This window comes from Streptopelia decaocto (assembly GCF_964273445.1).
Source record: "Streptopelia decaocto genome assembly, chromosome: 21".
NCBI lineage: Eukaryota > Metazoa > Chordata > Aves > Columbiformes > Columbidae > Streptopelia > Streptopelia decaocto.
In genome coordinates, this window is record NC_138676.1 from 3,031,034 (window position 1) to 3,136,563 (window position 105,530).

General features: G+C 45.6%; 3 protein-coding genes and 2 long non-coding RNA genes across 21 annotated transcripts; 3 read left to right on the forward strand and 2 right to left on the reverse strand.

Moving 5' to 3' along the window:
- Positions 1-1,416: 1,416 nt before the first annotated feature.
- LOC309448815 lies at positions 1,417-13,396 on the reverse strand. 2 transcript variants are annotated; one of them, XR_014185857.1, is made up of 5 exons: positions 13,288-13,396; positions 12,503-12,597; positions 7,764-7,882; positions 2,948-3,057; positions 1,417-2,114 (listed from the first exon to the last, which is right to left on the reverse strand). It is a non-coding gene; the product is annotated as an uncharacterized lncRNA (long non-coding RNA). The 2 variants fall into 2 exon arrangements; XR_014185858.1 differs by having other exon boundaries at positions 12,503-12,591; positions 13,288-13,390.
- Positions 12,612-49,338, forward strand: PRDM10 (PR/SET domain 10). Of its 11 annotated transcripts, none has more exons than XM_082070579.1 (25): positions 14,811-14,901; positions 15,833-15,955; positions 17,241-17,394; positions 19,547-19,733; positions 21,540-21,704; positions 22,846-22,905; positions 24,632-24,763; positions 25,608-25,815; positions 26,199-26,440; positions 27,485-27,688; positions 28,495-28,567; positions 29,199-29,316; positions 30,280-30,409; positions 31,860-32,087; positions 36,802-37,149; positions 38,957-39,112; positions 39,596-39,775; positions 40,519-40,629; positions 41,686-41,886; positions 42,313-42,456; positions 42,626-42,796; positions 44,014-44,154; positions 44,781-44,949; positions 45,552-45,664; positions 46,253-49,338. In XM_082070579.1, the coding sequence occupies exons 4-25, from the start codon at positions 19,644-19,646 to the stop codon at positions 46,487-46,489; spliced, it is 3,621 nt and encodes a 1,206-aa protein (XP_081926705.1). In that variant the 5' UTR covers positions 14,811-14,901; positions 15,833-15,955; positions 17,241-17,394; positions 19,547-19,643; the 3' UTR covers positions 46,490-49,338. The 11 variants fall into 11 exon arrangements, with proteins under 11 accessions (XP_081926708.1, XP_081926706.1, XP_081926707.1 ...); XM_082070584.1 differs by lacking the exon at positions 14,811-14,901 and having other exon boundaries at positions 15,401-15,955; positions 46,253-46,533; positions 46,882-49,338; XM_082070580.1 differs by lacking the exons at positions 14,811-14,901; positions 15,833-15,955 and adding an exon at positions 12,616-12,665.
- A 172-nt stretch (positions 49,339-49,510) lies between these two features.
- On the forward strand, positions 49,511-64,520 carry NFRKB (nuclear factor related to kappaB binding protein). Of its 3 annotated transcripts, XM_082070274.1 has the most exons (27): positions 49,511-49,746; positions 50,042-50,134; positions 50,731-50,899; positions 51,314-51,515; positions 51,606-51,733; positions 52,147-52,321; positions 52,492-52,593; positions 52,716-52,789; positions 53,170-53,254; positions 53,681-53,861; positions 54,026-54,134; positions 54,582-54,708; positions 55,591-55,656; positions 55,915-55,994; positions 56,079-56,122; positions 56,235-56,295; positions 57,119-57,293; positions 57,480-57,586; positions 58,026-58,149; positions 58,567-58,646; positions 59,264-59,484; positions 59,584-59,860; positions 60,178-60,396; positions 60,538-61,323; positions 61,969-62,075; positions 62,825-62,960; positions 63,577-64,520. In XM_082070274.1, the coding sequence occupies exons 3-27, from the start codon at positions 50,759-50,761 to the stop codon at positions 63,700-63,702; spliced, it is 3,933 nt and encodes a 1,310-aa protein (XP_081926400.1). In that variant the 5' UTR covers positions 49,511-49,746; positions 50,042-50,134; positions 50,731-50,758; the 3' UTR covers positions 63,703-64,520. The 3 variants fall into 3 exon arrangements, with proteins under 3 accessions (XP_081926400.1, XP_081926399.1, XP_081926401.1); XM_082070273.1 differs by lacking the exon at positions 50,042-50,134; XM_082070275.1 differs by lacking the exon at positions 50,042-50,134 and having other exon boundaries at positions 56,238-56,295.
- An 899-nt stretch (positions 64,521-65,419) lies between these two features.
- On the forward strand, positions 65,420-88,218 carry ST14 (ST14 transmembrane serine protease matriptase). 4 transcript variants are annotated; one of them, XM_082070277.1, is made up of 22 exons: positions 65,420-67,319; positions 67,433-67,736; positions 69,922-70,443; positions 70,672-70,831; positions 80,075-80,234; positions 80,415-80,542; positions 80,635-80,705; positions 81,131-81,291; positions 81,620-81,655; positions 81,923-82,160; positions 82,306-82,445; positions 82,632-82,729; positions 82,972-83,081; positions 83,540-83,670; positions 83,966-84,070; positions 84,853-84,960; positions 85,076-85,186; positions 85,322-85,450; positions 85,780-85,966; positions 86,082-86,356; positions 86,638-86,774; positions 87,691-88,218. In XM_082070277.1, exons 5-22 carry the CDS (start codon positions 80,078-80,080, stop codon positions 87,850-87,852), a joined length of 2,484 nt encoding a protein of 827 aa, XP_081926403.1. In that variant the 5' UTR covers positions 65,420-67,319; positions 67,433-67,736; positions 69,922-70,443; positions 70,672-70,831; positions 80,075-80,077; the 3' UTR covers positions 87,853-88,218. The 4 variants fall into 4 exon arrangements, with proteins under 4 accessions (XP_081926403.1, XP_081926404.1, XP_081926402.1 ...); XM_082070279.1 differs by lacking the exons at positions 65,420-67,319; positions 67,433-67,736; positions 69,922-70,443; positions 70,672-70,831 and adding exons at positions 78,974-79,028; positions 79,132-79,306; XM_082070278.1 differs by lacking the exons at positions 65,420-67,319; positions 67,433-67,736; positions 69,922-70,443 and having other exon boundaries at positions 70,550-70,831.
- A 4,510-nt stretch (positions 88,219-92,728) lies between these two features.
- LOC309448557 lies at positions 92,729-94,730 on the reverse strand. Its single transcript, XR_014185818.1, has 3 exons — positions 94,472-94,730; positions 93,764-93,927; positions 92,729-92,860 (listed from the first exon to the last, which is right to left on the reverse strand). It is a non-coding gene; the product is annotated as an uncharacterized lncRNA (long non-coding RNA).
- Positions 94,731-105,530: the final 10,800 nt, after the last annotated feature.

Sequence of the window (105,530 nt, forward strand, 5' to 3'; positions counted from 1 at the left end):
CTTCATTGCTTCAGGGGGTTTGCTTGGGTCAGACCACAAAAATGTGGCCATTTCCTCATCAAAAAATATAAAACAGGGAAATTTCCCAACCTGAAAATAAAACTGTGTTTGCATTAATCCCCCATTTCTTAACACCCTTAACCCACAGTGCTATCAGCAGGCTCTGAGCGCTTCTTGCTTTCCAATAAAAACCAACACACTTGTGCTTTTTATTACTATTTTCTCTTCAAATGCAGCTCTAGCATAATAACGGTGAGTTGCTCCATCCCGTCACCCATGCCGAGGGCAGGCCGTGCTGGGTGCTACCTGGAAGAGACAACGTAATCCCTGCAAACACAGCAAAGCTCTCCCTAAACTGTAATTAAACAAGATTTATCGCTGTGATCCATCATCTTCGTCACCACTTTCTCCAGTGGGGTGTCAAATGGCCGTGCCTCCCGTTTCCTTGGAATGTTGTTACTTATAAAACCAAGTTAATATCAGCCCTTCAGAGCTACCAAGCACAGCTACAAAACATTCATAAATTAGTCCCTTTTTATTATTTTCTTTGGCTTCTACAATGAGAACGTACATCAATCAGTTCAGGGATGACAAGTTCCCATCTTGGTTTCGGTGGCCAGAATATTTTTAGACATAACACCTTTAAAAACATGATATAAATCAATATACTCTAGATTTCTGCTTTTTTTTAAGCAACATCAATCAGTGAACATATTAGAATGACATCAGAAAAATATTACCTATGTATTCACTTTCAATTTTGTATGAAAATACATAAAGTGCTTAACTTGGAGTGAAGAAAAATGTCACATAGTTATAAAACATTCCCATTCTCAACTTCCAAATTCTTTAGTGTCTCTTACAAGCCCTATTTTCTGAAATAGTTGAAGGGAATATTGCTGAAATGTTGCAGATGGGGGTAAATCTGTACGATAGATCAATAAGCTGCCCAGTTTTAATTAAAGCAGCTGACTTGTCCACTAGTCACTTATTACAGTCTCTTTTTTATGGTATTTGAAAACACTTAAATCTCTTTTACTGCAGTCTTCTGGCATATATAATTTTCTTTCCAACTTGGCCAAATTCAGTTGGAAAATGGAGTTAACAGACCCTTTTTTGAAAACTGATACATTTTAATGTAAATATTTTATTGTGCAATATGAATACCTGAGTAAATATTCTGAGTTAAGCTTTTCCCTTTTCTTAAAAAAGGGAAGTATTTTTCTTTCTTCCCTGGCCAAAACAAGCTCTTTATACATCTTTAAATAGAGGCTTTCATTTGACATTGAATTTATATAGTATCTAGAATACTATATAAATTAATACACTTTTAATACTTAATATTTACATTGTGCTTGGCGAGTATTAATTAATGTTCACAACCCCTCTGAGCTAATGCATTTGTAGGATGGTGAAAAAGCTGAAAAAACACGCAAAAAAGATTGTTACTTGGGGGTATATGAAGACCTGAATTTTGGGGCACAGCAGAAACTGAAGGAATTGGCTGCAGGTTACCAAAGACCCATTGAAATCAAGACACAAATGTCCAAGTGCAGAGGGTGCGCAACGTTTGATGGCACTCGGAGTCTGAATTTCCACAGCCATGTGGTGCCAGTGTCAGAGCAACCAAAATAAACCTCATCTTCTGCCTCCACATATCCAGATACACTCATTTTTGGTAGGATGGTGGCTGTTAACACAATAAAAAGGAACATCCCCCTAGCAGAGGCATGATGTACCAAACAGATACTCAATTCGCTTTGGAATATTTTTACTGAGACAGCTTTGATTACAAGCATCATCCTTATTTTTTCCAAAAAGTCCATCAGCAATGAGAGGAATGAAGGAAACCATGGAAGAAACTGGGCTTAAGGTATAAGGTGTGCGCAGAGGATGGAAATGTTCCATAGAATAAGGGTAAAAGAAAAGATGGAGAGACCTTCTGAGCAACGGGAGTTTAAAAGAGGAAGGTGATTCTTATGGGAATACTGTGGAGTTTTAGAAAAGCGAAAGGATGGAGAATAAATACGAGGGGATGCATTGCAAGTGGAGTCGTACCTTACAAACAGAATAAAAGGAGTAAATGCAGGCAGGAGGAAAACCAGCACAGGAACCTGTGAAAAGAAAGGGACACAGTCAATAGTGGTTGACAACTAACCGTTCTGATTCTGCTCAAAGACATATTTAAATGGGCTTGGCAGGGAAGGCAGGAAAGTCTTTCCTTTATAGTATCGATGAGTCCCTAACTCCTGATGGTAATTTTCTGAGATTTTATCAGCAGTTTGTGTTGTGTTCATCTCAACAGCGTGTAACAGGAAGCAGTTATACCATTAATTCCCCTTCTTTTAGGTTTAGAAATATTACTGCTTTGCTGAAGCACACTAGCACAGAAAAGGTGGTAATGCACTGGAAAATGAGAAATATAATACATCAATCGAGGATGCTGAAGGTGAGTACAACAAGAACATGGCTGCTTGAGGAAGCTGCTGCTCCACCAGTGCTCTGAAAATGAATTGTAGCATCGGGAAAACGCACTAAGTCTGTGATCTCCTCTCATTTTCTAGATGGAGGGCAAAACCAATGATCACAGCGAATTTAACTGGACAATTTGTTTGTCTGAAGAGGAATATTACCCAAGACAAATGCAGCATCTCAAAGACACAAGCAATCCTTTTCAGAATAGATTTGCACATCTGAAGGATCCACTATCCAGGAAAGGAAATTACCTCTAATACATAATTCAATAGAGTAACGATAGCCCACACTCAGATTTAGGATCCCAAATGCAAGAAAAGAAGGGAGTGTAACCACCTTTTTAGCTAACGATCAGTTTGCAGAATATACAGTCTGCGTATTTACACTGCTCCTTTCTTCTCTCCAGGTGGATCCAAGGCTTTGGGCACTGGCGGGATCCTGACACAGAAAAACACCTTGTGCTGACACTAACCTCAGCCTCTGAAGGTGGCAGGATCAGTTGTTCCCCTATCAAGCCAAGCAAATAATTCCAACTTCAGTGGGCTGAGCAGCACAGTTTGCAGTAGAGAAGCCATGCAAGAGCTAAAAGATAAAAAACAACCCACAATTAAAAAGAATCCACCAACAACCGAGCGTATTTTCCACAGATATTGGCTCATTATGATGCTGAGATTTCTCCTGTTGTCCTTGGGCAACATTTCTTTCCTCTCCCCTCATCTGCTTGCCAGTCTCATTTCAGCGGTGTGAAAGGTCGTTCATTTTATAGAGGTCTCCCATGAAGGATGAAAATTCAAATATGTTCTAATTAGCTGCGGTTCCACATAAGTCAGTATTATTGCAGCTTTTATATTACCTCTGAATTTGTCCCACAAATGTGCGTGTCAAATATTACAGTAGAATGATAAATGGTATCACACATAATGGAAGGATTAAGTGTTGATGCAGGGGAGTTGCTCCAAAGGAACAATTTTTACTTCTTTCCACTCATAATTTATTTTTGTCCCATGCTGTAAAAGAAACCTGAAATTGAAAATAAAAATGGCTTGTGCTACTGGCAAGCAAAAGAAGAGATCTGATTCACGATTGAATTCTTCATTCAGTATTCATTGGCGGATTAAAAGCCAAATCATCTTAAACAAACGGCACGGCAATGAGCAACGTCGAATCTAAAAACCTCAGGACTTGTCCTGCTGAATAAATGTAGAATCATTTCCAGCAGCTTTGAAGATAAGTGCAATTCAATAACAAAAAGAAGTACCCCCTCCCTCTGTAATCAGCTGTGATTCAGAGCCTGTTACATCAGGTATCGTGGAATAACCTGCGCTGACAAGCTCATTTGTGGCACTCACCGGAGCCACCTTTGATTTCGCGCCCCCTCCATCGCTCATTTGCACAGTTACTCAGTTTGCAAGCAAGGGTGTGTGAGGAAGCAACTTATGGATAATACGGAATTGTAAAATATGTCTAAGAGACATGTCATGCCTGATACTGCACAGCTTCATTACTGGGAACTGTTGTTTTCCATCAGCTGTGCAATACTTCCAAGTCCTTATTTTTCTGATGCACTTAAAAGCAAATTAACCCCACCAAAAATCCCCTCCTTACTCATTGTGATTTCAGCACAGCCAGCTGCAGGTTGCATCATTCTATTTAAACAATCATTAAGGCACAATTTCCTGTTGCAATCATCATTAGAAGGCTCATAGCTCCCAACCACCCCATCGTCCTTCTTATGTCAGCATAGGAATATTTAGTTTCCTGAAATGCGCAGCCTGGAGACAAGGGTATCACCAGACCACACTTTGGGAAGGAGCGGAGGGGTCTTGTGCTGATTAGCAGCCAGGTCTTCACCACAAAAAGGGAAAAAAAAGGCATAAGGATAAAAAAAATCAGTGGTATTTGGAATTCCCATGCACAGGAATTGGTATTTGCAGACATTGCTCTACAGCTTTCAATTTCAACACCCTAAATACAGCTTGCTCCCTAGCGCTATTTATTTGTAAACTCATTTAACCTTGGACACAGTTCTTTGGAGTTTCACAACTGATTTTTTACTATAATTTTCCCCCACTCATGGGGAGAGAGTTGCCTGTGCTCAAGCCATCCATGTTTGCTAAAGGTTGAAGGTCCTTTTCCCCCGCAATACTGAAAAGGCCAGTTTGCAGGAGAGCTTCTCAGCAATACCAGCGTATTCTGCATTTTATGAAGCAAATTACAAAGCTCCTTCCAAGTCCAGGTTTTCCAGCCTCACCTCAAGCCATTAGGTCGACTCCCTGAGGTCTCTCCCGAGATGCAGCTCATTGGCCAAGTTACATAAAAGGCGTCTTAAGTCAAGCACTCCACTGAGGTTTGAGTTTTCCCTTTAAAATGCAAATGGCCGGTAGTTAATTCCCTTTCAGGATTTAGGGGCTGAATTTAAAATGGGAAATGATGATACAAAAATATACTTCAGAAAGCATTGCAGTATGAGCAATGCAACATTTGCCACACGAATACAGATTCTTCTGGTCAGCCAGATATCTTCATTTATCTGCATTTTAACAGTTTCCCTCAAAACTGCTGTTGGCCACCGTTTCCCTCAATGCGTTACCAGCGTAGTCTCAGTGGACTACAATGAGGGCAAAATTTGACCATGTTTTCTATTTTTTTTTTAAATGTCGTATATCAGCACACTTGAATATATCAATATTCTATCAGGCATTACAAATATCTCCCTCTTCTCTGCTAAAAAGCCTATTGAGACCTTTTGCACATAGCTGAAAATACAGCTGGATACCAGACCCGTTCGCCAGCTCCTTTGGTGACTGGAAAGGCTAAAAAGCTACCCAAAGAAGTGTTTACTTAGAAAATACATTCAAATTGATATTTACTTACCAATTTCAAAAGGAATGTCTTCCTTTTTGAAAGGAACTTCAAAATGAATGTCTGTCTTTCTCATAATTACTGGTTTACTTCTAAGGAGTGGGGGGAAATAGCCATATCGAATTATGTCCTTAGATTAATTTATGCTTAGACACACAGAATTATCCCTACAACCTTACAGGGACCTGGGGGATGTGAAAAGCTTTAACCTGCATTTCAAATTCCGAGCACTCCGCTCCTTGTGTGATCAGAGCTCGACTATCTCAGCTGGGCTCCTTCTATTTGTTCTGTCTCCTGGAAAATATACCTTTACGTAACCCTTCCAAAGGATTCGTTTCTCTGCACACAGACACCGGCACAAACACATACACCAGTTTTAATACACCTTTATCCTGGTAAAGGATGGAACCATGTCATCGTGATACAAACCCCACAGCTCACGTGTCTAAACTGCAAAGCTTCCAGCCTACACTTGGAAGGAACAAAAGCTGTGATCCAGCTGAAAAACTAGAAATTATTTATATTTGGAGATAAGTTTTTCCTCTGTCTACACAAGAAGAGATAGAATGCACCAAATATCCAAACTTTCCCTTTTTGCCCTTCTTTTGTCTCTGTGTTTTTCTGCAAATCGCATACTGTCCAAGTTCACTCTTTTTTTGTTCCAGACTGACTTTAATCAAAGCCCAGATCTAAAAGTCCCCAAACAACCAACAAAGAATGTATTTCAGTACGTTAAATTTGAGAAGGCACAATAAAGGCTGTGGTATAATACTGTGATATCACTCACAAAGGACTGTTACTCCATTGTGAAGGAAAACAGCATCTGGCACAGGGCAGGAAGTAATTTCCCAAAAAAAAAAGCATTTGAGAAGTATAGCAATGAAAAATAACTTTATGGCTACATAAGTTGGTCTCTTTAATAAAGGTTTTTGTATTGTGAAAATATTTCTTTGAAGTAAGGGAAGGAAAAATGCCACACACGTTAAGTCTTTTTTCGGCCTTCAACTCAAACGTTTGCCAGCAGTTTGCAACAATTGCGTGATTCACTATTGAGTATTTAATCCTGAAAGATGCCTGCACTCTGTAGACGGCTCCTTTATTCACAGAATGTCAGGGACTGGAAGGGACCTGGAAAGCTCATCCAGGTCAATCCCCCCATGGAGCAGGAACACCCAGATGAGGTTACACAGGAAGGTGTCCAGGCGGGTTGGAATGTCTGCAGAGAAGGAGACTCCACAACCCCCCTGGGCAGCCTGGGCCAGGCTCTGCCACCCTCACTGAGAAGTTTCTTCCCAAATTTAAGTGGAACCTCTTGTGTTGCAGTTTGAACCCATTACCCCTTGTCCTATCATTGGTTGTCACCCAGAAGAGCCTGGCTCCATCCTCCTGACACTCCCCCTTTAGATATCTGTAACCAGGAATGAGGTCACCCCTCAGTGTCCTCTTGTCCAGCTCCAGAGCCCCAGCTCCCTCAGCCTTTCCTCACACGGGAGATGCTCCACTCCCTTCAGCATCTTGGTGGCTGCGCTGGACTCTCTCCAGCAGTTCCCTGTCCTGCTGGAACTGAGGGGCCACAGCTGGACACAAGATTCCAGGTGTGGTCTCCCCAGGGCAGAGCAGAGGGGCAGGAGAACCTCTCTGACCTACTGACCACCCCCTTCTAACCCACCCCAGGTCCCATTGGCTTCCTGGCCACAAGGGCCCAGTGCTGGCTCATGGTCACCCTGCTGTCCCCAGGACCCCCAGGTCCCTTTCCCCTCGCTGCTCTCTAATAATTCATCTTTATTTTGTATTTTTAATGCTGTCAACCAACACATCAGCTGTTAAAGAAAACCTGGTAAAAAACTATGAAAGGAGATAAACCCCCAGCAGGTGTTACAGAAATACTGAATTGTCTTTTGGTCTTAATTACACTTTTAATGTGCTTTTGCTGTGTTGCACTTGCTTTACACTGAATGAAACGCCATTTTGTAAAGTTTTTTTTCTGCCCTTGTTATTGCTGTGATCTTTTATTATTCAGGTATGTCCACTAAGTGGCCAATTTCAAAGCATTTTGAAAATCAGGGGGCAAATTTCGGGATAAAACTTTCAGCCCAGCCCTTACCTGAGCTCCCATAGTAGCTTTAAAAACAGTGTTCCCAAGCAAATGGGTTTTATAGCACTGGGAAACATCAATTCCACTCCAAGAGCAAAACTTTTGAAACAAATCTCCAGAAAAGTCCCTGCAAAATTCCAGCAGAGCAAACCTGACAGGAGACGCACAAGCACTCTCAGCTGGAACTGCAGCGAGTATTCATGCTCAGGCGAGCAAATCCTGAATTTTTCCACCGCACACAGGGTTACAAGAGTTCAAAGCACCAGTTGAACGATTCTGGAATAACAGGGAGATTTTAAGTCCTGTGTTTGAAAGAACACTCTCACCTTACCCTGGCAATCCACCTCTGTTTTGAGTCACGCTGGCCAGGTGCCCGGGCACACCTGGAATATGCAACATTCGGGTGCACCTGAATAACATCACAGGAGCCCTGGCAATGAGGAATATTTCCTGTAAGAAAAAGAAAAGAAAACCAATGCAGACGAGTGAAAATAATTGGGTTATGTTGCATTCACTGAAAGATTTTAGGGAAGCAGAGCGAGGTGTTGTTTCTTCTGCCTTCATCCCTCCTCCGGTGTCATTGGTCTGACACACAGTGGAAGATCCACCAGAATTCTCTGCTCTATACAGCAATTTTTCATGTTTTCTGCCCAGCAGCAGGAGTTTTTCATTTGTAGCCATCCGCACCAGGGCAGAGGCTGCAGCTCCAACCCCGCCAGCTGTCTCCAATGATACCGTTTTCTTTTTGTCCCCTGGAGAGATAAGGCAGCATTGAATTCACTGACAAATCCTAGCATTTGCTATACATTCATTTTATTTGATACCTATGACACTTGTTTTCAAAGGCATTCAGGTATCAGCCTCAAGCGTGGGTGGAATACACTTACTTTTCAGGCTCGGTTTAGTTTTAAAACATCTCCTCCTTAAAACACATCAGTCACTAAAGCAAAAATTCCTCTTCTACTGGAACAACGATCCTCTTGAACACAACTTCCAACTGCAGAGAACTGCTCTGCAAGAGCATTTTGAATGTAATCTGAGGTTACATTAAAATTAATACAGCCCCACACTGCTGCAGGTCAGGCACTCAAACAGGACACAAGGTGTTGCTAATAATGCAGCACCAGTAATGGTGTAAACATGCATTTTCTCCTACTCAAGGACAAAAATTTCCAGAACCCTGGGAAAAAGTTTCAGCAATATTTTTATCTTAATATCCTAACTTCATAATTGTTATGCTAGAAAATTAACACACAACTTGAAAATGTGGCAAGGAGTGACTCAAACACCAAAAGAAAAGTTATGCGCACAGCCTCTTCAATATCATAAATTAATTTTAACTAAACCTATAGAATTTTAATAAATATAATAAGAGCACAAACACAATATTTAGGGCCAACTCTAAAAAGAAAACCCCAAAATTTTACCTAAAACCAAAAAGGGGACAAAGCTTAAGCTGTAGCACCAAGAAGCCACAGAAAGCCTTGGGAGAGACCTGAGGACATTAATAAACCCTCCTGATCCTGAGCAGCTTCACCTGGAGCTCCCACCCATGTGGGCAGCAGCTCTATTTAAGCCGAGCTCAGGGACCTCATTCTTTATTTAAGAGAACCCAGTGAAGCCTTGGGGTCTGGCTTAAGGATGGTTGTACCTGGATGTAGTTTTTTAATCATACTTCCCAGCTTTATCTTGGGTATATTTCATTATTCTGGCTTTAGTAAGTGTTTATTGGATTTTTTTTTGTCTAGTTTTCCTTGTACTTACCAGCCTGTGTTGTGATTTGTAGGTTTAATTCTTGCTGGGAGCTTAAACCTGTCTTACTCTCTTAAATTTGCCTGATGATCTGGGTTTTTAAATCATCCGCAATGTCTTCCCTAGATAAACTTTCTTCAACTGTTGTTGGTGAGTGTTTTCACCGCCTTAGAAATCCAGATTTTGGGGTAAGAGCTCAAAACATTTTAGGAAAAGCTTTTTACCCTTAAAGCCAAACAATGGTCTCTAAGGCTCTTTTTGGAAATGCACTGCATAATCTAGAAGCTGCCTTTTAAAAGCCATGTTGCTCTAATCTACTGGAGTGAAACAGATGGGGAATGGGGAGTACCTTATACAGGAAAACATAAAAGAAATAGGGTTTGTTTAAGCAAAGAAAATAAACTTTAGGAGAGGTTGTGACTGCTGCCTATAAATATATCAGAAGAGTAAACATTAGGGAAATAAAAGTCCCCTATTTAAACTGCATAAAAATGTTGGCATGAGAACAGATAAGTAGAAAAAGACCCTAAAAAAAACCCAAACTTGTGTTCAGTGACATTTTTAGTCTCTTGTTCATGGCTGCAAGAACAAAAATCTCTGCATTGATGTTCCTATTGCTTATGTTTCTTATTAAATATTGGGGATAAATGGTATTTGGGTAGCAGGCAAAAGGGCAGCATGTGCATGCGATTAAATGTCTTCTCTAATGGTCCGTGCCATTTAGCTTGAAGTAACACCACTTGTAAAATTTTAAGATAATTAGGTAGATGCCATTAAAACACAGTAACATGCAAAGTTCTTTTAGTTACACCTTTCCTTGCAATACAAGGGTGTTAATTCAGCTTGTTTAAAAAAAACTTGAACTTTGTGGTGTGGAAATGGCCCTAAGAACCAATATAGGTTAGCTTTGTATGCATTCTATGTGATGATATTTAACTAAATATATTGTGGCTTGCTCATAATCAGTAAAGTCATATCATTACTTCCAGCTTGTTCTGTGTTCTCTGTGCAGGATGCAAAGTAATTACATTTTGGCTGTGTTATAATTTAGTGGGTTTGAACAGCGACATGGAGGGAGCTGAAGTTTTTCCATCTTCAGGCATCACCTGCTTCTATAAATCCAATGAGTCTACAGCACTGGAGTATTTTTCTCTGTTTTGTTCTATGTGCTTCTCAAAAGGGGAATAATGTCATGAAGAAAAAATCAAATAATGCCAAGAAAATTGGAAACCAAGAGGAACAGACAGGAAAAAAAGAAATAGAAAAGCTTTCTAGGAAAGAAGGGAAGAGACAAAACAGGCAAGAAAGGACATGGGCTGTGCTGATATAGCAAAATACAAACAAGGTGATGCAGAAATGGAGATAGAGGCCCAGGAGATGAGGGGGGGAAAGCAAGATTTAATGAAGTGTTGCAGCGCTGTTCAAGACAAGGGGAGAAATGATTTTGTGTAGCATATTTGAATTATGAAGATTAGAAATAAATTGACCTAATGTGAAGGGTTTTTTCTGTCTCCGACAGCAGGAGGCTGTTGGAAAAACAAAGCCTGTGCCGGAGCATCAGAAACAAGATGTGGAATGTGGGGAATACAATAGGCATTACATCAGAGCCCAGATACTGCGGGGGATGAATCAGAGCAGCACCGTTTTTCTGCAGCTGGTGGCTTGTTGCATCCACCACATGCTTGCACTGGATTGGTGTTTCCAAATATGAGACAGAAAAAAAACCCCACCAACCTGTGGAATAGCTTTTGGAACATGTCCCATGTATGAGGAAAGGACAGACCGGAGGTCCTGTGCTGGTTTGCGCCCAATTACCTGGGAACATGGCACAACAGCCTGTTTGTGTCAGAGCCAGGACACCTTCAAACTGGGAGGGAGACTCTATAAAGCAGTTTTGTTTGGTCTTGCGTATTTCCTTGTGCTATTTGTTAACCACAATGTTTCAGCATGAGATAATGAAATTGAAACTGTTTATATAGGCTAGAGGAATAAATTGGCTCCATAACTTTCCTCATTCAAATTTAGAGTGTCAAGCAATATGGTGGAATGAAACAACCTGCGTAACTAATTCTGCTCACTTCGGTTTCCAAATTCTTTCTTATCTAATAACTTCAGCTTATTAAGCACAAGTTACAAATGAAGATGCAAGTTTTCTAACTTGATTGCTCATGGAAGGGATGGGTCAGTGTGATGGAATGATTTAAATATACACCTGCACCTCTTAATTTAAAAGATTAGATCAGGCTTTTAAAAGACAGGTCTAGTGGAGAAGGGCACTTAATTGCATTGAGATCTGACTCTCTTGCTTTTCTCCCAGGGCAGAGTATGAGCAGAAAGCGTTTTTGTAAGAGCAGTGATTTCCCTTTCTCCATTGCTGGGTTCTGGGTCAGTTTTATTACATGTGTGCACAAGTGCAGCTTATGAAGCCATCTGGAATAAACTCTTAAGGTACAAAACACAGTCTTACTTAAGAAATTGAATAGCTTTCTGAGCATATGCTAGTTACAAATAAGGAATACGAAAAGCAGTATTTTTCCATGCCACTGTAACACAAACACCTCTTTAAGAAGAACATAAAGAACTGTACAGCAATAACCCCACTGGAATGATCAATTAGTTAAGTTTCTGAACAACAGTAATTATTATCCTTCTCTGAGCTGACATTTAGGACTTGGGCACATATGCCACACACACACACACAAAAGTGCCAGTCTGAGTCACTTAAAGCAGAAGGAGCCCTTTTGGGGGCATTTCCTCAGGGGCTGACCCTTGATAAATATTAATAGCTCCTTCGGTTGTTAAACTATATCAGTAAAATTACAGTGAAATGTGCTGGGCTCCCATTTTTTGATACAATTTTAAATAATTATACCGGGGGAGGGAGGACAGAGGGGGCTCCAGAGCATCTCGGCTGGAGGCCCAGGAGGGATCTAGGGCAGATGGACCTGGCACCTCCCCTGCCGTGTGGAAGGGGGTATACGACCGGCCCCCAAACCCCGATCAATCACTGCACGTCACTCGGAGACCGCCCCTCCCCTCCTCCCCGCCGGCAGGGGGCGCCCCGCCCTCCCCTCCGCCCTCCCAGCAGGGGGCGCCGCTCGCGTCCCCCTCGCGTTCCGTCCCCAGTAGGGGGGCGGAGCGCCGCGATAAGAGGCGCACTCTGATTGGTGGCAAGGCTCCCTGAGGAGCAGAGCGGGGATGAGAGCGGTGCTCTGATTGGTCGCGGGCACCCGAGGCGGGGAGTAAAGACCCGGGCAGGGGTCCCCCCCCTCCCCTCCCCGTGGATCAGGGCCCCCCCTTGCTCCCAGACCCCCTGACCTGGCTGCCTCCGAGTCTTTTCTCGAGGACTTTTGTGCCCCATCTTCGTAGGCGGAGCGCTTCAGCCAATCAGCGTGCGGCGCCGCGGCCTGTTGCTAGGCAGAATATGGTAATGAGGACTGGGCGGCCGCCCCCCCTCCCGCTCTGCAGCTACCATTGTGAGGTGAGGACAGGTGGGGGGGTTTGGGGCCGCAGCGGGGCCGGCGGCGGCGGCCGGGACGCGGCACCCGCATGGGACCCCCTCAGGTAACGCGATGGGACGGTCCGGGAGGGAAGCCCGATACAGGGACGTCGCGGGGAGCCGCCGGGGGTTTTTGGACTTGTTGTTTTAGTCGCACCCAAGATGGCGCCCAGAGCTGGCGGCTCCTTAGAGCTGGGGACGGGATAAACCGTTCGCTCCCGCAAGTGGGGGGTGGGGGAGCAGGGCGCAGTCCCCCCCCGCGGGAGAGGTACAGTCCGCTTCCCCCCGCTTCCCGCCCCAGCTGGGATCCCCTACCCGCCCCGGACAGAGGGAGAAGGGGCTGCCCCCACCCTTGTTTCCCCCCCTCCCTGGATGGTACAGTCCGGACCCCGGCACCTCAATGGCGGGGGGGTGCCGGAGCCATTTTGTTCCCCCCCCATTACTCTGGGCCGCTCGCTCCCCTCGCCCCGTGCTTAGACCAGCTCCCCCACCCTCGGCTGCTGGGCCGTCCCTTCTCCTCCGCCCGTCCTGCGCGGCCTCTCGCGCCAAACCCTGTGTCTCCCCCCACCTCGCCCCAGGGCCGGAGTGGTTGGGGCTGACTGACCGTTGGGCGCGCGATCGGGGGGCACAGATGGCGCCTCGCGCTGCGCCGAGGCCCTGGGGGGGGCTGCGGTGGTTTCTCACAGCGGGGAGCGGTAGCGGGGAGGGTGAGGAGGCACCTGCACCTCCTGATTGGCCGCCTGCCTCGCGCCCCTGCCTCTCATTGGCCTAGTTAGGGGAGGGGGGCGTCGCACCCCCTCTCCGGATTGGCTGCTGTTGATGGCGGCGGTGGGCGCGAAGCTATATAAGGGGGAGAGGGTGGGAAGGGGCCTGTGAGAAGCTATGGTTGCTTGTCCATTGGAGTCCTGATTTATGCACCAATGTCGGCTCCAGTGGGGAAAAGCTTCAAGCCTGGGTGGCTCTGGGGCACGTTGAGGTGGCAGGAAGGGCCTTGTGTGGATGGGTTCATCCGAGGGCAGAGCGGGACCAGGGCGGTGTGTTCAGGCCTTTTGCAGACCTGTCCTGTGTGAGGGGTTTCCATCCATGGAGGGCCTGAAGGACAAGGCGAGGCACATGTGTGAGCAGAAGTAGGTCTGCTAGTGTTGGTCTTAGTGCCAGTGGTGGTGGTTGCCTGTGCCAAAAATACCTGTTGTTGTGGTCTGAGATATGGTTATAGCATGTGGCTGTTCGATCTCGTGGGCTTGTTGCTACCCAGGTTTTGGTGTTGAATTGCTATGTCACCTCTCCCGTACCACTGTTGCATTAAAAATTGCTTAATGGGAGCTTGTTAAATCAGTGTAATGGAAGCAGGAGGCCCTGGTGCTTTCTCTTTCAGAACTATTAATCCTAAGCTATTAACCCCATTTATAGGGTTAGTTTCCATGTACGAGACATTTCAAGCTGTGCACGGTCACCTCTTACCTCTCAACTGCTCATTGCAGATTCTCAGAAGGGGTTTTGTAGGGATCTGTAGACCAGAGTTAAAAACCTGGTTTAGGCTGCTGAGCTTCATAATCCTGAAAATGAAACAAATGGTCAGTATTTGCAATGTGGTTTTTTTGCATCGGTGAACCAACCTGTTTAGTGTATTGTTCGTGTATTTGTGGTTCTTACAGGCTTTTAAAGAATGAATGAGCACAAAGCTGGTTGTCTGTAAGATGCAAGTCAATGTTTCTCTTTCAGAGTTTCAGTGGGAATAGAGACTGTTCTGAACTTTAGTGTTTCTCCTGTTATTTTATCAATGATTGAATTTTATTTTCTTTCTATTGGTTAATTTCCAAGATGAGATGCTAATGAATCATCAACTGATTTTATAAGAGGGTTCTTGGCATCTTTTGTGGAAGCAAAGTAATTGTCAGTCTCAAGCCTAGTAATGCTTTAATTTCTAGGGGAAAAAAAAAGTAAGAGGGTCTATTTCTTGAGTCAATCCTTAAATTCTAGATTGTGATGCTTTTTGGCACTTTCTTTGGCACTTTCTTTGGCATGTTTCTCCTGTGTGTTAGGTGTTTAAAGCAAAGGCAGCTTTATTACCTTGGTTCTAGGATGAGATATTGATGTAATTATTATCTGATGGAATAATTGTTTGTTTTTAGAGAGAAGTGGGTACATAGTGTTGCTTGCTCTCCTCTGGCACCCTCGCTACTGACCTGCATGGGAAATCCTGGGTGAGCTCTCTGAGGTAATTTGCTCTGCACTCAGCAGCTACTCGGAGTGCATTTCTGGCCACCTGCAGCTGCTGCCAGCTGTGTAAACTGAATTTTAATTGGCTTATAAGTGTAGCTAATTACAGAGGTTGTGTTAGTGTTGTGAATTTTGTTTTGACTTAAACATGAGGTCGGGTCAATTTGTCACTTTTATTTCATGCTGGTGAAACACACAGAAATGGAACTTGTGTTGAAGCCCTTAACTGGTGTTATATGTTAAATCCCCACCTGTTTTAATTTACAGATAGTTTGTTTTCTATGGCCTGTAGTACTGCAGGGAAGCAGCTATTCCACAAGAGAGAAGTTGGGATTCTTTTATGTGCAGAAACAACGTATTTTTGTCTTTTGAATTTTAAGAGCTTGGAGCAGAGGGGTGATTTAATGCAAAGGGCTGGGAGAGGGAAGGAAGAGGCTGCACCATCATCCTGCAGGAAGGGGAATAACTGTTTCTGCTAATTGGTAGTAACTTTTGGAAGGGTTACCTGAGTAGGAGAATGGATAAGAGGCAAAAAACTGGCAAGAGGAAGCTGGAGAGGAACCGAGAGATGTGTTGGTAGGGTTTTGTTTTCTTTTGGTAAAACCTGAGAGTGCTTGGGCTCTGTCCCTTTAGGAACAGGATGGTGACACACGTTGAGTACCGTAGGAGAGGACTAGCCTTGACGATCTAAGAAATCTCTTCCAGCTTATTGTTGCTTTGATAGATGTGCCATAAGGATGTAGATATATTGATTAATTATGCACAATTTGAGTAAAGAGCGAGTTTGTTTGGCTGAGCTCTTCTGTTATATGACTAAATAAATTGAAGCCATTTTTTCTTTTGTGGAAATAAATTATCCTTGCTGTCCCAGCCCTAGGTATGATCTCCATTTCTAATTTGCCACTAAAAGAGAAATATTGTGGTTATAGATTACCTGATTGTTAGCATTCAGCCAAAATGCACCGGAGCCAGAGTTCCTTGAAACAGTCTGTGCTGTTGATGGATGGGAGTGCAGAGGAGGAGCCGGCAGTGGTGACTCAGTCCTCAACGAGGTTAGAAACCTTCTTGCTGCAATGAAAGCGCCTTCTTGCCAAGGGATCTCAGGAAATGCACCGGCTCTGCCTTCTAGGCAAGCTGGGGTAATTAACTTAAGTGTGGGACAGAGCTTTTTGCAGACACATGTGATGTTCCGTTTGAGCGTAATCAATCATGTTCATACTAAAAGCTGGAGGAAGACCCATAGTCGTAAAAACCCCCTTTTGTAACAATTCTTGCTGTCCTTGCATATGGTTGGTGGTGGAAGAGAGTGGTCAGTGAGCTCAGTACTTAAAGGATTAAGCTAATAGCTCCGGTTATTATTGCTGCAGGGAACCCCGATCTGTATGCAAGCCTGTTTTACACTGGGGAGTAAATCACATTAGCTGGTTTATGCACCATTATTGTAAAATGGATTCTCATTTGAGATCCTGCAGTGGCTTTATGGCTCCCTGAGCAGGGAGCTGGACTCTTCCCCTTGCCCAGCTTTAATATTCCCCTGTTCTTGTTGCCTCAGAAGGGACAAAAAGGAATATTTGGCAGGCCCTGGCTTGGATCCTTTCTCAGCAAAAGGTCCTTAATTAGACTTGGAGACGTTGTTGCAGGTGAAGTCCCCAGAGATTTTGTCTGTGTATATTCTCGTGTAGTCCCATCATTGAAAGAAACTGTCGTTCCTTAGCAGCAGGTATGTCAAGAAAATGTGGTTACTGTTGATCTTATTTTTTTGGTGGTGCTTCGCTCTGAATTTCAGACATGAGATTTCTTTTGAAGCACTGTGTGAGTTCACTATATTCAACCAGTGTCAAAAATTCGTGCACGCCAAATCTGAAATAACAGGGCCTTGGGCCCTCTCTGGGATGTGTCCTGTCTGCTCTTGCACTGAGTTCACACTCAGCACCTCCACGTTTCCAGGGAAATGTGCTTCTCTCTGTATTTTGGCGCTGACAGAAATGATGAGAGTTCACGGAGATCCAGTCTTGGGCAGGAATGCATACCCGAGGGGCAGATCCCAGCCTGTCTTTTGGATTACAGAAGCTGAAAGCATCAACAAATCCTGCAGCTCCTAATATTGTCTGATTGTTATTGCTACATAATTGTCTGGGTTGAGCAGTCTGTCTGTGAAGAACAGCAATAAAAATGCCACTTATAGAAACTGCACCACCAAGCCACTGAATTTGGCTCAACTTTGTGCTTTTTCTCCCTGAGATTTGGAATCACTGTTAACCTTTAGAGGCATGGCAAAACTTGAAATGAATGACTTCTGCTTTCTTTTCCAACTTTCTGGTACTACTTTTTTTGCAGGTATGAATCCAAATGCCCAGTTTCATCTGTTAGAGACCTCTCTGAACCCTTGGGTCCCCTTTCCACTGAAGTTCTAAGTTATTTGTGCCAAAATGAGTCTGCAGGAGTGAGTCAGCATCTTCCTTCAGACCTTCAATATCTGCTGGTGGGGAAGGTCAGCCAAAAATTCCACTACTTGTTGCACCGTGTGCAATTAGCAGAACCATGCCTTTCTCTTAATCCAGTCACTGGTTAATTTAATTACATTCTTATTAGCAGGATAATTATATTTTTTTAAAACCCAAACCACCCCAACTTGAAACCTCTAGTATTCATTTTTATTTTTCTAAGCATTAGGTAGTTGATTGAACTACTGGCTATTAGTACAATTGCCTGAATTGGCTCCTGATTAATAGTGACAGTCAAGAAGGAGCTATTTGGGACAAACCAGCCAAAGAGTATCAACAGGATAGGCGCTTAATTTTACGTAAAGTTGTTTAGATTATGTTACTGGCATAAACGCTGTCACGTTTCACACAAGCAGTTTGGACCCCTTGGTGATCATATATCTGATAAAATGAGCAATGGAATTGAGTGAAACTGGTAGGATTAGGTATGAGAAAATCCCTCAGTTAATCCTTAATAACAAGTAGTTTTGTGGTAGCTGGATGGAAGGTGCTTTGTAGGGATGCATGATATTTATTTAAAGATCAGAGCTTGTGTGTGCTGTATTGTACAAATAAGTAACATTTATTTGTAAACAACTCTGGTTTTAACGCTTGGCGAGCAAGGCTGGTGTTTATCAGCCCCGGTTGTTTGCTGCAGTTAATTTTTTTGTATTAATGAGATGCCCTAGCTAAAGTGTTGTGCACAGGTATATGGATTTCTTTTTTCCTTTTCTCCTCACTGCTTTTTCTGGGTATTTTCTCTCAAGTATTGTTAACGTAGATAGGATATCTGTTCCTTTATTCCCATAATGTAATGTTGTATGGGTCTAATCTGAAGTCAGAACTGTTCCTCACTCTCTACTTGTGTGGGGAGAACCTCATGAGATGGCAATTTTTAGGCTCTAGTCACCCATGATGGCATGACTTACTGTCTAGCGATGCCCAGAATTATCTTTCCCACAGTTTTTCTGTGTATATGTGGAAGTAATATGATTTTTTTTTCTCCATCACGCAATTTGGTGACGTGAGCTTGCGACTTTTCTGTGCTATTGATTTAGACATTCTGGCCAGGACCAGTGCTACAGTCAGTGTTCGGGTCTGCAAAGCTTATTTGTTGCTGGCAAAATTAGCACAAGGCAAAAGTGCCTGCTGCTTTTTTTTCCTTCCTCCTTATCTTTTTTTAGTTTGTCAATGACAAGCCAACTGCTAGCATTTAGAGGAATGAATTATGACTAAAATAATTTGCATTTCAAATGCAAATGAATGAAACCGTCAGCAAGGAGCCTTCTGCTTTCTTCCCGGTGCACAGGCAGGGACTGATGTTGGATCAGCACTTGGTATCAAATAAAGTTAATTGAACTAGCTGAAAAATGAAATGGGCTCAGCCTTCTGCTAATTCCTGGGCTCGTGATTTAATGTGACATGAGAGCCCAAGGATTGGGAAGGTGCTGAACCACTCACCAGAGCTGTAAATTACCCATCTGAGATTCCCCATGGCAGATTGAGAGGCTCCAATAAAATTGCGAGAGATGAATAAAAGCTCACTTGGAAGCAATTTGTCAGGATCTTCAGGCTCGCGTCAATTGGAGTTTAAGTTTCATTATTCTTTTTCTAAAAGTTGTCTATTGTAACACTGCCTTGATACCAACTGGGGCTGCACTTCTGTACAAGGTGAAAGCTGCCTGTAGATGTAAAGCCAGTTGTTTCTTGAACAAAACCTCTTTCAGATGAAACAAGAAACTGGTGATGCATCTCTGAATGTAGTGTGTTCTTGTTGGAAGCTTAAGGTTAATTTTCTGCATCATTTATTTATTTCTGGGCTTGTAGGTGCCAGGAGAACAACGTGAAGCATATTTCACGGGCTGTCTGTGACCAATGAAAGCAGAGCAGGAGGAATTCAGTCTAATTTTTCAGTGCAGGAGGCATTCGGTGTAATCCTGCAGTGCAATTGTGGCAATGGTTGTCTTGTTTCCTCCTTAACAGGGTATGGAAAGTGTAATACAGCAGAACTTGAGTACAGTAAATGCGAATGTGCATGTTTGTAAAGCCAAACCTGCTTTACTCTGGCAGTGTGGTGTGTTCCTATAGCGCAATAGCTGATGATAATACCTCATGTGTCACACTTGCTTTAATATCTCCATCCTCTGTTTTTTTCAATAGCCATGTTACTGAAGATCACCTTGTCTTCTGGAAGCAGAAACACGGTGAACAGATGAATCTCTTCAGCCAGACATTCCTCCAGTAGATCTCTCTCATCATGGAGCCCCACAGCAGGGAGGAGATGGACACGAAAGAGGAAAGTCCTCAGGTGTGGGCTGACTCTGAGCAGGAACAGAATGCTGCTCAGGTGACTAGTGCCTTCCAGAGCGCTTGGGTTCTGCTCAGACTAAATTAGGCTTGGTGTGGTGCCTGAGCAAGCAGGCATTCTCAGTTGACTGGTTCTTATAGTCTGGAAACTCAGCTTTCATTTGAGAAAAAATACAAACATGTCTGTGATGATACTTTGGATGAAAGCTTCAGAAAATGAGCTATGCAAACCACAGCAGTGAGCACACAGACGTCTGAAGCGAGCTAAACAAAACCTGCTGGTGGTTAGAGGAGTTTCAGTGTCCAAATAGATGTAGAACCATGTGTGAAAGTGAAAGGGTGTTCAGATTAATGAATATTAACAAAATCTGTGGTCTGTGGCAGCCCATTTTGATGGCATCGGTGGACCTTGGAGAAAGTAATGTGAATAATTTTTTCCAGGTGGACATCTGAGTAGCGGGGAAGGGAGAAATGTTAATTGTTAGTAACTAATACAGCCAGATTCTGCTGTATGCAGCTTGTCTCTGTCTCTGAGACAATGCAGCCAAGAATTTCTACAAGACCGTAAATGGATTTATTCTTTTGAATATGTTATAAAGAGGGTGTTGCATGTCATTTGACCCAGAAGCTGAGAAATTCTGTCTCTTCTGGTAATTTCCAGCTTTGAAATTTGCTAAGACAGTTTTCCATGGCCTGTGTCCTGTTGTCTATACAATGACATAACCATAGTGTTGTTTGCACTTGGCAGTTATAAAGCTTAACTAGTATTTGCTGAGCGCTCTCCAAATGTGAAACACTGCTTGCATCCTTACTGGAGTGTTTGCGTAAGATTTAAGTGTGCGGAATCAGCACTTCGCATCTGTGGGGGAGTACCCAGGTGTCTTTTGAAGCATAAGCTGAAAGGTGAAACAAAGTAAATAAAATGGGTAACTGTGGCATTGTTTTATGTGAAAATATTTTATGTGAAAATGAATATGGATGCTAAGTTAGGTTTTATGCTAGCTGTCTTATTTTTCCCATGGGCTGCAAAAATAGTTTTCAGCATGTAAAGGACGTCAAATGATAAACATGTTCCTATTGCAGCTGGAATTAAGTATTCTAACTTGTTTAAGGTAGGCAGCTAATCATCATTTAAGATCATAATGTTCGGTCAGAATGAACTTCTTTGGATTTAAAATGCTGCCCTAGACGTAACTTGTTCCAGTGGTCCTTGGAATCATTGCTTAAAGCTTTCAGTTATATGTTTCTCTGTTTAAATAGTTGCATTTTCTACTGATACTGCATGTACATACTACAGAAAAGCACTCTATAACAACAGACACTATTGCTGCCTCATGATAGGTGCAATACTATTACTTGAAGCAGAATCAAAGTTAATAGATTCTGTTAGCCGTTCATCAAATAGAATAATTACCTCCAACTACAGAAGTAGCTGAATGAAGTAATTATCATAAATCCAGAAAGGAATATGAGAATAAAGGGAAACAGTATACTAATAAATCCCATAGATAGACCAGTTCAAATCCCAACTTTATTTCTCTTACGGCTTTTTGAAGTGTCATGCAAGAATTAAGTATGGCAAGGTGCCCTTTATACCCATTGGGTCTTGAATTAAATTGCAGGGGAAAACCAGAAACGGATGGTAGTTCTTGTGTTCAGATTTCTGAGTTGCTAGCATGATTCAGATGATATTTTAAATGTACATTTTCAAAACAATTGGCTAAATACTTGGAACACAATATACTCTCTGCTTTCCAAGGCACCTCTGCAACCGCTGTGTTTTGTCTCATTTCCCACAGCTCTATGACTGCAGAAGTTTCGATACACGATGTGTTTTCTCTTCCAGGTGCACTTTGTCCCCGAGGGGGGCACGGTGGCACAGATCGTGTACAGCGATGAGCAGGACCGGCCCTCGCAGCAGGTGGTTTACACGGCGGACGGCACCTCCTACACCTCCGTGGACACCTCGGAGCACACTCTCGTTTACATCCATCCCGTGGAAGCTACGCAGGCACGTGTAGTTCTGAGCCCACCCTCTTTTGGCACCTAGAAAATGAAGTTATCTAGTTGGAGATTAAAGCCAGCTACCAGCCAAGTGATACAGCTGGAAAATAGCAGGCGGTTGCTCCTAACATTTATTTTTTTCCACCTCTTGCTGAACAGGGACTTTGTGCTGTTCATTTGTCTGATATGCAAATGTGGTAATCGGAGGATACTGAGGCTATGAATTATAAAATGCTGTTTATTTCACTGAAGGTGAATGCGATTATAATTAAATCAAAAGTGTTCTCCAAAACGCAGATAATCTCTCCAGAAATTCTGCCTCTCTTGTATTCAGTGAAATAGATTCAGGGCGCTCTGTGTTGTCTGGAAGAGTCCTCGTTTTGCATAGTACAGTGCTCATAGTTGATAGTTACTATACTGGGCCTTTTTGCAGGGAATCTCAGTGTATCCAATCTAATTTTGTAGTCTCTCTTCACTGAAGTTGTTGATTTTTCCATACCTAGGTTCTTTTTCTTCATAGTTATATCAAATAGCTTTTCTTCTCTGACAGCATGTGTTTATATGGGGTTAATATAGTATGCATCCTTTTATCTGTGTAGACAGATAAAAAAGAGGAACGGGCACACTTTGAATGTTTTATAATGTCTTTGCTGACAGGACAGATCAGCAATGCTGCAAAGTGCACGTACTTGACACCCGCAGCAGCGCTGGCACAGCCGTGTCATCTCTCTTGTGCAGTTCTTAGCTACAGAAAAACCATCCCTACGTGGTGGAATGTTCTGAGAGGATATTTTGAGAGGTTATCTCTCAGGAAGTTACTGACCAAGTAACTCTAAACTCTGAATACCATCATTTTGTCAAAAAAAGGTAGCATTAAGACACTATCATGCAACTGACATGAAATTATCAAAGCGCTAATGGCATTTGTATCATGCCACCTTTTTATGGAGCACTACCTAATTTTAGTGTAATTTCTATGCATTTAAGTTCACAGGGATAAGTTGAATTAGTCTGCTGTGGCAATAGGCACATTAGAAGTTAGCAAAGGATCAAATGTGGGTGACTTCTTGGTGGCAGGGTAATTTTTGTGTGAATTGGGATTAAACAGCCCCCAGGCCGGTTTGATAAGCCTTTTTCACTTTGTCTAGACTCTGTTTACAGATCCGTCCCAAGTGGCGTACGTCCAACAGGATGCTACCACCCAGCAGGTAAGAAAGAGACATTAGTATTTCCTTGCATTAAGAAGCCAAAAAATCCTATTTGTCTTAAAGCTCATTCAACAAATATATATCTCACTAAAGGTAGAGATGACTTAGGTGTGTAGTGCAAATGGACTCTCAGAGCAGACAGTGGGCTGCTAGTATCCCATGTGGAGTATCAAGGGCATGAGTGCTTGTCTGTGTGTCCTCAGCCCGTCCTTCCTTCCCACACTGACAGCAGTTGCAGCAGAGATGTTAATTTTCTTGTTAATTGTCAGTCCCTTGTTACGGCAGCTCCTGCCTTTGCAGGCGCTCTTATGTCAGCATTTCATGAGGGACATCCCTGAACTGACAACAAATGATAAACTAATAATTGAAGCTCCTCTTCGCTTTCAAAAGAAACTTTATTCTAAAAAGAAATTGAAAGGTTTTTAAAAATAATGCTTATATTCCTTGCAGCGTCTGACACGGAAATGAAAGTAAGGATCTGTTTCAAGTGTGACTTGTAGTAGGAAATGCTGATATGAGGTATGAATAGACACAAGCTTGTGTGAACCTTGGATTGCTGGCAGACCTGGAGTTGTGCCAGGGAGGAACGATGCCTTTTTGGTTGCCACTTGGCATCAGAAATGTCAATACCAGACAGCTCGGTTCAGCTGTCATCTCAGTTGTTTCTTCCTCACTGTCACGTGGTTCCCTAAAGTCTTTTTGCTGTAGTTTTTAAGCAGTTTCATAAATTACTCTTAATGCTTCTTAAAAGAACTAGATTTGAAATTTGAAGACTTGCCTGTCCACTTATGTTATAGATTTTCTTGTCTGCTCCTTCACTGTTGGCACAATTTGCTGTTCTCAGTTTTATCTGATATTTATTACACACTCTGTAAAGGGGCAGGGGATTTAATTTTAGCCTAAAATCTGCTTAACAGTCAGAGGCACGAACCAGAAGCTGTGTGATGTCAGCTGTAGAGAAGGGTGGAAGATCGTGCAGGATAGTGATGCAAATTGCTGTATAGATAAGTAGGAAACAACAGACAAGAAAGGTGATTCCTAGGATCTTAATTCTGCTTTATTGCCGAATGGATGGGAGCAGTATGGTAATAAGCATTAAATGTCTTGCTACTACACAAAAAAAAAAGTGTAGGAAAAACAATAATCTATAATGTGACCAAATAATGTAAAGAAAAAAATAATTGCTGACATACTGTTATTTGAGTGCTTGATCTTCCAGTGAGGTTAGTATACTTTTTTGTTTCTGCAATGGATCTTGGTTGGCTTGAGAAAAAGAAAGATGGGCATAAAGCGGAGATGCTGCTTTTTCCTTCTTTACCTTCTCCCTTAAAAAGAAGAAAGAAAAAGGTAGATTTGGAGATAGAAGAGAAAAAGACCCCAAATTGCTGTTTTTGCCAAGAGCTAAGTTGCTCCTCACAACCCTGGCTGGCTGGATAGAATCAGAATTTAAAGCGAAAAGTGGGAGATAAGGAAGGCAGAAGCTGCAAAATCTAGACTGAGTTTTGAAACTTCTTTCTTTGTTCCTGGATCTGCAGGTTTTGTCCAAGTCCATCATCCCTACTAAAAAAAATATAGATAGATAGATAGATAGATAGATAAAAAACATGAAAATGCTGCAGTTTTGGACCTGGTGTAGGATTCCAGGGAGCTTTGCATGCAGGGCGCTGCCCATGTTAGGTGACTGATGGAAATGCCGCAGCGCTAAAACAAGTGCCTATAATTTTAGGTAACTGTGCTCTTGCCTGCTGCTGCTCAGAGCATGAACCCCACCATGAATCCCACCAACCTGTCCGTGCTCGGCAGCGTTGCCGAATCCCCCCAGCAAATGGCTCTGGAGCAGGGTCCACAAGCAGATAGAGTAAGTTGCCAGGCACCCTTTTTATTTTTTAATGTGCAAGTACACCGATTTCATTGCTCCATTGTCCCAGGTGGTGAAACGTGACTGAGTGATACGGGAGGAGATGCGAGAAAGCTGGAGCGTAGATTTGTTCTGTCTTTCATAGTCTCACCATGGAATGTGTGTTGTGGTGTTTTGGTTTTTAAGAGAGATCATGTATTTAATATGCAGAGAAACCTGTTCTGCAGATTGTTCTGTCTGAGCAACAGCCTTGAAATACTCAGCTTTGAAAAGCAAACTTAACGGGAGGTGCAACACTGGCTGTCACATTGGACCCACATCCACTGTGTCTCTGCACCTGTCTTTTCAAATGGCTTTACTGCGCATAGTATTTCTTGTTCTCTACCTGAAAAACGTGTGTGGGTGATTGAATATTCTGTGCAGTGCACTTCAGCTAATTTTTCCCCACTTTTTTTTTTCGTGTGCCAAAGTGCAGGATTCTCTCACTTGTACAGAAGAGGTTAAAATATGGCTCTAGATAATTTTGACGGAGCCTGAACTTTGTCTCAGGCATTCTGTGAGGGTCCAAAATTTCTCTAATTCCAGTTTTCTCTCCTGAGAAGTCAGTCCTTGACAGGGTAGAGCTCAGAAGTACCACAGAGCTGTCCTGAGTGAGGCTGGCAGCAGCAGCACTGTGAAACACCCTTCAGCAGTTGTTTATCATGCCACTTCACTGTCCCTTGTCCTTCTTTCCATTGCCAAAGGAAGCAGAAAAGGGTAGACGGGCAAGAACCTTCATTGCTTATCTCTGCCAGAGTGTTTTTCCCCGTGAATCCATTTTAATTGCTGTCAATTCTTTCCTCAGGCATCATTACAGGTGCACAACCAGGTGTTACCTCCTATGGAGGCAGTGGATGGTTCTGACCCTTTAGCACCTCTGCAGAATCAAATGGGAGGGATGGAAACAAAAGAGGAAGATGATGAGGATGAAGATGAGGATGAAGAAGGGGAAGACACTGACATGGATGAATGGGACCCAGATCCACCTCGACCCTTTGATCCCAATGATTTGTGTAAGCATATGAAGCAATATGTAGTCTATTTGCTGCTCTCCATTTATTTTTCTTTCCCCTTCACCACTCCTCTAGTAAATTGGAGTAAAAGAAATTCAGATTTTAGCAGTAATAATTAAACCCCTTTATACCCAGAAATGTAATGCTCGTATTGGGCTGCCCCACTAAAAAGACAAGCGTGTATCTTCGGTGGAGTCTCTGAGCTTCTTTGTTCTTGATTTTGCAGGCTACCCTCTCTAATATTTTTAAATGTAGACAGGTTATTGGAATAAATGTTCCCACAGCTGAGCCAAAGATGTTTCACGAGAGATAAGGCTCTGTCTTCTGAGCTGGCTCATGAGTGTCTGCCTGACAGTCGCGTCCTCTCTGACTTTGCGTTGTAGGGTGTGAAGAGTGTAATAACGCGCATCCCTCGGTGTGTCCCAAACATGGACCTTTGCATCCGATCCCCAACCGGCCGGTGCTGACCAGGGCAAGAGCCAGCCTCCCCTTGGTGCTCTACATAGACAGGTTTTTGGGAGGGGTGTTCTCCAAAAGGCGGATCCCGAAACGCACACAGTTTGGACCCGTGGAAGGACCCCTGGTTAGACAAACGGAACTCAAAGACTGCTATATCCATTTGAAGGTAAAGAGGGGTGTGTGAGGGAAGAAGAGGGATCATTTTATGCTTAAACTTGGATTTTCATGACTTTTGGCACCCTGCCTTGATCAGTGACTTCACTGGAAATGTTCTTTTGTTACTTCCATCTCTGTGACTTGGAAATATCCAGATTGCTTTGGCTTGAAATCTATTCTGTTATTCAGGGAGACCCAATAATCCTGAAGAATGTTTTGGCACTATGGTGTTATGATATATAGGACTGAGAACATGGAATGCTGTGAATCACTCTCACGTGGGCTGAAGCAGCATCTGGACATAAAAATAGCAGCCCTGTCTGAGGATGTTTTGCTACCATTATCTTGTGTCATGCTGTAACTTAAGTTAAAAATATTTTTCTTCCCCTTTCCCTCCTCTCCCCCACAAGATGTAGGGAAGAGGAGAGATTTTTCTCCCCTTCTTCATGCCAAGTCCTTAGCCTGAGGTATAATGTATTTGACTCACTTTTATCCATTTATTTCTGGGTTTCATTATAGGAATTGGTCCTTTATTTGCTGGACGTTAGGTCCACAGTCTTAGTAGTGCTGGTCTCTGGTCAGTGTCTGACAAGGACGTTGTGACTACAGGCAGATTCAGTCACCTAACACAAGTTCAGCTAAAAAAGCAGCAGAGTTACGAGTCAGGAAATGAAAGGAAAAGTGGGTCTGCCAGTTACAAACATCTGAAAACCTGTATCCTATAACCTGCTAAAGCTAAAACTCCTTGTGCCTTGTTTATAGGCTCATGTCAAGCACTGTGCCTGACCCTTTTCATCCATGCTGCTTACCATTGAAACCCATGAAAGGGTCCCTCGTGTCTCCCTAATTAAATCTCTACCTGTTTTAAGTGTTTTTCCAAGTGCTGCTTGTTTCTGTATCCCTGTTAGCAGAGAGGAAATTAGCTATGTCTTCATGCTTTCCTGATGTCAAAGTTGCAAGGTCACAGTGTGTTGTTTTTGATTTTTAGAAACTAAACTTCTTTTGAAACTGCTGCCAGGCAGTCACAGTCATATGTAATTGGATTTTCCTACAGGTTTCCCTTGATAAGGGTGACAGAAAAGACAGAGACTTGCAAGAGGACCTGTGGTTTGAACTTTCTAGCGAGGCTCTTTGTAACTGGATGATGTTTGTCCGTCCAGCTCAAAACCATTTGGAGCAGAACCTGGTAGCATATCAGTATGGCCACCATATTTATTACACGACCATTAAAAACGTGGAGCCCAAGCAGGAACTCAAGGTATGGCATTGCTCGTGCTTCATGACTCACTTTTCACAGAATCACAGAATGTCAGGGATTGGGAGAGACCTCAAAAGCTCATCCAGTGCAATCCCCCCATGGAGCAGGAACACCCAGATGAGGTTACACAGGAAGGTGTCCAGGCAGGTTGGAATGTCTGCAGAGAAGGAGACTCCACAACCTCCCTGGGCAGCCTGGTCCAGTGTTCTGTCACCCTTACTGAGAAGAAGTTTTTTCTCAAATTTAAGTGGAACCTTTTGTGTTCCAGTTTGAACCCATTGCCCCTTGTCCTGTCACTGGTTGTCACCGAGAAGAGCCTGGCTCCATCCTCCTGACACTCACCCTTTATGTAGCTGTAAACATCAATGAGGTCACCCCTCAGTCTCCTCCAAGCTCAAGAGACCCAGCTCCAGAAATGGGAAATCCCCCAAGTTAAAAGCTTTTCCATTCCTCTTAGTACAAGTAACAGTACTCTGCTGACATCAATCCTTCACAATCATACAGTTGGGTCTAAAGAGATTAATCTTATTTCCTTTAGAGCCACTCATAGCCATGTGTGAGATTAACATTCATATTAGGAGGCTCTACCTTAAAATTAAATGGATATGCTTTCTGAGCAAAGCTCTTTTATTCCTCAGTGGGGGCATATTGATCTCCCGGGCTTTATTATTGAGGATGAAAGGAGCAATAAGGGTTAGTGGTTGAGGCAAGTGAAGTAAATGTGTTGCTTAAATACCAATTTCAAATGAATTCCTTTTAGTTCTGGTTCCATCTGAGTGTTTTGTTGTCTTGTGTTCCTGCTGCAGGTGTGGTACGCTGCCTCCTACGCGGAGTTTGTGAACCAGAAGATCCATGACATATCTGAGGAGGAAAGGAAGGGTAACTTGGACTCTTCTGCTCCCAGTTTTTGCCGTGTGACGGTAGCTGGGTGTTGTAATTCTTAGTTTTAAGTATATGGCTTGTATAGTGCTCCCAAATTTCTGCTAGGTTAAGAAAAGTTAGATTGAATAATTGGGACTTATTTCTACTAACTCTTCTCATGGTAATATTATAATCAATTAACATTTTGCCTCAGTTTCTGGGACACATGAGTTTGCTGCCAGAAAGAGCTACATTTCTGTACTCAACGTCTAATTTTGAGTCTGTGTTAGAAACCGATGTCCTACTGCTTTAGCTTCAGAAATTTCTCTTGACCTCCCATCATTTATGCCAGAGACACAATCCTGTAGGTATTCTTTCATACAAGGGTCTATTTCAAAATCTCCCTGAATTTCAGGCAGTGTATATTGTCCATGTGAATTGTCCCGAGAGACCTTTTTGTCTTTCTGTGATGAGCTGTTGTCATGCCACAGTGCAGAGGGGATAAAAGCAAAGCCAAGTGGAGCAGTGCTGGGTATTCTGCTGGGGAGAAATACAGCCCACGGAGGACAGAAAGGCTTGGGGGAGAAAAATGAGGCATTTAATTGGCAGTGACTGAAATGCTTTTATTGACATTTCCAATTGAACATAGTTCTCCGAGAGCAGGAGAAGAACTGGCCATGTTACGAGTGCAATCGTCGTTTCATGAGCTCGGAGCAACTCCAGCAGCACCTCAACTCCCATGATGAGAAGCTGGACTTCTTCAGCAGGTACTGAAAGCTTTCATTTTTGTCTGTGTGTCACTGTGGTGGTTCCCCAAACTTGCAGAAAGGAGGGTCTTTGCCCTACAGAACTTATTGACCAACTTGGGTACCCACAAGAGAACAGCCCAGCACCACAAGGTATGAATATGGCACCAGGAAGCTGAGGGGAGTAAGAGACTTTGCGAAAAAAGTAGCTTGGGGAAAATAAATACCCTCTTGAAACTTAAGATTTTTGTTATTTGCTTTTGGTCTTTTGCCAATGACTTAAAAAAATAGCAATATTTTAGTACCACAGTATTGAAATACTGGTGCTTCTCAGAGATATGCAGCTGCAGAGCTTGGCGAACAAAACTTGCGGTGCTTTGGCTCCTCATTGCACTGTCAAGATAATTTATCCTGACCTATTAAAAGCTGAATCTCCAAACATCCCTCAGGGAGCAGGACACGTTGGTGCCTTCTTTTTCCTGGAACTTAGCAAGTGGCTGCATTTTGTTTCCCTTATTTTTTGACACAGAAAATTGTTCCCTTCACCTTACTGCCCAACATCAATGGCTAAGTGCCTTTTTGAGGAGGAATGCTATGGCTTCACCTTCTAAATTGGTTTCCTTGTGCACTTGTTCCATCTAGCTGAAAAATGCTTTCCAGCACACCGTACGCTGCGATGCTGGAAGTAGGAGAGTTGCCACAGCAGTGGACTTGCTAGAAGCCAGTAGTCCTCTCGACCCCACAATTACTGAAATAAATTTTAATATGTTCTGGACTTTGATTTCTCATAGAGCACAAAATAAATAGATACCAGCCAGTACCCTGTTTGCTCCCAGATTTTCTTCAGGTTTTATTATTTACTGCAGGCTACGGTTACTGAGTTGAATGGTTGAATAGTGATGCTGAGAAAGAATGTGCAAAATCAGTGGAGATTCCAAATCCATCTCTTTTTGTCTCTAACATGGAGCACTGTGTATTCTGCAGAGCCAGAGGCCGAGGTCGTGGGCGAGGAAAGAGGAGGTTTGGACCAGGGAGGCGCCCGGGGCGCCCTCCCAAATTCATGCGTATGGAAGTAACCAGTGAAAATGGGGAAAAGTGTGAAGAAGGGACACAGGTACATTTTTGGGGAATAAGGAAGAGGGGAAAAAAAGTCACCTGGGTTGTAAACCCTTGACTAAAAGAATTTGGGGCATCAGTGCAAACTGAGGGTGTGCTTGGGATTTGTACCTGAGTCACGATTGGTTTTCTAGCTATGATGCTCTGCCAGGGGTGCACAGTACTTTTCTTCTATAAAAACTGTAAAATCACGTGCATTTCTACAGCAACTTTCATCCCAAAGCACTTAGCAGTGAGAGAGGTTATTGCGGCAGTTTAGCAGCAGCACAAAAGTAATTCAGACAGTAAAACTGTAATGGGAGTTTAGGTTCATATTTGTCTTTTCTGTAACGTGAGGTCAGAGTCTGCTTTTAGAACTGTTGCTGGTAGAATTAAATCAGTTTGAGCTATGATTCTTTATGATGTTTTAATATTAACAAAAGGGCCTCCTGTAGGCATACTTATTGCAAAATGCTCTTTTGCTTGTGGCTGTTGGTTATATAGGGACCTAATGTGATGCATTTATATAAGTAAAATGCTAAATTCTCTCTGCTGACCATGCTTAGGTTACCACCAAGTCCTTTTAGGAAACGTGCCACAGGGGATCAGTAGCTCTGTTTTATGACTTAGCTGAAAGCTGGTATCTGGAGTGGTAATTTTCCTCTGGCATCTCACTGGGTCATGGTTTAGTCCTGACTCGGGGAGGAATCTATACGTCGCCTATGAATTCCTGCTGCTCGTGTTCTGAGCATGCAGAATTGCTCTGAACGTTGCATTAAGTGCAGACTGATTTTTGGTGTGTGCTTCCTGCTCCCAACACCCTCCCATTTCTTTTATGTTAATGCAAAAAGGTAGGAAAACAGCTTTGTGTGATTAAATATAAGCAATGTATGTAGCTGGGTAGGCAAGAGCATGTAGAGCTTAGAAACTGGATGGCAAAACACACAGCGCACAGTACAATGATCTTGTTTGTCACTCTTCAGCACTCCAGCTAGTTTGTTGGAGTAGGCACTGCATAACAATATGTGATAATGTTTCCAAGTGACAGCAACTTCAAGACAGAAATTCTCTGCTTTCCCTGCTCTGTGCTAGTCACTTTGGTTGTAAAGTTTCTCATGCATTAGCATAGGACATCTTTGGTTAAAGCAGTAGTAGGGTCATGAGTGCAGAAGAACTTGCTTGGCTATTACCAGCTGGGTCATTTAAATTGTGTGCGTCCCCTTAGACAATATGATGGGCAAGAGGGTCACCTACCTGCGGCACTATTTTGCTGCTGCTCTGAATGTTGCAGCTGCAGGTGGAGGTGATCTGCTGAGAGCATCAGTGCAACACAGGGAAGCGTTAGCATAGACACATTTTTGATAGTTTGTGACTAAATATTTAGGAGTCTCGTTATCTGCTGAGTGTTATCAAAGTGTTTTTCAGTGGGTGGGGGGAATAATCACTGGTTGTATGATTTGCGATTTCAGGACTTGCTGCATTTTTCCAGCAAGGGGCAGTTTGATGAGGCCGGACAAGCTGCGCTGAATGGGTTGGAGCAGCAGGAACAGACTCCGGTGCCACCAGAGACGCAGCCGGCACTGGAGCAGCAGTCGGAAAACCACCCGCTCCAAATCCAGCCGCAGCACGACGAGAGCGCGGTGCCTACGCAGAGCACCATGACGGCAGATGACATGAGGCGAGCAAAGCGTATCAGGGTAAGCTAAGAGGATGGCAGGTCACGTCTTCCCTCACCCTCTCTGTTTGCTGTAACCCAGAGAGTACCAGACCTGCCTGCCAGGACCAGCTGGTCTCTTTTCCTCCCGCTGTTTTATTTCCAAATCCTGAATAAAGCGTCTCATTCCTAGCAATTTTCTTTGCTCTGAGAGGAAGACAAATCACATGTAAAGAGATAGTCTCTCGTGAGATGCTAGTGAGAATTGCTCACCAATTGGAGCTGATTCAATTCCAGCGCAGTAATTCTTTGGTAGAAACACTGTCCGTCCAAGCTGGCAAGCAGGAGCGTTTCAAACAGCCGGCTGAATCGCAGCACTGTGGCACAGAGTGATGACTTGTTCACGGCACCATCTGTGTCTCTCGGAACTCTTGTCTTGCAAATAGTTGCCAAAGAGGAACCGCAACCTCAGTTTAGATCCACTTAGTTGGTGATGATGATGGTGATATTTAGTGATGAAGTCCTTTGTTGGGGTAGAGAAACCTGCCTCTCTTTGAGATTAAAACCTGTACTAAGAGCTTTGTGTACTGACAGCAAACACTTTGAGCCTGAGCTTTGTGTCAGCTGGGTGAGCTGTTTTGTTTTGTTTTTTTCTACAATGTGTGGGAGGGAAGTGATTCAAGCACATAATCCTTCAAGCTGTGTAACTCTGAGATTGGTTTATTTAGCCTAAAATCTTTTTCTTGTTCTTCCATGTGTAAAATTTTGATTACAGAAAAGAACAGCTGCAATTGGGGTAAGACTTCATTTTTAGGGGAGGAGGAAGGATTAGAGAAGAGTAACTGTTCTGTATAGGAAGATATTGAGCCAAATTTTTCTCTCAGTCTTTAGCATTATGTGTGTGAGACCAGTGGTAGTGTTACCCCATAAATGCAACAGCATATCTTGAAGGAAGAATTTGGTGAAGGCACATGAAGTTTTAACCATATAAAATGCTTACACTCTCTGAACAAGTTTCTGCCCGTACTTTGATTTTCATATGTTAAAAGCTTCTCTGCACTTTGGAACCCAAGACATGAGCTTAAGCTCATCTTAAACAGTAAATGTGCAAAGGAAGGGACAGAAATCCTGAAATTACTTCTTTGTCTTGTGACTTAGCTTTTGTTCCCTGGAAATTTGTCACAAATGGATGGCAGCTAAAGAGGAGTGCAGTGGTGGTTTAGTCCTTGCTAACATGTTTGTATCTCCAGATCTCTCTGACCTTCCAGTTTGTGCTCAGCAGAGTCCTGGAGATATTTGGAGATGAGGGCACTGGCAGAATGGCAGGTGGATGGTTGCACAGCACCTTTCTGAATTGCATCAGACTATGAGCAATGAGAACCTGAGATAAGAGTAAACTAGCAAGCATTATTTTTAAGCACTGAAAAAGTCACAGCAAGCTCCAGCACCCTGTGAGCACCTACTCAGTTCGTCAGCACCTTCTTACAATAACAGGCACTCAACATTATAAACAAGCAAACATTTGGTACCCAGGTAGAAAGTCTTGACTCCTGATTATGATCTGGAGACCTGTGTAGCTCTAGTTCTTCCTTATGTAGGATTTAATTTTCAAAAACAATAATTCTTTGTGAAGTTCTTTGAAAAGATATACACCTACCCTTCAAAATACTCCTGAAACAAATAGAGGAATGTTTGGTCCTCAGCCAGAATGAGTATTTGTTTTTAATTCAGTTTTGGGTAGTGTCCAGGGTGTCTATGGGCTGATCCCAGAATACATCTGCAAATACATCCCCAAATACATCTGCATTTCCAAATGCTTTTTCTTGTAGTTTTTGGTTTGGTTTTTTTTTTTTTTACATGCAGACCTGATCCTAAAATGTTCCTTGTGTAGGTCACTGCTTTACTCAGAGGAAGCCACTGGTAGGGGTAGGGATATGATTGGGAAAGCACAGTTGCTTCATGCTGGAAGAAAAGCAACCAATTGTTTAGCAAAGAGTATAAACAGTAAGATTAAGTTAAAAAAAGTCCCTGCTCCTTCTTCACTTTTCTAATCCTTGCCCTGTTGTCATCCTGCTCTAATTATTCCCTTCTGCTAAAAACATTTCATTCTCACTGTGGCTCTACAGTACGTGTTACATCATTATTAATCAAGCCTGAGAAAACACTAAAGGTCACAAAACACCTTCAAGATTGTCTGTGGTTTTTATCTTTGCCCTTTAACTCCCCTTGGGCAGTTATTAACTACAGGGTAAACCCTGAAGATCTGGTTACCGTTTCCTGAGGCAAAAAAGCAGTTTTGCCCAAGTAAAGAGTAAACTGCGGCTGAAGGAGCTGGCCCTGGTGGTGACCTGCAGAAGCGTGACTGTTGCAGAAGTCAAGGCTTCTGTTTTAAAGTCCATTGCATAACCCGAGTATTTTTCTCTCCCTCAATGCTGCCTGCTCAGCTGGAGCTGCAGGTAGGTTTGGTTTTTTTGTTTTGTTGGGTTTTTTGCTGTATCTAATCGAATGGTACGTAACGATATCAAATTCCATGTTGTTTTGTCCAACTTCTGTTTAGTGTCTCCTGATTGACCCTGCATTGTAAATTGTCACGTTTGTTCTTCTTTAAGCAACCATTGTCCAGAACTAAATTTGCATTCTTCTAGTTCTTTCCATACTAATTAATTGCAAGTTTAAGGTGAATATTATAGGAGTAAAGTGCTTGGATGAAATACTATAATATCCATCTTAAAGTTTTGGAGGATTTGTTTATACAATTGTTTGCACCAGATCAATGTTATCAGTTAACGAGACAACACTTTTTTTGTTCTTGTTTTTATTTGATAGTTTATCTAACCCAAGAGCAGTAAAAATGTTTTTCCCTTCTGCAGCCCTTGAGACAGCAGCAGGACTATGTTGATTTATGTGGAGTTGAACTCTGGCCTGATCTCTTAGTCAGGTGGTTGCGGGTTACAAATAGCAGAGTACAGAAGTAGTGGAGTTAAGAACCTGAAGCGCATCTCTTCAACTACTTGGTTTGTTAGCATATCCCTGTAGCTCAGGGGAAATTTATATACTTCTGAGTCCAAGCAACACATTAACTTTTACACCACACATGTCTATCATTCAAACTCATGGTGCGATCCCTGTATTTCCTATTGTCTCCACTTCTTCACTTGAGCAATGGACAACAGAGGTGATGGCAATTCCTGGGAGGGCTCATTTGGGGCTCTTGTGTGAAACTCTTAGGTTTTTGGTTTTTTTTTTTTAATAGCAAAACAGATGCTCTTATGTTCCTTTTTTTCTGGAATGGAAGTATAGGTTTCCCTCTGCAGTTCAGATGGTGAAAAGGATCGTTCAGGTTCACTGATTTAATCTCTAGCACAGCATTTCACAGTATTCCCAAGCCGTTCCCTCATTCCAGCAGAAAAGCTCCTGGCTTTACTTTCTCAGCGTCAGCTGTTGGCACATGTGTAAGGGACACAGCGAATGTCAGCCCAGACATTCCCACCAGACAAGGAGAGAGGAAACCGAGGAAATCTGTTGGCAGAACGTGTGTGAGCGTAGGTGCCAGCAATGTTCTAGCACTATTTCTTGAACTTGTGACACAGATTCTGTGTGTTACATCTGAAAAGAGAAAGCACTGATAAATGCTGATGTACAGATCTTATTTTTGCCTATTTCTACAGGCAATGTGTCCAGCAGCATCTGTTTCTCCAGCAGACGTGCTGGTGTCAGGACTAGGATGGCCCTGTAACGTTAAGCTGAAGGGGAAGATGGGAAGAAATAAGAGTTGTAAAATGTTACAGAAAAGGTAGACTGAAGGAAAGCATGCACCAAACCAAAGCAGAGGCAGAAAAGAGAAACAGAGCACAATAGGAGTGAAGAAAAACAGAGCAGCCCAGTATATTAAATTTTAAAATTAACGTTTGCACAATCCGCATTGTGCTCAAGTCACAATATTCTTAAAATTTCTTGCAATACCAAGAAAAGCAATTTCAAGTTTAACTGTGTCTAATCAACTACCCTTTAAGTAGGCAGCAGAATCTATCGGAGTTCCTCTTGATTTAGCACCAGTGTGTTTTACCTTTCATTTTTCTTCTTCATTTTCAGGCTCTCACACACGATAATGGCAAAGATAGGCACACTGCTCACGAGTTCCTACCTGTTGCTTGTACACCTGCCATTCTGCCCCTGCTGTCATGTGTTGAAACTCTGTTCTTTTTTATAATAAAAAAAGGTTGAATATATGTTTCATCACAGGTTTTCCAGGCAATGCTAAACCACTGCTGCGCATCCTGTGGTGATCTGTGGCAGAAGCTGATTTTGTAAAGGGCTGTGGAATTTCATAAGCCCTGTCACTGCCTGAAAGGGCATTAGCCTGCCCTTCTTTTGTATGGTGGCTGAACTTTTGACCCAATCTCCAAAAATCACCTCAAATTGCAGCTTTTCTTAGGCCCCAGTCTGTACTTCAGACTGGACTTAGTTTTATTTTACAGAAAAATGACAGAAGTTAGGTAAATCAGCAGAAAACGGGGACTGGAGGGGAAACTCCTGCATTGTTTTCTCCTAACTCAGTGTGTAACTGCAGGTATAACCCTTAACTACTGCCTGTTACAGCCTCCCCTTCTGGAAAATGGAGACAGCATCTATAACACAAAAGCCTTTTTTGAAATAGGGCTTCACTGATCATCTGGTCTATTTAATCTTGCAAATATTTAGATGCGTAATCTATACAGAATAAGAAAAACTAAAGGTATCTTCGATGTTTCTTTCAGAACGCAGCTCTTCAGCACCTGTTCATCCGGAAATCCTTCCGTCCGTTCAAATGCCTGCAGTGCGGGAAAGCTTTCCGTGAAAAGGACAAACTGGATCAGCATTTGCGCTTTCACGGCCGGGAAGGGAACTGCCCTTTGACTTGTGACATCTGCAACAAGGGCTTCATCAACAGCGGGGCTCTCGAGAGCCACATGAAGTTCCACATGGACCAGAAAACGTACTCCTGCATCTTCTGTCCCGAGTCCTTTGACCGCTTGGATCTGCTTAAAGATCACGTGGCCGTCCATGTCAACGATGGCTATTTCACCTGCCCTACCTGCAAAAAACGCTTTCCTGATTTTATCCAGGTGAGATGCCGTACTGATTTGAAGCACTGCCAGGTGTCTGGCAAGCACTGTGTTTATGGATTTTTTCAGTCCTGTTTTTGTGTAACACTGCACGTCAGTTCATTCTCACAAAATAAAGGGGTCCCTGTCAGTCAGAAATGAAACAGGAAGAGTGACCGGGCATTGCTAGATCTTGTCTTACGCCATTGAAGTGCTCTTTCCACTAAATAATCAGATGTGGTAGTTCAGTTTGGCATTAGAAGGCACCGTTCTGCAGAAGGGATGATCCGTTATTCCCAAAAAATGCCTAAAGCAAAGGTCCTAGCTACTTTTGGTCTGTACAGATCCATGGCACTAAAGGGAATTGTCTCTTCCTGGATGCAGCTTGTGCTTGAATGCACCTTGTCCTTTGTCGTTAGAAGTCTGAACCAAAAAAAAAAAATTATAGTTTTACATGATACAAATATCTTTGAATCCCTTGACTGTATTTGTCAGGGTGATTCGTTTGAAGACCTTGCACAAATGCCAGAACACATCAGGATATTCTGCTTCCCGAATTTCCCTCTGGGCTTCAGCTGGGTACTTTATTCCCCTTCTTTCATGCACACTGCTTAGGAGAGGTTGCACAGGAGTTGTGAGTAATGTAACTACAGTGTGCAGAGCCAGTGGAGAAGATCGTTAATAGCATTTAAGGAAGCTATTTCCATGTTCAGTAAGAACAAAACGGAGCTGTGCCACGTACATATTCATCATCCTTTATATGGATAAAGAGCTAGCTGTGTCTTGCTGAGCTGCCCGACTGAAATTGAAATGTAGAAATCTAGTGTATGTCAAGTAATAGGAACTGATAGACTACCCAATAGGCTAAAGAGGAAAGGATGAGGAAAAGTGATTTACTAATATAATTCCATCCTGGCTAAACCCCTTTATCTTCTGTAAATGTTGAATGAGGAAAAATGTTGATTATTCAGAAATGCTATACTGCAGCCTAATTCCCCATAAACATTCCTGTGAAGCTGATGAAGTCAGAAGGTCCCATGGCTTTTTTCTACCTGTTCAGCTCTATTTTGGAATTTAGACTTTTTTCAATTGAAGCTATGTGAATAATTAAGTCCAGTCACCATGGATTGCTGCCTACTTAAATACTTTCATATGGAACAGATAAAGAGACCAAGTTGTCCCATGTATGATCAGTATTAGGAAAGATATAATTAGAGATAAAGATATAATTAGAGATCCATTTCTTGAGTGGTGCTTGGATTTCAAATGTCAAACCTTGTTAGTTCCTTTATTGGGGAAAAAAGCCCCACTAGATGCTTGAAGAGGTCAAGGGTAGTAATCGCTATTCAGAAATGGCCTGCAAATGCTTTTCGGTCTTAGGTTTGGGGTTTTTTTGGCATTTGTAATTGCAAATTCTTTCTCTCTGATTCAAAGAGATTAATCCCTGCGTTTAGATTTTTTTATAAATGAAGTCAAGATAATGAACCTCAAATGAACGTGTTAACTCAAAGGTGAATCAGTAAAACTCATACCTCATGGACTTCTGGTGCATGTTAAGTGCCTGACTGTGCAATAGCTGATGCCGTCAAGAATCAGTCTTGAGGAAATCAAATCATCCAGCCAGATGTATAATAAAGACGTTATGGCTTTATAGAAACTACTCTCAAGACATTACCTGTCCTGGTAAAATACTCTTTAAACCAAAGCAGGTTAGAGAAGTCTTAGAATCTTTTTCCTTTCTTCTTTTTGCTGAGAGTTTCTGAGACTGTTTTACCACACACTCTTCTCTTTTAAATAAATTCCATTTTTCTGTGATCTGCCATTCTAGGTCAAGAAACACGTACGCAGTTTCCATTCAGAAAAGATTTACCAGTGCACAGAATGCGACAAGGCTTTCTGCCGCCCCGACAAGCTGCGGCTCCATATGTTGCGACACTCGGACCGCAAAGACTTCTTGTGCTCCACGTGTGGCAAGCAGTTCAAGGTAAGATGACTCTGGACTGGATCCTTTCTGATACAGGTGGAGAACAACATTCTTTGCCCTCCTTTAAATAGACAAGCTCATATTCTCAAAGGTGGAAGAAATTACCGTGTGTAAATGCGCTAGATGTGCCTGCAAGTTGCTCGCACCGCTTTGTGTCATATGTGAGCTATGAGGCTCCCTCCAGATAAATTCAAAGAAAAGCCAAAGTGAAGGGGTTCGTTCTCACAGAGACTGCAAAATTAGCATTAGTTTAGCTCCCACTTTTGTGGCTGAGCAACCTCAGCTTGGTTTGAAGGATAAACCTGAGCCCAAAGGGTTCTTGTTAGACCTACGTCCAGTACTGAGCATGCAACTGTCTCATGGCAGCAGTGGAGAGGAAAAGCTGAAGAGATCTCTGAACAACTTAATGTGGCTCTTCCTTGTAACAGGGAGCAAGGCAATAAGCAGTGCTGATGTTTTTCCCCGCGATTGCTCTTTCTCTAGAGGAAAGACAAACTGCGAGAGCACATGCAGAGGATGCACAACCCAGAGAGGGAGGCCAAGAAAGCCGATCGAATCAGCCGCTCCAAAACGTTCAAGCCTCGGATAGCTTCCACTGACTACGAGAGCTTCATGTTCAAATGCCGACTCTGCATGATGGGTTTCCGCCGGAGGGGGATGTTGGTGAGTATTTGTGTGCTCGAGCTTCTCTTACAACTTCTGTACTCAATCTTGATGAATAGCTAAGGAATAAAGATGGAATTGTAATGTTGGAACACAAAGATGCTGTGAAACCGGGAGAATTTTGTAGATGAGGTCATGTATCTTTTAAAACTTTCTCTCTTCAACAAATGCGTGCCTTTGCGTTATCTAATTGCCTGTGTTGTACGTCTGGTTGTTACCACATCTCAACAATGATGCTGATTGATGTATAATGTGTTTAGCAGAACACGAGATTTGTTTATTGCCTAGTTCAGCCTTAACTTGCCTCAGTTTTCCTGACTTTTTCCTATTTTCTTGCTTCTGTCCCTTCTTGAGGGGCCTCTCCTGGCCATGCCCTGTAACTGCCGCTGTATGGAGGGTGTCACGCAGGAAGAGATCTGATTTGCAAATATTTTGTGAGTGTTGTGATCTCTGCTAGCAAAGGCCTCCCTGGGCAGATGGCTTTTACATTACCTCACTCTTAACTTGCAAACTATTTTAACCCTTTCCATCTTATTTTGATTAGAGAAACTGTAAATGAGTTCTAGCAAGTCCACATTTAACTTCAGCAGCTGGCTGTGAGTTGACAATAACCCTTGCAGCAGCAAATGCGTCCAGTGCTGCTGGCTAACGTCGTTACAGTTTTGGTTTGGCTGTTATCCATGTCTAGAAGATGCAGTTTCTTGGCTACCATCTGTAATATGCTCTCTTGTTCTCTTTGTAAGGTGAATCATTTATCAAAGAGACATCCAGACATGAAAATAGAAGAGGTGCCAGAGCTCACGTTGCCCATCATCAAACCCAACAGAGATTACTTCTGTCAGTACTGTGATAAGGTATGTAAGGAAGTCACCCCTTGGAGTCAGTCCTAGACCTGAATGCAACAAATACGTCTCTGCATAGAAACATCTGGCAGGGTTTATAGCTTTTTTTTCTTGATGTGCTTGCCAGCAACAATTCTGCAGCACTATCCAAAAGAAATTAAGATGAAATGCACTTAGGCCAAGGCAGCTGAATGTGAATTGAAAACTGCAGTTCTTCTTTTCTGCAGTCTTTGGATCCAGCAAGCAGTCACCCACCCTTACTCCTGCATCACTTTTTGCAACCCAGGACTGCGTATCCTGTGTATCTATAATTCCTGAATGCTAATTTATTTTGGTTTCTCTTATCACTTCTAAAAGTTAGTCTCTAACTCCTTGTATTTTAAGCTGTGTACTTAGTCACGTGCCAGTAATTCCCAGTGTTCAGCAAAGCCTGAAGCTGTTTCTGTGCTGCCTCTGGGTTCCTGTTCTCACTCCTTGGCTTTTGCTTTTTATGCATGTTGGCCTTTATTTACCAGGGAGTGTATTTTGACTGACTCTTCTTACCTTCAATACATCCTTCCTTTTGTTTAAAGGGGAAAAAACAGGTAGTTCTAAATATTACAGAATATTTGCTTGATGTGCATAAATAGAGTTTAAAAATAAGTTGATTGCTGAAGGCTCTTAAAACAGTTTGATGCTTTGTGCAAGAGTGGAGGCATCAGCCCTCATGACAAAGTAATATTGGACAAATTACAGCTTTGGTGATCAGTGGCTTCTCTGACACTTGGCCTTCAAATATCAGGCAAGAAAGGTTTTCTTCTTACCTTCCTGTCCCGCTTTGATGTTTTGTTGTGACATACAACACGTTTGCAAATGGCTTTTGCATGCTACTTGAGTTGCTTTTACAGGTTGATTAAACACTGGAAGGTGTATGTATTAATATATTCATGCTTATGTTGTAATTACTTGGGGATTTAACCAACACTATCTAAAGCAACACGCAGACGTTGCAGATAAAGGCATCTGGTAGCTGTTTTCTGTGCTGACATCAGGATTACACCGTTTTTGTTCCAAATCTTGACCCTTCAGGTGTACAAGAGTGCCAGTAAACGCAAAGCACACATCCTGAAAAACCATCCCGGTGCTGAGCTACCTCCGAGCATCCGGAAACTGCGTCCTGCAGGCCCGGGAGAGCCGGACCCCATGCTGAGCACCCACACCCAGCTGACGGGTACCATCGCCACCCCTCCAGTCTGCTGTCCTCACTGTTCCAAGCAGTACAGCAGCAAGGTACGGGGGTTGTCTCAGCCTCTCTTTCTTGTTTGTAGGGTGAAAAGGTTCCCTAAATAGAGGGTGTGAGCTTGAAAGAAGAAATAGAAGTGTTATCAGAGTGCTGTCACAAATGGAAAAGCTTGGAAACTGCTCACTGACAGTGGCAAGGGAGAGCAGCAGGGAAATCAAATGCAGAGAAGGTGACATCTGGAAAAGGTCCCCAAAATATTTGACTGTGTGTTAAAAAGCTTATGGGTGTGTTGTTTGGGGCAATAATTCAATATCAGATAGCTCAGCAGCGACTTTATGATCCTTGTTTCTCTCTTGCTGAGCAGAGCATCCCATAGTGTGAATCCTGATGCTGCCTTACTGAGGAAAACCTAAAAGCCGCAGCCCGTGGAGCTACTGACAGTCTCTCTAATGCTCTTGTCCATCTCTCTGCAGACGAAGATGGTACAGCACATTCGCAAGAAGCACCCAGAGTTTGCTCAGCTCCCTAACACGATACATGCCCCGCTGACAACAGCTGTCATCAGTTCCACTCCTGCTGTTCTAACCACTGACAGCACCACTGGAGAAACCGTTGTGGTAAGGAGTCAGGACACCCTGTCCTCTGTACACATTAAGCTCTTATAATATGTTAAGCCCTAATAAATGATTCTTAGGCTCAATGGTGCACGGGTAGATTCAGTGTGATGAAAGAATTGAGTCCAGTAGACAATAAGTGGTAATGGTCTGTGTCTCTCTGCCTGCTCAGACAACAGATTTACTGACACAAGCCATGACGGAGATATCCCAGACCCTCACAACAGACTATCGGACTCCCCAGGGGGATTACCAACGAATCCAGTACATCCCAGTGTCGCAGTCCACAACCGGCTTGCAGCAGCCTCAGCACATACAGCTGCAGGTTGTTCAAGTGGCCCAGGTGAGTAACCCAATGTGGTTTTGACCGTCACCATACCAAGCCTCTGCTTTCTTGGGGCTGTAATGCTGGGAAGTTAAAGGAGTGGTTACAAAAAGTGGGGCAGACTATTTTTTACAGATAAATTGATAGATAATGCTTAGGGTTTCCATTGTAAACATTGTGTGTTGGGCAGAAATAGTCCTGCCAGTCTAGATCAGCTTCCTGGAGACATTTCTACACAGTCCTAATTTAGTTCTACCCATCAGGGCACCTTTGCTGGAGTCTGCTCTGGGAAGGTTTTCTAGCAACTGGAAAAGTGGGTTAATGGGTGACCCTTTTGCAGCTGGGAAGACTCATTTGTAGTTCCAATTTTTGGCTCTGGCTCACTGAGAACAAGGAAGTACAGAAGGCACTTGCTTTTCCCCTTCATATCATCTGTTAGAATATTCATTCTCTATGATGCCCAACAGCCTCCTAAAAATAAAAGCAGAGTGTAACTACAGCAACCGAGCTGAGGAAAGGAAAATAACTTGGGCAGCTGTAAGAAATCGCCATAGCCTTCAAATCTGTTATCTGCTGGGTGAAGCTCAAATTACCATGTGTTTGTATTGGAATCTGAAATTTCATTTTCTTTCTGCCCCCTCATTACAAATCAAGTTATGAATTTGGTTAATAAAGGCCTAAACAATGGCCTTAGTTAATATTGACCATAGCTGTTCTAATGATACAGGAGAGTGAATACAGATTCCTGCAGCTAATATTGATTTTATCAAGATCTGAGACTTGTAATTAAGTTCCTCCAATTGGTATCATTAACAAGTGTTGCTCAAAAAAGCCTTTAATCAGAAAGACTTAAAGCACTTGTCTTGATACAGAGCAATGTCAAACTACAGTATTGGATCTGCAGATCTTGAGTATGTTTACATTTTGTAGAAAGGTGCTTACAAAGAAGGCTTGTCCAGTGGTTGACACTAATCCTGGTTTTCTGACTCTTTGATTTGCGTCCATCCTGCAGGATGTTCTTTCCATTGATATCACAGACATGGAACCATCTCAGTACCATTACATCTGTTAAATGTACTTCTTTATCTCCCAGGAGTGCTCCATGGCCTCACTAAGGCTCATACCTTATTGTTCCAGACCTTGTATCACATAAGAGGTTTACACAGCAGCTTCTGCAAAGAATTTGAAGTATATGCCTCTGCTTTGATTTGATTTTTTTGTGTGTTTTTTTCCAGGCTACCTCACCTCACCAGTCCCAGCACTCCACCGTGGATGTTGGGCAGCTTCACGATCCCCAGACATACACCCAACATGCCATCCAGGTGCAGCACATCCAGGTCACAGAGCCATCGCCAGCAGCTCAGTCATCATCACAGGTATTTCACTTCTCTCATGTAGGAAACTTTTCCCCTACCAGTTGGCTCAGCTGGCGCATTGCACGTGCTGATCTAGGACGTAGTCTTTTCCATGTCATTTAAAGGACCGTACATGAAATGACTCTCACATAAACGTCTCTGAGATCATGAGGTAGTTCCCAGATGTTCCTAGGGTGCATGGGGGTGTTTTGTTGTGGTTTTGTTTGGGGTTTTTGCTCCTAACAGCATATACAAGGTAGAGAGAGATGGCTGGGAACAGACAAATCTGCAGCTTCAATAAAGTTAGCCAATTGAAAGATGCAAATGGGACCGGCACTCCTCAAATAATTGAAGTTCAGCTCTTCATGCTGTTGGGTCATTTAGCCTCTCATCTTGGTTTTCTGCCACAGACTCACTCTGTAACCTTTAGCAAACAGTGTCTCCATTTCATTTTCCTGATCTTTGCTTATGAAACACAAAGTGAAGGAAGTTGGGGGAGAGGGAGGAGAGCTTTGCATTTCTTGTGTTCAATATGCTGTAGAAACTCCTTGTGGTGGTTTCCCTTCCTAAGAAGGAATGTTTCTAACAGGACAATCCTTAGTACACTGAGAACACTTAATCCCTCCCCCCCCACTTTTTGTTTTTAGGTTGGGGCTCAGCCTTTGAGTCCCTCCTCACAACAATCTCAGCAGGAGCTCAGCCCCTCGCAGATGCAGACAACTCCATCTACGCCAACCCAAGCCCTCCAGCAGCAGCAAGGCTCTTCAGTCCAGCACACGTATCTCCCCGGCACATGGAACTCATTTCGGAGCTATTGTGAGTGTCAGCAGGAGCTCTCACTAATAGTCTGGCTTGTGTGTGGGACTAGGATGTGCTCCATTTCTCCAGCTACCAAATGGGATCATATTTTCAGAGCTCATTAAGCTTTGTGGTTAATATTCAGAGAGGTCTGGGAAGATAAAACGGTTTTACACAAATGAAAACGGCTGTGCTAGCTTTCCTAGTGCAGATCTGTAATTCTCTGATGTGTGGTCTGGGCAGGCAGACTGGGCTCTTTTATTCCAAAGAACTTGGATTCTGCAAGTATCCCTGTGTTGGGTAGCAGCTTGTTTGAATTTGCATGGATACTTGCAACAATCATACAGAAGATGGGGGTGACAGGAAATGATTTTTCATCTTCATGCAGCTCCAGATGGTAATTCTGTGATTTCTTGGGCCAGAACAGGATGTGTTTTCTAGGCATGAGTTGCCAAATCTGCAGCTGATGTTAGACCTGTCGAGTTTTACAAGGCTTTACCTGAATGTCTATTTAACAACCACTGTTACAGGCCTGAAATCTTTCTAACATAAGGCATTATCTTTTAAGGTGGACTTTGAGTTTACCTGCAGCTTTTCATTCTTCAATTTCCATTTTTTAGCATCTGAAATTCAGATGATGACCATTCCCCAAGGCCAGTATGTGATCACAGAGACCGCTGTGGGTACACCGGTCACCACCGTCAACACGGGGCAAGTAAAAGCAGTTACTCAGGTAAGGAAAACAATCATCGTGTGGGTTTTTTTAATCCAGAATAACACATCAGGCTTAAAGCCTAAAGTTTGAAGGCTAAAGGAATGCCAAAATGATGACTGGGACACAGAGAGGAGAGAATGACGGTGTACTTAAAGAGGTCTGGACTGTATAGTCCAAAAGGAAATAATCTCATGAACTTAAAGGAAAATATGTGATTTGTTTTTTTTCTGATCTACATCATAGTCCTTTATTTGGTGATTACAAATAGATTTCTGCATCCGTCCCCTGTATATGTGACTTTAAGTCAAAAGTGTTCATTCAGTCATGTTTGCAGGATAAGGGATGATTTAGTGGTATAAATTAGTCTTAAAAATGTTTATGACTAAGCTGTATGCATTAAACCAAATTTCAGAACTGTTTCTGGAAGTATTTTGATAGCTTTTTGTTACCTGTACAATTGCAAAATAAGAAGAGTCGCTGCTGTCTTAGGCTTCTGCTGCTCTCAGATTCATTTAAATGCAATACAACTTCATTTCAAAATCTTCCAGCACAGCACCAGGACAAAGACGAAACAATTATTCCTTATTTTTCCTATTCCCCACGCAGACTCACTATGTGATATCCGAAGGTCAGCCTGATCTGGAGGCGAAACAAAACTCTTCGCTCTCCAGCGAGGTCCCGGTCGGCATTTCGCAGCCACCAGCCCACGCGGAGCCCCTGGAATCGCAGCCGAGTGGCCAGCAGCAAACCGCCCAGTACGTCATCACCACGACCACCAACGGCAGCGGCGGCAGCGAGGTCCACATCGCCAAACCCAGAACTTTCTCAGCAGAACACGAGTGAAGAAGCCTCATGGTGTCACTTGTCACCTCCCCCAAAAAGCCCAGGTACACGGGCATCCTGGAGCTCTATATATTTTGAAGTATATGCTCACTTAATGTCAACTAAAGTCTCGGAGCTCTAGTTAATGCTTTAAGAGGGTTTAAGTCCCCTGTGACCGTGAAGAAGTACCCTCCAAATCATTCTGGGATGCTATTTTATGCAGCTTTTAACAAAAAGAACGAGAAGCAAAAGCTCTGCTTGCTCTGGACTTTATTTTTGGCATGTCTGCTGACCCTTATTTTTCCGTTTTGGAAGTGTCTCCAGTAAACAACTTTTAATTTCAATTGTATGGGGAAAAGCTTGCCTGACTGAAGGCTAACTGGCTGATTACGTTGTATATATATTTTTAATAGGAGCTGTTAAAGAGGAGGACGTGGTGTAAATTGCCAAAACGTGGCAGAATTCATTCCTCTGTCCTTGTTTGAGCAGCCAGGGTGAAAGGGAGTAAACCAGCTCGATGCGAGCAGACCACCTGGAGAAAAAGAGCAGCAGCAGCAAAGCGGTGGCTCCTCGTGCGCGGGGATGGATAGAACGATGAAGCTGTGAAGATGTGCTGAAGCAGTCCATTAAATTATTATTATTTTTCCGATCCTAGAGAACTGTTTACATGCTGTCTGCCCTGCCCTGTTTTACCAAGCAGTTCCAGAAACAAAAAAAGGTGCAGTCTTAAACCCGTATTTGGAACAAACTGATTGAAATAGTAGCACAGAATGGTAGTACGGAGTCGCTGTTATCTCCTTTCCCCTCCAGTATTTGCAGGGAAAATCGCACTTTTGCCTGTAAATTAAGAAAGTCTCAGTCTGCGTAGCAGCTTCTGCTGAGACCTAAAGATAATTTTGCCCGGAGAAAACGAGGGTGCAGGTGCACAGCTCTGAAGAGGCAGGGTGGTTGTCTCTGTTCTCACCTCCAAGTGGATATATTTTTCCCCTTGAAGACTGGATGGAGAATTAATAACCCTGATTTTCCAAATACCTTGTTAACGATGCACTGTAATTCCTTTGGACAGTTCTGTGAAGTGACTGGCCCTGGAGTCAGGACACACAAGGAACATTTTCGTGGACCACTATTGACGGGACGCAGAAAGCCACGGCAGGGTTGTCTCCTTTGCTAGACCTGGTCTATGTACAGAATTCATGTCACTTTTAGGGACCAGGAGAAAGGGAAAGAGAAGGTTTTACCTTTTAAGGCAGCGCATTTTATTTTTCTTGTGTATTTCTCCTTCACAGATCTTGTCGTTTGGTTATTTAATGCATTCTGGTATTTGCAAGAATATGACTACGACTCCACGGATATACTGTGTATGTCTAAACCTTAAGCCTCCTTTCACTCTGCTTGAAAACTCATTCTGGAATGTCTGTGCCTAGCAGGACACCTTTATTTATAAAAGGAAAAGCAAAGAAGGATGTTTTCTCTTAATGGCCCTTGAGATTGAAGAACTGAGGGAGGCTTGTTTTGGTTTTAAATTTGTTTTCTCCTGTGCTGCACTGAGCGTGAATCCAGGATCCTTTTTCCTAAGTACTCGCACAGATTGAGATGAGAATAACCCATGTGAGTAAGCCCTATGGATGTTTACACGTCGTAGTATCAGGCCTTGCGGAGTTAAAGCTTTTAGACACGAATTTCGAATTCGGAGTGGACAGGGGGAAGTTGAGCTCCATGTAGGCAAAGCCTCATAGCAGGTATTGCTTTGGTAATTAACGTATCTGTTAATATGGCGTGGAAATAGCGACTGCATGTGATGAGATCAAAATACAGATAAATTTGTTCCTGGGATTTTGCTTCTCTTGCCGTACCACCGTACTGGGGCACTAATGAGACTGGCAAAGTTAATGAGGACCATTAGAACAGGAGCCCATCCCACTAATTGACGTGAAGTCATGTTGCCGAGGGCTTCTGAATTGTGATGTTGGGCGATGCGATGTTGTTCCTGTGAGAGAGGTTTTGTCTTGGCTTTGTTTTCAGGCTGCTAAATTATTTAATAACAAGTAAAAAATGGTGTGGCCAATAGGAAAATAGAAGTCTTGGAAATAGGGATATTCCAGGTGGATCCTGCCTCACGGGAGCAATTTTAAAGTCTTAAAAGTGCTGTAGTCTTAGATGAACATTAAGCTTTTTCCACTTAATGATACTGCAAGTGGGGGGTTTAAAAATATTTTGCTCTATTTAGGAAAGGATCACAGGATGAGGACCCTTGTACCAGTTATTTAAAGCTAAAAACTACACTGTGTTCCAGGAAACTATTTTAAAGCAGCCTCTGTGAACTCAACTCTTAACGAAGTTTTTACTCTGTCCCCCAGCAAGAGCAGTTTCTCGGTACCCACGTTAATTCACAATGTCTCGAGTTCAACCAACGCCTCAGTGGGAGAGAAGCAGCCCTGGAAAGTGAAGTATCATGAATTTTTCCTTCCCAAGTAAGGAACAACAGTGATTGCACAGATTTTTTTTTAGACAACAACAACAAAGACAAGAGTTTGCATGGATTTTTTTTCCAATTTCTGCAGTGCAGAAGGTACAGGATTTATTATTAAGTCAGAGCACCCCAAAGATCTCTCATTCAATGTCATTTTGCTCAGAAATGGGCGTCACTGCAGCTTGTTCCTTGGAAGCATTTTGAGTCGTTTCTCCACAAACAAAGACGACAAAACAGCCCCCCAAGCACCCTGATTTTGCACCTCGGCCCCTCCTCTTATTTAACTGTGCGTGTTCGTTGTACATTCGGTGACTGTTCTCGTGTTCGGAGTCTTGTGCAACCTCCCCCGTGTAAAATACACGAAATTAATAAATCTTTTTCTCTTTTTTTTAAAAAAAAACCCACCGTCGCACCGCCTCTGTTCACTGGGGGAGAGGGGTTGTCGCCTTTTAAATGTCCTTGGTCGCGATGGGCTCTACCGCGACCGAACCCCGCGGGCCGTTGCGCAGGCGCGGCGGGAAGAACGCAGGGCGCATGCGCCCTCCACCGTCGACTTCCGCCGTTCACTTCCGCCTTCCGGTGCGGGCCGCGTGCGGGGGCTTCCCGCCCCCCCGGCCCGGCGCGGCCCAGCGGTCGCCGGCGGGGCTGAGGGACCGAGGGGGCGCCGACCCGGGGACCGACCGGGGACCGGCCCGGGGCCACCCAGCGGGGATCGGGCGGTCCGCCAGCCTCCCCGGGCAGCCCCGCGGCGGGGAGACCGCGGGAAAGCGCCGTCGCGTCGGTGTCGCTCCCGGAGTCAGCGCAGCGGGTATGAGACACGCGGGGTTCTGTCATGGTTTTACTCTCCGACGCTGTTTTGATGGTTTATTTATATTTTTAGCTGTTTTATTCCGCGCGGTTGGCGCGTTTTGCTCCCTGAAGAGGCGGGGGGCGGGCACAGCTCTGCCCGGTGGTGCCTGAGGGGCGGCGGGGGCTCGGTCCTGTCAGAGCTGCAAGCCCGGCCTAAGTACCCAAACTTAGACCTTTTGCTCATTAAAACCGCCTTCAGGATTTAAATACAGTTTTTCATGGTATTTAGCTCTATTGACATGGGGTATTTGCAGGTGGGAGGCAAAGCAAGATGGGTCACCGGTACCTTCCAGTCTGTGCATGGTGCTGAAACGAAGAAATAACTGCAGAGTTAATTATACTTAACAGTATAATTAATTAATTCTTTATTTTGTCAGCGCTGAGGATCATCTTCTATGAGTGTTCCAAAGACTGGATGCTTTTGCGTTGCTTATATTCACATAATGATTAGAGATGCATTACAACTTTTGAAAATTTTGACATACAATCCATCTATGCTAAGAAATAACTGATGACGTTAGTTATAATTGTTCCGTTTCTCACTTACAATGCATCTATTAATTGCTAGTTAAATACAAGCTGAGGACTCTGCTTCTAAACAATGTTTTACTTCATCTTCCGTCTCCCTCTTGTCGTGCAGAAGTATCTAAAACTTGAAAAATATCCCCTGGTTTTACGGGTGGTCAGAAAGAATGTATCACGTCAATTGGTTAATGATGGGTACGTCTTTTGTAGCCTAATCACAGCATACATTAATTTAGCGGCTTCTCTTCAGTGTGCGCTGTCTGGCAAAGTATTTCTTTATTTACGTGGCTATTCTTGTAATTAAACAGTAAATTGACGCTATAATGCCTTACGTATCTCACCACCCGACTATACTTTCACAAAACGTGCCCCCCCCCAGCCTGGGATGCGTTAGAATTTGGGATTTTTGTTTTCCAAGGGTTGTGCCGCCGCGTCTCGGGGTGAAGATGGACTCTCTGGAGCACATGCTGACGGACCCGCTGGAGCTGGGACCCTGCGGGGACGGGGACGGGCACGGCGGGCGCATCATGGAGGACTGCATGCTGGGGACCGCCCGGGTCAGCCTGCCCGAGGACCTGCTGGAGGACGTGAGCAGCGCTAAAACGCCTTATTTTTTCCGATCCTTGATGAACAGTGTGTTTAACTCCTTTTGCGGAGCTTTCAGAGCAAACTGAAAAGAGAGGAAACCTTTCTGACTGTCTTAGAAAAGGTTTTCAAAAGGGCTTTGATTAATCTCAAGAAAACATCTTATGAAACCATTATTATGTTCTTTTTCTAGATAACAACCTCTCTTATTTTAAAATTGCCTTTAAGAAGGTCTTATTAGTTAGGAGTTTTGAATTTGTTTTCTCATTGCTAATAGTGTCATTAATTTCCTCACTTTTCCTCTATTATTTTCCGCATTTGGCGTGAAACAGTCTCTTGCGTTATTTAAAAAGCCGTTAGGGCTACAAAATCATCATGGACGCATTTTCCTCACGATCGTTTTTTGCTTTCTTTAGCCTGACATCTTCTTTGAAGTTGTCAGCTTGTCGACGTGGCAGGAGGTGCTGACAGACGCGCAGCGAGACCACCTGAAGAAATTCCTGCCCCACTTTCCTGAAAACAACCGAGAGCATCAGAACAAAGTCATCTCTGCCTTGTTCGGCGGTGAAAACTTCCGTTTCGGAAATCCACTGCACATCGCCCAGAAACTCTTCCGGGGTCAGTGAGTGTAATAAACTGTATTTTCTGGGTTAAGTTCTTGACTAGAGCTTGATGAAAACTCAAGTGTTTTTTACCTCTTTCTTACAGACGGACACTTTAATCCTGAAGTTGTGAAATACCGGCAGCTCTGTTTAAAGTCCCAGTACAAGCGGTACTTGAGCTCTCAGCAGCAATATTTCTACCGGCTGCTCAAGCAGATCCTCGCTTCCCGCAACGTGAGTGCCTTCGGAGCGTGATCCTCGCTTGCTTGTGCTCTGTAATGAATCGGTTGTCTTGGTATTTGTGCATTCACAATTCTCAGAGGTCTTTTCCTCTAAATGAATGCTGCTTTTCTGGTTTTCTGATGGCCCCTATAATATGAGAACACTAGAAACATTGTTAAGTTTGCACATCTCAGGTTTTGAAACTCTCATAGTTCTCGCTTGTGTGTATTATTTTTTTTCTGTGTCTGCCTTGTCCCTTTCTTCCCACATTTGCCCCTTTACAGCTTACTGTCCTATTAACAAGTCATTCTGCCTTTGTTTTCTACTCCAAACGTTAAACTTGGTGAAAGTGAGTTGAGCTTCTCTGTTCAAGTTTATAATGTCGTAGCTGAGATCACTAATGTCACCCGTATTTCATCCTTCAGTACTTGCTGGATTTAGCCAGGAAAGGAGGCCCCGATGCGACCCTGAGGAGAAGGCACATCCCACCAACGTATGACACAGAAGAACGAGATAGACGGACACATCGGCGCTACTTGAAGATTCTGAGGGAAGTGAAAGAGGAGTGTGGAGATACCACCTTGTCTTCTGATGAAGAAGGTAATGACCTGGACTGAAGATTTTTGAGGTGTGAATGGAGAAAGACAGATTTTTGATGTGAGGACAGTGTCTTTGATAGAAGAATGGAAACTGGGCTCCAGCTTTATTAGCTGTGATCCAATGAACATGGAGGAATAGAATTTCTTTCTTTATTTCTTTCTTTATTTTAGATCTTAGCTCCTGGCCTCCAAGTTCTCCAGGACGTTGTCCAAGTCCACCAATTCCCCTGAGAGTGATCCCCACATTGTCAACCCTGGACATGAAAACAGCAGGTGAGAACCAAACCAGGGGCCGATACAGATTTAGGAGTGAGAGCTACTTTGAGACCTCACAAGAAATTAGTTTGAAAATCTGTCGTTTCGTGTGAAATCTCTGAAAGTTTTTTTTGTTGCAGACAAGATAGAACTTGGGGACAGTGATTTGAAGATGATGTTGAGGAAGCACCACGAGAAACGAAAACGGCAACCTGTAAGATGTCAAGAAGTCTGGGGAGTGGGACTGCATTTTATCATTTAGTCTGTTACCTGTAAAGCTCAGGGTACTTCTGAGTGACAAAATGGTTGCTACTTTTTACGTGCAACTCGCAACCTGTATTTACATGTCAGCGTATATATGCAATTCCTATTTACACTTACCTGTTTAGAAGGATTTTATAATTCTAGTGTTGTGTTTTGGAGAGAGAAAATTTTGGATTTCAGGATTAGAAGACCTCCCAATTTTTATTGCAGTAAATAACTTTATAAGCTGATCCGGGGTAAGTTTGGGGTGTCTCAGTACTTAGTTATCTTCTGTGCCCTTAACACTTTGGTCTTTCCTAATTTTAATTTCTATCCCATTGTCCCGTGTAGGACCACCCTGATCTGGTGACGACAGATGTGACTCTTGAGGACATCATGACTCGAGTAAATGCTGGCAGGAAAGGTTCCTTAGCAGGTCAGTGGCTTGGACACGGTGTTTGTGCACTGGTGAATGCTTGGTATGATCTGTGTGTGCAAAAAGCAAAGGGTAAAAGTGGTCTCGATAGATTTTTGTGTCCTTTTGCTGGTCACAGAGCTGGCTAACCACTCTGGGCTTGTGCGTTGTTCCCTTTCAGTCTCTCACAGGCAACTCCACCTTCTGCTGAAGGTGCTTCCAGCTAATTTATGAATGTTAATTTCTATCTGTGCTCTGGTTTGAAAAATAAGGCTTTTCTGTTAAAACAGAGCATTGAGGGGAAAAATAAAGTTTTGTGGAAATGACTGGGAAGATGCAATGAAGTACTACGTACGCTTCTGAATATACGTTTAAATGTATAGTTTGATTCTCATTAAAATGTGATAGGAAGCTTTCTAATTGTTCTACTTTTTATTGTATCTAAAGCCTTATACGACCTTGCAACCCTCAAGAAAAAAGTGAAGGAAAAGGAAGATAAGAAGAAAAAAAAGCTAAAGGTTATTAAATCCGAGGTGGAAGATTTGGCTGACTCGCTTAGCAATGCGGACGGAATCCCAGCCATGTCTCAGGATCCTTCCCCCATGGCTCTGTCGTCTGTCAAAGAGGAGTAAGTACTCCAGAGGGCCCTGGGCGCCTTGCACGGATGGAGAGCAGCTCAGATTTCTGTGGGACTCCTGCAGGTTTTGTGCAGCTTGGGATGTGGGAAATATGTGGTGTGAAGGTGGATATTTCCTCAGGGAACTTACTCTGCTTGTCTTCTTTCATTTGAAGACCTCTCGAAGATATGAAGCCATGCCTTGGAATAAATGAAATATCTTCCAGCTTCTTTTTCCTGCTTTTGGAGATCCTGTTTCTGGAAGGACCTGCCACTCTATCTGTGGTAAGGAACCACCCACTTATCTAGGGAATACAGGCTCTTACAGCCATGTAATAGTGATTTTTCACCAGAGCTGTCCTGCTGTAGATTATATTAATATGTAGATGGCATATTAAAGAAATTAAACCCTCTGGGAGTACGTACCACATTTTGTTTTTAACATGTTTCATAAATTTAGTCAGTTGAATCTCTTAAGTCTTTCCATAGCTGTTCTTTAGATCATGGTTAGATGTACTCTGTATATTAAGGGCAGAGATGGTGAGGAAGTTTTTCCCTCTTTTCAATGTCTGCTGTATGAAATATGGTTACTTTAAAAAGTCAGGTGATTTTTATTTCTATATATAAAAATCTTCTTTTCCCCCGGATATGTTTAGCTGTTTTGTTTTCTGTTAAAACAGCCATAGCTTAAAGTGTGAGATCTTTAATAGAATATTTCTTTTTCCTCTCCAGCTTGAAGATAAAGTTCTAGATTGGCAATCTTCTCCTGCCAGCGCACTAAATAACTGGTTTTCCTTTGCCTCTAACTGGTCTGAACTGGTCTTACCCGCCTTGCAGTACTTGACAGGTGACAGCAGAGGTAAGAATGGCTGTTAAAAATAGTGATGGTGCTTGTACCTCAGTTCTAATTAGTGCTGGTTTATATTATAGCTCAAATCAGCTTTAATTCATCACTACAAAAATTCATTGTGTTCTTGACAGTGTTTCTTATTGCTTACATTTCTTGATTGTGGTAAACTTGTTTTGCATGTGGATGGTAGATAAGATCCAGCTTGATTCCTGAGTATATGAAAATGTGTGTGAAATTGCCTCTAGACAGGCAGTTTCTCCTGTTTAGATCACGCGCTCAAGGCAGGATGTTTGAAGCAGGAAGAAATTAGTCTCTTTCTGGTGCGAAGACGTTGTGGTTGTCTTCAGAGATAATAAAAAATAAACCAGATGATGCCCTGAGCAATCCACGGAAAACATGAAGTTGACCCAGCTTGACCTGGGGCTTAAAGCAGCTAAACTTCAGACATTCCTTTCAAACTAGATTAATCCGTGGCTCTCATTTGCTTAGTGGGAAATTTTAAAGGGAGAGAGAGTGTAGGTTGTAGTGGCTTTTGCAGCGTGGATACTTCATGTTCCCCATATTGCTGGTGAATGCTGTAAATCCTGAACTTGCATCCCATGCACCCAGGAATTGTCACCGTACAGTAACAGTTCCCAGTGCCTCACAGCATGAACAGAATCTCATCTGACAGCCTGTAGATGGAAGACTCATTATCCTGTTCTGTTCTTTTCTTGTGCTTGCACTGTTACTCTGAGATGCTTACTTTCCCTTTGGGAAGGTATAAATTTAGAGATACATAATCATGTAAAATGCTTTCTCTGTCGTTATGAGTCTTAACAGCTTGCATTACAACATTTGGGGGGTTGGACAATTGTATGATGTCTCTGACATGCACTTTTTTCATTGTAGATGTTCCATCCAGCTTCTCGCCTTTTGTGGAATTCAAGGAAAAAACTCAGCAGTGGAAATTGCTTGGTGAGTGTCTTGTGCTCTTGTTTTCTCTGGAACTTTCTTTTTAGCTGGGCAAAGATGTATTTTGGATTTGAGGTTTTCACAATACATTAGTATCAGCAGCAGACAGAGAATAAGTGAGCAAAGGTGCTGGGCTGTAGATCTTTATGTTGCTGACCTAACTGTGTTTGTGTCACCCTTCAAATCTGTCTGAACACATTCGTATTTTCTACAGACCATGCCTTCTGATTATTCAGACTAATAGTTAATTTCTTGGACTAGGTTCTTGCCAAGATCATGAGAAGGAATTGGCAGCACTGTTTCAACTCTGGTTGGAGACCAAAGACCAGACTTTTTTCAAAGTGAGTCAGAAAAAAATCACCTTCTAGCAGCAGAAAACCTGACTGAGTTAAATCCAACACTGATGTTTCTCTGTTTTTCCATAGGAAAATGAAGACAGCTCAGATGCCACAACACCAGTTCCCAGAGTGTAAGTATATAATACTGCCGGACTTATTGATATTATCAAATGCTTTCAGAATTTGTTCAGAAGAATTTGCAGGCTTGTTGTTGCTCAGAACTGATGGTGACCTTTGTTTCAGAAGGACTGACTATGTAGTCCGACCTAGCACTGGAGAGGAGAAACGCGTGTTCCAGGAGCAGGTAAGAAGCGAATCTTAATTTTAAATCCACATGCTGAAACAGTTGGCCACTAAACCAAGAAAATTGTAAGACAGTTTTGTACTCTCTGCAAGCTTTGTTAATGTAAAGAATTAATGTGTTTCTTCTGCCTTGAAGTGGGTATCTTGGCCTCACATAACAATTTCTAATAGTGCAGCCTAGCTGCTTACTCCAAAACCACTTGTATTTCCGATGGCTATTGGGCAAAATTGATTGAAATCAGTATTACCAACCTTTGTATCTCCTCTGTCATCCCCCAGCACACAAGGATGACTCGTCTCTATAATATTTTTGGGGTGTGTATGAGTACAAGCAGCAGGTGGCAGTTAGTGCACCCATACACTTAGTTATCTTGTCTGCAGTAGCTGCAAGTGTGTATTAGAGGTTAAAGACATGCTGACAGTTCTTCTCCCTGGGTACATGTGCTGTGTCCATGGTGGAATATCCAGGTTCAGTTTTGGAAATCTCTTTTGCCAGATTAGAGGGGGAAGAAAGGGTTTGTTGTTGCTGGGGGAAGGGGTGTTTGCTGGGCAGAAGGTTTATCTCTGGCACCTCTCTAGTCTGTGCAGCTGCTTAATTTACCTAATGTGTTGCACCTGCACACTTCGGGTAAGAAGAGCTTTATATTCTTCTTGAAGTAGTTTGTGCTTGTCTTGATCCAAAACTAGTTTATACAGCAATATTTGAGCCTTTAAATAATAAAAGAAGCCCTTCTCTAGAGAACGATGATAACTGAAATGTAAAATAACTTGACTTTGCTCTACATGTTTCCTGCTAAATTCAGTCCTCTTGTTTCCAAATACAGGAACGTTACCGTTACAGCCAGCCCCACAAAGCTTTCACTTTCCGTATGCATGGCTTTGAGTCAGTTGTTGGTCCCGTGAAAGGGGTGTTTGACAAGGAAACCTCATTAAACAAAGCCCGAGAGCATTCTCTCCTGCGCTCAGACAGACCAGCATATGTTACCATCTTGTCCCTCGGTAAGGTGATAGCCAAAGAAAAGGGCCCCCGTGACCCTCCAAACAATGATTATTTTAGGAATCTACATTATTAGTGAGCGAGTAGGCACTATGAGAGCAGGGATAAGAAAACAATACCAAAATGTATCTGCTGAATACAACTACCTAGTTACAGGTGCAAGATTAAGCTCTGATTTTGCGTTTCAGTTCGTGATGCTGCTGCTCGCCTTCCTAATGGAGAAGGAACTCGTGCTGAAATCTGTGAGCTGCTTAAAGATTCACAGTTCCTTGCTCCCGATGTCACGAGTGCTCAAGTAAGTTGGATGTGGTGTCTGATCTTAAATAGATTCTCCTGAAAATACACCGCACAGTCCTGGGTGGTATTCAGTGGCTAATGCCAAATAATTTTTTATGCTGCTTTGATTAGCTTATGAGAACTATGTTCTGCTCTGGTGAGCAGCTGCAAATCTGCACCGAACTCTGGATGATGAAAAAAACAGCTAGAAAAGCTACAAAATCAACACTGTGCCATGTATCTGCTCACCTTTTAGGTTGAGAAACAGTGAATTATCAGAGCTTTCAGCTTTGGTGGCAAACAGCAGCCTGTGCTGCAACATCTGTCAGTTATTACTCAGATGAAAATTGCTAGCAGCTTACTCAGGTTTTATTGCAAATAGGATTACTTTTCTTTTCATAACCTTTGGCTGGTCCGACCAGGGATATCCTGTAATTCTGTGAATTCTGAACTTTCAGGTTAATACTGTTGTTAGTGGTGCTCTGGATCGATTACATTACGAGAAAGATCCCTGTGTGAAATACGATATTGGACGCAAGTTGTGGATCTACCTGCACCGGGACAGGAGTGAGGAAGAGTTTGGTAAGCCTGGTTTGGTGATATCTTAAGCATTGAAAATTTTTGTACATCTCCTGATCTTCTTCGGTCCAACTGGATATTGAACATTAATCTGTCAGTCTTGCTTTCTTCTCTAGTCAGTTTGCTAATGTTAGCCCATCAGCACTTAAATCCAGTCTTGCAGAGCAGTGTATCAGTTTCAAGTAGTTGTTTGAAATACAGAATCTCATGTACAAGAACTGCAGCTGTATGCACATTCACAGCTTCTTATGTGTCTTTTTTCAGCCTTTTTGGCTAATTTAATTTGATATTTTTCTCTGCACTATTAGATTACTATATGTATTTGATTTCTTGTCTGAAGATGAACTTAGAGTTCTGAGTTTGCCCCTTAGATCATTTTGCTTGCATTCAGGAGGTCTAACCATCGATTCGTATTTGCAGAACGGATCCACCAGGCTCAAGCTGCTGCAGCAAAGGCCAAGAAAGCTCTTCAGCAGAAGCCAAAACCTCCAGCTAAAATGGTAAAGTTATTTTGCACAGGTTTGCACAGCTGCTTTTGAGATCGGGAAGGAGATACACGCTTAACTTAATCCATAAATTCTGCATCCATAGTGGCTGATGAAAATTGCCACCTAGTTGAGTTACCAGTTCATGATGTTTCCACTGCTGTCTTTGTTGATCTCAGCAGAAAGATTAATGGAATCTGTTTGTGCTCCCTGTCTTAGGACTGGTCTTTCAGATCTAGTTTTGAGGTTAATCTGTAGCAGAGTGCTGCTCTCCCCTTGCTGTGCTGAAGCTGTCAGGCTTTGGATGTCTGGGTTTTGTTATTGTTATTGATATATAAATATTCATAAAGTAGTTGCTGTTGGCAAATTAACCAAGGTGGAAATCTGCACGTTATGAATGTTTGTCACTGCTGAGATGCACTTTCCCCTGAGAACAGGAGCAGCCAACAGAGTAGCACCAGCCCATTTGTGGCTGCAGTTGAGGAAGGCAGACAGTCAGTTATCTCTGATTTCAGGATTTAGCACCAGGGCGTCGTTCATAACCATACAGAACTCGGCTTAAAGTGCTCAGAGTGCAACAGTCAGACCCAGTTTTTGTGCAGACCTTTATGCTTGACATGGTTTCTTTGCAGAAATCTAGTAGCAAGGAGAGTTCTGTGAAAGCTCTGCCCAGCAGCACATCAGAGCCCAGCCAGCTGAGCCTCAGTGACTCCAGCATGCCACCAACTCCCGTGACTCCCGTGACACCGACTGCGCCAGCATTACCGGCAACGCCGATTTCACCCCCACCGGTGTCTGTGGTCACCAAGAGCGTATCGAGCGCTGGATCGGAGCCAGCAAAACCCAGCCAAAGGTACTTCCTCTGTCTCATACGTTGCTTGTGAATGTTACGGGTTCTTTCTCAGCCATTTTCTATAACTTTGCTCATCTACTGGCTTTATCTTTTCCACAGTGTTCTTCTGGTATCCTCCCCTACCATGCCGCAGCTTGGGACGTTGCTTTCCACAGCCCAGAGTTCACAGACGCAGCCGGGGCCGCAGGCGGCTCCTCCCCGGGTGGTAAATCACACCACGTCCTCGGGCCTGCCGCAGGTCCGGGTGGTCACAGCCCAGTCCAGCCTCCCCGCTGTGTCCCAGCAAGCCCCGGTGGTAACCCAGCAGCAGCAGCCTGCATCGGTGCCGCAAATCCGCGTCCCGGCGACGGCCACGCAGACCAAAGTGCTCCCTCAGGTGAGTTTGGCTGCATGGAAGTGGTAGAGTTGTTCTGATTTATAATCTGGTGACTTCTAGTGTTTCAGTATGGTGCACAGGGATTATTTGCTCACTCAGAACATGCAGTAACTGCAGGGCTGGAGCACAGAAAGAGTTGTGCATTAGTAATATTGTTCAGTGCTCCTTTTTCCTGCCTTATTTCTTATTATGTGTCACCATTAAATTGTGCATTGCAATAAAAAGTCCATAGAACTTGCAAGCTGTAAGTCACGGGATAAAAAGTCTGTTAATATTGTGTTAATCTGCTCACAGGCTGCCTCTTTGTCTTTCCATAGGCTGTGATGACTCTGCCGGTAAAAGCCCAAACCAGTCCAGTGCAGGTGCAAAGACCGGGGAGCTCTGTGATAGGACAGACGGGCATCACAGTGACAGGACTGTCTGCAGCACCCAGTCCTGCCGTAAAACCAGCAACCAGCTCTCCGGGCAGCTCTGCTACAAGCACCTCCTCTACCACGGTCATCCAGAATGTAGCCGGCCAGAATATCATCAAGCAGGTGAGAGAGAGTGGGAGAGACAAGTGCCAGCATCGTGCTGCTTCCATTCCCACAGGAACAAACATCCTGTTGGAAAATTTTACTTTGTTTTTGCCTTGTACTCTCCTGGTTTGATACAGCCGTTTCTCCGATCTCTTCCAGGTGGCTATTACAGGACAACTCGGCATGAAGACCCAGCCTGGAAGCGGCATCCCGCTCACGGCGACCAATTTTCGGATCCAAGGAAAGGACGTGTTGCGCCTTCCGCCGTCCTCGATCACCACAGACGCGAAGGGACAGACCGTGCTGCGGATCACCCCGGACATGATGGCCACCCTGGCCAAATCACAAGTCACTACCGTCAAACTGACTCAGGACCTCTTCACAGCAGCTGCAGGCAGCAGCACTGCTGGGAAAGGCATCTCCGCGACTTTGCACGTGACGTCCAATCCTGTCCAGACCGCTGATTCTCCAGCCAAGACCAGCACAGCCACTTCAGCTTCTTCAAGCCCGGCTGGCAGCACAGTGGTTAAAGTGACTCCGGACCTAAAGACTGCAGAGCCGACGAGCTCCGCTTTCCGACTGATGCCCGCGCTGGGCGTGACTGTGGCCGATCAGAAGAGCAAAGCCATCACGACAGTGGCATCCACGGAGGCCAAGCCGGCTGCTACGATCAGAATTGTGCAGGGGCTGGGGGTGATGCCCCCCAAAGCCGGCCAGACGATTACTGTAGCTACTCACGCTAAGCAAGTCCCCTCTTCCTCGGCAGTGAGCGTGGCCGGCACGGTCCATACCTCGGCTGTCTCCTTGCCCACTGTGAGTGCCACCGTGTCCAAAGCGGTTGCCGTGGCCTCGGGAGCTGCGGGGACTCCCATCACGATAGGCACAGGAGCCACCACCGTGCGGCAGGTACCCGTCAGCACCACCGTCGTATCTACGTCCCAGGCGGTAAGTAACGCTCAGCTTTCTCTGGAGGTGCATGAGAAAGGGAAATGCTGAAATACAGTGATGGTTTATGTCTAAAAGCTGCTCTTTACAGCCACAAAGGCTCACATTTAATAGAATGTGGGTCTGCAACTAATTTAATGGTGTCGGAATTGTAGCTGAATAACCAGAAAACACTCAGATATGTCTTCACTTACCTTGTATTGTGAGCAAATGAAGGAAACTGCGTATCTGAAGTCGTACCTTGTGCCTCACACCTCCAAAATTATTTCCTTTGGAATTGTGTCAGAACTAGAAGCGCTTATAACATACTAATGTTTTTAACCAAATTCCCGCTTTAATGCCATTTTAATGCCCAAAGCTGAAGACACCATAAACTGTACTGTGAAAGCTGAATAAGGATAAAAATCATGAATGGCTTTAGTGATCCTTCCCAGAGAAATACTGTGGTGCAAAGATGATGTGGCTTTTCATGGCTCAGGCAGCTGTGAAGTGAATTTTAATGAGCCTGAAATGGAGCACATTTCCTCAGCAAACCCACTGTTGGTTTCTACACCCAGGACTCATAAAAATCAAGCCAAGTGGTTTAATTGCATGTTGGCAGCAGCTTCTCTGCTGACCTCCTCACATGTTCTTCGACTTCTCCAGGGTAAACTACCAGCACGAATAACGGTGCCTCTGTCGGTGATCAGCCAGCCGGTGAAAGGCAAGAGTGTGGTGACTGCCCCCATCATCAAGGGCAATCTCGGGGCCAAGTGAGTATTTCACGTCTGGTAGTTTGGTTGTAGAAATAGGCTGGGGAAGGTCTGTGTTTGATAGATTCCTGGGGAGCACACGAGCAGAGGGTGGAACAGACTTGGAGTCTGTTAATAGATCCATTAGCTGCAAGAAACAGAATGGATATGAGAGTAGAGTCTTTGTTTAGGTGCCCTGAGATGTTTTAGCAAACACACTGAAGAAAAAAATGGTTTTTGCCTTGAAACCAGCTATTAGATTAGTTTGGGTGTTTCAGAAAGAATTAACCAGGTGACATACCTGAAAATAGATGTAATCTGAAGCCATCTTTCCGTTAAAGAAACTAAGGAAGTGTTAACTGCCTCAGTGGAAATTCCTCTGGCATTCACATACTGAAGTCGTTTTGTTTATTCTTCCATGAATTCTCGTAGTGTCTCCCTCAGTTAATATTTCCAGGCAGAACACTGTGTGCTCGGCTATTTTCTGCATCTCTTGAGAAGTGTTCAGGTCTGATCAGATGAACCCAGTGATATGCATGGTCCAGAATTAGAGGGTTTAATTCATGCGATAAAGGAATTCTCTGTCATAGTGATTGACATAAACTTCTCACTTGTGTATTTGCCACTTTTCTGGGGAAAAAAAAACACTGCTTAAAATCATTAGTAAATTAGCTAAGTAACTTTAATCTCCTAGCAACTGAAGAACAATTTGTGAGTGTGAAGGACCTAGCCTGCTGTTCACTAACCTTTCCACAATTCTCTTTCCGTAGCATCAGTGGATTAGGTAGAAATATCATCCTGACAACAATGCCGGCGGGGACAAAACTCATCGCTGGGAACAAGCCAGTGAGTTTTCTGACTGCACAGCAACTGCAGCAGCTGCAGCAGCAAGGCCAGGCCACGCAGGTAACGGCACCTAGAAATAGAATGGTATTTGCTTTTTTATTACTTGACATCTCCGTGAGGACTTTACATTTGATATGTGGGGTTCCATTAAAAGTTCATGAATGTAAAACCAAAAATCCTGTCACAAAATGTTGCCAACTACTTGAAGACTTGGTGTTTTTGTAGTGCTTTGTGCTTTGGCTTCTGGAGGTCACCATTTCTTGAAGAAATTGCATCACTTGTGTGCATATCTACCTGTAAATTTAGTGTTCAGTAATTTCAAAGAATTAATCTGCATTGAGAGCTGCTGCTAACAATTCTCTAGAAGCAAAGTGTCCAATGGATCCAGATTCTTCTTCTGAAAACTTGTAAAAGCAGCCGACACGTATTTTTTAGTTCTTCCTCCCTAATCTTGGAATGTCTTGCCACGATTTCACATGAACAGTGGACAGAGTGATCTTTTTGTGACAGATTCTGTTCTTGCTATGTTTTGGTGCTTGGTCTTGTTCATATAACTGAATTTTTTTTGGCAGCAGAGGCAGATAATATGAAAGCGCTTCCGAGTGTGACGCGAGTGCAATGTGTCACCAGGTTGTTCTTGCCATGAGTTGAATGTCATTCTTTCCATTTCCAACAGGTTCGGATTCAAACTGTACCAGCCTCCCATCTCCAACAGGGAACAGTGTCTGGCTCTACTAAAGCAGTTTCCACTGTGGTTGTGACAACAGCTCCATCTCCAAAGCAGACCCAAGATCAGCTCTGAATACTGGTTTGAAAATGGGTCGCTCTCCAAGGACTTCCCTGAGCCCATGGTCATCCCCCACCCAAGCACCCAAGACTATCTAGGCACAGTCCTGGCAGGATTGGACTAGATTCTGTCCCCTTGCTTGTCTGGAGTCAGCAGTGTCGTGTCTAGGCAGAAATTCTGCAGCAAAAGATGCTGTACCTACAAACCCAAATGTTTCAGTCCAGATCTGTAAAGCCAAGTCATTGATCATTTAAGAAATGTCTTCCTTTTCTTTGTTCTCTTCCCATCCGAAGGGCTTTTTGCAGTTCCCATTGCTCTGGGTTTTGGGTTGTAGACAAAGTAGTTGATCTTGGGTCTTCCTTAAACAGGGAAACTTGCTTGGAAGGGATAATTCAGACGCTTTTCAAAGCCATGAAGAAGATGCCTCGTTTTGCTGGAGTCTAGAGGTCACGACTTTTATATAGATGACTTAGGACGTGGTGGCTTGGACACCAGAGTTTGTAACATAGCCTGGAAGTAGATCCTAAACACATTCACTGTATTATTTATAGACATTTTCAATACCTCTCTGCTATCTCTGAGCTCAGAATTCTTTTGAACAGATACCACTTCCACATCAAATTTCTGTCAAAGGCAGGACGGGAGTCAAGACGGTTTTTTGCTGTAAAAAAATCTAATAACCACGGGGAAGAGTGAGAAGTGGAAGAGAGACAGAAAGTTGTTGTATGAGCAAGGCAAATGGGAATATTCTGGAAAGGAAAAAGAAAGTGTTCACCAGAAGGATCTTCCTTTTGTTTTCCTCAGCAAATAAATCTTTTAATCAGTCAAACAAAGCCTGTAGCTTGTTTTAAAAGTTTGGAATATGTTTTCAAATATGCCCAAACTGCAGTCTCTTGGACCCAGAAGAAATACTTTAACCCATGATCCTGGCCGTCAGTTTTGATTTTACCTTTGCAACGTTACCTCTCTATGTGAATTTGTTTGAATTTTGCACGTACCGGAGATGAATTCATGGCTCTTCTAACGTAACCATGAAGCTTTCTCAGAATGAGATCAGATGACACGTTGGACCAGGAGAAGAATAAAGGGCAGAAAGCCTTACCGATCTCTCCGCCATCTTCTTTCGTTTTTGTACACCTTGGTTTTGTGCACAATGGTTATCTAGTTTACCAAGGGCTAACAGATTGTCCATTGTCTGTGTAAGATGGTTCTTTTCAACCTGTTTTCTCTTGTAGTCTTTAGTTTATTTAACACGTAGTTTGCACTGAGTTATACATTACTGGATGTAATCTATTTCAAGAATAGAGGGTTGGAGGAAATCGGGTATTTCAGGAAAAAGAAAGCGCGGGCTGCAAAGTGTTGAATAAGCAAGACTTAGCGACAAAGGAGACAGCAGAAAGGATGTGGTTCGGGAGGGAGGTGAGGATGTTCTTAAGTCCTTTCAGTTGTGAAGTTAAAATAAGAAATTAAAGAGACTACAAGCAACTCCCTGGTATAGCTTATGTGAAAGAGCCTTGATATTCAAAACATAATCAAGACAATCCTGCTATGTTGGTTCTGTTCATAATTAATAAAGTTCCTCAGTCTCAAAAACTGCAATCAAGTGCTGAAAGGTGGTTACAGAGTGAAGCCTCTTATATTGCTGCGAATCTTCTTGCTCTTAACTGCGTGAATTTGTCACTGGACACACTATTAAAACAAGAAACCTGCATCTAATCCCATGAGCTTAGTGTGTCTCAGGTTGTTGCTGCTCAGTTTCTGAGTCGGCTGTTCAGCTCCTCACCATCTCCTTTTTTCCATAACTCTTTGCTAAACCATTGGCTTTGCTGAAGCCTCTTGCATTTGCCTTTGAAGTCTGGGATTTTTGGGGAAAGAGCATCAGTGGGCTGCTTATTTCAAAGGACCACATGCTGGATTAAGTAATACCTGTTTACTCCCAGCCTTCAGGAACAAAGTGGAGCCTGTTCTGTGGTTCAGCTGCCACCTGTCTGATGAGTTGCTTCCACTGTGGTTGAAAACTAACCCTTAAGGCACTGCGAGTAAAAAGCCCTTGGTTTTAGTAGGTAACCTCTAACTTGTGCACAGTGGGCTGAAGGGCAGAGGGAGCTCAAGTTGGTATTTTTGGTGTGTGCTGGGACTGAATGAGGATGTATTTAAATAGGACTCTGCTCCAAGTGGTGGCTCCTGTGTCCTCGGATGACAGATGTGTTCCAGATGAGCAGTGCAGCGAGACCTGCATCAAGGAGCACACAGGAAGGAGCCCTAGAGAAAATACTATTCTGACATCACCCATTTTCCATCTGTTTGTCCTGCCTGAAACCAAAGGGGCTTTCAGCCTGATGCATCCTTGCCATTACCTTTTTTAATTAAAAAATGGAAGTACAGCCTGTTTTCTTCACAGCGAGATGCTCGCTAGATGTTTGTTTCCCCCAAGAGAATATCACGTTATCATTGCTTATGAGGGCTGAGTGTGCTACACAAACTGCCACAGGCCATTTAAAGCCTTTCTGACCTTTATTGTAACAACTGCTCCATTTTATTTAAATCATGAGGGAAATCACTATTTGTACACCTCAGCAGGAGGCCCTTATAACCCAGTGAACTCCCCTTGGGGTTGCTCAAAGTGTTCTTTCTCAAAAGCTAATAGTTAATGGCACACCAACTGCCCATTGCTTATAGTTGGTCTTCCTTTTCCAGACGCCTTGAAGCCACTGACACAGTTTTTAAGCAAATATAAAAACCTGTCTACTTTTCACATGGCAAACCCGAACCACAGAAACTAGAACAAAATCACAATAAATTCTTTTACCCCACAACCTTAAATATAGCGACATCTTGCAGACTGGGCAGAGCTGTGGTGAAAGGAGAACGTGCTGCTGTGTCCTAGGTGGAAATGCTGCAACAGAAACATGGTTTAATTCTGTAGTTGCCCCACAGCAACCAATCTATCTTAATCTGAGATTTACTGGAATTGTATTTATGTGGGTAGGTGTGGTGTGATCCTCAGTGCTATGCTGGACCTTATAGTTCACGATTTGGTTGAAAGCCTCGGGATAGCATCACTACAGCTGATAAAGCTTTTTGAATACAAACTTGGCATCATCGTTTAATGCAAGTTTTGTGAACACCTATTGAAACAAGGGATCGTTTTCGCAAGCCATGGGTACCCTTGCTCCCACCCTGCCCTTCCTTCTCAACCCTGCTACAGACCAGTGAATAACTCAGGATAACAAGGAATAAAATAACAGTATCCTTTGCAAAAGGGAAATTATGGCATCCAGAGACAGTTGGATTCACCTTTTTTAACTTGTACATTGAACTTCTAGATAAATAAATCTGAATTGCTCACCCTAGGCTGTGTTTGCGGGCACTGATACCTCCCTCGGGCAATTCATCTGACCTCCCTTGGGCTCTTCTTGTGGGATGAATCACCTTTGGGTATAAGCATCTCTCTCTGTGGACTATAATAGGAATTCTGGATGAGTAGCTCAAATTTGGGCTCTTAATGATTCAATTTAGGGATGACGCATCTTGTGTAACGTGACCCATTCAACGTGGATTAATCTACTTGAACACTGATTAATCTTGTACATGGCATCCTGCGTTGAGACCCAAAACCTGCTACATCAGAGGTAAGCATTTTAAGAACGAATTTGTTTCCTTATGCCTAGAAGTAATAACCAAATCAAGTTGGCAAGCCTTACATCTCTCTTTTGTAACATTACATTTTCTCACCATCCTGCAGTTTGCAAGACTCGGAGCAAAATAATTCACCTGCCAGAACCAAGATCCTTGAAGCAGAAACGTGCAGGTCCTGAAGAGCTCCGGGGTCAGGTGGTTTCACAACAACAGGTAAAGAAAGAGCAGAACAAAATACAAGTAGGAGCATCAATAAGTGGATGCGCTGACCTGGAGTAAAGCCTGGAAAACAGAGGAGCAAACCTGCCGAAGGTCGTGCTGGTTTCCCTGTTGCACTGATAACTGCTTGAATTGTTAAGAAGGACCTGGAAATGAGGACCTGCAAAAATACCGGCATCGTCTGAAACTGGGTGAGTGACTTCCACGTGTTGATTTATCATTCCAAATGAATTTTTGTAAAGAAGGGAAAATATTTTCAGTTTGTGCTTGGCAAAAAAAATGACTGCCTGATATTTATGAGACATGCATGCAAAAATATGCTTCTGTACATAGAAAAATTTGCTCGATTACTCAAAAATGAAGTATTTGCACTGAGGATTTTTCAAGTGCTTAAGCAAGTTGCTTGTAAGTCAGCCGATGGTGAGAGTTGTTCCTGTTTTCTCAGTTAAACAGTGAAATGATGGGTATGGTAAGTCAGAAGCCCTTGAGTCACTGCGGCTTTATGAATTATCAATGTCCCTTTGCGCTGCTTTGCTCGTGTAAGGAAATAACTTCTGTTTCATAGCTGGGGTTGTTAGTAACAGGCCTTAAATTACAAGCAAGAAGTTGGTAAACTGTTGTATCAAAGTTTGCTTTTAACAGGGTTTCTGTCCTGAAAGTGCATTTCCAAATTTGTTTGGCCCCCGAAACGTCTGTGAAGGGGTTTTAAAGGTGATGCGAAGCAGAGAGGGAGGCTCCTCTTTCTGTTGGTTTTATTGGCGCAGGGTTGTGTGTGGGAAGCTGGTAGCTCACCAGAAATCACCAACTCCCCTGGGTGGTTGTTCCACTAGGACAGCTGGGCAGGAGTGTTAATGTGCAAAGCTGAGGATTTCTCCAAAAGCCCAAAGTTCTTCATTGTCACAAAAATAGCACCTTATTATTTGAAGGGCAACATGAAAGCTTAGTTTGTGTTTTAGGTAGCTGTGACCAATAGAGAGCGCACCCCAAGGTCAGAGAGGGGCGTCCTTTGCAATTCGAAAGCTGAGTTTAGGGTGGGTTTTATGAAAACCCACAGTAAGTGCGGACACCTTAACACTAGAATAGATTGTCTTGAGAGGAGGGGAGTTTCCAGACAGACATCATCTGTAGCGCTCCTGCTTTTCGGGGTGGAGATGGACTGGAGCAGGTCTCCGAGGCTGATTCAGCACGTTTCACCCAGCCTGCCAGCTCATCCCGGCCAGGACTCGCAGCATCGGGGAGCGCGCGTATCACTGCTCACCTCTGACAGACTGAGAGCTGGAGGCGAGTTCATCACCAGTTTTCCTGCTTCAGGCTGAGCACGTTAACAGCATGTACCCAGGATTGCTGGGAGGACATCAGGTAGCTGGTTGTCTGTTTTTGCCATAAAATGGCAAAAAAAACGACTACACACCACATCCCTTGTCCTCTGCACCAATGAGGGAAGGAAATAAGTGGAACAAGACAAAACTCAAAGCTGCATACTTTTTTTGGCTTGCAAACAGCTGAGGTAACACCAGCACAATGTCTGAACTTCTATTTTGTGTGGAAAATAAGGTGGCAAGGCACTTGAACATGGGTCAGCTCTACTTGTTTATGCTAAACCAAAGAGAAGCAATTTCATCGCATCGTCTGCATCTCTTTCCCCGCTAAGTCACGGCCTCAGCGTATACATTGGCAGCTCCTTAGGCAGACAGGACCTTAACTGACTTGGAATCTTGGGTGTGTCAGAGTGTGCAGCTGGTTTCAAAACACGGGAGCCAGAAAGCAGGCAGTCAGGCCTGTCCACTCTGCTGCTGCGCTGGCAAACGCTCCTGATGCTGATTCAGAGCTCACAAAAGAGCTTCTCTGCTTTCACAAGCCACGACAGGGCTCAAGAGGGAGACCCAGGCCATAGTATAGTCCTGGGAGCAAGCTTAAATCCTCTGGTGTGCTTTCTAGTGCTTTGGATTCCCTTGGGAGTCCACTGGCAATACAGAGGCACAAGAAATGATCCCCTTTAATTCTGAAAGTGCGTCTCAGAGCTGTCTGGAGGGCTGGGGCTGGATTTTTTCGTTTCAAGCTGGTTGCACGCTGTCACATCCTTTCCTTGCTGCTCCTGGCTGTCTCATCCACATGATGGAGCTGGTCCCCAGTGCCCTTTGTTTGGCTTTCATGAGTTCAGGACAACCCAAGCCATGTTTTGGAAGCAGGACTCTCACTCCAGAGCTCTTGAGAGAAGCCTTTGAGATCAAAGGATGAATTCCCGTCCAGATTACGCAGTAGTCGTGAACAGTAGCACCGCCTCTCGGGTGTGCCTCCAAGCAGCGTGAGGGCAACTCACTGAACTTTTACAGGTCCCATTCTCCACAGTCAGTAATTATTTTCCTTGCATTACAGATGGAGAGGCTGAATCACACCAAGACAACCTGCCTCGGGCCTGAAAGCAGGAAGGGACCCTGTGCAGATGATAAGCCGGTACCCAGTGTTCGCCTTTGCTCTCAGGGGGCTGCCGGTTCAGCTGGAAACCACAGAGCTTCTGGATGACGTTTTCCTCTCCTCCCACTGAATCAGCCTTTTATTTACTCTTTGGAATGCAAAGTAACAGGACACCCTGTGAGCTTTATCTCTTTCCCAATCTTTTGTATCACAGTGGAAGTTGCCCAACCGGCTTGAATGTTTTAAGTGCAGACTGAGCTGGGGTGGTTTCGGGGTTGTCTGGCAGGAATCTGGGTGGGAGGGCACTGCCGGTGAAATTTGAATTTAGGAGTCACACTGAGAACAGACTCCTTGGGAAGGCTGCAGGGAGGAAAACTCTTTGTCACCGAACCCAGCCCTTCACTGGATGGATGGTGCTGCTTTGCAGAGCTACAATTCCTGGGAACTGCCTCCACCAGAAGATATTTCCCCTGCATTCGTTGTGTAAGCAGCTACGTTCTTCCTTTTTTTCACGTGGATGGCATGCCCAGGGCTGGGAGCTGATGTGGAAATATCCTGCCTGTTCAGACGGGGTTTGCTGCTCCTGCAGCTGATCCGTGTCTCCTCGGGACTCTCCTGGGGGTCCAGCTCACAGCTGTTTAGCTCTTAGGACTTGCACACAGTTCTGACAAAGATGGAACCTAAAGCAAGTGCTCTCCTTCCTCCTTAAAGGCGTGTTAAACCTCGACTTGTTACTCTCAGGATGCTGTGGTGGCCACACTGATGCAAAGAGACGACGTTAGGAGGAGGTGACAGCTTTTGTTGAGGAACTGATACAATTTGGACGAAACAAGAGGCTTTGTTTGCTGCTGACTGCTGCCATCGCACGTGGGTAAGTGGCTTGATTTTTGTGTGCTTCGGTTACATCTTTCTTGATGGTGACATGGCTTGGGCTCAGCATCCTTCGGTCAGACCAGAGAGACACATGGAAGTGTCATATTGCAAAAGCACATGGCAAACTGCTCATTGGGAATTGCTGCTTTGATGTTTCGGGGATGTACAGTGCCCAGAAAGGGGGCTCCCATCTATTGCGGTGATTTAGCAACGCGGCCACAAAATAAATCACTGCTTTGGCAGCAAAGAAACGGATGGGAATCCCATCCCTTTGGGCTCTAAACCAGCTGCCTCCCAGCTATATAATATTTTATATTTAGTACATGTGTTGCTTTCTTTTTTTCCCCCACAGTGATTGCATCCCTTTGTTCAAAGAGCCAGCTGGGCTATTGAATTAGTTTGTAGAATGTCAGTGGCTTGAATGACAGAAAACACTGAGCATTTGCATCTCTGTGTGAACCCGGAGTGGTGGATCTTTGCAGGAGACACCTTAGGCCTCAAAGAGCGAGTTTGCATCTTGCCCTCACTGGCCACATCCCAGAGCTGCCCGGAGGAGGCGAATTGATATATTGAAGAGGAGAAAATTGCAGAAACAGTGGTTGAGCTCGTACTAGCTGCTTTATACCTAAAATCTGCTGTTTCACGGGGAGAATGTTAAGTCAGTCAGCCAGGTAGGGAGTGGTTGTAGAACTGAAGCTCTGGGCAGGGTTGGGCATCAGCGAGAGAGCTGAGAGCAGCTCCTGACGTGAGCCAGCGGGCGGTTCCAGCAGGCTGACTAACAAAGCCGCCTTTTGAAGGGGAATACCTGAAATCCCAGGTACTTCCTGCTGTGCGGTGCTCAGCCTGAGTGGGATTCTGGTGGCTGAGGCAGAATGGAGCAGAAAAGCCGGTGGTAGAAGTATTTCTGCAAAAGCACAGAACTTCCCTGGGGTTTTTCACCTAAAAAGAACACAGCAGGATCAGAGACCTGACACTGGCTCTTTTTACCCCAGAGAAACACCTGCAAAAGGAACACAAAGCTTATGCTCTGCAGGAGACATTCTAGAGCAAGGGGAAACAAAGGTAACCAACCCAGCAAGCACCTGCGTGTCCGTGGGCAGCTCCTGGCACACCAGAAACAGCGTTCGGGGAAGTTTAAATGTTCAGATGGGGAAAAACAATCAGTTTCAGAGCAGGATGCAGCTGGTTTAAAGTTATATTGGTATAGACTATCCCATATAAGACAGAGAAGGGAAGATCCTTTCCAAGAAAGATGATGTTGGTCCAGCCATGTTGAATCTTGATTTACTCGTGATTGTGAGAAATCTAAATATTGGAGCGTGGTGGGGAAGTCATCTTTCCAAGAGGAGGAAAATGGTGGAGTAAGACTGTCAGAATCGCAGTTTTCAGTGTTAAAAACCATCTTTCAAACCTGCCCTAGAGCATCCTCAGAACGCCAGGTCGGTCCCTCCTTGTCTTCTTCGGGGGCACAATTTAATATTAGACCATCAGTTCCCAGGAGCTGTTGCTGATATGTAAGAAATACCCCGAGTGCCAAATTTGGATACACGTGCAATTCCTGCTGTACTGCTGTGTGCCTTGTCATTTTTCATCTGGTCTCTTCTGGTTGATAGGATGTCTCAGCTCATTCCTAAGGTGCTGCAGCTTATCTAAGAGCAGGTTTCAGGCTGGGATAAAGGGAATATTTTGCTTTGGCAGCCCCTCAGTTTCCCAGATGTTTTTGGGAACAGCTTGTCCCAGGGGCCGAAGTGCCTGTGCGTGCTGGTGAGTGCCCTCTTTGCAGCGGGGTTTCTTAGCAGGATAGTTGTTGTCACCTGGAAAGCCGTAAGACCTTGGGTACATAAATCTTTGCCCTAGAAACTGTTGTGTCCATGAGCGCTAGTGAACCCTCCTGCTGACTGTGGAGTGGCTTCTCTTGGTAAAAGACAGATTTCTCGGGTTTCATTTACTTAAAGCACAGGGCAAAAAGGTCTCTTTGGGCAATGCAGTGGGGTTTTTGGCTTTCTGGGCACGGCGTTTTCCTTCGTTTTCCCACGAACGCCGGACACGGGAACACCAGGGGGACCCGATGGGTGTTTCCGCCTCCCCGTACCTGCGGAGAGGAGGGGCTGGGCACCGTGCCGAGCCGCGCCGAGCCGTGCCGAGCCCAGGAGAGCAGCGCCCGAGCCATGGCAGCCTGAGCCGGCCACGCCAGCCGCCCTCGCCATGGAGCGGGGCCCCACGGCTGCCAGCATGAGGTACAGCGCCCAAGTGCAGGTGAGACGGCACCCGGAAGGCGGTGGGGGTCTCCCAAAAGCCATCAGCTTTTCACCATGCTGCTTCGGCCTCTGCTGGCTCGGGTTCCTTTGAGCTTTTCAGGTCAGGATCGACAAAGCTCCTACTGCTCCGGGTAAGGTCAGGAGAACCTGTTTGGGGGATGCCGCCAAGCCCAGAGGAGCAGGAAAAGACAAATCAGCTTTGGGAAAGGGGAAATTCCCACCCGTGTTAGACCACCTCGGTGTCAGCTCTAAAATATCTCTGATGGTTTTGATTTCGGCTTAAGCTATGTGCTGGGGGTGTGGGTAAAGCTAAACTACACGAAGGTGAATTGTTTGCAGCGCTTGAGTCTGGGTTGTTTAGCAACAGATCTAACTAAACCTGTTCCAGCCATTAGCAGGTCTGACTTTAACCGAGAGCTTTGGGGCTTCATTAATTAACCAGTGCGTTATCAGTGTGCTTTGAAACTTGAGCGAGCTTAAGCCATGGTCTTGGTTTTTGGGACTGCGGGTCAGGCAGGGACTGTTGGGTTTGGGTTGCACCTCCAGAGCTCGCCCTGTGCCACAGAGCTGTTTTAAAACCAGGCGTTTAGATCAAAGCAGGACAGCAGCGTGTTCCAGCTCACCTGTGGGCTGTCTGTCTGGGTGGGTCTCAGAGGTTTTAGCGTTGTTATCTGGCAGCACGAGCAGCCAGCAGCTCTAGCACCCATCAGAAAGCTGGCCTACAGCAAGAAAAAGCTTATTTTGCCTCCAGCCCGGCTGTCTGTGTGTGTGTTAGAGCTGCCAGGAGCGGGAAGGAGATGCTCTCGCTGATACTGCTCAGCTCCAGCTCCTTGTTCCCTGGCCAGGTCAGGGTGACTCCGTTGCATGCAGTGTGATTGTTCCTGTTCCCTTGTTCTCCTGGCTAAAGGAAGGCTTGTGCACTGGTGTGTCTTCCCTTTGTTTTGGTTCTGGATCAGTTTTCCCCCTTGATAACTTCAAGAGGGAGCTGATCTGATCTGGGAGGACCAGTGAACAGCCCGAACGGTTTGTCCCTTGTTGGATTTGGCTTCCTATAAATGAGACGGCAGAACAAGCGTGAGTTGTTTTTTGCAATGATCCTGTCTCCTCCTGTGATGGAGAGGGAGCCGGGCACAGTGAGAAGCTGCTCCTCGTCCTCAGAAAGGTGCAGAGATTTTCTCTTGGGTCATGTCTGATGGGTGAGCTGCTGCTCAGGCCAGTTTTGCTGCTGTGGGTGCCAAAACCAAACAGGGATCAGGAAGGTGACAACGAGAAAAAGGGCTGAGGCCAATCGAGAGCACACCAGACCTTTGCTCAGCAAACAAAAGATCACTTTGTAAAACTACCGAGAGAGTTGTGAAAGCATCAGAGCAAAGGTTCTTGCCTTGCCCAGGGTAGAATGTGCCGTTTCCATCCAAAGGCAGCCTTTCAAATGATGTACTGCAATACCCCAGATATGGGCTGGGGCGGAGGAGGGAGCAGCTGATACTGATTGATTTGGCAGACAGAGGCTTTGCCAGGTCAGAGGTGCTGCTGTTCCCCATGTTGTTAACTCTAAACATTCAAATATTGTGGGCCAGATCCACCTCAAAGCTGTAAGAGTCGGTCAAGAGCGTGGGTGCAGTGTGATGCGCATGGAGTGTTGCAGCGAGGTCTGGAGCCCAGCTGGTTGTGTGCGGCTGCTGGAGGGCGTGTTTGTTGTTCGGACGGTACTTTCTGTACCGGGAAAGATGTAGGAGTGTTTTTAAATAAGCCATTTGCATCTGCGGCGTCTCTTTTCTCGTCTGGGGACATAAGCGTGTTGTAGGGAGGAATTTCATGGCTCATAGCTACATGTAATAGGCCTTATTTCCTACTTCTCTCCAAGAACTGCTGAATCTTGCATATAAAAGTCTCTGCAACAACAGAAACACAATTAGAAGCGTGATGGCTTTTTTTTCTGAGCTACTGCGCTTATAATCCTGGTGCGGGGCAGCAAGCGTAGCCCGCGCTGTCCTGCGCAAACATTAACTCGAGTTTCTTCTGCAATAAACCTACAGAAATTCGGTTTCTCGTATGACTCAGAGTGGTCACGAGACGATTTAATGCTGTAGAGGGCTGAGGTTGAAGTTGGTGCGTGAAATAGGTGTGTGCGACTTGGGTCTTTCACTATTGCCCTCTGTGCCCGGAAGGCAGACAGTGCGGAGGACTCCGTGTCCCTTCAGAGTCCCTCCTTAGCTCTGATGTCATCGTTTTATAGCATCATTGCTGCTAATAAGGAACTGAAGATGAAAAAATAATATGCTGGCAAAGTTTCTTCAGTGTTGGGGCAACACTGCATGGACGTGCCTTACAGAAACTCAGCTCTTGTGTGTGCTGTTTCCATGTATTTCTTACCAAGGATAAGAAGAGAATTGGGAAGATTTTTGTTATCAGATCTCTTCCTGGAGGAGTATGAGGGTTTTCAGCAAGAGCTGATCTCAGGAATTGGGAAGCGAGCTCCATGCTGTGCACACCATATGTCAGCAGCTTTTAGTTGGTGGGTTTTTTTTAATCTTATAGGAAACAGGCTGTTTCCCCTTATGCCAACACCACAAAGCTGGTGTTTGCTTTCAGTATGATCTGGGAAACCTCAGGATTGGAAAACAGAACTTTCTTGGCTCTTTCTTGCAGAAGCCCACCCTGTTGATCTCAAAGGCTTGGGGTGGGTGTCCAGGCTCTGGGCCACGCCATCGTCGACGAGGCGATGGATTTGGTTCCTCTCATTTCTCCTGTGATATTTGTTTTAGTTTTTATTGAACACCACCTGAGGCAGGTGTGGCTGGTAAAGGGGAGGTGGAAATTGTCTCTCGGACATGCAGGGTGTAATTACCCGGCAAGAGTCGGGCCGTGTTGCCTGCTGACTCTTCTTTGTCTGAGACCTCCCCAGGCCACCTCCAAGTTTGTGTTCTTGCTGGAACCACCAGACAAGCCAGAAATCAGCTTCCGTGGGAGATGCTGATCCCAGCTGGAATCCCAGTGAGCATCTCCTGTCCAGAGCTGCCTGTGGCAGTCCCTGCCGGCCCCGAGCACCTGCCGAATTTCCTGCCGACAGAATTGCGGAATTAGTCACTTCTGCATCTGGTTTGGCCAGTCTGGCAGAGTACGATCACTGTCTAAAAATACATCGTGGGGCTGGCTGGCGGAGGACGAGTGGGAGGGTTTGCTCACGCACAGAGCTTCTCCTTGAGCTCCCTGCACGAAGGAGATGTGTGCAGGAGCCCTGCAAGCGCTAGAGAAACCCATCTGTGCCCGTTCCCGTCCCACACTTCCTCATGGAGTCTTTACTCCAGGGAAGAACAAGGCGTGGAAGAAATGGGACCATGTCTTTCAGAGCAAGGAGGAAGTAACCGAACCTGTGACTAGGGCGGGGAGAATATCAAGGCAGGTTTTCTGTCAATAATGTTTATCGGAGTCGTTTCCTCAAGAAGGACGAGTCAGACTTGGAGTCACTTTGAGCCGGAGACTTTCTCAGGGAATCATGGACAAGGTGAGAGCAGGATGTGCTTTCAGATCCTCTCTGGTTTGCATCTGCCCTTGCAATGGACTGTTCAGTACGAGACAAATGTGCAGCAACTGTTAGCTAAAGGAAGTTAAAACTGTAATCATCTTTCCTTGATTTATCTATGATCTTTTGAGCTTTCGAGGATGGTGCCCAGCCCCACCGGGGAGCTGTTTTTCCCCGTCGAACAGGAGGAGCAGCAGGGAAGGGATGTGCAGCACAGTGAGTGTGTGAGCAGAGGCTGAGCTGTAGTTTTTGGGCACAGACAAGCCTGGCACTAAGCTCAAACTTGTGGTTTTTTGTGCTGAGCGTGGGCAGGGAAGATTCAGCCTCTTACTCAGAGGTCAGGACAGGGCACCTCATCTGAAATCTTCTCGGCATGACCCAACTTGGCATTCCTGGAGTGTTTGGGGGATGCTTCAGATCCTTTGCCTTGGGTTGAGAAGATAGTTTGCAGGGGTCACTCGTTGCTTACCCCAGGCTGCGGCGGACGACAACTCTGCAAGGCGGCTCCACGCAAGTGTCCAGGTTGGCTGGAGAATGTAAGTGTGTCCAAAAGGTGGAGAGATGTAATGGTGTGCAAAAGGTGTACAGATGTAATGATGTGCAGAAGGTCTGAGGATGGGAGAGTGCAAGATCTGGAGTACAGAACAGAAGGCGGGGGGGAAACCTCTTTGCATCCAGTCTCGTATCTGCCTCTAATCACTGCGTAACTTCTGGTGAGTGACAGCGTCTCCTTATGCACCTTGTACAGGAGTAATAATGAAAATCATCTCCCAGGAGTCCCCACACTCCTTTAGTTGCTCCTGGTGCTGTGGCTGTCGCTGCTGGCTCGGAGCACGAACGGAGTGGCAAAGGCGTCCTGTAAACTCTTTCAGGTTTAAGTTCTTTCATCCTTTTTTTCCAAGAAGAGCAGAGAAATGGTCCAAAGAAAGATCAGATGGTGAATTTTATTGCTTAGTTTCCTTTGGTCATGCTGCAGGAGCATGTGTTTGTCTGTGTAGGACGCAGAGAGGAGCTGCTTTTTCCTTCTGATTTAATCACACTGAGTAGTTACTCCTAAGAGTTTTCTCTTGGTAAAGACGCAACCTGTAGCTCCAAGAGGATGTTACAATGCCCCAGCCGCTGTGTTGTGCAGTCTGGCCTTGCGCAGCTCTGTCTCCTGCTTGCAGGTGTTTGGTAAAACTGAAACTTGGGTATTTTGCAGAGGGCTGAAGGGGTTCTGTGTGAACAGGTAGATCTTTTAAAGCCCCAAGGTTGTTTTCTTGCTGCAGGCTCCTGCGGATGTTAAAAGAGAATTAAATACTTTCCTTACATCTAACAGCAGCAAAGTATCGGAAGTGCTGGGCGGGTTTGGTGCTGCAAACAGGGCGATGCTTGTGAGATTTGTGGCTGGTTTCTCCTCTTTGCCTGATTTGGGGATTTCTTGTGTGACTTGGAAACCGATGTGAACGAGGTTGCTATCTCGAAGTTGGCCTGTGAGACTCCAGGCAATCTTGACTGAAGAGTTTATTGATTTAGGATATCTGTATGTATTTAAGCTTTATTTTGTGTGTCTTGTGCTTTGAAGTTCCCTTGGGTTATGTTTTCAAGCTTTTCCTGTATGACCATGGAAGCCAAATGGGAAGCAGAGCTTCCCCCATGGGATCATCCTCTGGCCCTGCTGGGTCTTTTTCTCCTGGCGCTGGCTGGATGGTGGTGACAGAACCAGCCTGGCACCCCAGAGATGCTGTGCTGGACCTTGGTTTCTTTTTGCCCAGCTTTAGGCAGTAAAATCTCACCAAGCAGCCAAGTTTTTCTTCCCCGTGCTGTAGGGAAGAGCAATAAATTCGGATTATTCCGAGAGCAGACAATGTGAAAGCTGGTAGGTTGGTGAGTGTTTGCAGAGGATTAAACTTTGCAAAAATGTAGGGTAAGGTTCCTGCCACGTCCCTTTCTTTTACAAAGGGCCTCTGGCAAATACCGCAGGGAGGAGAGGCTGCGGAGGGTGGGAGGAGAGGACAGAGATTGGGTGAAGAAAAGGGCAAAAGGAGGAGAGGAACAGGGCAAAAGGAGGAGAGGAGCGGTGCAAGTGCTGGGCTTTCCTGCAGAGCAAGGCTTGGGAAGGATGAAGAGGGTGAAGCCAGGGACGTGCAGCGAGGACGGCTCATCGCCTGGCTCAGGAGCCCCTTTGCTGGTTGCTTTTCCTGACTTTTAGGAGCTTGTGACATTTATATCAAAGTAACCCGAGGCGTTAGCATTTGTTTGCGTTGGCCGCGGGCTGAGAGAGGACAGGAGGCAGCATCTGACCTGGCATCACGTTGGCGGGGAGGACGTTACCCATTCTGGAGCGCAGGAATGCATTTGAACACGGCGCATTTGTGCTGGTCAGGCACTTTGCTTTGTGGCATCCTTGCTGGCCAGGAAGCTGCCAGATGCTGGTAAGGCTCAGGAGAGGGGAAAACGGGAAGGCAGCGCCTGAAAAGTGAAGCGTCCTGGTAGTTTGGGCAGTTTGCAGCAGGCAGAGATCCCTTCCTACCCCAGGAATAAAGCAGAAGATGTGCTTTGCTCTCCCAGCGTGTGTTAGCAAGCTCTGGGGAGGAAAGTGCAGCTCCGAGCCCCTGAAATCTGCCTGTACCGAGGATGCTCGGGGCTGGAAACATCTGAGCCTGCAGCCGTTCTGATTCCAGAGGTGCAGGGCTGCAAGGATGGAGGGCAGGTAAGCCAAAAGTGCGAGAAAGCGAATCCCCAGGGCACCGAGGGTTCTGCAGCTGATGTGGGGCTGCCACAAACCTCCTCTTCATCACCCGTGTGCGCTACGGGTGTCATTCTTCATTTCAGGGTGGCTGCGTTTAGAACCTGATCTTAATTAGCCAACATGTCTTGTCCTGAGGGTCTGGCTGGCCGTGGGGATGTCTTGTGCGTTCAACTTAGTTTTTTGCTGTATTTCTTTTAATTGGTGTTTGTGTTGAAGAGAAAATCTCAAGCAAAAATACAGGAGCGCTGCGTTAGCCCCAGAGACATCCAGAGAGTCATCTGAATGTAAAGGGAGGAAGTAGTTTGGTTTCTTGTTTTATAGGAATGCTATTCATAGCGTGCTGTGCCCCACAGGCTGCGGTGACACACCTGCCACATAGCGAGTGCTCTGCGGGGGTGAATTTTTGTCTGCAGTTTCATCTGCCGGCAGGTAGAGATCTTGGAGGATTGTGGGTTTGTGACCTGTCATGGTCACAAGGGGCACGTGGCCTCACCACAAAGTTTACTTGAGCTGTTTACCATATATTAGGTCTAAAAGGGAGTTAGGCGTGTGTAGAAAAGCAAAGTAAAAGCCTTCAGGGTTTGTCCTGCCGTGGGGTGGGTGCGGAGATGCTGGCGCCTTGAGTTTGGGCTGATGGGGAGCTCTGCTCTGAACTGCTTCGTGGCGGGACCTCTCCAAACCAGGTTTGGGAACAGCCTTTCCACCCTCCTGCCTTCTCTGCCCCCCCAGGACATGAACAACCTGGAGGAAGGGGTGGAGTTCCTCCCTGCCATGAACTCCAAGAAGATGGAGAAGCGGGGCCCGAAGCGGCGCGTGGTCGTCGCCATCATCATCAGCGTTTTCCTGCTCGTCTCCCTTGTCACCGGCCTCCTGGTTTGGCACTTCAAATGTGAGTGTGATGTCTGATGGCGTGTAGGGTGATACCCTGGGAGGACATCCAAATGGAAAAGCTTTGTTATCCTGCATCGCTCACATGTGCCCTCTCTAACTCCAGGAAGGGGGGATGACACCATTTCCACCCCCCTGCCATGATTTCGGCTCTTTCTGACTCTGAACCGTTGCCTTCCAGACAGGAACGCACCCGTCCGGAAGGTTTTCAACGGCCACTTGCGGGTTCTGAACTGGGACTTCCTTGATGCTTACGAGAACTCCAGCTCGCCCGAGTTCGTCATGCTGGCCAAGAAGGTGAAGAGCACGGTAAGAGGTTTCTTCCATCCCTCCTCCCGTGAGCAGGACAGCTTTCCTCCTCGCTTCTGGATGTGCTGAACGCTCTTCTTTAAACCTTACAGGTAGAAGAGATCTACATGAATCATCCAGATATTGGCCCGTACCACAAAGAGACGGTGATAACTGCCTTCAGGTGAGCGCTGGGAGCTGCCAGAGCCCATTCCGGGAGCAGAGGAGGGCAATGCTGGGATGTCACACAGCTGTAGACCCTCATTGTGGGGATGGAAACACCTCAGTAATCAGCCTGAGTGACACAGGAAAGGGTGGGCAGTGAAAAGTGACTTGAAAATGCATATTATTCTCTGCCAGTCCTTAGCGCTCTGTGCTGGGGGAGACATCTTGAGAAGATCAAGGTATGGTGCAGCAGAGCCCTATGAACGCTGAAGGGGACTCGCCGGGGCCTTTGCTGGGCGCAGTTTGCTTAATTTATCATTGAGATATCCCCCTGGCCATCCTACAAAGTGCTTCATCAAGCAGCCTGGCTCCTTCTTCTCCTGCTACTTGAGCCCTGCTGCGCCTGTTCCTTCTCTCACCCCGTAATTTCCCTTTCCCCTGCAGCGAAGGCAGCGTCATTGCCTACTACTGGTCGGAATTCAGCGTCCCCAAGTACCGGGAGCAGAGCCTGGACAGGGCGATGGCGGACAAGCAGAGCCTGGTGCAGAGGTGGAACCCCCGCCTGCGGAACCCCATGCTGAAGGTGGAGTCGGTCGTTGCTTTCCGTGAGTGCTGGTTCCGTCGTCCCTCCGCGTAGGACTTGGGGTGGGACGCATTTGGCTGGAGGGGGGAGCTGTCTTTAAGGGTGTCTTTAAGGACGTGGCTTTCACAGCCGTGCGTCCTTGGGGAGGCTGCGTGGACCCTTCTCCTTCGCTCCGACACTCCGTGTTCTCCTCTGAGCCCATCTGGGGAGGGACAGGGATGAATCCCCAGAGCCCCGGCAGGACCCAGCGTGCGGGGAGGGACCCCACCACATCCCAGGGACCTCTTAGTCTTTGTGCAGAGGAACTTGCCACAGCCCAAAGGTGACACCCCATCTATTTTCTCCCACAGCTGCTGATCCCAGCATTGTTCACTCCACTCGGGACAGTAAGTACAGTTCTTTTTTAGTCTCATAATGGGTGCAAACCAGACTTGGAGCTGCTTTGGGGTCAGACAGACTGCGGCACAAGGTTCTAGCAGCAGTTCTAGCCCTGGTTGCCCTTTCTCACTTTGTAGGTGGGTGTTAATAAGCGAGGGTGCTCCCTGCAAGAGGGACAATCTGCAGGCAGACGAGGAATTACAAGCACCATACCTCTCGGGGAAAGACGGGGCACAATCTTCTCCTTGTTAACTGTGCCCTGCTCTCCTGGGCAGATAGCTGCGTGTTTGCCCTCCACGCCAAGGAAGGGGAGATCACCAGTTTCACCACCCCGGGCTTCCCCAACAGCCCGTACCCCAACAACGCGCTCTGCTACTGGACCCTGAGGGCGGACGCCAACTCCATCATCAGCCTGACCTTCAAGACGCTGGAGCTGGAGCAGTGCACGGATGACAGCGACCACATCAAGGTGTACAACTCGCTGAGCCCCGTGGAGCCCCACACTTTGGTCAGGTGAGCGTCCCCACCAGGCGTCTGTACGACACCAAGTCCTGGCGTGATGTGACACCGAGAAGTCCTGCTGCAAACTGAACTCCCGTCCCTGCTCAGAGGCTCTCGGTGCAGTTGCTGCTAATGAATTTTGTCCCTTCCTTCCTAGGCTCTGTGGGAATTACGCCCCTTCCTACAACCTGACCTTCCTCTCCTCCCAGAACGTCATGCTCGTCACATTGGTTACCAACAAGGAGGGGAGATTCCCCGGCTTTAAGGCTGAATTCTTCCAGCTCCCAAAGACGAAAGGTGAGCAGAGCCTTGGGCCAGTTCCCACCTCTCCTTGGCGTGGGCAGCTGTGGCTGCTGTTGGTTTTCAGGGATGTTTCCAGGAGACCTGGAATCAGGTCACATCTTGGCTTTTCCTGCCTAAGGCTTGGGTAACCACATCTCTCTGAATTTCTAAGCTGTTTTCATCTCCCCGCTTCTCTTCTAGTCTGCGGTGGGACTCTGAAAGGAGCGAGCGGCACCTTCACCACTCCCTATTACCCGGCACATTATCCCCCAGCCATGGACTGCGTCTGGAACATAGAGGTAAGAGGGATCTCTCTCTTTGCCTTAATTAGTTGGTTAAATTAACTTAGTTATGTAGGACAGTGCAAGTGAGCTCAGAGCAGATGCTGCCCGCAGGCCTAGAGCCTGACTTAGAGGCTCTAGGAGCTGGTGCCTAACACAGAAAAGGCTGCGAGAGGCCTGAACCCTGTGTGACACTGACTGTGGACCCCAAATTTTCTGTACTCCAGCAAACACGTCACCGACTCCGCTTCCTTTTGCAGGTTCCCTCTAAAAAGAACGTGAAGGTGCGTTTCAACATGTTCTTCGTGCTGGAGCCTGGGATCCCCGTCAGCTCCTGCACCAAGGACTACGTGCAAATCAACAGCACGAGGTGGGTGTTGAGTGCTCTGTGACCCCCAGATTTGGCCTTTTGAGTTGGGGGGCTGCGTTTGGTTATATGGCACCTCATGCTTTCCTTAAACTTACTGTGACAACAAATATTCTGGTGGTGTTTTGGGTATGAGGAGGCAGAACGGTGCTTGGGTTGAGCTGCTCTGGTATCTCGGTGTTTTGGGGGTTAGACTCCGGGTTTGTTGCATGCCTGCCTTGCAGAAAGGCAGAAACATCTGGCGTGGTTTTGCTCAAACAAGCAAATCTCCGTTGCTGGGGGAATCGCGTCGTGTTCTGCAATGCGTTTTGTTACATTTACGGTTTGCTCTTGCACAAGCTCATGGAAGCCGGGCCAAAAAACCGAGTCGGTACGGCGAGCAGTGTTGTTTCACAAGGCAGTTCAGAGCTGGAAGGAGGATTTTGCCCGTGCTGACCCTTCGTCTGTGCTCTCCCCCACAGGTACTGCGGGGAGCGCTCCCAGTTCGTGGTGGCCAGTACGACCAACAAAATCGAGGTGCGGTTCCACTCGGACCTGTCCTACACGGACACCGGCTTCTCCGCCGAGTACCTGTCCTACGACTCCAGCGATCGTGAGTTGAAACCCCGAGGCTGTGGGGAGAACTGGGGAGATCTGGGAGGTCTGGAGGCCGGCCCTGCTCTGTGGTTATGCTGCCACGTAAACTGGGCAGCGTGCTTTTCCAGGGAATAGCAGCGTGTCTTGTTTACCTGCCAACCTCCTTGTATCCCTGCTCTGTTGTAAGAAAAAGGTGTTTTTGTGCTGGGTGCTGTGGGCAGGCACAGGGAACGCCGCGTGCTGTGGGGAAGGGATGTAGAGGTGACGTCTGGAAGTCTCAGATATTATTTTACCCCTTTTTCCCCTCTCAGCCTGCCCTGGCAAGTTCACCTGCAACACGGGCCGCTGCATCGAGCGGAGCATGCGCTGCGACGGCTGGCTGGACTGCGTGGACGGCAGCGACGAGAGGTCCTGCAGTAAGTCTGCGCTTTATTTGGTTTTCTTTTAGCTTGTGGGGATGGATTTGGGATCATCGCCAGCGCAGGAGCTGCGGGGTCCTGCTCATCCAGCCCCTTCCAGGGGGATCTCCCTCCCTTTCCAGTCCCTCCCAGCTGGAAAGGTGGTTTTTCTATTTAAACCTCAAGGCTCCTGTGGGTTTGGCTGAGCTGGATGCTGTAGAATTATTTTGTTACCGAACCAAGTAATGAAAATATTTAATGTGAAGAGTTAGGTGATATAATTGTTTTTACTGATCTTATGTTTTCCTGTCTCATTTTGAATCCATGACAGTCACACTTGTACCTAAATTAAATTTAAAACAATAACACCCAAGTCACAAAGATAAATGGGTTGTGCATAGACTAAGGAACAAACCTCAGATTTGTTTCTGATTTTTGTTCCTGATCTTGCTGTAAATTCACACTATTTATAAATACATATTTATCGCTTGAAAATATTTGTGAATGGGATGCTGTTGTATTTTCTGCATTACCTGCCGTTGAAATTTTAAGGAGTTCTGTAATTTCAGACACTACTCCTATTGCATCTCCTACGTGTAAATAAAACTGCTTAGCATTGTACAGGAACCTTTATTAAAATTGTTAAACATTTAAAGTTGTTTTTATTGTTTGAGTTTTAAAAAAGATTTTATGTACAGTGCCCACGTTTGGGTTTTTTTTTTAGTATGGTTCTATGTATATATAAAATATATATAGAAATTCGGATATAAATATGTGTATAAATGTATCTCCCTTCTCAGACTGCACCGAGCAGCAGTTCAGGTGCCAGAACGGCTGGTGCAAACCCAAATTCTGGGTCTGCGACAACGTCAACGACTGCGGCGACAACAGCGACGAGCTGCAGTGCAGTGAGTGCTTTGCGGGCCGAGGGCTTGGGGAGGCGAAGGGGACAGTGGTGCTGAGAAAATCAAGCACCGTGCTGGAAACAGGCGGGTAGAAACACCCCAAATTGTCCTTCCCCAGGCTGCGCGGCCGACAGCTTCAAGTGCGGCAGCGGGAAATGCATCCAGGACACGCTGAAATGCGACGGCAAGGACGACTGCGGGGACGGGAGCGACGAGGGCAGCTGCAGCGGTGAGGGCAAACGCGGCCTCCGCCGGGTTTCCTCATCCCGACGTGTGTTTTTTGACGGGTTGAGATGTCCTGGGGATGGGTGGGAGATGCAAAGGGCTCCTGAGCGCTGGGTTTAACCCTTCTCCCTTCGTCCAGCGGTCCAGGCAACCGTCCCCTGCAAGGATTACACCTACAAATGCCGCAGCGGGCACTGCATCAGCAAACAGAATCCTGAGTGCGATGGCGTGCAGGACTGCGAGGACAATTCCGATGAGGAGAACTGCAGTGAGTACCCGGGGCAACGGGGGGACACCGTTTTCTGGGCTGGGCCCTTTAGAGAAACACTTAAGTGTGGTGGAGAGAGCTCCTGGGGCTTTTCTGGGCAATAGTTCGATTGGAAAATAGGCAGGTGCTCTTGGGCAGCATGTGGAGTGTCTGTGTTGTTTAAGAGGGTTTACACAAACAATATAGGGGTTTGTCTTCACTTTTATGGACGTGAGCAGTAAGTATTTTAGCAAATTCAGCATTTGGGCATCCCTGACATGGGAGAGGAACAACAAGGAGGTTCTGAACGGGAGCAGGAGTATCTAAGTGCCACTTCTCCATCGCCCCAGACTGCGGGATCCGCTCCTACATAAGGAAGTCGCGGATCGTCGGCGGGCAGAACTCGGACGTCGGGGAATGGCCGTGGCAGGTCAGCCTGCACGTCAGGGGCCAGGGCCACATCTGCGGGGCCTCGCTGGTGTCGGAGAGCTGGCTGGTGTCGGCCGCGCACTGCTTCCTGCAGCTGCAGGGCATCAGGTACGGGCGGGCCGCCCCGCTTTGCCATTTTAATAGGAAAAAAAACCCGTTTTTACAGGATTTCTCTGAGAAACAGTTGAAGACAGCGAGTTGGGATGTCTTGGGACTCTTGCAGGTACTCGGACCCCAGCCTGTGGACAGCTTACCTGGGCCTGACCGACCAAGGCAACCGCAACGGCGCCAACGTGCAGACGCGGAAAATCAAGCGCATCATCTCCCACCCGTTCTTCAATGACTACACGTACGACTACGACATCGCGGTGATGGAGCTGCAGAGCCCCGTCACCTTCTCCTCCGTCGTCCAGCCCATCTGCCTGCCCGACGCCACCCACCACTTCCCCGTGGGCAAGGACCTGTGGGTCACGGGCTGGGGAGCGACCTCGGAAGGAGGTGAGTGGATTTGTGGCCGCACTGACATACTTAGTGTGTGTTTTTAGAGAAAACGGGTTGGATGGACGCAATTTAAATATATTAGCTTGATTTGAGACTGGAATCAGATTCCCTTGGGAGTGCATGAAGTTCATGTCTCGGTCCTGCTGGAGAGAAAAAAGGAGGTTGTCACAGCAGTGATTTACCCGGTTGTTCGAAGCCCAAACGAAGCGTGCGGGGGTGGGAAATGCTGCTTAAAAACACTCGGTGCTTTTCCTTACGCTGCCGCTTCCTCCTGGCAGGCAGCGGAGCCTCCATCTTGCAGAAAGCCGAGATCCGGCTCATCAACCAGACGGTGTGCAACGAGCTGCTGACGGACCAGCTGACGCCGCGCATGATGTGCGTGGGGATCCTGACCGGCGGCGTGGACGCCTGCCAGGTGGGACACTCGGGTTTATTGATTGCTGTTAGGAGGAGCTTTAGTTAGGAACACAAGCTGTTTGCTCAGCCCTTAGTATTCCACACACATTTGCACACTTGATACATAACAAATCTACATGGATCCTCCGCAATGTGGACAACAAATGGGTTGGAACGGGCGTGAGCAGCAAATTGTATCGATGTGGGACTTGGTCTTAAAAATGACTCAGCACCAGCGCAGGACTGAGTCTTGAAAACCAGCAACACAAGACTTAGACTTAAACCCATCTCACCAGGTAAGAGATCACTGCACCACACTCCACTTTGTTACTGGGAGCCTTAGTTAGCAAGAGAGGTCGCTTGTTTAACTCTTTGTTCTGATATAGTGATTCTTATTGCCATACGTGATTGGTTTAGATATTACTATACTTGATATGTACATTTTTTATTGATGGAGGGAATGGGCAGGAGATTGCTGATTGTAGATACCTGACAGAATTTTTTTGAGCCTTTGGAGTTAGTGATTATAGACTTGTTGTGATTTGCTCTTGGTTCTGGCATTGTGATTCTTATTGCCATACTTAATTGGTTTAGATATATGTAAATTTTTTGTTGATTGAGGAATGGGCAGGAAACTAGATTGCTGACATAATTATTTTTGCAACTTTGGACTTAGAATTCTTTTTGGAGTTAGTGGTGATAGACTTACTGTGATTTGCTTTTGGTTCTGGCATTGTGATTCTTAATTAATTGATTGGTTTAAGTATATGTAAATTTGTTACTGATTGAGGGAATGGGCAGGGGATTATAGATTGCTGACTTAAGAGTTGGTTTTGCAGCTTTGGCCTTAGAATTGGTTTTTTGAGCCTTTGGAGTTAGTGACGTAACATGATTTGCGTTCTGTCGGTTTGGTGCTCACGCGACTGTTCCTGCAGGGAGACTCGGGGGGCCCGTTGGTCAGCGTGGAGCCCAGCGGCCGCATGTTCCTGGCCGGGGTGGTGAGCTGGGGCGACGGCTGCGCCCAGAGGAACAAGCCCGGAGTTTACAGCCGCCTCACCAGCCTGCGCAGCTGGATCCAAGAGCAGACGGGACTTTAAGGAGCCCTTGGATTGTCATTTCCTCCCCGGCCTTTACTGTGAAGTTGGACTCTACCTCTCCAGAGCAGCAGGTGCTGATGGTTTAATTTAGGCCTTTATGTTCCCAGCTGCCAACTTAGAAATCCAGTTTCCCTTTGTGGGTAAGTTAGCATGACTCCCAGCAACTTGAATGAGCAGTCATTCAAGATATAACACTTAAAGACAAACACTTTGTGGTTAGAGACAAACTTCATTGGGACAGAAAAACGTAATACAGCATGATTTTGAACCTAAGTGCAGCACTTTGTTTCAAACTGCCGTCCGCACCTCTTTCTCTGCTGTTCAGTCGTGGCGGGGGAAAGGGGAGTTCTTACCAAGGTTGGGGGATCCCCCTGGGGACCCCTGAGTGTTGTTCCACACCGAGGTCTCCTCTCCTGGCATCTGGTGGCAGCGAGTCCAGGGCTGGGGGCCTGAAAGAGAGAAAGGTGGTGTGTGTCACCCCAAGAGAAGCAGCGCCCAGCTCTGCGTGCAGAAATGGGGTGTCCAGCAGGGAGACAACATCTTTACCTGCACCCAGTGCTGCGGTTGAGCTGACACGGCTGCTTCTGAGCTCCAGCAGCTTCTTGTTGCTCGCTGCGATGAGCAGAAGAGCTTCTCTGAAATGTGTTTCTGGAGTTTGGCCCCTGCAACAAGAACACCACCATTCAGCTGTGCCAAACACCCACCTTACAGCCGCCTTACTTTTGTAAAGAAAAACACAACAGTGTCACTTGTGAATGTGCTGATTTTATTTCTTTATTTTCCTGTGTAGCCTGGTCCTTGCCCGCAAACAACTGCACTCCAGCTGAGTTTAGTTTGCCCCACCCTTGCCTGTAAATACAGCATTTTGTAAAACTCTCTATTGATGTGGAGACGCTCTAATAAACTGGGATATTTTCTAATACTCTGTGTTGTTCTTGTTGTTCCTGACCTGAGAAATCTGCTGCACAAATGCTCACTCTTCAGTTAAAAAACACTTCAATCCTGTACTGCTCCCACACTCAGCAGTTCCACTGCACCACACCACACCCACACCCCCCACCCACACCACACCCACACCCCCCCACCCACACCCCCCACCCACACCCCCCACCCACACCCCCCCCACCCACACACCCCACCCACACCACACCCACACCCCCCCACCCACACCACACCCACACCCCCCCACCCACAGACCCCACCCACACACCCCCACACACCCGCCCCACCCCCCATATAGATAATTTTTATATAGATATAGATATCTATCTCTCTCTATATATATAAATTATATATAGAGAGAGATAGATATTTCTTTTAAGCTATATATATACATATTATATATATTTATATATCTATCCATCTATCTATCTATATATATATAAAATATACATACATACACACTAACAGCTGAGCTCTGGTGTTTTCAGAGTCCAGGGGGATGCAGGAGCATCACACCAAGTGGTTCTTGATGCTGCTTCCACCTCGAAACCTGCAGGAATCAGACTTACCCCATGTTGGCAGCAAACTGAGGAGCTTGTTCTGCTTTCTGCGCAGGTAAACAGCAGAGGGAACAATAAACACACAGACACACACCTCAAGCCAAAAAGAACTCCAAAAAGCACACAAAAAAACCCCCACATTCCACACACAAACCAAGAAATCCTGCAAACAAACAAAATACAACACCGCACACCAAAACAACAACAAAATAGTTCCCAGCAGCCAAGGACATCCAGCCTGGGTTTGTGGAGCACGGGCTGCACAGCTCCTGCCGCTCCTTTCTGCTGCGGACACAAGGGGTTCAGTTGCTTTGCACTTTATTTGCTCCGCTATCTCGTCCCTGAGCTCGGGAAGCAGCGCTGGTCGGTGTGCGGTTCCAGTGCGTCACAAACTGGGCTGCGAGGGCTCACGGGAGACTCTGTGCAGCCGATCTCTGCAGAGAGAAACAGAATCAAGAACATTTCTGTGCTCACACAGTGCTGCAGCAACATCAAAAGAAGCTTTAGCTGCAGTTGCTGACCCCTGCACCGGCTCACAGGTGGACATGGAGCAGCTGCCAGCGTGAAATTATCATCACATTGGGGAGAGAAACACTCGTTCTGGTACATTCTCCCCCAAACCATTTGCAAACCCCAGTTCCCCTCTGTACAACTCCAGGACTGTGCGGTTCATCCCACCAGTTCCAGACCGGTCCTGCCTGGGCACCGACAGAGAGAACCAGCTCACCCCAGGGCATCAAAGCTTGTCATTTGGCTCCCCGGCACGCAGGGCGATGTTTGGGCACCTGCTGAGCAAGATGCAAAATTTACTCACCCTCTGTTGCCCCCCCATGCAGCGCTGGCCATCTGGGCTGAGCAAGAGCACAGGAGATGCTTTTCCAAACACAAGTGCAAATCCTCTGCAAGAAAAAGCAAAAGAGCAGCGTGTTCAGACAGGTTTTGTGTCCCCGAACACAGCATCACCCACACAGCGAGGTGGGTGTAACTGGGATCCCATTCCCTGCAAGGGCTGCGCTCACTTCTCCCCTAACAACCTCTCGGCGAAGCTGTGATGAAGTTAAAGATTATTGAGAACCAAGAGCCCAACCAGGATCCACACAGCACCTGGTGAGAGAGAAGCACCCCAGAACTGTCCCACTAAAACTCCACTTTGCCCAAGGCTAATCAGTACAGCAAGACTCATCAGAAACCTCAGGCCCTACAGAAACCAGCCCTCCATAAGGTTTAAAAATAAATGCAATAAATGTATTTTAAAAAGCCCCAGGTCTCCCAGCTCCAACCCCACTAGAGGTCTCTCTCAGCCAAGGTACCAGGGCTCCTGAAGCATCACCGAGAAGGTCCAGGGAAGTGGAGAAGGTCCAGGTCTGCAAGCCAGAGCCAAGAGGAGAAAGGAAGAACGAGTGGGCAGGGAAGGGAAACAAGTGTAGGATGGAGAACCACAGCTCCCAGCAGCTGGACTCGCCTGCAAGGTGCCTAAATGAGGGACTTTGGGGGGAAAAAAACAGCTCTGAATCAGCCTGGAAAGTCCCAGCCCTCAGGTTAAGGGTCCAAGTCTAAGAGTTTGATGGCCAGCAGCCCAGTTGATAATTTTTTTCCCCCCCGTAGTTCCCAAACTGTTCCCCCTCTCCCAACCTCAGCACTCAGAGGTGTCAGAGGAAACAGTTTTCCCCTTGTTTCACATGAAAATAAACCAAATATCATGCTCCAAATTCTGTGTTTCATTTTGATCCGGTGCATTCTGATACCATGGGATTTAGGCAAAATAAACCCAGTCCTAGTTGGTTCTCAGAGCTGGTAGGGATGAAACGCTGCTGAACTGGGACGGGACACAGTGACAGACACAGAGAAGTGGCAGCACAAGGGGCTGGAAGGGGTGGAGCAGAGTCAGACTTGTCCCCAGGCACACAAAATACAAGACGGTTCGATATTTGCATCCGATCGCACCAGTTGTCTTAGAAACTGTGAGAAAAAAAGCGATGGGGGAACCCAAAGCAATCGCGGAGGGGAACCTCTCAACCAGGGGAGCCAAGGCAAACAGCGGGGTCAGGAGGATTTCACGCTGCCAGGGGCTGTGGGGATGGATCCGAGGGGACAAGGGGGTGGAAATGCTGCATCCCCTGCAAGTGACCCCAGGGCAGCGCATCGCAAATGGGAACAGATGACTTGGAGGATGAAAAGCACCAGGAAAGCAAGCCAGGGCTCCGGGAGGGGCGACGGCTGATGAATCAAGGGAAAACATCCCACACGGTTGCTCGGAAAACCTCCTCGCACGACACGGCCGGGGCAGCCCAGCTGCCCCCATGGACACCTGCGGATCTGGGATCTGCTGCCGCGTCCTGGACCATCCCGCTCCACAACCACAAGCTCTGAAAAAAGTTCTTAGATAAAAAAGCAGCCAACGTCCCTCACAAATCAGAAGACTCGGGTTCTTGCCTCATTGCTCCAAACCATTTTAGGGCTTGCAAAAGCAAGAAAGCAGCAAGTTATCTTCGGCCTTCAAATAGCCACTTGTGTTATTGCTTTGCAGTCACGTCTGTGCCAGCAGGGAGCATCGCTTCACGTGCCACTGTCTGTCTGCTGATTTGTTTCCCACACGTATTCTCCATGGGGAGATGATCAGGGGAAAAATATATATAAATTAAATCCTGCACAGCAGCCAAGATTCTAAGTGGACTGTCTCTGTAACATCCTTCAACAACAATGAGCTCAGCACACTGGGCAGACTTTCTACCTCACTTACTCAGACTCTTATCAGGGCTTAAGGCTCAGCCTAAGTGCTGGATGTCTCAGCTGTGCGTGGTCTGCCCAGGTTGGAGAGCAAAGGATTTGATGGAAAAAACAGCAGGAAAGCTGCAGGGGAGCAGGTTCTCAGCAGCTGCCAACCAAAGCACCTGCAGTGAACCAGAGCTTGCGCCTAATCCAACGCTTCCCTCCCAGGGCTCCCAGCGGGGGACGAGAACAGCAGCAGCTTTTATAATTCAGGGGCATCCTGTCACCCAGAGGGAACACGAGATGCTTCGGCTAAGCTGGGCCTTACTGTCACCTCATTTATGTCCAGCTGTCAGATGGTTCAGCTACTCTCAGATAGTGGCTCTGGTTTCCTCTAAAGAGTCTCTTGCTACCCACCGATGACCCTCAGATGAAGAAGATACATTACAAACTTGTTTTTAAGCAGATGAAACTGGATGGAGCCCTGTGACCCTCACACAATCCAGCAGGGAGGTTCTTTCACACAAAGAACACGTCTATTTTTTCCCCTTAGCAAGAACACCCCAAGGCAGCGTTGCCCCTTAGAGCAGCAGCATCCCGGTCTCGAGTTCCTTGGCACAGGTAACATCTTGCCCACCTGCTGCACTTACAGTAAGAGGATGACAAGGGTCTGGAGGAACACGCGGAGCTTCCCGAGGAGATCAGCATGGACGGTTGTCCTGGAGACGCAGTAAGCACCGAGCTGCCAGATGACCAGGGCCAGGAGGGTGATCTCAGCCCCGCGTTATCAGACGTTCCTGGAGGAAAGATTGAGTCCGTGTGGGGATGGGGTGAATCAGGCCACGCGGAAGGTGGTTCTTATGTCACTATTAGTCATGTTCTTTGGCGTTGCTGTCCCAGCATGGCCACAGTGCTCAGCAGAACTGAGCTAACTCAGCTAATGGGACCGGTGAGTGGCACAGGACAACAAGGTGAGCACAGGCCCACCAACCACCCTCTATTTCCCATAAAACAGATTCCCAACTCAACAAAAAACTAAGCTTCCCATTGCCTGAAATACTACACTACCACAGACCCATTGACCACTACCAGCTTTCCACCCTGCACTAAATATCTCTGCAATTATCAGATGGACCATTGCTTCTAGTTTTCTCCCTTGCACAGCCTCATTTTAAACCTTGTTTGACAGTGTACCCAAAGCCTGATCCTGCTCATCTTTCACGGAAAGCAGCTTTATCCCATCATAACCGATCTATTTAGCAGGCGATGTTTTAAGAGTTACTTCAGCATTACAGTCAAGCTATTGGTTACGCAGCGTTGGCAGTGCAGACAGGGTGAGGAAAGAAAGCGATCCATGGGAAAATCCTCAGCTTGTTCAGAAAAAAAATGTAAAAATAAAGCTTCTTAACTAAGTGCTAGGCACAAGAAAAGCCTAAAGTAAAAACAGCAGTGGCCACATGTTTGTTTTGCCATTTAGTTTAAGTTTTCAGGGGTGAAAACACCAGTATGCCTATATTCTCTAGATGAAAACCTCCAAAACCTCTTATAAGGAACCGCAGTTCTTGGTACTCATGCTACCTACACCAAAGCTTGGCAGTGTTCAAGATGAATGTCACCATAACATTCTCCTTTCTATTCAGGACATGCAAAGTGACCCAGAAGGAGTTAACCAGTACTCAAATAATTGGATGAGTATTAACCTGCTGTAGCTTTGTGCTGCCCACTCTTCCAGTCCGAGGATGGAATCGAGGAGGGGAACGGAGCAGGTGGAGGGTTAGGAAAACATCTCTCATGGTGAGCAATCTGCCAGGATCCCAAGGGAAACGGTGAAAACCCTGCGGCTTGAGTCACTGAAAACTGGACCCTGTACAGGAAAATCCAGTGAGGGAACAAACCTGCCCCCAGAGTGGGGAAAAAAATGGAGAAGTTGGATGATCTCAGATCTTTCCCATCTCTGGTTTTTGTGATTCCAGAGATGTGCAGAGGTGATCGTTAACACAGAGCAGAAGAGGTAAGGCAGATGATTAACGGTTACTCAAACAACAGTATTTGGGCCCTGGACTGCTCAGACCAGGCTCAGCTTGAGAAGAGCAGTAGCTCATAGTGAGAGGAGAAACATCAGCGTCCACAGGAAAACCCACAGCCAGGACAACACAAGTTTACAGCAGCCACCTTAGTGAATTTTAATCTTAGCTGGTTAAATCTGAAGCTCAAATGTTTGAGACAGAAGTTATCTGACAAAGAATTTGGTGAAAGCACAATGTTTACGTGTTTTCAGACAAATTCTTCCAGTTACTGAGTCCGAGGCTACAGAGCAACTAATAATCAAGGGAAGAAGCCCAGTAACACTGAATAGGACACAGCTGGTTTTGTTTTTTAGGAGCCACGTGCTTCAGAAACAGACTTACCTGCCATGAGCTGGATCAAGGAAGGAAACACCAGGAAAAGCCCATTCCTTGATTAATATCAACTTCTTGTGCTTGCTTTCAGAGATGACGGCTGCTGATACCTGGAATGGAAGATGCCGGACCAGACAGATCATTAGTTTCCAACAAATCCCAGCAAGGACAAGATAACACACAGTTCACCCATCAGAGACCTGTGCTGTCTCCGCCAATACTATCGCAGATACAAGCTGGTTTAGACACCAAATTAAGACACCTTTAAAAGCAATGTCATGGGGATCCACCTCACGTTTGTTCTGTTACAAGATGTTTTATAGGGGCCGCATGTTCCACAGAACTGCAGCCATGGTCACAGGCTGGCGCAGAGGCAGGGAAGGAGCAGAGAGGTCCTGTGTTTCATGTCAGATGTATTCCTGCAGGCAAGCTGCTATTCAAAGAACAAGAGAAATTAAGGGCTGGATGGAGGCACCAATTGGGGAGAGAACAGCTAAAAAGTGCTAAAAAGGAAACGACCAGCCTGCGGATACCAAAACACTCATTCTCTGGACAGTGGAATTATTCTGGACAACACAAAGGACTGTGGATATTTCCTAGAAGTCATGGGACGAGAGGAACAGGAAAATTTCAGCTGCCTACCCGGGACCGCTCCCAGGAGGGACGTTCAGCTGAATCTCTTCTTCCAGGGAAGGGACAGAATGTTCTCCCTGCAACCAGCTTATCACCCCACAACAGCACATGGGAATATAGGAACAGCCGCACCATGGCCAAGAGCACGGAGGAGATTAACTCATCCCCTCCTCTGCGCGCTTGTTCCTATAGATTGAGCCACTCGGAATATTTATTCCTCTGTTTCCTTCTCCAAGACAGGACAATACTTCAGAACCACCTCTGTGGTGAGAAAAGACACGAGTTGTTACCATTACAGCAGATGACTTCATACAGACATGCAGGTTTCACCCCAGCAAGCGTGTTTCACAGAGATGATATTTCCTCACTTGGGGAATAGCTCCCGGGAGCTTCGAGCATCAGTCTCTCTCTAATTACTGCATTTCACCCAAAGCAAACACAGCTCACATAGCGAGGGCTGCCAGGGCTGCTCATCCCTCCCTCGCCCAGCACTAAGGGTTCTCGGGTAGGCAGAAGGAAAGCTGAGCACATGTCCTGGCCCAAAAGGTTGGCATCAGTGTTCCTAAGTTTGGATTTGGAGCTGGACTGCCACAAAACTCCGAGAAGCTCAGGATACGGCCTGTGTCACGTCTATACACGTGCCCAGGCCTGAGCCAACTGCAAGTCCTGTGGCTGCATTAACTCAGCATTAAGTCAGCACTAAAGGATCCCACCTCTGCACTGAGTTCACCACCGCTACAGGGTGCCACTTCAGAGCTGGTTCACATCCAAATACCTCCAAATGCAGACAAAATGAACACGCACCTACCTGCAAAATACTGTGCAGAGGTGCCCAGAAGGAAACTGGCCGGTTCAAAGTAAAGTCAGGCTCTCCAGGGACACCATCTCTGTCTCCCAAAGGCTGGTTCTTCAATATCCTGGAGCAGGCTGCCAAGAGCTCAACAAACCACTAGCAGCAAGTTACCTAAATTCACAGGAGACACAAGAAAAACTCAGGTTTGCTAAGGCTCTGTGTCTGACCCAGAACACCATTGGAATGACTAAAGTGCCTGACACCATAGTTCGTATCCCACAAAACACTGAAAGACACCTCTAACTGATTCACTGCCTCTTTCTCAAAAATGTCGAGAGAGGTTCAGGATGTTTCCCAAACCTTCCCACCAGACCTCATCTCTGCTCACAGGCATGGGTGGTGCTGAGCATTGCTGCTGCTGGGAAGAATTGTTCAAACACACTTTGAACAGGATCCACAGAGAAAAGGTTTGTGTTTCCTGAATGGAAATGAAACCCCTTTATATAGGGCTGGATTGGAGATTCAATGGCCAAACTGTTCCCTTCAGACCTTATTTTCTTTGGACCTCCAGGATACCCCACACGAGACATCTGGCACAGAGCTTACAGGACACAGTTTGCTTTGGCACCAGCCAGGGTTTGGAGCTCTCGGTGTTTAAATAGGATTTTATGAATTGAACAGTCTCGCTCTCTTCTGTAATGCCTCAAATTAAGGTTTCCACATGTGCCTTTAATAGAGATTCACTAAGACACTTATTGCATGTTAAATAAACATCGCTCAGTGAAATAGAACACCCTCACTGAGGATTAACAAACATACAACTCACTCAGGCTGCTGCAGCTGTTAAACCTCAAATACAACTTCAATGTCATAATCAGTCACTTTATTAAGATAATAATTGCCCTATTAATACTAATTAAACGACTAATGTCTTCACACTCCTGCAACACTGTCCACTGATAACCCCTAAAGGTTGGTTAGCAGGAGAGCCAGGAGTCCCTCACTGTCTGCTACACCAAACAAGCTTCCAGACAGAAGTTAGAGAAGTGTGATCTGTTTTTTTTGAAAAATAAAAGGGGATGTGCACAGAAAAAACACCCACTACACAAAAAAACCCCACCAGCATCTTCCTGAAAAATTATGGCCCCCACCAGGACCTTGTTTGGAGGGTTGGGGCAGCCCACCAGTCTGCTCTGAGGTACTCAAGCCACCCGGGAGGTAGAACAGAAATGGAGGAGGATGACGTGCAGCCTTCGCCTCCCAAGCTGAGCTCTTCCTCCCGCAGTAGTCAGGCCCAGACTCCATTGCCCGGCTTGTCCAGGCTGACCTTCCATCATGAGATGGACCAGATGTTCCTGAACCAAGGGGCTGAGCAGCATCCTCAGTCTCTGAGGCCAAAGATGTCGTAACACTTGGCTGCCCACGCAGAGAGATTCCCCTGCCCCTCATTCCCAGATTTTTGGTAATGATTATTACTTGAAAAAGTTTAAAGAAAGCAAAAGTAAATTCCTTGCAACCTCGTCATTTTAATGGGAAGAATATCTTCCCTAAATGGTAAACGTAGTTGAGCTCATCTCAAAACAGGCAGGGAGGAGCAAGTCATCACTCGCCATGTGATAGTAACCTTTATTGTAGCTCAGGGATTCGACTATTAGCACAGACAAGCTCCCATTTATTAGGCTATAAAATAACACATTGCTGAGCCCTATAATGGCCTGCAGATATTGATTAATTGTTAAACTACCTCCGCAATGTACTATGTCAAAAGGCAAATGACCTCACGGTTCCTTTGGGACTCTTCACCTTCCTCCTGCTCCAAGAATCTCTCCAGCACGGCTTGCTGCAGTCCCTGCCATCCCCTCGCTGCGTGGGACTCAAACGAGCCCTTTTTCAGACTTCATTCTGTAAAGCAAACCCAGCTTCAAAAAAACTCCAAACAGGCTCCTTGTTAATCTGTTCACCTCTCACTCAGGCTTCTTCTGCTGACATTTAAAAAAAAAAAAAAAAAGAAGAAAAAATGGGGAAAAGTCAGTTTCAAGCCAAAGGCCCACAAAGAATCACCCCCATGGTTCATTTTTAAACTAGACAGGCTGTGGTTTGAACACGTGAGGTTCAGAAAGGACCCCCTTGCTTTCTAAACTCCTCCTCAGAGAGGAGCCTAGGTGCGGCTGGATCCAGACTTAGCCTCAGACTTGGTCTACAGGATTATATATGTGCAACCCGTCCTTTATGTGACTTAGCAAAGGTTTTAGCAACCTCAAGAGGTGTCCCTACTCAAGGCTGACAGAATCCTTGCCACAACACATCCTTGGTAAATAACTAATAATATGCTAAACTTCATTATGTGTCTCCCCAAACCCACTTTAAACACACCGATTCAGTAAAGAGATAAGGGCACCAAAGGCTCTTGAGATACCCAAGTGCATGTGCGTGTTAAACACCAGTTTACCAAAATGTGCACATTTGAAATTCAAGGTGCCATCTCAACAAGAAACACCGAATCCTGCTCCAAACCCAAGGCTCCAGGGAAGACATTTGGCAAGCCCAGGAAGGGGAGGCCGGTAACCATGACAACTGCTCATTTCTCAGTATCAGACAACAAAAATCACTCCTGAAGACACAGGCCCCGCGACCACCGCTTCCATTTCCCTATCCTGGGAGGGCTCTCCATGAGTTGTGCCACACACAGGACTAAAATGCAGTAAAAGAGGCTCCCCTTTAATGGAAAAAAGCCCAATAACCTTACCTTCTCTCAGCACACACAGGGGAAGCTGCCAAATTTCATCCTTCTGGGTCACAATCTTCCCCATTTCAAAACCAATAAGGACAGATGCCAGGCAGTCACTTCCGAGCATTTGGCTTCAAAAGGCTGAGAAAAAAAAACAAATGGGAAAGTCAGAGGAAAATTAACAACATGGATGCTAAGAGACAGACAAAAAATGGAAATCCACCATTTTGTAGCATAGCTTCATTCATCTAGAACAGCAGAAACAATTCTGAAACATGCGACTTAATTCTCATTGTTATTCGCCGTACATATCAGGTGAGCAGCTTTCATCTCCACTGAGCAGTCACATCACTGATTTTTATGATCTGTGCACGGTGCATAAAATTAGGAATAAAATTAAAACTGTTCAGACCTCAACACCAACGCAATTGTGGTGCAGGCAAAAGGCCCCGAACCAAGTGGCATCCTCCCCCTCCCAGGCATCTTAAACAGCTCACACAGAAGTAATTTCCAACCAAAAAGATTCTATGATTTGAAGTTCTACCTCTTGCCTTTTGCTGCCTTTATGTCAGCTGCATCTTCCCAGCACTCAGGGCACCTTTTGATCCTGTTGTCCTCCCAGTGTGTCCAGCTGGATACAAAGCAGAAAGCTGCTCCAGAGAAAGCTTCAGTTCTTCAAGTTCTTCAAATAGCTACTCACTTTCCACCTTGGTTCTCCTGGATCTGATACAGAGGAATTTCAGCCAACCTGAAAAACAAAACAACATAGAATCCTGTTGGAGCTCCTCTCCTTCAAGCTTCCCCTTCCCCAGGAAGCACCCCAGAAGCTCACCAAGCAGAGGGCAAGGCCAGACAGCTCTCCCCCCCAACACCCAGCATGGTGTTTGTGTTGAGCCTAATTGGCAGATTTGAGCCAGCTGCACCTGGCCCATCACAGACACACCACCGCAACACCCACTGGCCAAGCAGCATCCCCATGTGCTGGCTCCCTGCTGACCAGCTAACCTGTCAAACTGGGAGTCATGCAGACAGTGCTTAGCGCCTGGTTTTGTGGGTGTCACACCACTTCTGATGCCAGGATTAAATGTCTGCTCTGGGGGGACCTTTGGGTGGCCGTGGACAAGGACATGCACCCTTCCTGTGTTAATTCAAAAGCTGGTGCGGGGCAGGTTCTCAGCCCTGGATAAGCTCCTGCCTTCCCATAAAACTGTCTCAGAGGGCAGCGGTCACTTATTCAGATAGGACAAGCCTAGATTTTCTGAGTTAAGGGTTCATCATCCTCAAGCACCTGCTTTCCTGGCCTGTGTTCATCACGAGGCGCTGCGTGCAATGCACAAAGCCCCAAGAGAAACTCCGTGCCATAAAGAGAGCCAGGACTGTTTCAGATGTCAGCGTCTACAGCTGCTGTGTTGATTTTTTGAGGGAACAAATGTGCTTAGTGAAGCAGAGAGGTTAACATAACCCTGTCACTGCTCAGCGCTACAAAAAGCATTAAGGTTCAAGGAGTGAGTACAGGGATCAGTGGTGAGCACACAAAAACCTTATTTGGAAATGTGCTGATTTAAACACACAAAAGAGGAGGAATGGAAACGAAATGCGCAGAATTTCAAAACTGACATCAAATGAGCTCTGCAGAATGAGCATTTAATTAAATCATATTACAGACTCCTTTACCAGAAAATAAAAATGGCCTGAGGCTTAAAGCTGAAAGTTGTTCCTCTCACAAGGAGACGAAGAGGCTGGGGGATTGAATTTTGAGTTTAATTTTGACAGGTATCACCTTTAGGGGCTTTATATCTGGAGAGCAGATGCACACGTGTTGGGAAATGGGGAGGGAATAGGAAGAAAATATGGCAGGGCCAGGAACAGTGAAAGGTAATCAGGGTCTATAACTCCACGCTGTATTTCAAGCCTGTGGCTGCAAGTTTATTTCCAAAATACTTCTTAGCCAGCTTTGCCAGGTGCTTCGCAACAGGGAAGAAGGTGCTATGTGAACACAGGGTGTTAATATTGCCTGGGAAACCTTCGGTTGTTGAAATAAAAATAAATGCAGAAAATAAAATTTTAAAGGATCCCACAAACAAAAAAAAATCAGGAAAAAACTGGGCTGGACTAACTAAGGAAATGAATTCCCCTAATTACCACAAGATGCTCCCCAAGTCTGACGGTATCTCTTGGAGCAGATGTGTTCAAATAATATTTCCTCAGCTTCCAGCCTGCGTGGGCAGATTCCAGCACCAACCACTAATGCTAAAAAGTACCTAATGAGCACCAACGTTAAGAAACTGCCTTGGCTTTTGGTGTCTGCATTCTTCCCATCCTCCAGGCCAAGCTGCAAACATTTTCTTGGTGTTATTCACATCAGAAAGTGCTTTATTAAAAAAAAAATTAAAAAAAACATTAAACCACTAAAATCTGGATCCATGAAAGCAATTGCTAGAAAGGAAGGACTGGAGTCCTTGAAGTTCTTTACACAGCGTAAGTGCAAAGGGGCAGGTCTGAGGTTTTTCTCGCAGTGACAGCAAACTGCCTGCTGTGCTCAGAAGCCCCTGCAGACCTTATTTAGGGATGAAGAATTATACACACTCACACATGCACCCCAAGCGGGTTTCGCTCACTAATCTCCCTCCCGACGAGCTGTCTTTGGAACGCTGCGCAGCGATGGAGGTTCTCAGAGGGATATCTTTGCAGATCAACAGGCAGGTTTGCTCCCCTTGCTGCCTGGGAAGGGACTGTCCGAAGAAATCAGAGATCTTGTTCAGATCAAATATTCTGAATTCTGCCATCTGTTGCCTCCTGTCTACCACTAGTATTACATAGCGGCTCTACAAATGTCTAAGTGGAGATGATTATAACAACTTGTAAAGGATGACTTCTCTTTTCCACTTTCTTCTCCCCTCTCCCCATTCTGATGTTCAGAACAAGCTCGCTCTCCTTCTCTTCTCAGTAATCCGCATTCACGCTCAGAAAGCAACTGCTTTAACTAGACAATGATTGCTTTAAGCAGAAAAAAATGCACTGGAACGAGGGGACTCTGGGAAACTTTGCCTTTAGCCTGTGGGAGCCACCTGACTTCTTATCAGCACGATGCTGTGTGCAGCTCCACGAGGACAGAGATAGGATTGCTTCTTGGAAGAGCTGGAAATGAAGAAATGCTCCTTGAAACCTGGCCAGTTAATCCTTCAAAGGGTGCGGGACAGGTCCCTACAGCCCTACGCCGACAGCAGGTACCTCCCCTGCTTGTTCCGGGCTCTAGTTTCGGAATCCAAAATCTCGTCCTCCTCAGGGCCCCCCTCTCTACCCCCGCTCTCCATCCTCATTTCTGAACGAGCTCCAAGGTTGATTTCCTGCGTGTTTGAATAGGACCAGCTTGACACAGCCTGTCTTGGGATGAAATCACCAACTTGGCTTGCCTTCTGTCTGAAAAACAAATCCTTCTGCAGGGCTTTCATCTAGAAAAAGGACAAGGATTCTGAAACACAGGCAGGCCTCTGCCAAGTTCCTGTGAACTGCTGCCTGAGTACAGCTTATGTTTGCTGTGTATTCAGCTTGGCTTTAATAAAGATTACCTAGCTGAGATTTTATGCTACAAATAAGCAACGAACCTCCTCCTGTTTGCTCCCGTAGTAGATCAAAATAAGGAAGTGCAAACACAGGTAAGTGAGATCCAGAGGGCTGGCAGGGAGGAGCTGTTTTCAAGGAGGGATGGGAAACCACGCGTGGGGAAATCTTGCACGCCGCTGTGGTTCCTGTGCTGGGTTTGGGACTGGGTTGCTTCTACAACAGCCTTCCAATTTGACAAGTAATTGCTGGGCTGTTCTAGCTAGGGATGGTAGGTAAATTTGCGTCCTAAATGAGTGAGATGCCAAAATTTTAATGTACCTATTGCACTTGGTTTGCCAGTAAAGCTTGAAAAAGTAGCCCAAGGCCCATCTCTGCCCTTCCCCAACCTCTCTAATTTTCTTTCCCAGAACAGAAAACACAGTTTCTGTGCTCACACTGCAGTGGAGATGGGTCGTACTGTCCCCTCTCCCCAGCAAAGTGCTGGAGCAGAGGTTCTGTACCTGCTCTGCAGGAGCTTGCGCTGGTTTTTACAAACACTTCTCATCAGAGAGCTGGGGTCCGAAAGCCACCATATGGTTATCATTGGTACCGGAGAAGCGTGTGGCCAGGACATGTGTAACTCACATTTTCCTCTGGACCACACTCAGCCTGCACTTGTTTATTGTGGGGGATGGACTGGAAAAATCATTGACTCACCATCAGGAGCAAACATTTAAAATCTTGAATTCAAAATGTCTCTTTTTCTTTTTTTTTTTTTTTTTTTAACAAAGCTTTTCTGTTGGTGCTGAGGAAGAGGAACAAGTATTGAGTGGGGAAGTTTTTGATCTGCACACTGTGGCTCTAGCCAATGTCATGTTTGTACCCCCGCCTTGCTTTGCTCCGTACCTGGTTGAACCGTACAGAAGAACAAAGAGCCGCACTGCCTCTATTCCTCAAGCCATGTGTGGTTTAGGTATTGCCACACTTAGAAATGTCTCCATCAGAAATGAAACTCAGATGGGACCCCTGTATCTCAAACTACACACCCATCAGCTAGAATATGATGTCGCAGACAGACCACAACTGCAGTCTGCAAATGGCACGTGGTGCTAAAGTGCAGCGTACTGTGAGAAAAGGGGATTAAAGGTGCAATTTGGTGCATTTCAGGTACCATACACAGCTCTGTTAAATGTTTATCGGCAACTTTGCACATGTCATTTTGCAGCTTTGTGTCTCGGGTTATGTATATTAATGGGTCAAAGTCTGCAATGCATGTGTCTTGTATGCTCTTGTATGATCTACAGCAAAAGAAGAAAATCAGCCTGTAGAAAAATCAAAGGCATAAAATGGCTGTGGGCAAAATGACCTCAAAATTGGGCAATGCTACCCGCTGCCCTGTTCCACAGCTGAACCCAACAGCTGCACTTGTGTCTGGTTCAGTGAGGCTGGCTCAAACGCATTTGTCTACTCACAAAGCTCCTGCAGATATAAGGAGGCTCTGCTGGGTCTAAGATCTGAGCCAAGCTTAAGCCTGGATTCTGTTGCATCCAGCTCCATTTGCCACAACGGATTCTGCCAAGCTCGCCTGAGCACGGGAAAGGCTTCCAGTTCTAATTCTCAGCTCTGCTCTCCTGCCTCTTTCTGTTCTTCCTCTCTCGTTCTGCTGCCGGAAAACACATGAACAATGGAGATTAGCCAGAGCTCAAAGGCCTTTCAAGTGTTTTCCAAAAAGCACAAAACCTCTGCCTCTATTCCTTGCTGGCGTCACACGAAACCAATTCTCCCCCCACCCCACACACTCTCCCGGACGTCTGAGAACAGTGAGTGCCTCACATAACTGAAGGGGGGTTCCTGTCCTCAAATCTAACAAGCAACGAGATGACTGAACATCTGGAAGGAACAGTTGCTTCTCATATCCCCGGACAGCACATTCCAGTGTGTACTTTGTGCCACCCAGGGCTGCCTGCCCACGATGAAAGGGAATATGGGCTCCTTGGCGCCCATCAGCCATGAGTCAGAGAGCTGTTGGTTCACCCATATGTAGATGCGCAGTTGGTGTTTCACTGCAAAGAGACTGAACAGCACAGTTCACCTGGTGATCTCAAAACACACAGCAAAGATAGGCAGGTATTCACAGCACACATGGGTAGGATAGATCCAGGAATAACTGGGTGCAAGCTGCTGGCTGAAGATGGTGCAAAATTGGCAGGTTAGGCCCAGCTGCCCCGTGGTCTCGTTCTTTAGCAAATCTCTCTCAGCTCACAGCAGGGTGCGGAGGAGAACTGACTTGCTGGTTCAGCCTGTGGCGTCTGCAATCAGAAAGAGTGCTGCACATTTGAACATCAATAACAGCAACCGAACCCACAACCACTGACTGCAAAAGAGCCAAAACCACTACTGGAGCAGGAGCTTCCCGTCTCGTGTTGCAGATCAAGAACAAAATACACCTGTCCTTGAGCTGCGACATCTGAGCACCCTGCTCAGGTATCACATTTTCTCTGCCTAGCGCCCAAGAAAGTGGGAGCCGCTCACTTTATTTTCCAGAGAGCGAGTGGTAACACAGACCCACTGAGGCTGCCAAGCCAAGGTTTTACGGGAAGGACACTCTGAAGGTTGATCCTGCACTATTTTCACTGCCCAGCCCTTTGTGGTCTCACCTTTGGAGACAATGAGTGAGATCATACCTGCTGGGTGAGAACAGGGTGCTGAGAAGTCCCACCCAGCAGCACCAGAAAAGGGAGATGAGGACGTTGCAAGTCCCATAGCTTTAGTCTGCGCTCAGCTAAGCCAAGTCCCAGAACTCCAGCCTTGTGGAAGTTTATAGTTTAAATCCACAAGGTATTAATCTAGTTCAGTCACTTCCAATGTGGTCACTAAGCTGCCAAGTAGCAGCGTTGGGAGTTACACTGAAATAATCCCAGCCCGAGCTTCTTGTGGCATCATAAATTGCCTGTGTCGTCAGTCAGCAGAAACCTGAGATGAAATTCTTTCCTTCGTAGTTAATTATTTCCAAGCCTTTGCAGCCTTGGTAGAACTGATGAAAGGTGCCGAACTGACAGCCCTGGAGAAACAGGCTTTCCATTTGTCCGCAGAGGTGGGCAGAAGTGAGCCAGCAGCGAGAACTTCAACCTGGTCTGCAAACATTGTGCTTGAGCTGGACTATTCTTCTTTCCTACGAGTCCACACTAAGCCGCTCTGCTTGCATGCCCCTGTAGAACCGCAGCCTCGGAATAACGCAACTTATCTGCAGGGCCAAACCCAATGTGGATTTTAGCCCGTACGTCTGACAGCTCTCCTAGGGTGAAGCAGCCTCCTCCAGACCCGTTGCTGACGTTTATCATGGCCAGGTGCAAATCATCTTGTGCTGGCCC

Coding starts and splice junctions, on each gene's coding strand:
- PRDM10 (XM_082070582.1), top strand. CDS start 19,644: ATGGAGCCCCACAGCAGGGAGGAGATGGACACGAAAGAGGAAAGTCCT. Junction 30,410..31,859: donor AGTGTGAAGAAGGGACACAG/GTACATTTTTGG, acceptor TTGCGATTTCAG/GACTTGCTGCATTTTTCCAG. Junction 37,150..38,956: donor GCTTTCCTGATTTTATCCAG/GTGAGATGCCGT, acceptor CTGCCATTCTAG/GTCAAGAAACACGTACGCAG.
- NFRKB (XM_082070274.1), top strand. CDS start 50,759: ATGGACTCTCTGGAGCACATGCTGACGGACCCGCTGGAGCTGGGACCC. Junction 57,294..57,479: donor TGTTACCATCTTGTCCCTCG/GTAAGGTGATAG, acceptor TTTGCGTTTCAG/TTCGTGATGCTGCTGCTCGC. Junction 62,961..63,576: donor AGCAAGGCCAGGCCACGCAG/GTAACGGCACCT, acceptor CATTTCCAACAG/GTTCGGATTCAAACTGTACC.
- ST14 (XM_082070276.1), top strand. Junction 80,706..81,130: donor ACGGTGATAACTGCCTTCAG/GTGAGCGCTGGG, acceptor TTTCCCCTGCAG/CGAAGGCAGCGTCATTGCCT. Junction 81,292..81,619: donor GGAGTCGGTCGTTGCTTTCC/GTGAGTGCTGGT, acceptor TTTCTCCCACAG/CTGCTGATCCCAGCATTGTT.